The sequence below is a fragment of the Ornithorhynchus anatinus genome, chromosome 13 (assembly GCF_004115215.2).
Source record: "Ornithorhynchus anatinus isolate Pmale09 chromosome 13, mOrnAna1.pri.v4, whole genome shotgun sequence".
Lineage (NCBI taxonomy): Eukaryota > Metazoa > Chordata > Mammalia > Monotremata > Ornithorhynchidae > Ornithorhynchus > Ornithorhynchus anatinus.
In genome coordinates this window covers 41,559,589-41,695,483 of record NC_041740.1, presented here as the reverse complement: position 1 = coordinate 41,695,483, position 135,895 = coordinate 41,559,589, and the positions used below count along the sequence as shown (strand labels likewise).

The following is a 135,895-nucleotide window of genomic DNA, read 5'->3' as shown; positions in this document are numbered from 1 at the left end:
CGAGCCCGGGACAGTCTTCTGAAGGGTCGCCACGGCCCCCGCGCCCAGCAGCGGCTGCCCGGCCGGCCGGAGCCCGCCAACCAGCCCGGGCCACCCTCTGGGCCGGCGGCCTCGGGGGACGGGGAGGCCGGCGAGACGGGGAGGGCGGCCCTCTCTCGGGAGGCCGGTCCAGCGGTGACCTCTGACCCGGGCCCGGCCCCCGCCTCCGCCTGGGCCCCGCCGGGGAGGAGGTGGGGGGCGGGGGGACGGGATGGGGGGAGGGGGGCGGAGGGCTGGGGGGCGGGGAGGGGGGGAAGGGTCCGCGGCCCCGTCCCCCTCCCCCGTCACACGTAAGCCGAGTCGCTGGACTGAGTCCGGCCGAAGGCGGGCAGGCCGAGGCGGGGCAGGTCCCGGGCGCGGAGGTCGGAGACGGACTTGCGCTTGGCCCTGGCGCCCCGCACGGCCAGCCGGATCTTCCGCCAGCCCAGGTGGTTGAGCTCGGCCAGGTTGAGCAGGACGCAGACGCCGCTGACGGCGAACATGAACACCAGGAAGACGCTCTTCTCGGTGGGGCGGGACACGTAGCACTCCACCTCCTTGATGCAGGGGTAGCGGTCGCACTCGAAGAGGCGCGGCACGCGGAAGCCGTACATCAGGTACTGGCCCAGGAGGAAGCCCAGCTCCAGGGCGTTGCGGAAAAACACCTGGATGACGTAGAAGCGGGAGATGCCCTCCTGGCGACGCAGCTTGGCCCGGCCGGGCGGGCGCAGGCCTCGGGGGCCCGGGGGACCCGCCGGGCCGGGGGCGGCGACGGCCGACGGCTCCTTGGCCTCGGGCCCGGGCGGCGGGTCGGGGGCCCCGGGCTGCAGGATGCCGTTGACCACGGGCCGCTTCTTGCCGTCGGCGGCGGCGGGGGCGGCGGGGCCGGCGGGCTCGGGGGGCTCCCGCTCCAGGGCCAGCAGGACGGCGGAGCAGCGGCGCTCCCGCTGCTTGGCGGCCTGGTGCACCGAGTAGGTGATGAAGCAGAGGCTGGGCGTGCACACCAGGATGATCTGGAAGACCCAGTAGCGGATGTGCGAGATGGGGAAGGCGCGGTCGTAGCAGGCCTGGTTGCAGCCCGGCTGCAGCGTGTTGCACACGAACATGGTCTGCTCGTCATCGTACACCGTCTCGCCCACGATGGCCACGATCAGGATGCGGAAGATGACCACCACCGTCAGCAGGATCCTGGGGCCGGGCCGGCCGAGGGGCGAGGAGGGGGACGGGAGACGTCAAGGCCCGGGCCCGGGGCCCGCCGTCCGTTCCCTCCCCCCCCCCCCCCCGGGACCGGGCCGGCACCTGTCCGGGGCCGCCCGGTGCTGAACGCCGGCGCCGGGCTCCGCCCCCGGCCCCCGGCCCCCGGGGTGAACGGCGGAACCGGGACTTCCGTGTGGGTGGGCGATAAAGGCGATAATGCCGGGGTTCCTTAAGCGCTTACTACGGGCCGAGCGCCCTTCTGAGCGCTGGGGCAGAGACGGGGGTCATCGGGCGAGGCCCCCCGCTCCTCGTCCCCATTTGACAGACGAGGCGACCGAGGCACCGAGAAGTCAAGCGACTTGGCCGGAGTCACGCAGCTGACACAGGTGGCGGAGCCGGGATTAGAACCCAGGACCTCCGACTCCCCAGCCCGGGCTCTTGCCACTGAACCGCGCCGCGCGGGGGCGAGGACGACTGCCGAATCGCACTTTCCAAGCGCTGGGTAACGGTGCTCCGCCCGCGCCGAGCGCTCAGTAAATACGATCGAAAGGATGAGTGAATGAACCCGCGAGCGTGTCCGTGGGGCCAAGTGCGAGGGAGGCTCTGGGGGCGAACGGCGGCCCGTCTGCGGGCCTGCGAGGATCTGAACGGATTTGCCGTCGTGGGTGAGTGTGGGGGGGAGTCCACGGCGAGCGCGTGTAAGCGGGGGGTGTGAATCTCTGGGTGAGGAGCGGAGTGGAGGTGCCGGCGCCTGCAAGCGCGGGTGGGAGTCCACGCGTGTGAGCCTGCGTGTGAGGGTCGGAGGGAGGAGCTGAGTGGGACGAGCCGGCGGGGCCGGGTGTCGTTTGCGTGTTTGTGTGTGAACGTACTTCTGGGGGTGCCCCGGTGCGTCTGCCAGTGGGCGTCTGAGGGTCGGGTCTCTGAGTGTGCGGCTGCGGGTCTGGGTGTGAGGCCGTGTGGGTTATCTGTGGGTCCGGGCGAGTGCACGTGAAACCCTGCCCGGGGCTCGTCCCCACCGTCCGAGTACCGCCGGGCTCCTCCTCCCTTCCTCCTGCCTCCTGGCCCGCCCCCACCTCAGCCCCCTAAATCCCGGCCCGGCCCGGCCCGTCTCCGGTCCTATTCCGGCCAGGCCCGGGTGCGTGGGCCGGTTCGGAGCGGGGTTTGCCCCGGCCGAGGTCTACTTCGGCCCGACCCCCGACCCCCGGCCCCCGGCCCCCGGCCCCCTGGCCCCCTGGCCCCCTTACCTCCCGATCATGGTGGAGTGCTGCTGCACCGCCGCCTCCAGCAGCCTCTCCAGGATGGTCCATTCTCCCATCGCTGGGCATCCGGGGGTGAGGGGTGGGGACAGCGCCGGGCCCGTCCTCGTCCCGGGCCCGGGGTCCGTCCCAGAGGGGCGGCGGCCGGCTGGTCCCGGGGGGTCCGCGGGCCGGCCGGCGGTGGGCGGGGAGGGGGGGGATCCCGGCTCCCGGTCCGTGCCCCTTCCGCGGGTCTCCGGCGCGGTCCGGTGCGGGCGCAGGGCGGGAAGCGACGGCGGCGCGGCGGAGCCCGGGGAATCTGGTGTCTCCGCCCGCCCCTAAGCGGCCTTTAAGTAGTCTCCTCCTGCGTCAGCGGGGACGGGCGGAGCGGGGACGGCGGGGAACCGGGCGGGGGGCGGGGGAAAGACCTTCCCCTCCGGACCCACCGCCCTCCCGTCCGGGGATCATCGCCTGCGGGAGGGCACCGGGGCCGGGCGGGACGGGGACCCGGGAAAGGAGGATGGGGGAGGGGGCGGGGAGGGGCCAGAGAAGCCGGAGGGGTTGGATTTCCCCCCCCCCCCCCATTTATTTATTCAATCTTATTTATTGAACTCTTACTGTGTGCAGAGCACTCTACTGAGAGCTCGGAATGTACAGTTCGGCAACAGAGACCATCCCTGCCCAACTCTCTCCCTCTGCACTGAATGGGGAAGGGCAGGAAAGGCTGCATAATACTAATGATAATGAGGATGGCATTTGTTAAGCGCTTACTATGGGCGAAGCACTGTTCTAAGCGCTGGGGGGGGGGCATACAAGGCGATCAGGTCGTCCCACGACTTCATCCCCATTTTATAGATGAGGTCACCGAGGCACAGAGAAGTGCCCAAAGTCACTTGTGGGCATGTGTGCGTGCGTGTCTGTGAGTGTGTACGTGTAAGCCTCCCCTGTTTTCACGGGCCGGACAAAGGGACCTAGAGTATTATATGAATATGTGTGTGCCCAGAAGTGTGTGTGTGTGTGTTTGTGTGCGTGCACACGGGGAATCCAGACGTGTGTGAGGGTGCCTGTACACTCGGCTATGCACGGAGATATGGGTGTAGGTGCGTTTCTTTGAATGCGGGTGTATGTGGGAGTAAGACGGTGTGGCCCAATACACCATTTTGTATGGAGGTGCGCAAGTCATCGATCCCTCCTCTTTCTCCTTCGACCGCAGGGAACCAGACTCCCTTTCTCCACTACCAACAGGCTGGCTCGGCAGAGGGAGAGAGTGGTGGGTGTGTATATGCAGGTGTGTGTGTTTGTGTGTGTGTTCGTAGGGGTGTGTGTGTGAGCAGTGAGTTTGAGTGGTGGGGGTGTATGGACAGGGGGGTCGTGTGTCGTGTGAGTGTGAGCGGTGGGTGACCCGGTAGGGGTTCGGATGAAGTGGTTCATTGTCTATCTTATCGATGCTACTAATAGTAATTCGTAACCGTGGTATTTGTTAAGTGTTTACTATGTGCCGAGCACTGAAGTAAGTGCTGGAGTAGATACAAGGTAATCAGGTCCCACATGGGGCTCGCAGTCTAAGTAGGAGACAGAGAACAGGTATCGAATCTCTATTTTGCAGATGAGGGAACTGAGGCCCTGGGAAGTTAACTGACTCGCCCAATGTCAAACAGCAGGTAAGTGACAGAGCTGGGATTAGAACCCAGATCCTGAGAAGTGGCGCGGCCTAGTGGGTAGGGCATGGGCCTGGAGTCAGAAGGACCTGGGTTCTAACCCCAGTTCCACCACTTGTCAGTTGTGTAACACCGGGCAAGTCCTTGAACTTCTCTGTGCCTCATATACCTCATCTGTAAAAGGGGAATTAATACTATGAGCCCCATGTGGGGCGTGGACTGTGTCCAACCCGATTATCTTGTATCTGCCCCAGCACTTAGTACAGTGCCTGGCACATAGTAAGTGCTTAACGACACCATTAAAAAAAGGTCTTCCGACTCTCAGACCTGTGGTCTTTCCCCTAGGCTGCATTGCTTCCCTTTCCACCTCAGTTCGCTGGCGGTCCCCTGGCTGCTATCCAGGTCCCTGGGGCGATGGACCAAAGGGTTGCACCAGATTTTCGGCTTTCGTTAAAAAAAAAACCCAGCTATGACCCTGCCCCATTCGGTCCATGCCCCATCCGGGGAAGTCACCGGGCTTGTTATCGGCGTGGCAGGTTAAGTCTCTCCTGGCCTTACATAACCGCCGGGCCGGGGGGCCCGGGGGCGGGGGTGGGGGGTGCTGAGCCCGGCAGAGCCTCTCCCCTCCCGACCCCCCATCCGTGGCAGCCGAGCCCCAAGAGGCATTCGTGTGAATGTGAATGTGCATGTGTCCGTCTGTTGTTATTTTCTACCCACCCAAGCGCTTGGTACCATGCTTAATAAATCGGATGGAATTGAATGAAATCATGGGCCAGAAAGACCCTACTTAGGGTCCCCCCACCCGAGGGTCAGTGCCCCTGCCTGCACAGTAGGACTGGGAGCCCTCTGTCCACCCAGGGGCTGGACACTGGCGAAATCCTGAAAGTCCTTTCAGGGGAGGGACCTCTGGAGAGAAGACAAGGCTGGGGCTGGGCTGGGGCTGCAACGCTCTCCGGAAGGGAACAACCCCCCGACAGGCCCTCCCCCGACGCCGGCCGTGTACCTCTATCCCCACCGGTGCGGCTCCGGTGCCCTCGACGTCCCCTCCGTCAGGTGTACCCCATGTCCCCTGCCCTCCCTCTAAGTCCTCTTTAAAAAGTCTCCTCCTCCAGGAAGTCTGTCTTGATTAACCCCCACCTTGATGTAGGGGTCTGTTCATTGGTCCGATTAGTTTCTTCCTCTGAACTATTATATATCATGTCTTTTTGTCTCCCCGATTAGACCCTAAGCAGAGATCGCTTCAGTGACTTCGGTTAATGCTCCCCCCCCCCCCCCCGAAGGCAACTTTGAACTTATAAACCCCTCCCCCAAAGCCACCTTCCTCCTTCCTTCTTTCTGCTCCCTAGAAAGTAGCTGGTCACAGCCTCAAGCTAGCGAAACTCATCTGCCGAAGTCCGAACTGATCCTCAGAGGGGTGTCCTTGTCGGGCCACTGCGGGAGAGCCGGGGATGGAGAGGGAAGACTCAGGGGTGTTGGACGGTTTGGAGATTCAGAGGTGTTGGAGGGTCTGCCGGGCTGGGTCACTGGGGGATAGTCAGGGATGGAGAGGGGACAGTGAGGGCCCTTGGGTGATCCGTGCTTGGTCACTTAGGGGGAGAGTCAGGGATGGAGCGGGGAGAATCGGGGGGTTGGGTCATCCGGGCTCGATCACTGAGGGGGGGAGAGTCAGGGATGGAGAGGGGAGAGTCAGAGGCGTCTGATGGCCTTCTGAAGTCTTGAGGACGGGTGTTCAGGAGGTGTGACCAGTACACGGTTTCTGCAAGTCTCTCGGTGCCTCAATCGGAGACAAAATCGTGGACCGGACGAACCGTGGGACTCCCTCCGTGGTGGTCTCTGTGTGTGTGGGGGGGGTGGGGGAAGGGGATGGCGCTCAGGGACTGAGGGGCTTGATTATCTACGACCAGGGGTTCTGAGCTTCTAATCCCAAACTGGGTCTGCGGTTGCTGCGAATTCACTCTCCAACCGCTGGTCTGCTGCTTCCTCCCCCCACGTCCCCACTGATGCCCCCCTAGGAACGGTCCCGGCCCCGCCCCAGGAACTCCCCGCCAGCCACGGGAAGTTGGCAGCCCCCAGTCCGCCCTGGGTCTTGTTTATTTAGAAAGCAATAAATATCCAAAGCACGAGAAACGGCCCGTGGGAGTAAACAAACTGTACAAGGACTGAGAGGCTTGCCGGGGGGGGGGGGGCCGGGGCCAGGTTAGAAGCACTTGCGGTGGACGATGGAGGGTCCCGCCTCGTCGTACTCCTGCTTGCTGATCCACATCTGCTGGAAGGTGGACAGCGAGGCCAGGATGGAGCCGCCGATCCACACCGAGTACTTGCGCTCCGGGGGCGCGATGATCTGCGGAAGCGGAGGCGGGACCCGCCATCCCGTCAGCTGCCGCCCGGGCAACGGGCCACGGGGGTCCTGGCCAGCCCGACCCTCCCCCCATCCCCCTTCCCCCGCAAACATTCCCTCGGGAACCATCCCTCCCTGCCCGGTTTCCACTAAGAGGTCTGGGGGGTCTAATGGTTAGAACGCGAGTCTGGGATTCAGAGGATCTGGGTTCAAGAGCAACAGCATGGCCTAGCGGAAAGAGCACAGGCCTCCTGGGCGTCAGAGGTCGTGGGCTCTAATCCCGGCTCTGTCACATGACTACCGTGTGACCTTGGGCAAATCACTTAACTTCTCTGGGCCTCAGTTACTTCATCTGTAAAATGAGGATCAAGACTGTGAGCCCCATGAGGGCGAGGACTGTATCCAACCTGATGATCTTCCCCAGCTCTCAGAACAGTGCTTGGCACATAGTAAGCGCTTAACAAATAGCACACATTATTATTATTACTATTATTAATTCAGACTCTGTCACTTGTCTAGTGTATGACCTCGGGAAGTCACTTCACTGTGCCTCGGTTACCTCATCTGTAAAACGGGGATTAAGACTGTGAACCTCATGTGGGACAGGGACTGTGTCCAACTTGATTACCTTGAATTTACCTCAGTGCTTAGTACAGTGTCTGGTACGTAGTCGGGGCTTAAGAAATACCATTTTTTTAAAAAAAAAAAAAGCTGCATTGAGGATGGGAGATCCAGTCTTGGTCTCAGCTCTGCTGGCATCTTGCTGCCTGACAACGAGTTTATCGCTTGACCTTTCTGGGCCTCCGGTTCCTAACCATAGAACGGGAAGAATCTTCTCTCTTGCTTTTGGTCATCAGTGGCTTATTAACTGAAGGCCTGCACTCTGCAGAGCATTTTATTGGCTACCCACTGTGTGCAGAGTGCTATCCTGGGCACCTACTATGTGCTGATCGCTGTACCAGAGGTCTGGGAGCATACGGCAGAAACGAAGACGTGGTCCCTGCCCTCGAGGAACCTAGGGTCCAACGGGGACCTCAGGAGATGACCCTTGTCCAGAGGACGAAGGCCACCCAGAGTCTAGATTCCTCTCCCGGGAGGGGAGGGTCGGGGGGAGGAGGTCCCCTGTCTGCCCAACGAGCCCATACTCTAGGAAAGACCCCCTATTCCCCGCCCCGGGGGGCGGCCGAGGCCCCTACCTTGATCTTCATGGTGCTGGGAGCCAGCGCCGTGATCTCCTTCTGCATGCGGTCGGCGATGCCGGGGTACATGGTGGTGCCCCCGGACAGCACGTTGTTGGCGTACAGGTCCTTGCGGATGTCGATGTCGCACTTCATGATGCTGTTGTACGTGGTCTCGTGGATGCCGGCCGACTCCATCCCTGGGGAGACCCGCCCCACCCGCCCCGGTCAGCTCCGCCGCGCGGCCGGGGAGGGGGTTGGGGGGCTCTGACAGTCCTCGGGAGGGGCTGCCGCGGGCCGGGGATGGGGGGCCATATGGAGGTCGTCGGGAAGTGGGGGCGATGGAGCATCCCCTCGGGGATGCGGGAGAGGGCTCAGGGATAAAAGACTGCTGAGACGGGGGAAGGGGAGGAGTTGGAGGGGCTCTCCGATGAAGGACTGACGGCCTGGACGGGAGGAAGTGGGAGGGGGGGGGTCTCCCCGCCGAAGGGCGGCCGGGCCCGGGGTCGGGGGTTGGAGGGGCGGGACTCACCGATGAAAGACGGCTGGAACAGGGTCTCGGGGCAGCGGAAGCGCTCGTTGCCGATGGTGATGACCTGGCCGTCGGGCAGCTCGTAGCTCTTCTCCAGGGAGGAGGAGGAGGCCGCGGTGGCCATCTCGTTCTCGAAGTCCAGGGCCACGTAGCACAGCTTCTCCTTGATGTCCCGCACGATCTCCCGCTCGGCTGCGGGGTGGGGGGCAGCGGGTCAGGGCCGGGCCGGCCGGAGGGAGGACGTCGGGGGCTCACGCGGGGCCGGGGCCGGGCGGGCGGACGAGGCCGCGCCCGGGGGGACGGACGGACGGACGGACGGCACTGACCGGTGGTGACGAAGGAGTAGCCGCGCTCGGTGAGGATCTTCATGAGGTAGTCGGTCAGGTCGCGGCCGGCCAGGTCCAGCCGCATGATGGCGTGGGGCAGCGCGTAGCCCTCGTAGATGGGCACGTTGTGGGTCACGCCGTCCCCGGAGTCAAGGACGATGCCTGCGGGGCCGGGGGAGCCGGAAGGCGTGACTCGCCCCCGGCCCGGTCGACCCCCTGGCCCCGCCTCGCCCCCCGCCCGGAGGCTTTCCCGGGAAGCTGGCGCCCCCAGAGCTGGCAGGGTCGGGGGTCCTGGTTAGTGACAAGTCCCCCACGCCCCCGTCCCCCAAGCCCTAGCTCCCAGCCTCCAAGTCTGTCCAGTCCAGGCTTTGGCCCTGAAAGGGCCACCAGGGAGCTCGAGGAACGCGTGTTGTTTGCCCTTCTGGACACCCACCTTCCCGGTTAGAGACGGATCGGGCCAACCGCTGGTTCTCCCCTCTCCGTTCCCGATTCTTCCCATCGACCCAGCACGGACCATCCGATACCCCTGACTCTCCGCTCTCCACCCCCGGTGACCCGACACAGGCTATCCTACCCTCCCGACTCTTCCCCAGTGACCGGCAAGGACCGTCCAACACCACTGACTCTCCCCTCTCCATCTCTGACTCTCCCCCAGTGACCTAGGACGAATTATCCAACGCTGACTCTCCCCTGCACGGACCGTCCAGCAGCCCTCACGCTCCTCCTCTCCATCCCCGATTCTTCTCCAGTGACCCAGCACGGACCCTCGCCTATAAATCTGATCCGGACGCTGCCGAGATCTGGATACCCTTCAGGAAAGGACGATGGTGAAGGAAAGCTCCACGGTTCCCACCTTTCCCAACTGTGGAATTGGAGAAGTTAGAGGAGAGAGGTTTCTCCCCTCGAAGCGAGCCGCCGGCAGACGTTTGAGGCATCGGGTGACTGGGCTTATTTCTCGGGTTAATCTGTTCTCTACACCTCAACAATCCTGTCACTGCTGTCACCTATTTTTGAGCTAAAAATCTCCTGGCTATGTATGAGAAATACCACCCTAAATTAGGGCCAGTCGGGGGCGGGGGGACCTTCCTCGTCTTTTCAGAAGGGCACAGGGGCATGTTCGCCCGTTGCCCCTCCGGAGGGAGGGTTGGGAAGGGGTGGGGATGGGGCAGAGCTGGGCTACATCTGTCCCGACCACCTCAGCTGGGAACCCTGAGGGTACCATCTCCATTGCTCCCACAGCTGGAATACCACTGATAATAATAATGATGATGTATTTGTTAAGCGCTTGCTATGTACCGCAATGTTCTAAGCGCTGGGGTAGATACGAGGTCATCAGGTTGTCCCCTGTGGGGCTCACAGTCTTCACCCCCAGTTTACAGATGAGGTAACTGAGGCACAGAGAAGTTAAGTGACTTGCCCAAGGTCACACAGCTGACCGGTGGCAGAGCCAGCATTACTGCTATTTGCTAAATGCCTATTCTGTGTCAAGGACTGTGCTAAATGCTGGAGTAGATACGATAGCCTTGGTGGACACAGTCCCTGTCCCACATGGGGCTTACAGTCTAAGTGGGAGGGAGAGCAGGTAGTGAATCCCCATTTTACGGATGAGAAAATTGCAAAGAGATGACTCGACCAGGGTCACCCAGCAGGCAAGTAGCAGAACGGGGATCAGGACCCACGTCTCCGGACTCCCAGACCAGTGTTCTTGGCAGTAAGTCATGCTGGAACCTGGGGTCGCTTGTCCCTCCCAAGAAGTGGCGTGGCTTAGCAGAAAGAGCGCGGGCTTGGGAGTCGGAGGTCGTGGGTTCTAATTCCAACTCCGCCACTTGTCAGCTGTGTGACTTTGGACAAGTCACTTAACTTCTCGGTGCCTCAGTTACCTCATCTGTAAAATGGGGATTAAGACTGTCAGATCCCCCGTGGGGCAACCCGATAGCCTTGTATCTACCCCAGCGCTTAGAACAGTGCTTGGCCCATAGTAAGCGCTTAACAAATGCTATCATCATCATCATTATTATTATTATCACCGGATGATAATTGGTCCCCCGGCCACCAGGCGAAGGAAGGGCTACATCGGTCATAGGTTCCCCCCCCTTCCCCACCACCATCCAGGCCCGGCCCGGCCCGGCCCGGTCACTCACCGGTGGTGCGGCCGGAGGCGTAGAGGGACAGCACGGCCTGGATGGCCACGTACATGGCGGGGACGTTGAAGGTCTCGAACATGATCTGGGTCATCTTCTCGCGGTTGGCTTTGGGGTTGAGCGGGGCCTCGGTGAGCAGGGTGGGGTGCTCCTCGGGGGCCACGCGCAGCTCGTTGTAGAAGGTGTGGTGCCAGATCTTCTCCATGTCGTCCCAGTTGGTGATGATGCCGTGCTCGATGGGGTACTTCAGCGTCAGGATGCCCCGCTTGCTCTGCGCCTCGTCGCCCACGTACGAGTCTTTCTGGCCCATGCCCACCATGACGCCCTGTGGGGCCGGGGGGGAGTCGGTCACCCGGGGGCCGGAGGTCCCCCTGGCCTCGACACCCAACCCTCGGGTAATGCCCCAGCGGAGGGTCCCTGAGGTGAGTCTGAGGGACCCCCCCCCCCGGGTCGGCCCCACGGCCCCCCGTGTCTAAGGCAACGGTGCCGGGATGCTTGAAGGAACTGTGTCCACGCTGCCCTCCAGGAACCCCAGTTTTGTGGTTTGAGTTGGACAGTGCAACACCCCTGACTCTCCTCTCCGTCCCTGACTCTCCTCCAGTGACCCGGCACGAACCATTCAACATCCCGGACTCTCCTCTCCGTCCCTGACTCTCCTCCAGTGACCCGGCACGAACCACTCAACATCCCGGACTCTCCTCTCTCCGTCCCTGACTCTCCCCCCACCGATCCGCCGCAGACCATTCAACATCACCGACTTTCCCTTCTCCATCCCCGACTCTCCCCCAGTGATCCAGCACCGACCATCCAAAACCTCTGACTCTCCCTCTTTCAAATCCTGACTCTCCCCTCTCCATCCCCGACGGTCCTCAGCGATCAAGCGCAAACCGTCCAACACCCCCGACTGTCCCCTTTCACGGACCATCCAAAGCTCCTGACTCTCCCCTCTCCATCCCCGGCTCTCCCCCGGCGACCCAGCCCAGACTTTCTCACCCCCTTGACTCTTCCCCAGCACGGCCCATCGCGGAGCACTCCTCGTGGCGCCAGCCGGATGGGTTTATCTAGGGAGTGGAACGGTCTCGGTGTGTTTGCGTGTGTGTGTGTTTACGTGTACGCGGGTGTGAGTGTCTGTGAATCCGCCTGCGTGTGAGCGAAGGTATATGCGCACTGGGGGCGCCCGGGGGGAGCTTCCTATTTGCCAGGAGAGGCGCGGGGGCTGACCCAGGGAGGGGGCAGCGGGCAGCGGGGCCGGGATCGTACCTGGTGTCGGGGTCGGCCGACGATGGAGGGAAAGACGGCCCGCGGCGCATCGTCCCCCGCGAAGCCCGCCTTCACCAGCCCGGAGCCATTGTCGCACACCAGCGCCGTTGTCTCTTCGTCGTCGCACATCTCGTCTCGGGGGTCTGAGGGCCCGAGAGGTCAGGGGTCAGGGGCCGCCCCTCCTCCTCACCGCCCCCCCCCCCCCCGGCCTTCTCCCTTCCCCTCTCCGGGCCCCAGGCAGGTCCCCCCCGCCAAGACTCCCTTCCCCCTTCGGCATCTCCGTTAACCCTTCGCTCCCGGGCCCGTCCCAGCCTCTGCCTCCCCACAAGCCGGAGCTCCTTCCCCGGGCGGGGCCGCAGTGATGGGGAGAGGCTCCCCGCCGGCCTCCCAAGGGGCCGGAGACTTGGAGGAGCATCCTCCGGAGCCCTCTCCGACCCTCCTGTCCGGCTGCGCCTCCCCGGGAGCCAAGCGGCGAGCCCCCCGCGACGGCCCCGAGGTGCGGAGGGGAGAGGAGGAAGAGGAGAAGGGGCAGGAGGAGGAGGAGGAGGAGGAGGAGGAGGAGGTGGCAGAGAGGAGCCGGCAGCGCCGCGGGGGCGGGGAAGACTCACCGGCGGTGCTGGTCCCGGGCAGAGGGGCTGTGGGACCCGAGGGCGCGGCGACCCCTCTTTATAGCGCGCTGATGGACGGGGCCGGCTGGGACGGCGCGGCCGCCTTGTCCTTATTTGGTCGCCTGCGCGGCACGGAGGGGCAGCCGGGCCTTGCATGGAGCCGACCCCGGGGGGGGGGGGGGCCAGATGAGATTGGGGGCGGGGGGGGCGGGGGACCAACCGCACAGGCCTCTCTCCCACCGGGGGCCAAACCGGGCCGGCGAGGGGCGTCGCCCTGGAGCTGAAATGTTGGTGGGCGGGGAAGTGTGGGGAACTGGCGCGCCTCACCTGCCGGGTGCCAACGACGGCCGAGGGCCCGTCCACCTTCTGCGGTCATTAGGGCCGAACCCCGGTGGCCCGGCGACGTCGGGGAGGGTTAGCCGGGGCTGTGCCCGGGGAAGGAGGGGTGGCTTTCTTCTCACCCGACTTTCCATCGCGGGTGGGGAGGCGGGGCGCCTGGGTCTGTGCCTTGAACCCTCGGTGGTGATGCCCCATCGTGGGGGAGGGGTGGGGGCGGCGAGGGGCAAAGAGGAAAGGGGGTACCAGGCTGCCCACGGTGCGGCGACTCCGCTCTGCCACTTGCGGATGCAGGCCTGGACCTGGCACCCGGGAAGGGGAGGGGAAGGGAGAGAGAGGGAGAGGGATTCTGTGTGTGCTTGTGTGTGTGTGCGCGCGCTGGGACAGGGCCTGATGTGTGGCGTTGGCGTGGAGACCTGCGAGATCCTCTGCCCCGCATCCCTCAGGCCTCCCCTCCCGGGTCTACTCTGCCCTGCTCCCTCCGTCCCCCAACCTGCGGTCCCGGATAGCGGGGCGGGGGGGTGGGGGGGACCAGGCAGCGAGACGGAGGCGGGTCCGGAGGTCTCCGCCAGGCAGCGGGGCGGGGGCTCGGCCCTGCCCCCCAGCCCGGCCCCAGAGATTAGGGGCCCACGCTATCTCAGCTGTCCCTCCGTTCGGAGGTGTCGTGCTATTTCCATGGCGGCGAGGACTGATAGGCCCTGAGGAATTCCTCTCCAGCCGCCCTCCCCCGCCCCCCGCCCCCACGTGCAGCTCGGCCGCAGGACAGATGTCCGTCCTCTTCCTCATCGTCGTCCTCCTCCTCCGTTGCCGCCTGCCCTCCCCCGGCCCGGAGCCGGCCCTCGGCGGGGACAGCTGGAGGGAGACGACCGGGTCACCCCGTGCGCGTCGCCGCCGTCCGGACAGTCCCCTCCCCCCGGTCTTCCCCGGGGGACCACCGAGGCCGGGCCCCCTTGCAGGCCCGGATCCGGGCCCCCGGACGGTGGGGCGGCGCCGGCTGGGGTTGGGAGGATGGAGAAGGGGGCTCTTGGGGCAAGGCCAGCCCTTCTCTAGGCCAAGGCTGGGCGTCGCCCCCGACCCCAGAGGCTCTCGGCCTCCTCAGAACGTGGAGGCCCTGACGCCCTCCCCCGCCCCTCCTCTCCACTCTGCCCATCCCCTCCCCGGGAAGGAGGTGGAGGCGGGGGGGTGGGGGCGACGACCGGGGCCGATTCTGTCGGCGGGCCAGAAAATGACCCCGGAATTCAGGCCCCACAGTTCCTCGTCTCCACGTGTCCACGTGTCCATCCGCGCGCCTGTGTCTACACGGTCTCCCTACCTGGGTCTACCCATTACTACCTCCCTAGCCCTGGCTAAACGCCTTCAGCTTTCCGACTACCGCTCCGTAGCTACGTGGCGCCAAGAGGCGCCGCTTGCGTCCAGGCGTCACCGCTTCCAGGCCCGGGGCCTCGCGCCTTGGGCCGGTCCCATCCCCCTGACTGACGACTGCTGTCGGTCGGGGCTGCCGTGGTCCCGGCGGGGACCCCGCCGCCCGGACCCCTGCCCCCATCCCTCCCTCCCTCCTCCCACCCCCACGTCCCGGGAGCCTTGGGCCCAGCCTCTATTTTGGGAGTTTTCCGGAATGCCCACTTGTTGCCTCGCTGTCCACGCTCCCGCCCTGGCGGGAATCCGAGGGCGCAGCCCGCCCGGCCCCTCCCGTGCCCGCAGCTGGAGCCTGGATCCGCGGACCCACGGAGCCTGGAGCGTGGAGCCCGGATGAGAATCACGGGATTTCCTAAGCGCTCACTGTGTGCCAAGCACCGTACCGAGCGCTGGGGAAGCTACAAAATCGTCAGGTCAGACACGGTCCTTGTGCCGCACGGGCCTCGCACTCCGCGGGGCCTGGATCCCCGGAACCCCGGGAAGCCCAACTCGGGGCCCGGAGCGGAACCTGCCCGCGATGCCGCCCCGCCCTGCCCCGCCCTGCCCCTCCCTCCCCCCGGCCGACCCCCACCTCCACCTCGCTCACTCGGAAAACTGGCCCTGAGGAGGGGATTCTCGTTTCCCGTTCAGCTGTTGTTTTCTTTCAAAACGCAGGCCTAAAAACGGCAGTGGCGAGTCTCGCGGCCTGGCGGGGGCTGGACAGGCCATATAAAGCAGTCGGGTCGCCCACCGGCGGACAAAGAGACAAAGAGATAGACAGACACAGTCCCCCGTCCCCCCCAGTCCCCCCTCCCCCGCTTCCCTGGGAATCCTGGCGCTGTCCCTCATCAGTCCGGCGGCGCTGCCCCCCGCCCCGGTACCCCTGGGCCTTCTTCGGCCAAAGTCCATCGAGGGACCCCCGCTTCGCTTCGATCTGTGCCCAAGGAAGTTTTTTTTCCCTGGCGTGGCGGAGTTGGGTCCCGTTTGGGCCGGGAGGGCCGGGGGGTGTGTGGCAAGAGACCAGCAGTTCCCCACCCCGAGAGGCCTGGAATGGAGTCTTGACTTGTACATTCCAAGCGCTTGGTACAGTGCTCTGCACATAGCAAGCGCTCAATACATACTATTGAATGAATGAATGAGTCTGACGCCCATCTCGCTTCTCCAGCTCTGACGTGCTGCCCCCGCCCTGCCTGACCTTCCCGACCTCCGTTTGACTACCTTGCGTCTGCTTGCCTTCCCCTTAGACTAGAAGCTCCTCGCAGGCAGGGACGGTGACCTATTTTAATATCTTCCCTATCACCTAGAGCAACGGTCTGCACACAGCAGGCAGTCAGAGCAGGGCTCTGCGCACATCGGGAGTGAGGAAGGGGGGGAAGTGGAAGGGGGGAGGGTCCCGGCAGCCCCCAGCCCCAGCCTTTTGAAGGTTCCCGGCCACTACGGGAGCCAGGGCGCCTTTGGCTTTGGAAAGTGTGGCCACTGGCCCCGGGCGGCCTGACTTTTGGGGAGCTCGCCTCGGGCACGTGGCTTGTCCAGGAAAGAGCCGCAGAGGTCAAAAGCAAAAAGCCACGGGCGACTCGGCCCCAGAGAGCGTGGGTTCCCAACGTCGTCTCCGAGGCGGATCCGGGAACAGCCGCTCGGCTTCGGGAAATTTCCCTCATCTTCCCGGCAGACAGTCTGGTCCCTGGCCCCGCCACGCGGGTGGCCTGTGGCTACTGTGGCTGCCGTGACTGCTGCAGGGATGAAGAAGCTGAAGGGAACTGGGAAAAGGGGTTCGAACTCTCCAACACGGGACTCCACCAGAAGACCCCCAGATCTGCTGCCTCGGCTCCCTGCCCCTCACTAACTTGTCCATCTTCACCCACTACTCCACGGTGGTGCCCACATCACCGTTCCTGCCCCTCCGCTCCTGGGCTGGGTCTCCCAGCCCCTCCTTCCCCTCCCCTAAGCACTCGGCTCCACTCTGCTCGGGTTCTGTGAGAGTGGGGGCCCAAAACCGGGGGCGGAAGGCGTTTCTGCCCCGTGGGGGGCTCGTATGGCATATTTAGTCTGTTGGCTTTGTGAGATCGGGGGCTTCCTGCCAAGCAGCCTGGCTGACTCACTGGACTGAGAGTCGGGGATGAAGAGGGGAGAGTCGGGGGAGTTGGATGGACCATCCTGGGTCACTGGGGGAGAGTCAAGGATGGAGAGGGGAGAGTCGGGGGTGTTGGATGATCCTCGCTCGGTCACAGTGTAAAGAGTTGAGAAGGTTGAGAAGGTCGAGAAGGTATGACCCCATCTCCAAACGCGAGGGTAGGTGTCTAGGAGGGCGCCCGGCACATGGTTTCTCCGGGGGTCCTGGTGGCTCTGCTGGAGTCAGAGTCCCGGCCGGGGCTGACCTAGGAGGGCGTTTTTGAGGGACCGATCAAGAGATGGGGTGGCGGGGGGGGTGGGGGGAAGGGGCTCTAGGCCTTTCCCTCCCCTGCCTGGCTCCTCAGGGCCCAAAGCAGGCCTGGGCCCACGGTGGAAGGCAAGGAAAACGACCTCTGTCCCGGGGGCCAGGAGCGGCCGTTTGGATGCGTAGTACGGTGCCTCCAGCCCTTAGCGTAGTGCCTGACACATAGTAAGCGCTTAACAAATACCATAATTATTATGCTGGTTATTGTCATTTCTGTGATGGGCGCCGGACTGCCCCTCCGGCTCCCATCTGGGCGGCAGCGGCTCGGCGTCACAGAAGACTGCTTTGTCTCCGGGGAGGCCTCACCCAGCAAGGAGCCACTTGCCATCTCTCCAGACAAAGGCCGATTCCTAGGAAGATTTGCATGAATCGAGGGAGGGGAAGCTATTACTGCGCCCCGGCGTGAAATCTCCCGGTTCCATCCAATCGGGGCCGGGGTCTCGGGGGGCCGGGCCCTCCCCCTCCGCCCCAGATGTCACCGGCCAACGTGTCGGGGCCTGGGATTGGCGGGCCGGGCTCTTCTGGCACCGGCCTTCTCCGCCATCATCCCCGCTCCAGCCCACACCCCCCGCCCGGCCCCGGCCTCCGCCCACGGATTCTCCCCCGTGGAAAACGGGAGGAAAATCTTGCCTTGCTTCCTCAGCCATCCACCTCCCCATTTCCCCTGTAAACCGCTCGGTGCCTGCCTCCCCGGTTGGAGGCGCAGCTCCTCGAGGGCAGGGATGGTGTCTTTTACCTCCACCGTGCCCCTCCCCCAGGCCCCGGGGGCAGTGGGAGATGAACCCCCACGGGCTCCCGCAAAATGAATCATGGACCCGAAGAGAGGGGCCAGGCCCGGCCAAGCTCCGGCTCCTGAAAACACGGGGTCTAGCGGAAAGAGCCCGGGCCTGGGAGTCAGGACACCCGAGTTCTAATCCCACCTCCGCCGCCTGGGTGCTGTGTGGCCCTGCGCAAGTCGCTTCACTACTCTACGCCTCGGTTTCCTCATCTGAGCACTGGGGATACGCTATCCGGTCTCCCTCCCCGTTGTGGGGGGCGGTGGGGGAAGCCCCCTGAGGCCCATTTGGGATTTTGTCCAATCAGATCATCTTCTATCTGCCTCAGCGCTTAGTACAGTGCTCGGCACCTAGTAAGCATTTAACGAATACCCCGGTTATCGTTGCCATTATTGTTATCCCGCCCTCTCGCTTCATCTGGACCGAGACGGAACCGACGGCGGACTGGAGGGAAAGCTGGGTCTTTATTAGGTGGGGCTTGTTGGCACCCCCGGCCAGACGGTCTGCCTGGGCTTCGCGACCCACACGTACCCACGCGTGATCACTCACTCACACACGCGCACACACAGAGTTTTATTTCGGGAGGAAGGCGCCGTCTGCATTCTGCTGGGGTCTGAGAGCCAGGCTGGCACGGGGAGTGCCCCGGCTGCCGGCCCGCAGCGAGTCCGGCCGCTGACCTCGCCGGGAGCCCGGGACCCTCCCCCTTCGCGAATGGAAGATAGTTGTCTGAGATAACTAAGTCGTCTGTCCCGAGAATGTCCGTCCGGCGACAGGGCGGTGGGGCTGAAGGCAGAGTCGGGGTGGGAGGGAGTCCAGGGGCCGGCAGGAGGCCGGGAGGGAGGGAGGCCTTAGAAGAGAGGTTTGCCGTTGATGGCGTTCAGGGCACATTTTCGGCCCAGGTTCGCTCCTTTTAGAAGGGCTTCGCTGACGTCGTCGAGCGCCAGGAGGGTGGTGATGGGGGCTATGACCCCGAACAGGAGGGCCAGGAAGAGACTGACGGGCCAGGCCAAGACAAGCAGCACCACGAACCACACCGCGCACCAGCAGATGCATTTGCAGTCGCCCATCGCGGATCTAGAGGCGGAGAACGAGAGAGATGCGATGAACGGAGCCGGCTCTCCGCGGCCGGGGACCGAGTCCCGGCCGTCTGTTGGACTCTCCCAGTAGCTCGGGACGGCGCCCCGCGCCCAGTGAGCGCTCACGAGTGAAGTACCATTACCACTATGACTCCGATTACTACAGGGGGGCAGGGCGAATGGGGCGGTTGCCCCGACCCCCTACGCCCCGGTGAGCTCTTGGAGGGCGGCGGGTGTGTGTGTGGGTGTGGGTGTCTACCAATTCTTTTGTACCGTAGTCTCCCAAGCATTTGCAGTACAGCGCTCTGCCAGAAAGGGCTCAATAAATACCGCTGACGGTGAGATCGATCGGTTACTTCGGGGCCCCCCCCACCCCCCTTCTCCCCGTCCGGTCCAAGAGAACGGGCCCGCGGGGCTTGGTCCAGGTAGGAAAGCCGGGGGGGGGGGGGGGGCTTCAGGCTCCGGCTCCATTCAGCCTGTCTCGACGAACATCCTCCCCACCCGCACGCTCTCACACCCGGTACCGGAATGGGGTTCAGGCCACTCGGCCCGGAAGACCGGGCAAGCTTTCCGCCTCTTCTCCGGCTGCCAGAGGGTCCACCTTTCCGGATCCGACCGCAGGAGAGGCGGGCACCGGCTGTTCGGAGGAAGTAGGCTGCGGTCAGCCAAGTGGCCCCCCACCCTGGAAGCCTGCGGGAAACCCATTCTGGAGGGGGGAGGGGAGACGGGGCCGGCCCGGGGTGGGGGGCCTAGACCTCAGTGAGTATGTCTGCCTGGCAAGGAACAGGGTCTGGCGGAGGCGAAATTCAGCGGGCACAGCGTGGGACGACCGGGCCCTCGTCCCAGCTCCGCCCTGGCCTGCTGGGTGACCTCAGAGAAGTCGCTTAACCTTTCTGGGCCCCGGCGTCTTCAAAAGACCAACGGGGAGGAGCCCACCTGCTCTCGCTTCCCGCCTCGCAGGGCGAGTTGAGGTGGCTGCCCGGCAGCGCCGCGTTACGGGGGCCAAGGGGCGAGCCCCCCTCGGGAGGCCCGGGGGGGTTGGGGGATGAGGGGGAGAGCCTGGCCCGGGGCGGGAACGGCTCGGCCGGCGGGATGAGCCCTCACTGAGTCGCACCTGGTCCCCAGAGCGGCTGGATGGGCTGGGGAGGGGGGAGAGGGGGCGAAAATGGGGGGGGTGGGGGGGGGAGGACCGAGCCATTAGGGTCTGGTCGTGGGGGGGGGGGAGGGAGGGGTAACCCACGACTCGGGACCCCAAAACCCAGCAGTAAGAGAGAGACCCTTTCCCTCCAGCCCGCGCGAGAGAAAGACGGGGAAAAATCTAGGGTCCCTCAGGCGGGGAGGACCAGCTCCTTTTTGGGCCCCTCCAGTCGAGCGCCGGGTGGTCCGGCCCGTCCTCCAACAGCCCACCGGTGGCCGTTACCCGGGGAGGCCCGCGAGGGGGGGGGGACCACGGGGGAGGGGGGGTAACCAGTGGGAGGGGCCCCTTGAATCTATATTAACGTCCGCCTCCCCTTCTAGCCTCTAAACTCGACGCGGGCGGGGAATGCGCCAGCCAGCTGCTGTATTGTACTCTCCCAAGTGCTCAGTACGGTGCTCTGGACGCAGTAAGTGCTCAATAAATACCACCGATGGATCGGTCTGGGGGCGAGAGGCAGAGCCCGGGGCCGTGAGGAGAGCCCGGGTTGCAGGAAACCCCAAAATCCCTCGGGGAGGGCACTTTCCCGGACTCGGTGACCCCGACGGCCTCCTCTCCGGCCGATGGGCTGGGACGAAAGCTTCTCTTATTAATTATTATCATCATTCATTCAATCAATAGTATTTATTGAGCGCTTACTAGGTGCAGAGCACTGGACTACTGCATCTGTGAAGCGCCTGCCCCGTGCCAAGCACCGTACCGAGCGCTGGGGTAGATACGGATCCCATATGGGGCTCGCGGTTTAAAAAGGAAGGGAGGACAGGTATCGAATCCCCATTTTGCCGAGGAGGAAACCGAGGCGCACGGAAGCGAAGCGATTTGCCCAAGGTCAAGCAGCAGACCAAAGGCAGAAGTGGGACTGGAACCGAGGTCCTCCGATTCCCGGGTCCGGGCTCCTCTCACTAGTCCGTGGAAAATCTGTCCTCGCAGCCTCCCCCAGGCCCAGAAGCGGCGGGGCTGCTAGTCGCCAACGCTGAGGGAGGCTACGTCCTCGAGGATGTGGTGCTTCGGACCTGAGGGGACTTGTTGGGCCGACCGAGCGATAGCGTTTATCGAGCACCTACTGTGTGAAGCAGCGTGGCTCGGTGGAAAGAGCGCGGGCTTGGGAGTCAGAGGTCACAGGTTCTAATCCCGGCTGCGCCACTGGTCAGCTGTGTGACCTTGGGCAAGTCAGTGTGCCTCAATTACCTCATCTGTCGAATGAGGATTAAAAAACTGTGAGGCCCACGTGGGACGACCTGATCACCTTGTATCCCCCAGCGCTTAGAACAGTGCTTTGCACATAGCAAGCGCTTCACAAATACCACAATAAGGCGCTTGGGAGAGTTCAGTACAGAAGAGCTGGTAGACACCTTCCCCGCCCGCAGAAATGGAGAGGCAACGGCAGCCCGGCTCCGAGAGCGGGTAAAAAAAGTCTCCCTCCGAAAACGACCCTGTATTCATTAGCGCTTTATTTTTGACTTCACATCCTGGTTGGCTTCGCAGACGTCTTCTCAGATAGAGACCTGTGGGGGCCCTGCCAGGCAGGGCCCTCGTCACCTCGGTCCTTCCCAGCACCGACTGGGGTCGGGAGGGCTTCAACGTCCAAGGGGGTGGGGTGGAGGGGTGGGCCGGACCGCAGCGCCTCGGGGTGGCCGTGGCCGGGCCCGGCCTCGCTGGATGGAGGCCGAGAGATCCAGAGTGACGGGGCCGGGGCCGGGGCCGGGGCGGGAACCGCGCTCACCCGATAGCGGTTTTCGCGCCTAGGCAGCGGCACCTTTTACTTCACAAAGCTTCAGGGCACGGATGCCACCAGAACTCACATTTCATTAAAGAAGGGGAACTACAGCATTCGGAGAGGGGCTCCCGCCCGCCACCGCCTCGGTGATCAGCGAGAAGGGCGGAAAACCGCCTAGAGCCCGCGGCAACCGAGCGCCAGCCCCCAACTTGGGTGGGTGCACCCGAGGGGGTTTCCTCACCACACAGGGGGCGCTTGGGTGCCCGGGTGCCGAAGCGGCTGTCCCTGGGCCCCTTCCCCACCCAGCTCCGGGACACTGGAACTGGGGCGGGGGGTCCCTCTCCCTTTGCTGGAGCCCGGGGGACCGTCCCGGCTACACAACCCCTACCCGTTCGGCGGGGAGTGACTCGGAGCAGGGGTCTGTACTTGGGGAAAGGGCCCGCGCGTGGGTTAGGGAAGGCCGTTTGAAGGTCCCCACTCAGGGTGACCGGGGCGCTGTGTCTCCAAGGCTCCTCCAGGGGCCCAACAGATCTCTCCACCCGGTGCCCGGCCCCGCCCCGGCCCCTGAGCGCATCCAGGGTCACGGTCAAATCAGCCCCTCCCTGACACCCGGCCCGGTCTCCGAAGCCTCAGGTCTCACTGGAAGCCCGGGGGACTCTCCTGTTCCTCCTTCAGCCCGTGCCCGCTACAGAAATAATATCTAAGCGCTTATTAGGTAGCAGACATTCTATTAAGCGTCGGGGTGGATGCAGGTAAATCGAGTTGGACAAGGTCCCCGTCCCATGCGGGGCTCACAGTCTCGATCCCCGTTCGGTAGATGAAGGAACCGAGGCCCAGAGAAGTGAAGTGACTTCCTCAAGGTCACCCAGCGGATGAGTGGTGGAGCCGGGATTAGAGCCCACGAGCTTCTGACTCCCGGGCTCGTGCTCGATCCGCTACACCGTGATCCCTGCCGGCTCCCGCTCACGGCTCTGGCTACCACCCACGGTCACTCCAGATACCTGAGAAACTCGCACAAGGAACAGAAAAGCCTGGGCTATAAATAGCCCCATCTGGGGGGCCAGGAGGTGGGGGGGGGGGGTGATGGGATATTCTGGTGGCCGAGCTATTTCAGAAGCCACAGGTCGAGGGAGATGTGGCGGGGGGCTCCCGCTCAGGACAACAGCTCAGAGATGTGGTCAACCACCCCCCGTCCCCCGAGTGCCTGGGGTCTGGCCAGAGGAAAAGACCCAAGTTTGGGTTAGGTCAGGGGTCCCTCGGAATCGACCCAGTGCCAGCCGGGGCACTCATCCACCAGCGAAGGGACAGCGACGGATTCCTTCCGCTCTTCGGGTCAAAATGGGTTTCCTGAGCGTGATGTGCTGGGGAGGCGGCCCGATCCAGCCTGACTTCCCTTCCCCGGCCCAGTCTTCATCCCATCTGAGGCTCCCAGTCTAAGGGAAGAGAGAGAGAGGGAGAGACAGCAGGGACAGGAGTAAGGTAAAAATTCTCCTCACTCTTTTCCCTCAGACCTAATTTCAAGCAGACCAAGGCCCACCAGAGTACCAGAAATTTTAGGTAGGTAGATGCTTCGGTTGGGGAAAATTTGGAGAGCCGGTTCCCCCGGTACCGGTGGACCGACTCCGCCAGGGCCATCCCCTCTGGTGGTGCTGCCCTGAGCTGGCCGCGGTGGGTGCCCGTTGAGGCCTCAGTCCACGGAGCCAGGGGTCGGGGACGCAAAACCAACGCCTCCCAGGGGGACCCCCTCGGGAAGGACCATAGGCGCCTCCCCCCCCCCCCCCCCGGCTTTCCAAAAGGAGAGCGGCCAGGATCCCCGATCCCGGTGTTCCCTCGCCTCAGGCCCCAACCCGACCTCCCCCTCGCTCCCCTGGGCCCCCCGCGACCAGGCAGGAATACTTGAGCGGCTTCGCCTGGCTTCTCTCCACTACCGGACAAGTTGCCTGGGCTTCGTCAGAGCCGATAGGTCCCTCTGCACACGTCCCTCTTCTCCGTCGCCCGGGATCCGGGGACGAGGAGACTCGGACCCCGTTAGACATGAAAAATAGGTCGGGAAGCAGGCGTGACCCTGAGCCGCGGGGTCACGGCTGCCCGGGGGCCCCCCGTTCACCCTTGATTAAGCACATGACCGTTGAGTTCGTGAAACCCAACTGCCCGTCGGCCCCGCCAGCGATAGACAGTTTATAAATAACTCAACCTTTTTTTTTCTTTCCCTTTTTCCCTTGATTGGAAAAAGCGGAGGTCTTTGCCATCTCCCAGGCAATCCGCTTTTCTGGTGTGAGGGTTCGTTCGGGGAAGGGGCCGGCACGTGCACGTAAAAGGGGCGGCTCGCGACGTGGAGAAGGGGCCGCTGGCGCTCCTGGAACACGGTCTAGATGATTAGCGGTGGGTTCCCGCAGGCGCCCGGGCCCGGTCCCCGATGGCGGAAACCTTTTCTAGGAGAATCCTCCTCCTCAGAGCGTGAACCCTGTGTGAGTCAGGGACCGTGTCTGTCCCGATTATCTCCTATCTACCCCAGGGCTTAGTACGATGCTTGGCATATAAGAAGTACTTAACCAATATCACAATTATTATGAGGAAGGTAGCGGGCCAGGCCTAATGGCCTCTTTCCATCCTTGCCTTCCGGGGATGGTGACGGGTGAAAGATCACCCATCGGCACTTCCTCCCCCATTTGCACGTGTTGGAAGACTTGGCCAGCTTCATGGTTTTTCATCATCATCATCATCATCAACGGTGAGCGCTTACTATGCTCAGGGCACCGTACTAGGTGCTTGGGAGAATACGGTCGAGTTGGCAGACGCGTTCCCTGCCTGCCCACCTTTTTCGAGAGAGGGAACCCCTGGCCTCTCCAGCCCATCCCTTCCCCATTTAAAGAGCCCTCCCCCTCCCCCCCCGAGGCCTGCTTTTCTTTCCCCCCGAGCTCACTCATTGCTCTTATCTCTCCCCAGCTTCTTAAGCCCCCTCACGATTGCTATTTATACCCCCGGCGCCCGGCCTCCCACTAAGCTGGGAAGCTCCCTTCTTCCTGGGGCCATTGCGGGGACAAAGCCCGGATCATCTTTAGCAGAGTTTGGTTTTGCTGGCTTCACCTCGCCCAATCCCTCTCCTCCTCAGACGGTCATCACCGTGCGGGACGGGGACGCGTCACATCTGACTGCGGAACTTAGCCCACAGTCGGGGCTTAACCAGGACCCAAGCGATTATTATTATTATTATTACGGTGCTCGTTGAGTGCTTACTACGGGCCAAGCACTGTACTAAGCGCTGGGCTGGATACGGTATAATCAGACTGGACACAGTCCTTGTCCAACACCGGGTTCACAGACTAAATAGGAGGGAGTAGGATTTAATCCCCATTTTACAGATGAGGGAATTGAGGCACAGAGAAACCAAGTGACTTGCCCAAGGTCACACAGCAAAGCGGCAGAGCCGGAATTAGAACCCAGGTCCTCTGGCTCCCAGGACAGTGCTCTTTCCATTAGGCCACACTGCTTCCCCGTTGATGATGATGGTTCACCTTGGCAAGAGAAGCAACATGGCTCAGTGGAAAGAGCACGGGCTTTGGAGTCAGGACTCATGAGTTCGAATCCCAGCTCTGCCATCTGTCGGCTGTGTGACTGTGGGCAAGTCACTTCACTTCCTCTGTGCCTCAGTTCCCTCATCTGTAAAATGGGGATTAACTGTGAGCCTCACGTGGGACATCCTGCTTCCCCCGTATCTCCCCCAGGGCTTAAGACAGTGCTCGGCACATAGTAAGCGCTTAACAAATACCAACATTATTATTATTAAGAGGGTGGCACTGGGCGTGACTAGGGTGTGTACAGGAGGCAGCCCTGGTTCTTGGCCACATCCAGCCTCAGTTGAGTTGGTGGGCGTCGGATGAGCTCATTTCTTAGGTCTTTCTGGTTCCTGGATTTGAATCCCCTTCATGGTCTCCTCCGGAAAACTCCCGCTCTCCCCCTCTAGACCGTAACCTCACTGTGGGCCGGGAACGTGTCTGTTACAGTGTACTCTCCCAAGCGTTTAGTTCAGTGCTTGGCACGTAGTAAGCACTCACTAAATATGACTGAATGAAATGGACGAATTCCAGGTCCCGGGGAGCTCCGACTCGGGCCCCAGCCCACGGGCCCCAGGAGTCCCCGCAGCCGCCGAGGGGGAGTCACGGGTTTGACGGTGTCAGCTCGGAGCCATCTCGGACACAGGCTGCTCCCGTGCCGTTTCCCGCCCCGGTGCGGTCGGCCCACCCTGCCGGCGCCGAACAAACAGCGGGTCCGGTCGGGGGATCCCGGCGCAAAGGCAGGGACAACAGCGGACACCGTTTCGCACGCCTCAGCCACGCGGAGCGCCTGGGAGACATCTCCGGTCGCCCGGTCCTCTCCGGCCTCCCGCCGGGCCGAGGGGAGCCCCGGCGAGCCTCTGAAGCCGAATGGCCCCGGGGAAAGAGGCAGGGGAAAGCTGAGCTACAGGCGGGACTCTCGGGGCTTCCCGCGGGGGGCGAGGGGGGAGCCCAACAGCGGATGCCCGTCTTAACTGACGTTCAAGAAGCAATCTGAGGCCGGCGGCAGAGGGGAACGGGAACGGAAAAGAAGTTTAATCGGCCGAAAACCCAGTGCTCGGCCATATGAAAAGTAAACCTCTGAGCTGGCTCGTCAGGTATTAATCATTAAGCTGGCGGCGCCGCCGCCGGGCCACAGTCTCACCGTGCGGCCGGCTCGCCGGGAGCTCTCCCGGCCTCCTGGGGGCCCTCGGCCGAGGAGGGCCCATCCTCCCCCCCTTTCTCGGACACCCCAGTCTCTGATGTCTCGGCCTCCCCCTCCACCTCTGACGTTCCGGCCTCCGTCTCGATCTCCGGCCCGGCTTCCGTTCCGGCCCCCGTCCCGGTCTCCGTCTCGGCTTCCGTTCCGGCCCCCGTCCCGGCCCCCGTCCCGGCCTCCGCCTCGGCTTCCTTTCTGGCCTCCGTGCCCGTCTCCGCTGTGGCCTCCGTGCCCGTCTCCGCTGTGGCCTCCATCTTGGCCTCCGTGCCCGTCTCCGCCGTGGCCTCCGTGCCCGTCTCCGTTGCGGCCTCCGTTCCGGCCTCCTGACTGGGAGCCGGTTCCCTGTCCTCCACCAGGGCGGGCGGGGGCGGGAGCGTCTGCCGACAGAGGAGAAAACCTTTCGGGGCGGGCCAGCGCAGCCCCCCTCCCTCGCGACTCTGCCTCCGCCCCGTCCCGTTTCCTCGGCAGCCGACGCCCTGCCCTCCGGGTCCCCCCACCCGGGCATCGCTCTGTGGGTTCCTCGTCACAAGAGGAACGCCCGGACACCCTGGCCTGGGGCAAACAGATTTTAGGGCCGGAGTTCAAGGGGAGCCGAGTTGAGAGATTTTGGTGAGCACCAAACGCGGGCCAGTGCCCGGCCGAGGGAAGACGAGCCCCCGTGGAACGGGGGACCCCGAGGGGGGGGGGCGGAGGCGTCCCTCTACAGACCAAAATTTCTCGAGGGCGTCGGGGAGAAGGGGCGAGGGCCCAGCTTAAATCCTCAACGCGTCCGGCAGATAGCAGGTGGGCTCCTGCGTTGGAGGGTGGCTGCCGGGCACCTCACCTGGCGATAGCAGTGAGAACTCCGAACCACGTGGAGGTACATATTGTAGACGAAGTTGGCCATCTGGGGCGTGTCCTTGACGACCTGCACGGGGTGGGCAGGGTGGGCTCCGTTCTGGAAAAAAAGAGCGGGTCGGGGTCCCCCGGCCCACGGGCCTCCTAGGACCGGCCGCCTTCCGCACGCGGCGGATGGAGGTCCTCCGTCTTCCGGGCGCGCCCCCTCGCTGGTCCGGAACCTCTCCGGGAGCGCGTAGACGGTCTACCGCCTACTGCGGTCACCCGAGCACTCCGTATGGTGCTCGGCACACAGCAGGCCGCTCAGTAAATACTACCGATGGGTTGAACGAGCGACTCCCAGAGCAAAACGGACTCGACGATGATAATGATAACGATGGCATCTGTTAAGCGCTTACTGTGTGCCGGGCACTGTTCTAAGCGCCGGGGAAGATAAAGGATAATCAGGCTGTCCCACGTGGGGCTCACGCTTTTAATCCCCGTTTTACAGATGAGGTAGCTGAGGCAGAGAGAAGTTAAGCGACTCGCCCGAGGTCACAGAGCAGACGGGTGGCGGAGCGGGGACTAGAACCCGTGTCCTCTGACGCCCAAGCCCGGGCTCTTTCCACCGAGCTACGCTGCTTCCCCGGGCCCCCCGGGGTCCATCTCCCTTGGAGGCAGGCGGGGGGGCTGCGGCTGGGCTGAGAGGGCACCGTCCGGGGCCCCGGGGGTCGGACCGAGGGAGGGCGAGTGAGTCCCGACCTTCCTGTCGGTGGGGAAGCGCTCGGTGGGCACGATGTGAAGGTGGAGGGGGCGGGCGGTGAGCTGGCTGAAGGCCGGCGTGAGCTCGAAGCAGTTTTGGAAGAGGGCTACTCGGGCGAAGATGTACAGGCCGAGCCGGGCCCTCGACATGGCCACCACCAAGCGACGGACGTCCCTTCGGGGAGCAAACGCGAGGCGGCGACTGAGTCCCCGTGGCGCCACCGGACACCCGGAAGCCCGAGCCCACTCCCTCGCCTTCCCGGGGACGGCCGCCACTCCCAGAAACCTCCCCCCCCCCGGCTCTCCCCATCTCCGGAACGCCTCCCTTAATTAACGTCTCGCCCTCCGCCGCCACCCCAGCGCTTCCACATCACCGGGGCACCTCGGGGCTCGCCCCCACCCGCCGCCCCACACCGGTACTTGAGCACTGGCTTGTTCCATCCCCGTGCCCTGGTCCCCACTCAGGTTTCCGCCTCCCCCACCGGACCGGAAGCAGCTCGAGGACAGGGATCGTGTCTACCGACCCTACGCCACGCTCCTCGGCACTCACTACAAATAGCTCTCTGCCCGTGCTAGGGCTCGCCAAGTACTGGTGACTGTGAGCTCCCGGAGGGCAGGACTCACGTCCGGTCACTCTACTGGGCCTCTCCCAAGTGCTTCGACACAGTGCTCTGCACACATCGGGCGCTGATCGACACTGCCGGATGAGTCCGCCATGTTACCATGAATAAGGGATGCGAGGCGGGCACCGGGGAGAAGCGGAGGGTCAGTCGAAGAGGTCCGAGACCCAAGGGACGCGAGTGGCCTCGCCGGCCCGAGACCGGGTCCGGTCCCCGCTGCCAGCCCCGACCCCGACCCCGGCGGGCCGGCGCTCCAGACCATCCAGAGATGAAGGGTAAAGGCAGTATCGTCGACCCGCGGGAGACCCCTCAAGATGCCCGGGACAACGGGTGTTGCCGGGAAGACCCGGCCCCGACTCCCCTGAACGGCCGGCCCGATTCGTCAGACCGGGCCGACCCTTGGAATAGCGGGCTCTCGTTCCCCTTGGGCCGCCCGAGTCGACTTCCGGAGCGGGGGGAGAGGCAGAAGCTCCCGGAGCCAGGCGGGTCTGGGAGCTGGGGCTCTCGCCTACCTCAGGTGGCCCACGGCCCTGGTCCGCACGAGGGAAAGGAGAATATAATCGTTCTGCTGCCCCTGAAATCTGTCCACCGTCGTCACCTGGGAGCAAACGGGAGACGGGAGACGCGGGCCCTCTTAGAGCCCTTGGCCGCCCCGAATAAGAGAAGCGGGACCGGGTCGTGCCAGTCCGATGGCACGGGGACGGCCCCCACCTCTCGCCCCCCCACCCCGTGCCCACGGGTGGTGCTGACCTTGTTGGGGCGCCCGATGAGGGGGTTGTTCCCGCAGCGCTGATTGATGACGTCCCGAATCAGGTGCTTCTGCCCATTGTAGGTGGTCAGGATGCTGATCTTATCCGCGGGGTAGCCCAGCAAACACATGTACATGAACAGGGCCACCACGTACTCGGCCTCCCCGAGGTTCTGCAGGCACACGGACACGGATATTAACGGAAATGAATAAATCACAGCTACGTACGTGAATGCCGCGGGGCTGGGAAGAGGGAAGAACAAAGGGAGCAAGTCGGGGCAAAGCGGAAGGAAGTGGGAGAAGAGGAAAGGGGGTGCACAGGCAGGGAAGGCCTCCCGGAGGAGATGTGCCTTCAATAAGGCGGGAAGAGCAATTGCCCGTCGGATCTGAGAAGGGAGAGCGGGACGCGCTCGACCCCGCTCAGAGCGCGTTATACGCTCAACCCCTGGTGGCGTGCCGGGAGGAGACCGGAAAGTGGCCGGGGGAAGACGGGCCCCGAGGCGCCGCCCCCTCCCCGCGGGGCTCGCGCCCGTGGCCGACGCCGGGGGGGGGCGGGGGCCCGACCCTCACCTGGTAAAAATAGGGATTGGGCTCCGACTCCCCGACCCCGTGGAAGTCCTCGACGTTGATGAGCTGGAAGTCGTAGAGCAGGCCGGCGTTGGCGGTGCGGAACTCGGGCAGCAGCTGCACGTGGGGCAGGTTCCCCAGGTTCTTGTAGCGCCAGTTGTACAGGTTGCACAGGCTTTCCGAAGCAAGGAGGCAAACGGCCGACCTCACCGAAGGTTGGGCCCCGGCCTCGCTTTCCCGGCCAGGTCCCGGGACGTCGTCCTCCCGGGTTCGCCGACGGCCCCCTACTCCCTCCCGCGGGCTGACCGCAGCCAGCCTCGGAGCTCCCCAGGGGTCCGGAGCCGCTCCGCCCGGCCCTCCCGGCTCCCGGCTCGTCGAGCGGTTACCTGGCTCGGGCCCGCCCCTGGGCGTCCAAGTCGACGGTGGGCACCCCGCCCCGGACGAAGCGGGTGAACAGGGACTGTTCCATGTTGGAATATTTCTGGAAGGCCATGTTCTTGACCACCGGGGGTAGCTGGTGGTGGTCCCCGATCATGATCCAGCGCTTCAGGCGGCTGAACCCGTCCTGCGGGTTCTGGGGACCGAGAACATCGGGGGGGGGGGGGGAGGGGGGGTCATACGATCGAGGCGGAGGCCCTCGGCGGCGGGGCGACGGGGCGGCCCCTGGCCTTCTCGGAGGGGACCCGGGGGATCCTGAATTCATCCCGAATGCCCGCGGGCAGTCGGGGGCCTCCCAGATGTCACAGTTCAGGCCCACCAGAGGTTCGGGACTCACGAGACAACCCGGGGGATTCGCCAACCTCCCGACCGCTTCTGGAAATAACCAACTAAAGGGAGCTACAAAAATAGAACTCTCCAAAACGCATAATTATAATGTCATTTCGGCGATTACGGCGGCCGAGTCTTTTCAGAGCTCCCCTGCCCGGATCAGCTGGGGATGTCTCACGGAGAAACCCCCACCCACGAAGAGCGGAAAACCAGGCGACGCCACGGTGGTCAGTGGAGGCGGGAGCGGCCGACGGCGGGCTCGCTGTCCACCGCGGAGGGCCCCGGGGGGAAGGGTGACTGTGTCGGGGGGCGGGGATGAGCCTGGGAATGGCTCACTGGGACCTCAGGCACTGGGCCACCTTGCCCCACCCCCGACCCCAGCAGCAGCCGGGGCACAGATCGTGGTGGCCCGGGGACGCTCCAACACCCCGGGTCTGTGCGAGGAGGGACGCACGGGCACATACCTGCAGGAGGAGGGGGATGAAAGTCTCTATCTCCAGGATCTGGGCTGACTCCTCCATCAAGATGTTGTCATACTGAGAGACGGGGGGGAGAGACGGGGAGAGAGGCCCGTCAGGGAGACGGGTCGAATCTCAGGCGGCGCAGAAGCCTCGAAGCCCCTGCTTGGCCCCGGGGCTCTGGGGACAGCGATCTCTGACCGTGGTGAGCTTCTGGTCTCTCCAGGCCCATGATCATCACCCTCCCCTTTCTCCCCGGGAGCCTGGTCCCACCCAGTACAGAAACCCAGTCGAGGGCGGCCTCCCTGCGCCGGCCCGGACCGGAGCCCTGGCCCCAAAGGGCCGAGACATCAGGAGACGGGCGGGCAGAGATGGCGCCCGCATCAGCCACTTCCCTGGATGGCTCGAGGATGAAACGCGAACTCCCCCGGAACCGCTTCTCCGCGCTCCGTCCCGCCGACGGAGTGGCCGCCGCGGCCTCCCTGCCCCAGGACGGGTCGCCCATTTCGGCTACCGGACTCGGGGGCAGAAGAGGCCTGCCGAGCCCCTGCCACTGGGGACGCAGGCAGAGCCCTGCCCGCCGGGCTCACGTCCGTCCGTCCCCACTGCCGCCCGGCCTCGTCCCCGCAACGTGTCACCTTCCGGTCCACGGGCCCAGGAGGTCAGTCAATTGCATTTACTGAGAGCTTACTGCGTGCAGAGCACCGTACTAAGCGCTCGGAAGGGCACGATGAGCGCCCCCCCGTGTCCGAGGGCCGGCTCCGGCCGAAGGAACGGGCGCGGCCGGCCGCCCGTTCGGGTATACCGGAGCGTGGGGGGCGGGCGCGGGCTATCTCCCCGGGCCCGTTCAGCGACCGCCAGGGTAGAGCGAGTCCTCGGGTTACGTGGAGCCGCAGGCGGCCAATCGGGGCCAACTCTGGCGCCGGGCAGCGGGCAGAGGTTCGGCGGGCACGGCTTCTGAATGAGCAGGTGCCACGGGAGCTTGGCCTGAATGGCTCGGATTCGGTCGTCACCGACAGCGGTGCCTCAGTGCTCGCTCACTCGGGGCTCAATGAAAGCAGCGACTCTGGGCTCGTACGGTGACCGGATCCGATTCGGCGCTCCTCAAATACTCACTGACGGCAACAACTCAGCGCTCACTTTGTACGTGGATCCAACTCAGTGCTCGCTGAATGCCCGGATCAAATCCAGTGCTCTCCATCACCGACGACCCGGCCCCGGGCCAATCACCACCCCGCGATCTGAGTCGGCAGCAAACCCCGAGGCCCGGGCCCCAAGCGGCGGAGCCAGGCAGGGAAGCAGAGAGCCCCGGGAACGAGCCGAGGGCCCCCGCCGCCCCCGTTACCTTGAACCCCAGCTCGACCAGGTCGTGCCTCTTCAGGGCGGCATGGGTGCAGGTCATGGCGATGATCTTGGCTTCCTTCACCAGCAGATACTTGGATCGGTCCAGGCCGCTCCGCAGCAGCTCGAAGGCTCGGAACTCCTAAGCGAGAGAGAGAGAGAGAGACGGGGTTCGAAGACTCCCCCAGCTCCCCGGATCTCTGGGCCGCCCCCATCCCAGCCGCCCCGTGTCAGCCGGCCCAAGCGCCCCTCCCGTCCCAGGCAGGTTTGCCTCGGGAGCCCGCCCGCGGGGTCGGGGCCACCTTCCCCGGGAGGGAAGACCCGGGCCCGGAATGGCACGGGCCCCACGGAGATACACGGGGCAGGCGGGCAGAGCGGCGCGGAGTGGAGCGGGGGAGGCCTCGCCTCGAGCTGAGTGAAGATCTTCCGGAGGTGCCGGAAACAGCCCTCGGCGATCTCCATGTCCTCCGCGTACGAGTCGCCGCGGAAGACGGGCTGCGGCGCGTTGGCGAAGTACTTGTGGAAGGGGAAGAGGCGGCTGACGTCGGCCACGTCCGGCTTGTCGCGGGCTCCCCTGCCCTTCACTTTGCTCATGTACTCCTCCCAGCGGGACATGACCTGCGGGGTGCACGGGGTCGGCCGCGTCACGGGGCGGGCCGCGCCAGCCCGCCGCGAGGCCCTTCGATCGCCCCCCCCGCCCCCGCCCCGCGACCCCGGCTGTCCTGGGTCCCGGGGCCGGTCTCCCTCGGGGGGGGGGGGCAGGGAAGGCACCGCGCCCGGCACAGAAGGCGCCCGGGGCCCGCTACGCCCGCCTCGAACAGGTTGCGGGCGCAGAGACCCACCGGACCGTCAGAGGTCTAGGCCCCGGAGTGCCGGCGGCAGGACCAAGGCCGCCGGCTGCCTCCTGACGTTATCTGACGGGTGTTATCCGTCGAGAGCCCACCGGGTGCCGAGCACGGCAGCGAGCACCCGGGAGAGTCTCTGAGAGGCAGCAGGTCCGGGCCCCGCCCTCACGGAGCTCAAGGTCTGGCGGGACTCGCTGCTCGTCGGGATCGGGAAGCATGGATCTGCTCCCTTTTCTCCCACCGCCCCCTCCCCGAAGCCCCCAACTCTGCTCCCCGGTACCGACTTCAAATGACTGGAATCGTCGTCTAGGCTCAGGAAAGCCCAGCCGAGACCCGCTGCCACGAGTCCCCCCAGGACTGGGGCATTGGCCTTCTGAGACCCAAGCCAACGGGCCCGGACAACAGAGAACAGCCCAGCCCGGGGCTGGCGGGCCTTGGCGCCACCTGGCACCCTGGCAAGCCGGCAGCAACACCCCCCAGGCCGAAACCACTCTGGGGTGATCTAGGAGAGCGTCCCCTGCGACCCGGCAGGGTCTCGGGGCGAACCGGGAGCGTCCCCCCGGCCGCGGGCCCGGCCCGGTCCGGGGCGCCGCGCCCCCTCACCTGGTAGAGGAAGAAGTGGCCGGCGGTCTCGCAGGTGTACGACACGTCTCCGGGGACCCCCAGGCTCTCCTGCAGCCGCCCCACCTCCCGCAGCAGCTCCAGTCTCCGGGCCAGGACGTAGTTCACCCTCCCGTACCTGGATGTCGGGACGGGCAAGAGGTGGGGCTCGCCGGGCCCGCTCGGAGCGGACCGGCTTGGCCCGGCCCCGCTCCCGGCCCCGCCAGGGAGAAAGGGCCTCTCCGCCGCCGGCACTTCTACCGGGCGGCAGCCCGCTCCAAACCCCACTTAGGACCTCCCGGGAGGCCGGGCTCCTCCGGGAAACGGGGCTCCGCATCCGAGAACCCGTCCCGGAGGGGCCGGCCGGCCCCTGGCTGACGGTCATCGGGATCCGTGGCCTCGGCTGCCACCCCCGACCCCGGTTCTTGCGGCGGTGGGGAATGACGAGGCGGTGTGGGGAGAGGGCCCGGCCGGCGAGCCCGGCCTCCGACGGAGAGGGTCGAGCTACGAGGGCGAAGGACGGATCCCGGCTCCGGCCCGGGGGCCTCGGGCCCGGGCCCTCCCCATAGTGCCGCTCACCGGCTGAAATCCTTCTCCGTCTCCAGCTCCTCCTCGCCGTGGCCGAGGCGCAAGAGGTGGCGCTCGTCGACGTCCAGGGCCATGATCTTCTCGAACAGCTGATTCAGGGCCTGTGGGAGGAACGAACGGGCCGGGGGGGCGGTCGGGGCCGGCACCGGGGATCGAGGCGGCGCGGCGCACGGGGAGGCCAGCCGGGGAAGGGACGGTAGAGGGGTGGCGAGTGCGGCGGGAGGGTCCCGGGCCCGGCTGGGGCGGGGGGCGTCGGCCTGCCGGATCGGACCGGGAGGGTCCGAGGATCTCTTTCTTGAGTGCGGGTCAGGCCCGTGGGACGGCCGGGCCCCGGGAAGGCCACCCCGCCCACCCGGTCCCTCTTCCCCACAGGTCACACAGCCTCCCAACGAACAAGGGCTCGTAGTGTGTGCCTGGGGGGGCCTCGTGGGGCGGGCGAGGTGTGAGCTCCGCGCTCCCTCCCAGACGCACACGCTCCCGTCCGACCCCACCCGTGCTTTACGATCGGCCCACGTTCCCGCCCGTCCCGACCGATCCATCGAGTTCCCCCTTGAAGGAGGAAACCTCCCGGGGATCAGAGCCCTTTCCCTTGCCCCACTTCGGGCTTTTTCTTGGTCCCAGTGGAAGGCGCAGTTGGGCAACGGGGCGCACCGACTCCCGCGGCTGAGCGCCGCCCCGCCGGTCGTCGTCCCGTCCCCCCCCCCCCGCAATTCCTTCACGGGGGCACCGGGCCAGAGGCGCCAAGTCACACCCGGCGCTCTGGAGCGGACTGAAGGGACCCCGCTCGTCGGTGAGACTCACCCTAGAGGAGAGGCGCCGGCGCCTACCTGGTTGGAGTGGGTGACGATGAGCGTCCTCTGCTCGGGGAAGTTGTGGTACAGGTTGGAGATGATCTGGACGGCCACGTCCGTCTTGCCCGTTCCGGGGGGCCCCACCACCTGGGGGGCGGACAGGGAGACGGTGGGCAGGTGCAGCCGGCTTCCCGCGGGAAGGGCCGGGGCCGCCGCGTACCACTTCTCCGCCGGGAAAGGTGCCGTTGCGCCTGGACTTCATTAGGGATTGTTTTTTTCAAATGGAGCTTCACACCACCGCCAGGCCCCACGGCCTCGTTTCTGACAGGCATGCAGTTCGGTATCCTTCCTCGCCTTCCTCTCCCAGAGACCCCCCCCGGCTCCGACCGGTCCAGAGAGCACGCTCTGGACCCCTCGGGGGAAAGGCTAAGACCAGCGGCTCAGGGTCCTGGCGCTCTCTCCCTTCCCCCCGTCCCTCCTCTGTTTCTCCATCTCTCACCATGGTCAGCCCCGGCTGCATCCCAGCCCGGATGGCCTCGATCTGCGTGTGGGTGAACTGGATCGTGTTGCTGCAAACCAACGGAGAGGGAGCCAGTCGGTGTGAAATCTGCTCCCGCTCCCACCACACTCCAGCTGGGACTCTTCTCCCCAGCTCCAGAAGCCCGCCGTCTCACCGGGCCTCGTCCTCGATCCGCTCGCCCCCGACCCCCGGCTCACACCCTTCCTCTGGGCCGGAGCTCGCTCCCCCCCTCCCTCCCCGCCACAGGCACTTTTCCCCGGTCGCTCCCCCGACCTGTAACTGAACTCGGAGTCCGCCTCCCCCGACGGACCGTCTGCTCCTCGACGGGAGGGTTCGGGTCTACCTCTTCTACCGCCCTCGCCCGAGCGCTCAGGGCAGTGCCCCAACGTGGCGGAAGCGTCCCGTTAATACCGCCACGTGATGGGTCTCGGCTCTCTCTCAATTCAAAGCCCCCCCGAAACCCTGCCTCCTCCGGGGACCACCTCCCGGCAGAACAACTCTCCTTCTGGCAGGCTCACACCCCCTCGACGCGGGCCCTCAGACCCTAAAAAACCCCCTGCCGGGAGCAGCCCTTCCGTCCACGTCGACCGACGCCCTCCAATGATCTGAGCCCTTCTCCATCTACACCACCAGCTCTCTGGGCCGTTGATCTTCCTCGCTGTACGTTCCTCCGTGTCCGTCGGCCCCCCGCTACCCTGAGCACTCCCCGAGTGCCCTGTCCCCCCCTACGTAGTCTCCCCGGCGCTCGGTAAAGTGTCCCGTGGCCGACGGGCCCTCGGAACGGTCCTCTGCGCCCAGCCGGCCTCCGAGTCGGTACGGCTCCTCCGACGGATAGGTCAGCCCGACATGAAAGACGGGGCCGTGGTCCCAATCCGGGATGTGGTCCGAGGCCCCGCCTCGGCCCCGAAAAGAGCGCGTGACTGGGGGTGTGTGTGCATCTGCGTTACCGTTTGGGTTGATTGTATGGATAGGGTCCTCGATTGGGGATAACGTGGGGCTCCACGATCAGAGTCTGCGCTTCTTCGCTGCCATCACCTTCCCCGTCGGCGTCCTTCCGCTTCTTCCCTTTCCCGCTTTTCACCGGGAAAGTAATCCTGAAATCCAGAGCCCACGTGTCAGCGTCCCCACCAGGGACTCCCCGGTCCCCGCCGGCGTGAACGGCCAGGAAACCTTTTAAGCCGACGTCCCCTCTTCCCGTCTGAGGGGCACCCTCCGAGCACGCCGGGAAGCAGCCCGGCGAAGCAGCGTCGGCCCTCGGGACCGGGCCCCGCGGGTGCCGACGTCCCCGTCGGGCACCCCGGGGACGGGAGCCGGGCGACGCCGGCCACCGACCCGAGACGGCGTCGCGGACCCGGCATCACGCTCCGCCCCACGGGGATCCCAGCGCTTACCTCCTCCCCGCCCTCTAACATCCGAGCCCGCCGTCCGGGCCCGCCGACGAGCCCCGGGTTCTGGCCGGGCGAGCCCCCGGCTCAGCCGGAGGAGGAGGCCCGCCCGGGAGTGGGACGGAGGGGTCCCCGTGCCGCACCTGAAAGGTGGGACCTGTTGGTCTGGGTTCTCGGTAGTGACTTCGATGTTGTAGCCGGGGAAGCTGGCCCTGAGGTGGTCCATGGACAGGAAGGTGTCGTTGAAGTCCAGGCGGGCGATCTGGTTGGGCATCTTGGAGTAGTGGGCGCTGCCGGGGTCTCCGTAGCCCAGGATGATGTCGTGCAGCCAGTCGGGCACCACGCACTCGGTGTTCATCAGGTCCCGGATGGTCTCCAGCACGGCCTACGGGCAGCGAGATGCCGCGGGGGTGGTCGGGAGCGGGGCAGGGGGAGGGCCGCGTGCGGGCAGAACGCTCCCCAGGATCGCCAGCCCCGCCCCTCCGTCCCCCCCCCCCGCCCCGACGCCCCGGCCCGCAGACCTTGAAGTTGTTTTCCTTCGGCTTCCTGCGCATGATGATGTTGAAGGTCTCGTACACGTCCTCGGCCCCGTTCTGGATCGTCCTGGTCATATCCTGCTGGTACTGGTTGGGGTCCAGGAACACCCGGAAGGTTCTCGAGTCTCCTCTCAGCCTGGGCTTGGGCTCCGGCCCTAGTCGCCGTCGGAAGCGGAACCGAAACGAACGTGGGACGGAAGCCGTACCGTGACGCCCCACGGTCCCGACGTAAACGGTCCCCTACTCTGCCACCTCCCCCGGCCTCGATTCGCTTGAACGTCCGTCTCCCCCGAAAGAACTCAAGCTCCTTGGGGGCTGGGATCGCGGCGAGCTCTCTCAGGCGTGGAGCATAGCGCTCCGCACCCAGCGAGAGCTCGATAAACGTCAGCGGTTGATCGAAAGGAGGCCCCGGTGGAGCTCAACGGGCAGAGAGGCATTTCGAGGAAGGAGAGCTCGAGACACCCGATCTGCTTCACCCAGAACAGCCCCCACAGCAAAGGGAGGGGGAAAACGGTGGGACGGAAGGGGAGCCGGGGGCGGGGCGAGGGGGACGAGGCCGCGGGCGAGAATTCTCAAGGGAGAGGAGGTCCCGGCGGGCTTCTCGGGACCGAGGCGGCCCAAAGCGGGGCGGTGCCTGTTCCGAATTGAGATGAACGGCGGGGTCCTTATCTTCCACGACGACTGGCTCGCGACCCGGCGAACGAGTCCGAGTTACCCGAGACGTCCCACAGATCGGGGGGCAGAATGGGCCAACCCCAGCTTTGGTCCTCAGTGACCTGCCCCTGGTCATCGGGCCCAAACCGGCCCCCCGGCCCCCTCCCCCGAGGGCCGGCGGCACCCACCGTCCTCGATGACCCGGCCCTTGTCGTCCAGCACGCCCTGGATCTCGCAGCCTCGGACGTAGACCAGGCCGATCTGCTCCACGAAGGGGCGCCTCCGGTCAAACTTGGTGCCGTAGGGCTTGGTGGGGCGCACGGTGATCAGGAAGCAGACGTCGTGCTTGCGCAGACCTAGGCCGGGAGACGGGGGTCAGATTCGCCGGAGCCCCCTTCCCCAGCCAGCCGCCGTCTCGCCCGGTGGGCCGGGCCCCTGCTCCGAGGCAAGGCGGGGGGGGGGGGGGACGGCGGGGTACGACGAGGGCGGGGGCCCGGGACCCGGCCGTGCCGGGCAGCCCCCGGGGCGAGGGGAGGGAAGGGCGGCGGGTCACCTTGCCACTCGTCCTTGATGTGATCTCGGACGTTCAGGTTGACGGTCACGTCCGCCCGCACCCGGGCCGGCCAGTTCTCCCCGATCTTGGGCTTGGCCACCTCCACGACGGTGAAGGCCACGATGGGCTGGGCCATCCGAGCCCACCCGCCGAACACCACCCCTCCGTACTCCGACTGCCTGCGGACGGGGGGGGGGGGTGGGCGCGGGCCCCCCCCGGCCGCGGCGCCCGCCCCGCCCGCCCCTAGAAGAGGGTGGACCCGGAGACCCCTCGCTGGGGGGAGGCCTCCCCTCCTCCCCCCCCGGCTGCGGACCCGGCCCCTACCAGGGCTTCGTGCGGCTGACGCCGTCCTCGATGTCCTGTCTGATCTCGTAGGTGGACTCCAGGCGGAAGAGGTTGAAGTTCCGCAGCAGGTAGTCGTGGAGGGTCAGGAACTGCAGGTTCAGCTTGGGGAGGGCCAGGCAGCCTGCGCGGGGACCAGAGCGCACGGCCGTGGGGGCCCCGCCCGCCGCCCGGCCCCCGGCGGCGCCCCGCCCGCCGCCCCCGGCCCGGGGAGCGCACCTTCCCCCGAGTAGTACTCGGTGGGGACGATGTTCTCGTCCCAGATGATCTTCTCGGTGGGGTAGAGGGGCATCTGGTTGAGCTGCTGGATCTGGGAGATGCGCCGCTCGTGGCGGGACACCTGGGGACGCGGGCCCGGGCCCCGGGAGGAAGGCCGTCCGTGAGGCCGGCCCGCCGCGTTCCCTTCGCCTCCCCCGGGGGACCCCGCCCCAGGCGGCCCGGGGGAGCCGGAAACCCGTCCCCTAGCCGGGCGGGGCACGCGGCGGCCGATTCTGTCGCGCCGTGCCCTCCCGGGCGCCCGGTACGGCGCTCTGCGCGCGTCAGGCGCTCCACGAGAACCGCCGGTGGAGCGGACGGGCCGAGCCGGCCCCGGCGGGAGCTCACCAGCAGCTCCAGCAGGAATTCCTTGTCGAAGGCGGAGTCCCGGCCGTCCGCGAGGGGCGGCAGGAGGCAGAGGTGGGAGGCCACCCGGTGGAGAGTGTTGGAACTGGAAAACACGGCAAGGCGGCGCCTGGGTGGGGCCGCGGCCTCCGGGGGCCTCCCCGAGGCCGGACCCGGGGCCGCGGGACCCCGCCGCGGGCCCGGGGGGCCCGGGGGGCCGGCCGCCCCCTCCCCTCGCCCCGCTTCCCGGGCGGGGCCCCTCGGTGGGACGGGACGGGGCCCCGGAGGACCGAGGGCGCCCCGGGCGGTTCCCGCCGGCCGCTCCAGGCCGGACGCCGGCCCACGGGGCAGGGAGACGGTCCTCGGTCCCGCTCGGGGAACGCGGGGGGCGGAGGGAGGTTGGGGGGGGGTCCGCCCCAGGTCCCGGCGGCAGGGAGCCGAGATCCGGTCCGAGGGGGAGACGCCTGCCCCGAGACTCACCCGAGGGGGACGAAGAGCTTCATCAGGGCCCCGCGGGTGTCCACGGCCGCCACGTTGGACAGGGCGAAGTCGTAGAGCTCCGGGAAGTGGGCGAAGGCGGCCCGCTGGGGAGACGCGGAACGGCAGGGAGGTCGGGGGCGTCGGGAACGAGGACGGGGCCACCGCCCGACCGGGGGATCCGCCGCCCCTTCCCGCGGCCGCTCATCCCCACGGGGACCGGAGACCCCACCCGGGACAGACGGCGAACACGCTGTTTTGCGCAGGGCGTGCTTTCGAGAGAGCCCGTCCGCCGAGCGGCGTCACGGGCCGGGCAAGGGGCGGTACAGACCGGGGTCAGGTTCGCCGTGTTCAGAAGCTGAGCGCTAGGGCAGATACGAGCTCGACTGGCTGGACACGGTCTACATCCCACAGGGGGGTCGGTCACAATTCCCATTTAACAGCCGAGGGAACTGAAGCCCAGCGAAGTGACTCGCCCAGAGTCACACAGCAGATAAGTGGCGGAGGGGGGATCGGAATTCAGGCCCCCGGACCCCCAGGCCCGGGCTCTTTCCACTAGGCCATCCTGGGGTCGGGGGAAAGGTCGACGTCAGAGGGTCAGTAAATCCAGGGGCGGCTTCCATCGGGCCGACGACCGACGTCTGAACCGTCGCCGCCCAGGGGCAGGGCCCGCCTTCCCGCGGCGGCCCCCGCCGCCGTCACCCCGCCGCTACCTGCAGGGAGGTGATCCTGTCATAGTGAATCGTCGTCATCTCGTTCTCCGTCAGGGCGTTCCCCGTCTGGTCGTTGATTTCAAAGCCGGCGTAGAACCTCAGCATGTCCAGGAGCTGCACCGACATGGGGCACGCGGGGCGGTCGGTCGGTCGGTCCATCAGTGGGGAGGGGACGGGGAGGTGGGAAACGAAGGGCCGAAGGCAGGCCGGCCAAGCCCGGGCCCACGATCCCCTGGGGGGTCCTTAGGGAGGGATCGATCTGAGACTAAACCCGGCAGAACCGCCAACCCCACGGGCCCCCCCCCCCCTCCGCCCACGGCTCGCTGCGGGGCAGAGACCGAGCCCCGACAACCGCCTCCGCAAGCTGGAAAGAGGAGAGAACCCCCCCCCCCCCCGGAGGTGCAACGGAAGCCATCGGGACCGGGGAAGAGGAGACGGAGGGGAATAGCCGAAGCCGGGCTGGCACGCGGCCGCTCACCTGGGAGAAGAGATGGCCGTCCTCTTCCCTGCGGACCAGGTTGGACAGGGAGCAGTGAACCACCAGGTGCGAGTCGTCCAGCACAGTGTTGAACCAGCGGCGGGTGGGCAGCAAGGCCTGTGACCGGCACCGCCACGTCCACGGGCTGGGTACGCCGGGTGTCCCGGGGCCCGCCGTACCCGGTTCCCAGCCCGGACGCCCCCGCGGGACGTCCCACCCTCCCGAGGCCGGTGCCCTCGGCAAGAGAGCCCGCGGTCCCCACCCCCCGCATTCCCTTCCCCGGGGACGTGTGATTCACACTCTGCCCGCGTCGGGCCGCCCCGGCGTCTTCCGAGGCCCCGGCCAGGAGTGACCAGAGGGGCCCTGAGCTCTGTCCGTTTCCCAAAGAGCTCCGGGGACCCCGTTGGCTTTCCCCACCACATCCTTCTACGCCCGGGCAGCCGGCGGTCTGCCGCTCCCCGAGCCTCTGTGTTTATTGGTCCCCGCCCCGTCCCCAGGCAGCGGGGGGAGAGAGAGCCCGGGATGCGGACATGCCCAAGAGCAAGGGGAAGTTCCGGCCACGCGTCCTGGGCCCTTACCTCCAGGTCGATCATGAGCTCGATGAACCTTTCACAGTAGTGGACTCTGTCCATGGTCACGGGCTCTGCCGGGGGGAGGCACAAACGTTCTCTCACCGGGGCCGGAGGCCCCCAGCGTCTCCGCCGTTCCCGGGGAGCGGGCCGGCCCGCAGGCCGGGGAGAGCCCGGGGTATCGGCCCTCAGCCCCGAGCATCGTCCGCGACTCAGACCGGCCGTCGCCCGCGTGTGAGGGGGTGGCGACCGGGGTCCGGTCCCCGCGCCCACCCAAATGTCACGCGGCACCACCCCGGGTGGGCACCGCGTCACCGGAGAGGAGGGAGCAGAACTCGGCTTTCCCTCCTCGGCCCTGCTCGCTCCTCGCCCGGCTTGCCGTCGGAGGTGGGGGCCGGGGGCGGGGAGGGGCACGGGGGAGGGAGGCCCTTCCCACCCAGGCCCAAATGAGTCAGATCCCTCACCCGAGAGGGGAATGGATTTGAGCACGGAGATAAACCTCTGGATGAGTTGGGAAAGGAACCGCCGCTCCTGATGGGCCCTGAAATTAGCAAGGTTAGAGCTTTAACCTCATCCTGAATCAAGAACGTGCAGCTACTTTACAGGTTTCCAAAGGACGAGAACCTGACAGAGCAGGAATCCAGGAGATGAAACCGCTCGATCAACCCCAAAGTCGATGTAGCCCAGGACTCTGCCTTGGCGGCAGCGGGAAGGACCGAACACTTGGAGGAAATGTGCGCTGCTTCCCCTTCTGGACCTCCACCTCCCTGGTCAGGGATGAACCGTCACACCCGGCTCTCTCCCAGTGAGCCGGCACTGACCATCCACCACCACCGACTCCCCCCTCTCCGTCCCCGGCCCTCCCCCAGGGCACGGCACGGACAGTCCGATACCCGACTCTCCCCTCCCTGGCCCAAACTCTCCCCACAGTGACCCAGTAGAGACGCTCGCCCACAGATCTGTCCGCACCTCAGACCGGCAGGAGGGGTGCAGCAGGGTGAGCACGTGCGCGGACGCATAAAGGTACACGTGCGTGCGCCTGCACCCACTTAGCAGGCAGGCCCAGGTCAACCCCACGCTTTGGAGAGCTCTCTGGCTCCCGCAGAGTCTCCCGAGGGCCGCCCGGCGGCCGAAGGATCGGGAGCCCCGTCGGCTCCGGCCCCCAGAAGGAAGGAGCACCTTCTCCCTCTCCCGGGGAAGACCTTCTCCTCCCGCCCCGCGGGGGAAGGGCCGTCTCGGAGCCTCCGCGGACCGGCTCAGGTCCCCCAACTGAAACCGCCGCTCGGTCACGTACTCTTCCCGGAGCTTCGGATCCATTTTCTCATCATTCTTCCGGATCAAATTCCAGAACTTCTTCAGCTTGGGGGTCTTTTTCAGTTCCAGTTCCAACCGGGCCTGTGGGAGTGGGGAAGAGGGGGCGGGGGAGAGTCATCCCTGCCAGGGATGACACTTCACATTTCTCCCACATCCTCTGACCCCAAACCGCCAAGGTCAGGGAGAAAGCCGCCGGCGGGAGGCAGTTTTTGCCCCGGGGCTGCTCCGAGTCCAGGCCCGGAGCTGTCGTCGGGCAGCGGCGCCCGGAGGAGGCCCAGCGGGGTTCTGAAGGCGCAGTTGCGGGGACGGGGGACACTCACGGGCTGAAGCCCCAGCCACATCGGGAGAGAGATGAGCTGCTGCACCTGGTTCCGGATCAGATCCACTTCCTGCACGTGGGGAAGACAAGGGCGAGCTCAGCCAGAGGCCTCCCCGCCCCCACGGCGTCTGAGACCGAGAGCCCGGTCCGATCTCTCGGTCTTGCCCGGGGCTCCTCGTCGACAGTGGCGAAGGCTCAGGTCGGTCGGTCTTATTTACTGAGTGCTGACTGGGCAGAGCGTCGTATTAAGCGCTTGGGGCGAGTACAACGTAACAGAAACAGTCCTTGCCCACAACGGCCTGAAGGGGTGAAAGCGAGGTTTTGGGTTCGAGCGCTTACAACAGCGCAGGCCCAATAAATCCCGCCCACAGGTGATTATCCGCGGCGGCCAGGCGGCTGGGGCCCAGCACGCCACCCTGCCCACCCCCGGCCCAAGTCGGCCCCACGGGCCTCGACGGGAACGACACGAGAAAGGGGGACGGCGGCGCGGGTACCAGGCTGTTGAAGCAGTGATCGAGGAAGAGCAGGAGGATGGTCTGCTCGGGCAGGGAGGGCTCCTCGGCCCCGTCGGCCAGCAGGGCCCCCAGGATGCGCTTGAAGAAGAAGGGAAAGTGCTCCGGCTTTCTCTTGAAAGTCTACGGAAAGAGAGGGGGAGCGGGTCGGCCCAGCGGATCTCGGAGCCCGCCCCGGGACCCCGGGCCTCCGCTTTCCCGGGAGGTTCACGTCCGTGCTCCGCTGGAGACGCCAAATGGGAGGTTTGGGGTTCGGCGCCCGGCCGCAGCCGGAGGCCCCCGCCCCCTCGGCCCGAGTGCCTCCTGCGGCCGCCGGAACCGGACGGGGGACGAGCGGGAGCGCTTCCTGCCGGTTACCTCCCAGGCGGGGACGTTCTCCCTGAACTTCTCGTTCACCATGCAGCAGATGGACATGAAATAGGCCTTGCTGGACACCTCCGGGGAGTAGTTGAGCCACAGGTAGTTTTCCAGGTACTGGCTGCGGTGGGAGAAGGAAGCGCAGGGAGCCCGTGAGCGGTCCTGACCCTCGGCCGGCGACCGGCCGGCGCCTCTCCCGTCGATGGTCCGGTCCCCCGGCCCGCGATCCCCCCGCCCGCGATCCCCCCGCCCCCAGGATCCTGCCACCCAGTGACGGGAAAATAAGCGCAAGGGCCCCGGCTCTCTGCGCATCTGGCCCCCCGACCGCCCAACAACGCTGACCTCCCCCGGCCGGGCCCGGGGGGGGGGGGGGGGGGGGGGGACGGGACACTCGGCATCCTCAGGGACACTGCCGGCCCCGAACCATCTCTGATCCCGCCGTGCTCTTCTTTTCCAAAGCTTAGGCAGAGCCTGGAGGAGGCTTCTCCCCCAGATTTCGTTCATTCCTTCGATCGTATTTATCGAGGGCCTGCTGCGTGCTGCGTGGAGGGCACTGTACTGAGCGCTTGGAAAATACAATTCAGCAATAAAGAGAGACAATCTCTGCCCACCCCGGTCTGGAGAACCCGGGTCAGAGGGCGGGAAGCCCCGATTCCTCCTTCCTTTCTACTTGAACTCACGTAGAGAGCGGCAGCATCTAAGACAGGACACGGCCCCAAGCGGGGAGCTCGATAAATGCCGATACCAATAAGAAGGGGAGTCTCAAAGAACCTCCGAACGGCAGGGCTTTTTTTCCCCTTTAAGGTTCACGGGATATCGGAGAATCGCACACTTACCTAAACTCCAGAAGCATGATCTTCCTAATGGCAAACCTACAAGGGAAGAAGAGGAGTTCGATTCCTGGGATCCCGTCCCCGAGGGGCGGGAGGGTTGGGTGAGCACCCATCTGGCTCTTGGCCTCGTCCATTCATCCACGAAAGACTCCCTCGGCCGCATCTATTCCACTTCACCGTGAGCTCTGCCTGGAATGGCAGCCCAACGGAAGGGCTCTCAAAAGAAGAAAGAGAATAAGGCTCTTTATCTTTCCCGAGAGCTCTGCCGGGAATTTCTCATCTTGTCTGTCCAACTGGACTGTCCCATCCCACTTGATTCAGCCCCCCACCCCCCCCCACCATCAGTACTATCTGCTGAATACCTCCTGGGTACAGAGCACAGGGGAAGCAGCACGCCTAGTGGAGGAAGCAGGGACCCGGGTTCTAATCCTCGTAACGACACTTGTTCGCCGTACGGTCTTGGGTAAACCGCTTAACTTCTCTGTGCCTCAGTTCCTTCGTCTGTGAGGATTTAGACTGCGAGCCCCATATGGGACACGGACTGTGTCCAACCTGATGGGCCCGTATCTACCCGACGCTTAGCATAGCGCCCGGTACAGAGTAAGTGCTTAACAAATGCCATTTAAACAAGAAAGGGGAGGAGGTGGGCCGGAGGGAAAGGAGGAGGAGAGGGAGAAAGAAAACACTCTGACCGAACGGGGACGGGGGGAGCTACCAGGGTCAAGCATCCAGTCCGGTGCTCTGCACAGAGAAGGCACTCACTCAGTCGATCCCACAGGCCGGCCGATCGATGGATGGACTGACCCGGGGAGGGCGAACGTGCGGACAAGAGGGAGCGCTTACCGTGACTTGACAATCTCTCTCTCGTATATGTCTTCGATGACCTGCGGGCGGCAGGGGAGAAGGTCGGGGGTGGAGGGGGAGAGGTTCCCTCCCTTCCCCGGGTCTAACCCCAATCCCCCGTGCTCCAGCCCAGGCCCCTCTCCCTCGCCCAGGCCCCCCCCCCCCCCCCCCCCCGAGGCGGCGGAGAGCCGGGCGGGCCCCAGCGAGCCCAGGGCAGGGGGCGGGGGGGACTCCACCCGCGGCGGGGAGCGGGGCCGGGAGCTCACCTTGGAGTCGAAGGGGGATTTCTTCTTGATGTGCGGAGCCCAGTACTCGCACGCCAGCTGGGGAGGCAAGCGGGACAACGAGGCTGCGTCACAGCGTCCATCGACAGGGCGACCGCCGGGGCCGGGCCGAGCGGCCGGTCGGGGGCAACCGCCGAGCGCTCTCGGGGGGCCGAGGGCTGTACTGAGCACTGGGGAGAGTCGGCAGACACGAACCCGGCCCGCTCCCGAGGAGTTTACCATCTAGCGGCAGAGGCGGACCCTACCGCGAATCACAGGTGGGAGAATGAAGGTGAAAGGAAGGGGAGGGACGAAAAACACAACTAAGTCTAACTGTGGAGGGGGTGGGGAGGAAGTGCGGTGAGGTGGGGTGGTGGGGGGGGTGTGCGTGTCTGTGCACGTGAGAGGGGACCCAAGGGCTTAGGTGATGCAGAAGTAGCGAAAACGCAGGGGCGGGGATGGGACAGGGCTATGAGAGAGAGGGGACGGGGCCACGACAGATGATCGGGGAAGCCCTCCTGGAGGAGACGGGGTTCGGGAAAGGTTTTGAAGATGGGGAGACTCACGGTCAGCCGGATGTGAAGGGAGAAGGGGCTCCAAGGAGGGGCAGAGGGAAGGAATTCTGCGACCCGGTGGACAGAGCCCAGGAGCGGGTCAGGTCCCGGCCACGTCTCCCCACCCCTCGAGAACCTCCAGCGGCTGCCCCGTTCACCCCCGCGTCACACAGAGGCGCTCCTCGCCGTCGGCTTTAGGGCGCTCCGTAACAGTAATAGCGTTGCTATTTGTGAAGCGCTCACTATGTGCGGAGCGCTGTTCCAAGCACTGGGGTAGACGCACGGTCATCGGGCACGGGAGGCTCACAGTCTTCATCCCCATTTCACAGATGAGGTCACCGAGGCCCAGAGAAGCGAAGCGACTCGCCCACAGTCAACCAGCTGACAGGCGGCGGAGCCGGGATTAGAACCCATGACCCCCGACTCCCAAGCCCGGGCTCTTTCCACTGAGCCGCGCTCCATCACCTCACCTCCCTCCTCTCCCACTACAACCCAGCCCCACACACTTGGCTCTTCTACCAGCCACCTACTCCCCGTCCCTCCATCTCGTCCATCTCACCGCCGACCCCCAACCCGGACCCTCCACCTCCCCCGGGTCCCGGACCGTCCTCCGCCTTCATATCCCTCAGACGGCCGCTCTCGCCACCTCCCGAGTCTTCCTGAAGTCGCACTTCCTCCAGGGGGCCTTCCCTGACTAACCCGTCGCCCTCCCACCCAACTGCTATTTAAGTCCTTCGGGATCATCTGAGCCGTCGGGGAGGACTCCCATCTCCCGTCCCCACAGACAACCCCGCTCTGTGCTCCCTCTACGGCTCTTCCCCCCGCTGGACCGCCAGCTCCTTGAAGGAGGCGGCCCACTAACTCTCCGGCGCTCTCCTCAGCGCTCAGCACGGCGCTCTGCACGCAGCAGACCCTAAGCTCCGCTCTGCCACCTGGCAGCCGGGTGACTGCGGCCAAGTCACTTAACTTCTCCGTGCCTCGGTTCCCTCCTCTGTAAAATGGGGATGGAGACCGTGAGCCTCACGTGGGACAACCCGATGACCCGGTGTCTCCCCCAGCGCTTAGAACAGTGCTCGGCACATAGTAAGCGCTTAACAAATACCGACATCACTAAGCCCCTCGGGGGCCGGGTTCGCGTCTACTGACTCTAACTGGGGAAGCAGCGCGGCCCGGTGGAGAGAGCCAGGGGGCCAGAGGACCGATATTCTAATTCCGGCTCGGCCGTCCGTCTGCTGCGTGACCCGCAAGTCGCTTAACTTCTCTGTGCCTCAGTCTCCCCGCCTGCAAAACAAAGATTCGATACCCGTTTCACCTCCTACTTGGACCGCGGGCCCCGTTTGGGGCAGGTACCGTACTCGGCCTGATTAAACTGCGTCTGCACCAGGCTCGGTGCGGTGCTCGACGCATGAGAGAGGCTCGGTGGAAAGAGCGCAGGCTTGGGAGTCAGAGGTGCTGGGTTCTAATCCCGGCTCCTCCGCTTGTCAGCTGTGTGACTGCGGGCGAGTCGCTTCACTTCTCTGGGCCTCAGTTCCCTCATCTGGAAAACGGGGATGAAGACTGCGAGCCCCACGAGACGTCCATCCCCTTGATTCTATTTATCGCCATTAAGTTGTCTTGTTTTTGTCCGTCCATCTCCCCCTTTGAGGCCATGAACCCATCACTGGCCGGGGATGGTCTCTATCTGTTGCCCGACTGTCCATTTCAAGCGCTCAGTCCAGTGGTCCGCACCTAGTAAGCGCTCAATAAATACTCTTGAATGAGCCTCCCGTGGGACCACCTGATGACCCCCGTATCTCCCGCAGCGCTTAGAACAGTGCTGGGCACATAGTAAGCCCTTCACAAACACCATCGTTATTAGAGAAGCAGCGTGGCTCGGTGGCAAGAGGCCGGGCTTGGGAGTCAGAGGTGATGGGTTCGAATCCCGGCTCTGCCACTTGGCAGCTGTGGGGCTTTGGGCAAATCCCTTCACTGGGCCTCAGTGCCCTCCTCTGTAAAACGGGGATGAAGACCGGGAGCCCCACGCGGGGCCACCTGATGACCCTGTATCTCCCCCAGCGCTTAGAACGGTGCTCGGCACATAGTAAGCGCTTAACCAATACCAACGTCATCATCATCAATGGGCAGGGCTGGTCTCTCTCTGTTGTCCATCCCAAGCGCTCGGTCCAGTGCTCCGCACCTAGTAAGCGCTCACATAAATACTCTTGAATGAGCCTCCCGTGGGACCACCTGATGACCCCGTATCTCCCGCAGCGCTTAGAACAGTGCTCGGCACAGAGTGCGCGCTGCACAAACACCAACGTTATTAGCACAAATACGACGGAGTGGATGCACTGAACGAATGCACTGAATGAATGAATGAATGAATGAATGGAGGAGGAGGAGGCGGTGGGCGCCCCCTGCTGGCGGAAGTGCACAGAACACCCCCCCCGGGAAAGCCCGGCGGCGCCCCCTCCCCCCCCTCCCCCCCTCCCCCCCGCCACGGCTTCCCCCATCCCCCCCCACCTGGGTGACGAACTCGGCGTTGATCTGCGACACGGTGGGGGCCACGACCTTCTTGGGCTGCGGCGGGGCGGCCATGGCGGGGGATGAGGGGCGGCCCCGGCGCGCGCCGCCACCGCCCCGCCGGAAGTGACGGCGACGAGCCCGGCGCCGGAAGTCCGGCCCGCCGGCTAGAGCGCCCCCTCGAGCGCCCCCTCCCGCCGCCGCCCCGGCTCCACCGCCCCCTGCCGGCCGGGCCGCCCAACGCCACCCGCCCATCGTCCCCAACCTCCTAAGGTGGGGATTTGTGAAGCGCCTCCTCGGTGCGGAGCGCTGTTCTAAGCGCTGGGGGAGAGACGGGGTCATCGGGTTGTCCCCCTTGAGGCTCACGGTCTTCATCCCCATTTGACAGGTGAGGGAACTGAGGCCCAGAGAGGTGAAGGGACTCGCCCACGGTCACACGGCTGACAAGGGGCAGAGCCCAGGATTCGAACCCGTTACGGGACTCCCAAGCCCCGGGATCTTCCCCCTGAGCCACACTGCTTCTCTGTAATAACACTGTTGGTATCTGTTAAGCCCCGACCACGTGCAGAGCGCTGTTCTGGGTCATCGGGTCGTCCCACGGGAGGCTCCCGGTCTTCATCCCCATTGGACGGATGAGGGAACCGAGGCACAGAGAGGTGAAGTGACTGGACCACAGTCACACGACTGACAAGGGGCAGAGCCCAGGATTCGAACCCGTGACCTCAGACTCCCAAGCCCGGGCTCTTTCCATTGAGCCAGGCTGCTTCTCATTCATCCAACCATCCATTCACATTTTTCGAGCACTCACTACAGGCATTCATTTCGCTCTATCGTATTTCTTGAGCGCTTCCTATGGGCAGGGCACTGCCCCCTTTCCCTCTGCTCCTCCCCTCAGCACTGTGCTCATTTGTATCTATTATTTATTTTCTCAATGAGGTGCACGTCCCCTTCGTTCTATGTTGACGATGACGTCTCTTTTTTGGGTTCTCTTTTGCTCTGCTGTCCGTCTGCCCCGATTAGACCGTGAGCCCATCGCTGGGCAAGGATGGTCTCTGTCTGTTGCCCAATTGTCCATTCCAAGCGCTCAGTACAGGGCTTCTGCACATCGTGGGCGCTCAATAAATACAATGGAATGAACCAATACTAAGCTCTTGGAGTGGACAGTGCGGCCACAGAATCTTCAGCCTCACGGGGAGCGGAGAAGAGGGCAGAAGCCCTCGGCCCTCTGAGAAGCAGCGCGGCTCAGTGGAAAGAGGCCGGGCATGGGAGTCAGAGGTCGCGGGTTCTAATCCCGGCTCCATGGGTCCACCGTGTGACCTTGGGCAAGTCGCTTCACTTTTCTGTGCCTCAGTTCCCTCATCTGGAGAATGGGGATTAAGACTGTGAGCCCCACGTGGGACAATCTGATTACCTTGCATCTACCCCAGTGCGTAGAACGGTGCTAGGCACAGAGTAAACGTTTAACAAATACCAACATTATTATTATTATTATTATTATTATTGTTAAACCCAGTAAAGGGGGGGGTAATCAGAGGGGACCGTGGCTCCAGACGGGGGCCGGCCCAACCCGGACCCCAGTTTCCCCATCCGGTGCATCCTTCTTTTCGTGGCCTGGCCCGAGGGAACGCTTTTTTCTTTTCTTTCTTATAATGATAATAATGATAATAATAATAATAATAATAATCGTACTTGTTGGGCGCTTCACGCTGTTCTAAGCGCTGGGGCTCCCCCCGCAAGCCGACTTTAGACCGTGGGCTCTCTGTGGGCAGGGATCGTCTCTTTTTATTGCCGTGTTGTACTTCCCCGAGCTCTCGGTACGGTGCCCTGCACACAGTTAAGCGCTCGATAAAGACGACCGACAGAAGGAACGATACGAGTTCATCAGGTTGGACACGGTCCCCGGACCACCCGGGGCTCGCGCTCTCGTCCCCGTTTCACGGACGAGGTGACCGAGGCACGGAGAAGTGACGGCAGACAGGTGGCGGAGCCCGGATTGGAACCCGTGTCCTTCCGACTCCCGGGCCCGTGCTCTATCCGCTGAGCCACTCGGCTTCTCGCGGCATTTTTAGGGTTATCTGTTGAGCACTTACTACGCGCCAAGCGCTGTGCCGAGCGCTTCTCGTCAGGGTGGGAGTCCAGCCTCGTCCCGGGACGAAGAACCAGAGGGCCCGAAGGTGGGCGCCTCCACGCCAGTGCCCGCTGGGAGCGCGGGGAAGGGATTCGATAAATGCCGACGACGGTGAGGGCAGAGGAGACGCGCCCTACGAAACGCGTTTGAGAAGACCAAGTGAAAAAAGGTGCCGGAGGGCGAAAGCGGAAAAGAGCCGAACCCAAGAGAGCGGACGGAGAGGGGGCGGCTCCGGCGACCGGACGGGCGGGCCGCGGTGCGGCCGAATCCAAGAGGCGCTGAAAGAACGGATCCCGCTCTCTCCATATTCACCAGCTTTATTCTTTTTCAGAAGCGAAAAAACAAAGGACTCAGCAACCCCTACCAGTTCTAACATGCAGCAGTGCGGACCGTTAGTTTGGACAGCTAATGTCTCCTCTTTCGAAAAATCCGATCTCTCGCGGCCGACCCCCTTCCGCCCCCGTAAGGTTCCCCCACGGCCCGCTCGGTAAAGGTACACGAGGAATAAACGGTTCGTCACAGGTACTTCACAGACCTCTACGGCACACACCGCGGACAACATCTGCTACCGGGTTCCACCTCCGGGGAGGAAAAGGCTCGAGGGAGAGAGGCGGGAGCCGGACAAGGCTTCGGGCGAAACCGCTTCGGGCCGACCGACGGCCTCCGAGGCGCAGCACGGAGAGCGGAGCCTCGGTTTCGTCGGCCGCGGAGACGGGATCCGGGGGGGCGGCATCCCGGCTCGTGCGGGGGGCCCGGGTGGGGATCCCCCTCCGAAAGCGGCGAATCGACACCGACGGCCTTTTACCCAGAGTCCGGCCCGGCGTCGCGGGGGAGAGAGCGGCGGGGCCGCCGGAGGCCGGGCCAGCCCGGCTCGGGGTCGGGCAGCGCGGGAGGGGCCCCGGGGCCGGCCTCCGCCGGCCGCCCGCCCGCCCGCCCCGGCCCCGAGGGGGACCCAGAGGCGCGCCTCCCCCCCGGCCGCTTCCCCGCAGGGCGGTGGGCCGCCGCCGCCGCCTGAGGTCCTCCGCCAAAATCGGCCGTACCCCGCTTCCGCCGGCGCCCTCCGCGCCGGGTTCTAACCGCCCCCGGGGCGGGGGCCGGGCGGCCGGGGGTCTCGGGGCCCCGGGCCGACGGCGGGACGGGCGGCGCCGACGGCTCCGGGGGGGGGGCAGGGGAGCCGGGCCGACGAGGTCCCCGGCCCAGGGTCGGTCGGGAAGGAGACGGCCCCCCCCCGCGCGCAGAGACGGGATTTCGGGGGGCCGGGGAGGGGGAGGGACCCCCAGCCGGGCCCGGAGGCCGAGGCCGTCGGCTGGCCGGGGGCGGGGATCCCGTCTCCTCACTCTTCCCGGACTCCCTTCGGCGGTCGGGACGGTCGGTCGGTGGTCTGCAGGCCACAAGGCGCTCGGTGAACCCGAGCTCCCCGAGGCAGCCCGAGGGCTCGACACCTCGCCGGGCAGGCAGGCAGCCGACCCCGTCGACGGTCGCGCGCCCGCGAGGTCCGGCGGGAGGCCCTCTCCCGGCCCCCACCCCCCCCACCAGGGAACGATCGAGCGCCCACTCGAACCCAGCGCCCCGGGCGGAGGGCAGGGCGGCGAGCGCGCCGACCACCCGCGGCTCGCCGGGGGACGGGCCGCCGTCCCTCGGGAACGGGGGGGTCGGGGAGGGGAGGGAGCGGGGACGGCGGCCGCCGGGGCGGAGACCCCGGTCCCGGCCGCAGGGCGTCCGTCTCGACCCCCGCGGACCGTCTCCGGCCCCGCCCCGCCGCGGACCGCCCCCCGCCCCGCCCCGGCCGCCGCCGCCGCCGGGTGACCGCCGTCCCCGCCCGCCCGCCCGCCGCGTCCGGGGCCGGGCTCCGGTCACGGCAGGGGGTCGGCGTCGGGCCGGGGCCGGTCCTTGAGGTGGGTGAGCTGGTGGCGCTTCCAGTGGGGCGCCTGGCGGAAGGTCTTGCCGCAGGAGGAGCACTCGAACGGCTTCTGGCCGGCGTGAATGAGGTAATGGCGCTCCAGCTTGGACGGGGACTTGAAGCTCTTGGCGCAGACGCTGCACTGGTAGACCCTGACCCCCTCCCGGGCCCGGGCCCCCGCTTCGGGCCCGGGGGAGGCGGCGGCGGCGGCGGCCCGGCGGGCGGGGCCCGGCGCCAGGCCCGGGCGGCGGCCGGGCCCCTCGCGCTCGGCCCGGCCGGGCGGCCCCTCCCCGTGCGCCAGCCGGCAGGCGGGGCCGTCGCACGTCCGCCGCTCCGCGTGCGTCAGCTGGTGCCGCTTCAGGTGGGCCGACTGGCGGAAGGACTTGCCGCAGAGGGCGCAGGCGAAGGGCTTCTGGCCCGTGTGGATCAGGTAGTGGCGCTGCAGCTTGGAGGTGGAGGGGAAGGCCTTCTCGCAGCGGTCGCACTGGCAGGCCCGGGCGCGGCCGTGGGGGTCGACGGCCGGGGCCGCCACCGTCCAGGGGACCACGTCCAGGCCGTCCAGGGGTGGGGCCGGCGGCGGGCCGGGGTCCGGCGGCGCCGGGCCCTCCGCGCCCGGGGCCGGCCCGGGGCTCGGGCCCGCCGGCGGCGGCGGCGGCGGCGGCGCGGCCGGGGCCAGGAGAAGGGCAGGACCACGGGCCTCTTCCTCCTCTTGCCGCCGATGGGCCGGCGGGGCCCGAGCCGGGCGCCGTGCAGGTTCTTGAACGCCTTGGGCGAGGCGGCCGGGTCGGGGCCGGGCTCCCCGGGGGCGGCGGGGCCCGCCGGGCCGCCCTCCCACAGGGAGCCCGCCCCGGGCCTCCTCCGCTCCGCCCGCGGGGCGTCCGGCGCCCTCTCCCCCGCCCGCCCGCGCCGGGCCGGGCCCGGGCCCCGGCCCCGGCCCCGGCCCCGGCCGCCGGCCCCGCGGCCCCCGGCCGCCGGCCGGCCGCACCGGTGCCCGCGCAGGGCCGGCTCCGACTCGAACGACCGCTCGCAGCCGGCGCACTGGAAGGGCACGACGTAGACGGAGTGGGCGTCCGGGGGCTCGCCGGCGGGCGGCGGGGGCCGCGGGCGGCCCCGGCCGGCCCTGGGCCCCAGCGGGCCGACCGGCTGGCGGGCCCGGCTCCTGGCGTGGACCTGCCGGTGCTTCAGCAGCTTGCTCTGCACCTTGAAGCCCTTGTGGCAGAGGCCGCAGCGGAAGGGGCGCTCCTCCGTGTGGGTCAGCTGGTGGATCTTCAGGTGGGTGGCCTGGCGGAAGGCCTTAGCGCACAGCGGGCAGGCGAAGGGCTTCTGCCCGCTGTGGATCAGCTGGTGCCGCTCCAGCTTCGAGCGGGACGGGAACACCTTGCCGCAGGCGTCGCAGCCGTGCGGCCTCCGCCGCCGCCGGGCGGGGCAGCGGGCGTGCCGCCGGTCCGGCAGGGCGCAGGGCGGCAGGCGGCGGTCCTCCGGGGCCGGGGCCCGGCGGCAGGGCGGCGCGGGGGGCCCCGCCGGCTCCGCCGGGCCCTGGCGGCCCCCGCCGTGCAGCCGCTGGTGCTCGAGGAAGGCGGCCGGGCTGCGGAAGAGCCGCTGGCAGACGCCGCACTGGTGGGGCAGCTTGTGGGTCAGCTGGTGCCGCTCCAGGTGCACGAGCTGGCGGAAGGTCTTGCGGCAGACGTGGCACTCGAAGGGCTTCTGCCCGGTGTGGATCAGGTAGTGGCGGGCGAGCTTCGACGGCGTCTCGAAGTGCTTGGGGCAGATGTTGCAGACGTACGGCCTCTTGCGCGGCAGCCGCGCCGCCCCGACGCAGGGCTGCAGCATGTCGGCGGCGGGCGGGCGGGCGGGCGGGCGGGAGGCCGGTGCCGCCCGGCCGGCCCGCCGGGGCGCCTCAGCTGCCCGCCGCGCCGCCCGGCCCGGCCGCGTCCCTCCGCTCCATCCCTCCCGGGGGCTCGACGAGAGGGCGGCCCGACGACCCTTCGGGCCGGTCCCCGGCGGGGGCCTCGCCTCGACGGGGGCCTCGCCTCGCCTCGACGGGGGCGCCGACTCAACGGGGGCGCCGCCGCGCCGTGGGCATCGTGGCCACCCCCTCGAGGCGGGCGCGGACCCGAGGCGGGAACCGCCGGGAGCTGGGCACCGCCGCGACGTGGGCGCCCCCCGCAGCGCGGGCGCCGCCTCGAGGGGGGCACCGATGCGACGTGGGCCCCGTGGCCCCGGGGGCGGCGGATTGCGGGGGCGCGGCGGCTCAGGGGGTGCGGCGCCCCGGCCCGCCCTTGGGCGGGTTTGGTCCCCGCCGCCTCCGCGCCGGCCTCATGGCCCCCTCCGCTGCGCTTTCCCGGGGGGGGACGGGAGGGGAGGGGACGGAGGGGACGGGACGGAGGGGACGGGGAGGGACGGGGAGGGACGGGGAGGGGCGGGTCCCCCGCCCCCGGCGCGCGGGCCACAAGGCGGAGGCTGCCGACGCTGCGGCCACGGCGCGGGGCCCCAGGGCGCAGGCGCGGGCGCGGGGCCCCAGGGCGCAGGCGCGGGCGCGGGGCCCCAGGGCGCAGGCGCGGGCGCGGGGCCTCAGGGCGCAGGCGCGGGCTCGGCTCCCCCCGGGCGCAGGCGCGGACCCCGGCGCAGGCGCAGACGCGCCCGCCCCCAGCGGATGGCCCCGCCGCCTCCCGCTCGCCTCCCGCGCGCCTCCCGCTCCCGGCCCGCGCCGCCCCTCCTCCGGACCTCCCGGCCCCGCCCCCCCCCCCCCGCGCCGCCCCCGGCCGGGCTCCCCGCCGCCGGAAGTGCCCCTTCCCCGGGCTGCGCGCCCCGCCGCCGCCGCCGCCGCCGTCCGGACGGAAACCGCCGCCCGGCGCTGCTAGTTCCCACCCCAACCCACCCTCTGCCGATCCCTGGTACCGAGGGCGTTTGTGAAGCGCTCGCTACTCATTCGGCGGTGTTTATCGAGCGCTTCCGAGGTGCAGAGCAATAATAACGGTCGTGATGTTGGCATCTGTGAAGCGCTCCCTCCGTGCGGGGCGCCGTTCTAAGCGTTGGGGGAGACAGAGGGGGAATCGGGTGGTCCCACGTGGGGCTCGCCGTCTTCACCCCCGTTTTACAGAAGGGGGAACTGAGGCCCGGAGAATAACAATAATGATGACGTTGGTATCTGTGAAGCGCTCCCTCCGTGCGGGGCGCCGTTCTAAGCGCTGGGGGAGACAGAGGGGGAATCGGGTGGTCCCACGTGGGGCTCGCCGTCTTCACCCCCGTTTGACAGAGGAGGTCGCTGAGGCCCGGAGAAGTGAAGTGACCCGCCCACGGTCACACGGTTGACGAGTGGCGGAGCCGGATTCGAACCCACGACCCCTGACTCCCAAGCCCGGGCTCTTGCCACCGAGCCACCCTGCTCCTCGGGACTAAGCGCTTGGAACGGGCAATTCGGCAACAGATAGAGACCATCCCTATGCGCTAAGCGCTGCGGGGGGATAGAAGGTCATCAGGTTGTCCCACGCGGGGCTCACGGGCTTCATCTTAGAGAAGCCGCGCGGCTCGGCGGAAGGAGCCGGGCTGGGGGAGTCAGAGGTCGTGGGTTCTGATCCCGGCTCCGCCACCCGTCAGCTGCGTGACCTCGGGCAAGTCACCTCACTTCTCCGGGCCTCGGTGACCTCACCCGGAACAGTGGGGATTAAAAAAGGTGAGCCCCCACGGGGGACAACCCGATGACCCTGGATCCCCCCCAGCGATCAGAACGGCGCCCTGCTCATAGTAAACGCTTAACAAATACCGTGATCGTTACTGTTGTTATTGCCGATGCCGTTGTCCTCTCCCAAGCGTTCAGCCGACTGCCCCCGCACACCGTAAGCGCTCATCATCGATTGAAGGGATTCTTCCACCGGAGTCGAGGCCTCTCCCCGGCCTCCCCATTCCCGGCAGGAGACCGGTTCCGGATCGGCCCCAGGTCGACGCCTTGAGAAGAGTCGAGCCGCCCTGGACCCCTTCTTAAAAACCTCCAGTGGTCGCCCGCCGACCTCCGCTCCAAACAGAGACTCCTCGCTCTAGGCTTCGAGGCTCTCCGTCACCTCGCCCCCCCCTCCCTACCTCTCCTCCCTCCTCTCTGTCTACCGCCCGCCCCGCGCACGCTCCGCTCCTCCGCCGCCCGCCTCCTCTCCGTCCCCCGTTCTCGCCCGTCCCGCCGTCGACCCCCGGGCCGCGTCCTCCCGCGGTGCCGGAACGCCCCCCCCTCCTCACCTCCGACGATCTTAATTCTCTTCCCCTCTTCAAATCCCTACTTAAGGCTCACCTCCTCCGAGAGGCCTTCCCAGACCGAGCTTCCCCCTTCCTCCCTCTGCTCCCTCCACCCCCCTTCGCCTCTCCGCGGCTAAACCCTCTTCTCCCCCCTCTCCCTCTCCTCCTCCCCCTCTCCCGTCCCACCCCCTCGGCGCCGTACCCGTCCGCTCGTCTGTATAGATCTTCATCGCCCTGTTTATTTTGCCGAATGAGATGCACATCGCCCCGACTCTATCTAGTCGCCATCGTTTTTACGAGGCGTTCTTCCCCTCGACTCTATCTATCGCCATCGTTCTCGTCCGCCCGTCTCCCCCGGTCAGACCGTGAGCCCGTCGAACGGCAGGGACCGTCTCTATCTGTTGCCGATTGGGACATTCCAAGCGCTTAGTACAGTGCTCTGCCCATAGTAAGCGCTCGATAAATACTATTGAACGAATAACAGATCCCACCGTTATTAGTCCGTTTATCTCGGCGGCCTCCCCTAGCCGCGAGCCTAGGGTCGCCCCGTCTACGACGCCACGTCCACTCGTGTGCCGGCCGTGAGAGCGTGGTGACGATCGATCGATCGATCGGACGATCGATCGGCGGGCATTTATCGAGCGCTTACCACGCGCAGAGGACTGTACTGAGCGGTTGGGAGAGTACGCTCTGCCGCTCCCTGGGGCTGGCACGGATCGCCCGTGGTCCCGATCCCACCCGGAGCTGACGGTCCGAGAGGAGGGAAGCGACCGTGGCCCAGAGGCTAGAACCCGGGCCTGGGAGTCGGAGGAGCCTGGGTCTAATCCCGGCCCGGACACTTGCCCGCTGCGTGACCCGGGGCGAGTCACTTGGCTTCTCTGGGCCTCGGTTCCCTCGTCTGCGAGATGGGGATGAAGACCGCGAGCCCCGCGCGGGACAGGGACCGCGTCCAACCCGATTCGTTGTGTCCGCCCCGGGGCTTGGTATAGTGCCCGGAACCTAGTGAACACTTAACCAACACCATAATGATGATGATGATGATTGTCTGGGCCTCGGTTCTCTCCTTCGTAAATCGAAGGTGGGCATCACCCTCCCGCCGAGGCGAACCCCGGGGTTTTCGGTCACTGCCTCGGAAGGAGTGGCGCGGCGCGGGAGGCTGGCGCCCTCCCCGTGGGCGCGGCAGCTCCCGGCCAGCGGGGAAGAAGGCTCGGGCTTCGGTCGGGTCTCCGGGCCGCTGGGTGCAGCTCACCGCCTTCGGTGGCCGCTCGGGACGGGGCCTACTGCCACTGAACCCCACATCTCTGCCCCGCCCGGGCAAGGGGATCCTGTCCCCCTCGTGCCCCAGTCTCTCCCCCGCAGGGCCCGTCCTCTAGCAGGGGTCTCCCTAGAGCAGAGACGAGAGAAACCCACCCAGACAGATGTCCTCCGCGAGGCGGGGCGCCTCGCTGCCGGCCCGAGCCTCGATTTCTCCCGGGCGCCCGGTCCCAGCCCGGTCCTCGGACCCGTCGCCGACCTTTTGGCGCCGAGTGGGCCGCGGGGGTTGCCTGGCGGGGCCGAAACCTCAACGTGAGAGATCCAGGTTAGACAGAGGGGAGGCGGTCCCGGCGGTCCCGGCAGTGAACGGGGCTGAGGGAGTTGTGGGGAGGACTCTCCTCTCACCCCGACCCGGCCCCTTCGCCGTCGGAGCCCGGGTCCCCGGCCCCCCCACCCCACCCCGGACCGGGCCAGGGGCCCGGTAGCCAGACCGCAGGGCTGGGATGAACGCGTGGTAAAAGGAAGGAGCGACCGATCGGCGGGGTCCTTTTCCGTCGCCGAGTGACCCCCCAAGCTGCGGGGACCCTCCGGTCCCGCCCCGGCCCAAGAAATCCATCCCGCCCATCTGCTCTCCGCCGTTCCCCACGGGGAACGGAGACCCCTCCACGCGCAACCTCAGACCGCGCCCCCCCCCCCGCCTCTCCCGGGCCCTCCTGGAAATGAGCTGCCAGCAATATCAATTAGGCCCTTTTAAGTGGACAAATTTAATTACTACAGAAGAGCAATTGATTTTTTAATTACCATTGATTACTCCGCGGGCACCTCGATGTGAAGATACAGACTATCAACTGTAATCAATTTATTAATTAGTCCGGAGATTGACGCCGAGAGCGGAATGATTTCCCGGCTCCCTTCCCCCCCCCCCCCCCCCCCCGGTTTATTCCCCTGGATCTGTACAGTTTCACTGACGCTCAACACCGCCAAGGGCAGGACTTGGGTCGTTCAACGCGGAAAACGGCCGTGATCCTACAAGGCTCCCGCGGGATCCGCTTCTGCCGCGTGCGCCGGGCGGTCGCTCCCGCGCTCCGGATTAGGGGGTCCGGGAGGAGCGGGGGGATGAGGACCCCCGGGCTTAGGGGACGGCGACGCGCGGAAGAGGCGGGGGTGCGGCCCGGGAGGGTAGCGGGGGTGGAGGAGAGCTGAGGCGTTAGCCCCGGAGGGTCCCCTGGAAGAGGTGTGACCCGAGGAGGGCTTCGAAGGTGGCGAGAGCGGTGAGCTGTCGGATAGGAAGGGGGAGGCCTCGGCCCGGGAACGCCCGCGGCTCGAACCCCTAGTTGGAGGCCTCTCCCCGGGGAGCGGTGGCTACGCTAGTTAAAGGGGATGGGTCCTAGCCTCCACCCCCGCGGCTCAGGCAGCTCACTTCACGATGATGATCACGTCGAGATTATTGGTATTGGTTAAGCACGGAGTATACACCAAGCACCGGTCTGAGCACCGGGGCAGATGCAAGTCTATCGGGTTCATCGGACACGGTCTCCGCCCCACACGGGGCTCGCCGTCGAGGTAGGAGGGAGCAGGATTTAACCCTCATTTTACCGATGAGGAACCTGAGGTGCGGAGCAGTTGAGGGACTTGTCCGAGGTCACAGAGCGGACGAGCGGCAGAGCCGGGATGAGAACCCAGCTCCCTTCCGTGGCTCCAGCCGGTGTGGGTCCCTGGCCCCGACTGGAGCCGGGCGTTTTCAGGAAGCGGAGAGGGACGGGCCGTTCTCCCTCTCTCCGTCCTGAGGGCCTCGGCTGAGCCGGCAGAGGGGCCCAGGAGGGACTCCCGGAGCGGACGTCCGCCCGGTCCTCCCCCGGCGGGCGCTGCCTCGGTATCCCCGAGTAGGTCCGCCCGGGGGGCCTTCCCGACGCCGGCCGGAGGGGAAGCCCGGGCCTGGGAAGGACCAGCCCGGCCGGAAGCTGCCCCGCGGCCCCCCAGGCCCGGCCGGAGGATGGGGCCTCGGGGACGTCGACGCCGCTTGCCAACGTTCTCCCCGTCTCTCCCAGGCCGGCCTGTTTGGGGAGACCTCCGGACGTTGCCGGGACATGACCTCCTCCGAAGTCCGGCACTGCAGCTCGAGGCTCCATTTGGCAAACACCCCACGAAAACAGCTTCTAGTGCAAGATCAGCTTATTCGCGGATCGCCGTCAGCCCCTTCCAGGTCCTCCTCCCGGGCGCCCGACAATCTCCTTAACGTCCCGCTGGCGGAGGGCCGCTTGCCCTCTGGAAGCGCCGGGTCTTCGCGGCCGCGGCGGGGGCGTTACAGGGTCACTTCCGAGGGAGTGTAACAGTGACGACAATAACAGCGATAACCACGATAGTTACGGGGGCGTTGGCGAAGCGCTTTCTAAGCGCTGGGGTGGATCCGAGCCAATTCATTCATTCAATAGTATTTACTGAGCGCTTACTACGTGCAGAGCGCTGTACGAAGCGCTTGGAACGAACAGATCGGTAACAGATAGAGACAGTCCCCGCCCCGTGACGGGCTCGCGGTCTAATCGGGGGAGACGGACGGGCAAGAACGAGCGAATCAGGTCGGACACGGTTCCCCGTCCCACACGGGGCCCACAAGCTCCAGGGAACTCGGAAGAACCACACAACCGCTCCCCTCTAACCCACCCCCGCGGCGAGAGATGGACCGACCAACGCCACGGAGGACCCTCCCCCAGTCACCCAGCATGGACTATCGCTATATCGAGTGCTTATCTTCCGCAGGGCTCCCCATGAGGCGCTTGGGAGCGTACAGCAGAACGTTGCCTGTCTGCAAGGGGTCGACGGTCTAGACGGGCGGACGGACGTTACTACGGACAGAGAAATTATAGGTACCCACAGAAGTGCCGGGGGAGGGTGGCAGGCAAACGATGCCAAATGCGTCGATACCCCCGATTCTCCCCTCTCCACCCCTGATTCTTCCCCCGGCGACCCAGCACAGGCCGGCCGACACCCGACTCTCCCCTCTCCATCTCCGACTCTCCCCCGTGACCCGACATGGACCGGCCAGCACCCCCGACTCCCTCCTCCGTCCCTGACTCCCCCGCGGCGACCCGGCGAGGACCATCAGACACCCCCTGACTCTCCTCTTTCCTCTTGATCTCAGCCTCCTCCCCTACCCCCATCTCCCTCCCTCTCCCTCTCTCCAGATCCATGTCTCCCCTTCTCTGACCGAAGCTAAATAAACTCATCCAGAAAGTAAACGGAGCCATTCGCGGTTCGCGAGCGTCCCCCTCTCCGCCAGCCGTAACGCTCAAGAGCAGGATCTGAAGGAGAGAGTCGGCAACTGGCCGGTTTCCCGAGAGTCGCCGGCCTCTTCCGTCGTCACCGAGCCCTTTCACCGGCCTCCTCTCCTCTTCTACTTCCCCCTCGCGGAGAAGTCGCTTCCTTCCGCCCCATAAATCACCGAGGCTCGAGCGGAAAGCCCTCCAACCCCCGGCGCCGCCCTCGGACGGCTCCCCGCCCGTCCCCCCGTTCGTCGGGCCCGCCGGGCGTCGCGGTGGCCGACCGGGACCTCGGCCTCGTGCCCGCTTACGGGGGGAAGGGTGACCCGGGGGGGGGGGGGGGGCGGTCCGCCTCGCCGACGGGCCGGGGTTCCGGGGGGTCGGGATCGGCCGGACGCCTGGGACCCCGCGGGTTGCCGCGGGAGGGTCGGGATCATCTGGACACCCGGGGCCCCACGGGCCGGCGGTTCGGGCTCCCTCGGACCCGGAAAGACGGCCCCCGTGGTCCTCCCGCGGGGAGCGGCTGCCGGCCTAGTCATCCTGAGACGGCAGCCTCTGCCGGGAGGCCTTCCCCGGAGGGGTGTCCCCCAGACCGCACGCTTCCCCGCCCGGGTCACCCCGTGGGTCGCCTCGGCACTCGTGTGCCTCTGAACGCAGCGCCCAGCACAGCGCTCTGCAAGCAGTAGGCAGCCGGTACGTCGCTCTGCACGGAGAAGGTGCACGCAGCAGAGGAGGCCCGTCTTCCTACCATTCCTCGCCCAACTCCCGGAGTTGTCTGCACCCGCTGCCTCCGCTTCCTCTCCTCCGACCCTCCCCCCGACCTTCTGGAATCCGGTACGGGCCCCCTTCGCCCCACGGAAACCGCCCCTCCGAGGTCACCGGCGACCTCCCTCTCGCCAAATCCAACGGCCTCTACTCCGTTCCAATCCTCCTCGACCGCTCGGCCGGCTTCGCCGCCGCGGACCGCCCCCTTCTCCCGAAAACATCCTCCCGCCTCGGCTTCACCGACTCTGTTCTCTCCTGGTTCTCCTCCTATCTCTGGGGGCGGGGGGGGGACGGGGGACGGGACGGGACGGGGGACGGGACGCACCGGCCCCGGGGGACAGCCATCTTGTCTCCCGCCCACGCCCCAAGCCCGGGGCTGCTCACGCTGGGGCCGGAAACTCTGGCCCACAGTGAACCACTCGGGTCCCGCAGGGGGTGCCCACTTCACTTCTCGGTGCCTCAGTTCCCTCGTCTGTAAAATGGGGATGAAGACCGTGAGCGACGCGTCCTGATTACCCGTATCCACCCCAGCGCTGGGAACAGTGCTCGGCACAGTAGTAAGGGCTCGACGGGCACCGGCATCACTACTATGAAATCACGACGACACCCCCGCACGGGACCCACACGAGACCCGCGCGGACGCACGCCGCCAGCAGGCCGAGCTTCGGTTAAAAAAAACTTTTTATTTCCAGCGGGACTGGGCCCCAGGGTGTGGTGGGTAAAGTGTCACTCCGCTCCCATGCCCCGAGCCAATGGCCGCCGGGCCCCAGCGCCCAGTCCGGCGTCCGGCGCCCGGGGCCGCCTGCCCGGCCAGGCCAGGGATGACCACGGGAGGATCCGGCTCTGCCCCCCACCTCCCCCGCCTGTCTTGTCCGTGGGGCGCGGGGGGAAGGGCGATCGCCTCCCGAGCTACCGTGCGAGCCAGCAGGTCACGTGGGCGATCGCGCCGTCGGGGATGTCGCTCACCGGGACCGTGACCAGCGCCGGAGCCGTCTCGCCCGGCCGCCCTCCCAGCCGCCGCCGCAGCCCTGCAGGGACAACGGAAACGGGATTCCCACGCGGGATGGCGACCGGCGCCGACCCGATTATCCCGCCCCGGGTCGGCCCCGGCGCCGAGTACCGTGCCTGCACACAGCAGGCGCTTTACGAGTACCGTTAAAAGAGAACAGACCACGAAGTGACGGTAATCAGAATAGTAGGTGGCATTTGTAAAGTGCCTTTCCCGGGCCGAGCACCGTACTGAGCGTGGGGGAAGAGACGCGGGAAGGGGCACGGCCCAGTGGACCGGCCCGGGAGGCCGAAGGACCCGGGTCCTATCCCGGCTCCGCCGCCTGTCCGCTCCGTGACCCTGGGCAAGTCACTTCACTTCGACGCCTCGTCGGAAAATTGGGCCTCAAGGCTGTGAGCCCCGTCGTGGGACAGGGACCGGGTCCGACCCGAGCAGCGGGAATCGGCCCCGGGGCCCGGGACGGTGCCAGGCGCGCGGTAAGCTCTTAACGGATACCGTAAATAAATGAAGTAAGTCGGACGGACACGGTCCCTGGCTCACACGAGGCTCACGGTCTAAGTAGGAGGGAGAAGAGATATCGATACCCGTCTTACGGAGGAGGAGACCGCGGCCCAAAGGAGTGAAGCGGTTCAGCGTCTGCTCCCTCTCCCCCTTGGCGTGCGAGCCCCGGGTGGGCCGGGGACCGGGTCCGACCCGATGATCTCGGACCCACCCCGGCGCTCAGCGGCACGCCTGGCGCACGGTACCACGCCGCCGCCGATCGGGGTCGAGAGCGAGGGGGGCAGGGAGCAGGGGAGCTCGGAGGGAGCGAGGACGGGGAGCTGGGGAGACGCCAGCGGGGGGAGGAGAGCCGAGGCGGAAGCTGGGGGAACGAGAACCTGCTCCGATTCCCGCTGGAGCGGGCGGAAGAGACCCCTTCTCTAGACCCTCCCCCGTCGCCGGTCTCCGGGAGCCTCGACCCGACGGAACGACGTCGGGTCGAATCGTCTTCCAACGCCGCTCCGGGCTGCGGGTCGAGGGCCGGAGCCCGGGATACGGGAATCTCGGGGAGCTCGGGTCTCCGCCGGCTAACCGGTACGGACCCGTTGCCGTTTCGCCTCGGTGTGCGGGGTGGGGGTGGGGAGGGACGACGGGGCACGGGGGCACGGGCGAGGGCGGTGGGAGGGAGCGGGGTCCGCCACGGTCGGGAGCAGCCCCCGGGATGTTTCCGGGAGCGTTCCCGGGAGCACGCGCCCACCGCGTGAGGGGAGAGAAGCCCCGGCGGGGCTCGCGGCGTGTCCGAGAACGAGCCCTCCGGCAGCCCGGCGGGGTCTGGACCCCCCGGGCCTAGGCGGAAGGCCAAGCGTTCTTGCCAGGGACCGGCTGGGATTTGGCATCGAAAACGCCCGCCCTGGGCTGGTCTCCGGGGCTCCTTCGAGCGAGGTCATCGGGGGGGGGGGGGGGGGGGGGGAGGGGGTTATCAAGCTCTCGTTGTGAGCCAAGCGCTGGGGCGAAACGCAAAGTCAGGAGATCGGACCCAGTCCCCGGCCCCACGGAGCTCACGGCTCGAGACCACGTGGGTGTTCCCCCGTGTCTCCCCCAGCGCTTCGAACAGTGCTCTGCACATAGTAAGCGCTTAACAGATACCAACACTATTATTACTATCATTACTCACTCCCGCGCTCCATCCTCACGGCGCTTATGTCCACACCCCGACCCTCGGCCGCTTCCCCTCCCCGCCGTTTATCCTCGCGCGCCCGTCTCCCCTACGAGATTTCCAGCTCCTCGTAGGCGGGGATCCCGTCTACAGATTGCGTTGCACCGCGCTCTCCCGAGGCCACGGCACAGCGTCCCGCACGCCGTAGGCGCTCGATAAATATCGCCGGTCGACCGGGCGACGGGAGGGAGGGCGGGCGGAAATCTTAACCCCGTTCTGCAGGTGATGAAACTGGCGCGGTCAAATGACTTGTCCAAGGACACCGAGCAGATCTGTGGCGGAACCGGGACTCGACTCCGTGGCTCCCGGCTCCCGACCCCGTGCCCCTTCCACTGGGCCGCGCGGCCTGACGCCGCGGCGCGTCCGCAGAGGGACGAGGTGTGTGTGCGGGGGGGGGGGGGCTTTGGGGTCGATCGCCCTTCCCCTCTCCCCTCCCGCCCCTCCCCGCCCCGCCCCCGGCCCGCGCCCGCCCCGGGCGGCCTCACCTGTGAACAGAACCTCCGGGTCCACGCCGCCCTGCCTGTAGAAGCCCCTGACGGCCAGCGGCGGGGCCCCGCCGGCCTCCGAGCACCAGCCCGCGGCCCGCAGGACCACCTCCCCCAGCAGGTCCGCGGCCTCGGCCGGGTCCGCCCGGCGGCCCGGCGGGGGCGGCCGGCACGGGGACAAGGCGGCGAGGACGCCGGACGCTTCGCCGGCCTCCGTCGCCCGGCACTCGACGCGCCAGTCCCGGGTGGCCCGCCGCCACCTGCGGTGCCTCCGTCGGCCGGGCTCGTCGGCGACGGCCACCACGTGCCACTCCACCGCAGCCCCCCGGGGCAGGCGGGGCACCACCAGCACCGTCACCACCGCCGACGCCGGCGGGGACGCTCCCCCGTCCCCGGGGGCGCTCGGCTCTTCCTCCTGGAAGACGGAGACGGAGGTCGGAGCCCCGGGCGGCCCGGAGAGCGGAGCCCCGGGGGGCGGTCGGGGTGGTGCCGCCGGGAGGACCCCATCCCCATCCCCGGCCTCCTCGGTCCCTGCCCCTCGCCACCCCCCAAACCCGGCGGCCCGACCTTCTCCTGAACCTCTCCTCTCCCCGCCCTCCCGGCACTGGGCCCGGCCCCTCAGGGGCGGAGGGGGGCAGCCGGTACCTGGTCGTGTTCCTCGGTGCCGGCGTGCCAGGCGGCCAGCGCGGCCGGGACGGAGTCGCTGCGGGTGACGTAGCAGTGGGCAAACAGCGCGTGGCGGAGCCGGAGGCCCGGCCGCGAGGCGGCCAGGATTTTCCGGACGTGGCCCAGGGCGACGCGGGCCTCGGCTCCGGCGCCGCCGCCCACCAGCTGCATGGTGCAGGGCCGGAGCCCGATCTGCCCGGAGCAGCACACCAGCTCTCCCACCTGCGGGGGGGGGGGGGGGGGGACACGGAGGAGACGAGTTACCTGACGGGCGGCCGCCGCCCCCAGCCCGCGCCCGCCCCGAGCGCCCTCCCCGGGACCCCGCCGGGTCGGTCCTCGCCCCGGATGGGGACGCCTCCTTCGCTCGCTCTTCGAATAGACGGCCCCGTTAAAAACAGAACGTCGATCCACCTCCGGCCTCTCCCCGCCGCCGCCGGCGGGCCCCCGCCATCCATCCCCGCGCCCCGGAGCCGAAGGGGCTGGAGAAACGGCCGTAGGTCCGGTCGGAGACCACGGCGCCGGGCGCGGGTGTCCGGGGGGGGGACGGGGGACGGGGGCCCGTGCACCCGCCCATCCTCCCGCCCTGGGCAACGGCAGCTGATCCGGGGAGCCCGGGCCCCGGACACCCCCGCGGCCCACCGCCCTCCGGGCGTGGCCCCGCCGCTCCCACGTCCCGCGTCCCTGCCCCCAGGCCTCGGAGACCACGCGGACAGAGGAGTGGTCCGGCCCGTTCCCCTTCCCGGTTCTCGAACCGATCGCTGGAGAGAGGGTGGGAATACCGATTCCCAATCCAGTATCCGGAGGAACTGCGGAACGGGGACAGGAGACGGCACCTTTCATGAGCCCGGGGCAGGACGGGAAGCTCAGCGATGACCGGGGAGGGGAGCATTTCCTGGCACAATGTCAATAGCGGGGCAGGGGCACCTGATGCAGAGGATGGGGGGAGGCGGGGGGTGGGGGGTGGGGCAGGAATGGCCACTGAGTCTCCATCTCTCTCCTCCCCGCAGGGTAAATGGAGAGGGTCCAATCCCCGCCCCCCCCCCCGGCCCCCCGCAGCACCCGGCCGGGCTCACTGGGGTCCCCGCGGGTGGCGTCCGGCACGGAGCCGCGCCAGAAACGGACCCCGGCTGCGTCCACCACGGCGCGGTCTCTCCAAACCGCCCGCGTCCCGGAGGGCGAGCGGCCGCTCCGGAGGAGGAGGCGGAGACGGACGCCCGCCCCGCCCGCGCCCCGGGGGGCCGGGCTCCGGTTCCCGTGATCCCCGCGGGTGGCCACGGTCGATAGGCGAGGAGGGAGATCCGGGCGCTAAATGCGGCCTGGCGTCCGAGCGCCCGCTGCCCTTTCGGGGGTCAGAGGGCACGGAGCCTCCAGGACCCCGGGGCCGGCCGGCCGGCCCGCGGGCCGCGTGGCGCTCGTTCAGCGTAAACGGGGCCGACGCGCCGGCCCGGTCGGCCCGGCCGCCCTTTGACCTCCCCGAGGCCCATCGATTCCCACCCGAGGCAGCGGGAGGCCCTCCGGGTGAGGCGGCGGGACGGAAATCGACTCTCCGAGGAGGCCCGGCGGCCCGTGGCGGCCGGCGGGGCCGCGGTCCCCTCTTCCCCCGCTCTTCCGACCGGTTGACGGTGTCATCCCCCTCTGGGAAATCTTCGACTCGACCGCCCTGGGTGCGTCAAGGCGCCCCGAGAACCCACGCGATTCAAAGCGGTCCCCCGAGAGCCGGCACATCTCCAATCCGCCGCACGCAACGGAGCTCCGCGGGACGAGGTACTGACGCCGTGCCGCCCCCGAAGGGAAAACCCCGAGGGTTCCCCGGAGTGGCACCCGCTCCCTCCACTGCCTCCGGCTCCACCCTCCGGGCCCGCCCCCGCGCCCGGGACGGTGCCGAGCACAGAGTAGGCGCTTAACGGACGCCACCTTGACCTCTCCCCGGCGGGCACGCGCGTGCCGCCGTCTTCACGGGGGGCCCTTCCCGACCCGTCCGGGAGAAGGTTAAAAGCCACCACCTCGGGCCGGGGCTACGTCTCGGGCTTATCCGATCTCCGGCGTGCTCTCCCGAGAGCTCAGTACGGTGCTCTGCGCGCAGCAGGCGCTCAGTAGATAGCACGGAACGAATCCAATCACGACTTCCCCCGACGCAGCACGGTCACCAACCGCATCTCTTCAGCCTGGAATACCGACCAACCCAGTGCCCCGCGACTCTCTCCCCGCACCGTCCCCTCCAAACTCACCCCCTTAGGCCCGCAGCCGGGGGCCCCAGGGCCTGATCGACGGGACGTCTCCTCCGAGAGGCCTCCCCCACCCGCGCCCTTATCTCCCCTTCTCCCACTCCCTGCCGCGTCCCCTCGGATCCGCCCCCTTCAGCCCCGCGGCGCTTCTCTACGCGGCCATCGTTTTTACATCTCTTAACGTCCGCCTCTCCCTTTAGACCGCAAGCGTCCACGTGACCGGGGGCCGGGGGCCGCGCGGGGCAGGAGCTGGCCGGGACCGCAGGCCCCCCCCCCCGGGGCCCGGCGTCTGAAGGGAAACCCCCGCCTCCTCTCCCTTCCGGCCTCCGCCTCGGTCTGCCCGTCAGTCAGTGGCATTTACTGAGTGCTTACCGTGCGCAGAGCGCCGTACTGAGCACTTGGGAGAGGACAATATAACGGACCCACTCCCCGGCCACAACGAGCTTACAGTCTAGAGCGGGAGAGGGTCACGGATAGAGAGAAAGAAACGTGGGGCCTGTGGGGAGGATGAACGAAGGGAGCACGTCGGGGCGACACAGGAGGGAGTCGAAGGAAAGAGGACGCAGTCGGGGGGAAGGCTTCCTGGAGGAGATGGGCCTTCAGTAAGGCTTGGAAGTGGGGAGGGAGCAACTAATTGTCTGTCGGATGTCCGTCGGGCAGTATTTACGGAGCGCCGACTACGTGCAGGGCACTGTACTAAGCGCTCCGATACGAAGAGGGAGGGTGGCCCGGGCCAGAGGCCGGGGGCAGGGCGCGGGCAGGATCTCGACCATCGGTAGCAGCGTGGCTCATCGGGCAAGAGCCCGGTCTCGGGAGTCGAGGTCACGGGTCCCAATCCCGGCGCCGCCGCCCGTCAGCTGTATGACTTCGGGCAAGCCACTTCACTTGTCTGGGCCTCAGTTCCCTCATCTGGAACACGGGGATGAAGACGGCGAGCCCCACGTGGGACAACCTGACGACCTCGTATCTCCCCCCGCGCTTAGAACAGTGCCTGGCACATAGTGAGCGCTCAACAGATACCATCATCATCATCTGTCTTATTGCTACCAACTCTACTGGACTCCACCGGGCGCCCGGGCAAGCGCTCTGCACGCAGCAGGGTGATAAACTCCGGGAGGGCAGAGGGCGTATCTGCTAACCCTACTGTTCTCTGCCCAGCCCTCAGCACGGCCCCCGCCATCATTCCTTCATTCATCCAACAGCATTTACCGAGCGCTCGCTGCGTGCAGAGCACCGGACCGAGCGCTTGGAACGGACGGTTGGGCAACAGAGGGAGACGGTCCCCGCCCGATGACGGGCTCGCGGTCCCCGGGGCCCCCTCTTACTGTCGGCAAGGGCCCACCGGCTGAAAAAGGCCCCAGAGCCCAGCGATCCGGTGCCGCCGTCCCGCCCGTCGTCCCCCGGTGCCCGGCGGAGGGAGGCAGCGTGGCTCGGTGGGAAGGGCCCGGGCCTGGGAGTCAGAGGTCACGGGTTCGACTCCCGGCTCTGCCGCCCGTCAGCCGTGTGACTGTGGGCGGGTCACTTCACTCCTCTGGGCCTCGGTCACCTCCTCTGTAAAACGGGGATCAACCGTGAGCCTCGCGTGGGACGACCCGATGACCCTGTACCTCCCCCGGCGCTTACCACAGCGCACACAGTAAGCGCTCGACAAATACCTTCACTATTATCGTCATCGTCCCCGGGGACAGTGGGTGGAGTGGAGGCCGAGACGGCCAAACGTCCGGGACAGAGACCCCGCGTGACCTAGTGGAAGAAAAACCCGGGCCTGGGGGGGGGGGGTGTCGGGAGGATCCGGGCTCTAATCCCATTCATTCATTCCTTCGGCGGTACTTCCCGAGAGCTACGCGCGGAGCGCCGGACTAAGCGCTCGGAACGGACGATCCGGCAACGGACGGGGAGGCCGTCCCCGCCCGATGCCGGGCTCACGGTCTAATCTAATCCCAGCTCTGCCCACCGCTTGCCGGGTGACCCCGGGCAAGTCGCCGGCTCCTCCGTGCCTCTCTTTCCTCAACTGTAAAATGGGGCTACCCGCCCTCCCCCCCCCCCCAGCCCGTGCGCCCCAGGTGGGGCCGGGTCCGTGTCCCACCTGATTCACCCACCCCGGCGCTTAGAAGGGCCGTGGCTCCGTGGGAGGAGCCCGGGCTTTGGGGTCACAGGTCACGGGTTCGAATGCCGGCCAGGCCACTCGTCGGCTGTGCGACTCCGGGCAAGTCGCTTCACCTCTCGGCGCCTCAGTTCCCTCGCCTGCAAAACGGGGATGAAGACCGTGAGCCCCACGTGGGCGTCTCCCCCAGCGCTCGGCGCATAGCAAGCGCTTAACGGAACACCGACGTCGTTAAGGGTGCTGGACGCCCGGTGGGCGCTTAAACGGATGCCATTTTAAAAAAAAACAACTAGCCGCCCCCCAGGCAGAGCGGGCTCAGCATCCGAGGAGTCTCCGGGGGGGAGGCGGAGGGGGGGAGACCGGGGCCGGTCAGCCTGGAAAGAAGCCCTTCCGAACGAGGCCCATCGTCTGGTGATGTGAATATCAAAGGGTCCCCGACGCTCCCCTCCCCGAGCCCGGCGAGCCCCCCGCCCCCCCGGGCCCCTCCGGACAGGTGTTTAATAATCTATTATTAAGGCCCCCGTTTTAGGTCGCTCAGAACGATAAAAATAAAAATCAAAAAACTAGGCAAACGGGACGCACAAAGCAGCTCGGGCCATTAACATACCATTAACAATTCAAAAGCCGGAGTTGACATACCAATCAAACTTGTTAATTGACTGTCAATGGCCCGTCTGCGTAGACGACGCGAACGCATTATAGATCTCAAACGCTGACAGGAGGAGACGGTTCCATTTGCATCAACCCCGTAAACCGATCGACAGGAAAACGGCCACCTCCATGCGGAAGGGGAAGCGGGATCCTCTCGCTCCTTCCCGGGGGCGCCCCGATCTCTAAATCGGACCGTGATTTGGATTAGACCGCGGGCCCGTCGGGGGGCAGGGACGGTCTCTTTCTGTCGCCCTGTTGTCCATTCCAAGCGCTCAGTACAGCGCTCTGCACGTAGTAAGCGCTCAAGAAATACTATCGAACGAATTAACGAGTGAATTAGGCCGTCCCCCCCCCCCGCCCCAAACGACACCGGGTCATTTGATCTCTACAATATCGCCAAGATCCGCCCTTTCCCCTCCGCCCAAACGGCCACCTCACCGTTACGGGCTCTCGTCATATCCCGGCCAGACTACCGTGTCGGCCTTCTCTCCGACCTCCCTTCCTCCTCTCTCGCCCCGCTCCGGTCTATCCTTCACTCCGCCGCCCGGCTCGTCTTCCCGCGGAGACGATCCGGGCACGTCACTCCCCTTCTTAAACGACTCCGGCGGTCGCCCGTCGACCTCCGCTCCACACAGAAACTCCTCACTCTAGGCTTCGAGGCTCTCCGTCACCTCGCCCCTTCCTACCTCTCCTCCCTCCTCTCTTTTCCACCGCCCGCCCCGCCCGCTCCGCTCCTCCGCCGCCCGCCTCCTCGCCGTCCCCCGGTCTCGCCCGTCCCGCCGTCGACCCCCGGGGCGCGTCCTCCCGCGGGCCCGGGACGCCCTCCCTCCTCACCTCCGCCAAACTCATTCTCTTCCCCTCTTCGAAACCCTACTTAAAAATCACCTCCTCCGAGAGGCCTTCCCAGACCGAGCTCCCCTTCTCCCTCTACTCCCTCTGCCGCCCCCCCTTCACCTCTCCGCAGCTAAAGCCTCATTTTCCCCTCTTCCCTCCGCTCCTCCACCTCTCCCTTCCCATCCCCACGGCGCCGTACCCGTCCGCTCGACTGTCTATATTTTCGTCACCCTATTTATTTTGTTAATGAATTGTACGTCGCCTCGATTCTATTTAGTCGCCATCGGTTTTTACGAGCCGTTCTTCCCCTCGACGCCGTTTATCGCCGTCGTTCTCGTCCGTCCGTCTCCCCCCGATCGGACCGTGAGCCCGTCGGACGGCGGGGGCCGTCTCTATCCGTTGCCGACTTGTTCGTCCCGAGCGCTTAGTACGGTGCTCTGCACATAGTAAGCGCTCAATAAATACTATTGAATGAATGAACGCTTTATCTGTATCAATGTCGGGCCCCCCCACCGGACCGTCCGCTTGTCGCGGACGGGGGATGTGTCCTCGTACGATTATGATAACAACAGTGGTATCTGTTAAGCGCTTACCGTGTGCAGAGCGCCGTTCTAAGCGCCGGGGGAGATCCAGGGTCACCAGGTGGTCCCCCGTGAGGCTCCCGGTCTTCGCCCCCATTTTTACAGATGAGGGAACTGAGGCACAGAGAGGTTAAGTGACTTCATAGTAATAACGACGTTGGCATACGTTAAGCGCTTACTACGTGCAGAGCGCCGTTCTAAGCGCGGGGGGTAGACACGGGGGAATCGGGTCGTCCCGCGTGGGGCTCACCGTCTTCGCCCCCATTTGACAGATGAGGTAACTGAGGCCCAGAGAAGTGAAGTGACCTGCCCACGGTCACACGGCTGACAAGCGGCAGAGCCGGGATTCGATACAGCGTTCTCTCCCGAACGCTTCGTAGGGTGCTCCGTGCGCGGTAAGTGCTCCGGAAACACCATCGACGGACCGCCCGACCCGCCTGGGCCTACGCGCCGACCGGCCCCCCCCCGCCCCCCCTCCCCGGGTCGAATTTGCCGGCGGGGGAGAAGAGGCCCGGGGCCGCTGTTGATTTCGTCTCGCGGCCGGGGCCTTACGCAAAATTCGCTGGCGACCGAACGGGTGGCCCCGGCGTGCGGCGGCACTGGCCCGTGGCGGAATTGGCGCCGCGATGATGGCGCGGCGGCCCGTGGCGGCACTGGGGTGTGCGGTGGCGACGGGCCCGGGTCTGCCCGGCAGGGGGCGGGGAAGGCGGTGCAGAGTTGCCGCCCTGTCCTCGGGCCGGGGGGGGCCGGAACCTGGGACCCGCCCCCCCCCCCCCCCCCCCCCCAGACGGGACGGGTCCCGCGCTCCTCCCGCGGGACGCCGGAACGGACCCCGACGGACGGTCGCGGGCGGAAACGGAGAAGCCGGGGTCCGGCCGGACCGCCTCCGCCCCCCCTCTCCTCCCGCCGCCCATCCGAGCGGGATCGACCGATGGGGCAAAGTGCTCCAAGATGAATGAGGATCGGGGATCCGTTTAACCCGAGCCGCCTCGATAAACGGCGTGGAATTCAATAGTCATCAGCGCCGTGATATTCCGTTCAGATGCCTCCGTGACCTCCGCGAGGATCGATCCCGACTCGTTGGCCGCGGGGGGGGGGGGGGGGGCGGGCCCCCCCCCCCCCCCCCCCGTCCAGCCCTCCCCGGGGCCGCGGCGGGCAGACCCTCCGGCCGCGGGGCCGCCCCTCGGGGTCCCGGGGGCCGTGGGGCGGACCGGGAAGCCCGGGGGTCCCTCGGCGCGCCGCCGGCAGACCCGGTCGCGGGCACGGCACGGCGGCACCCCGTGCCTCCGTGGCGCCCCGACGGTTGGAGAAAGTCTGACCGAAAGAGCCAGGGGAGGCCTCCCCGTTCTCCCGCCCCGACCACGCTGCCCCGCGACGGAATAACCACGAGTCCAACTTCCTCCTCTCTTACCGCCGTCCCGACGTCCTTCTGGAGGGACAGTCGGGATGGAGAGGGGAGAGCGGAGGGGGCCGGACGGGCCGCGCCGGGTCCCCGGGGGGGAGTCGGGGGCGTCGGATGGTCCGCGCTGGGTCGCTGGGGGAGAGCGAGGGCGAGGAGGGGGGAGTCGGGGCTCGGCCTCAGGCGGAGGCCGGGTCCTCGGCAGGCCGGGGACCGGGACCACGGCCCTCTCCGTCTCCGACGACGGACGACCGGTTTTCGGAACCGACGAGGGCCCTCGGGCTCCGGGCTCTTCCGAACCGAGAGACCCAAGAGTGGCCCGTGAAACCTCCTGCTCCTCCCCGGAGGGCTCTACTGCCCTGGCTCTTCACCCTCCACCGCCCGGCCCCGGCGACCGGCCCCCGGCCTCTCCCGCCATCCCAGCCCCCGTGACGGGCTCTGGGTGACCCGGGCGGCCTGAGGTTCCGATCTCTCGCCCCGATTTTCCGGCCCGGGTTCCCCACGGGCTCGCCGCCCGGATCCCGTCCCCGCAGGGAAGGGGGGTGGCGGGGACGGGGGCGGGACCGACGTGCGGATCGGCTCTCGGGGTCTTGGAGCGGCACTTTGGCGAGATGCAGATAATTAAGTGCCAAAACAGAAGTCATCCACCTGACATCACCGGAATAAAACATATGAAGATTTTCTAATAAAAACGGGCCTCTCCACGGATTTGAACTCATCACCTCCGATACCAGAGGAATCACCTTATTCAAGAGACCGTTTCGTCAGCTAATAATAACGCTCTCCTGCCTCCCCGTCCCCTTCCACCCGGGGGGGCCGAGAGCGCACGCTCTCGGGCCGTCTCGTCAATCCTCACCAGACTCGGGCGAGCTCCCGCTCGCCGGGAGTCACCCGGCTGAATCAGACCCCGGTGGGTGGTGCCCGCCCGCCTCCCTCCCTGGCCTGGGCATCGTCCGGGAGCCGGCTCACGGAGCCGGATAAGGGGCACTGATCTCCGCTTGCGGGGAGTGCCCGGGGGGGCCGTGCCCATCGAACCTATCGTACCGCGCTCTCCCGAGCGCTTGGGACAGTGCTCCGCGCCCAGGGGGCCCTCGAGAGATACCGCTGATCGACCGATCGAGGCCTCCCCGGGATCCACCCGGCTTCTCACGCCGGAAACCCGCTCACGCCCCCAGTTCCCACCCGCCCCGACCTCGCCTCTTCCCCTTCTCTGGACGAAGAGACGACGGAAGAGGAGGAGGGCTTTCCTCGGTGTGATTCTCCGCCCCGGGTCTCCGGGCCTCAGTTTCCCCAACTGCAAAGTGGGGATTCAAGACCCGTGCTCTGTCCTACTCAGACTGCGAGCCCCTGCGGGACGGCGGCACCGCTTAGAACGGTGCTTGACCCATAGTGGGCACCTAATAAAGCCCAGAAAAGCAAAAACCAAACAGAACTACTCAGCGCAGGGGACTCTGTGTCGTGCGAGCGCGCGGTAGAGTGTTTCGCACACATTGAGCGCTCGGTAGATACGACCGGACGACCGAGAGACCCGTGAGACGGCGATAAGAGGGGGCCGGGGAAGGCGGAACGGGAAGTTGGCCCGAGAGTCCCCTCCGTTGCCCCCACGCCTCCGGGCGGGGATGGCGGAAGTCGGGAGACGGGAGTGGGGCGTGGGAGGAAGCAGCCCGGCCTAGTGGCTAGAGCCCGGGCCTGGGGGTCAGGAGGTCACGGGTTCTAATCCCGGCTCCACCACTTACTTGTCCGCTGTCTGACCTCGGGCGGGGCGCTTCTTTGGGCCTCAATTCCCTGGACGGCGGGCACTCGGTCCAGACGATCGCCGCTGCCGTCGGTGAGTAGGGTGGGCCCGGAGTGGCTGGGGCTCAGAGTCTGGGGGTGGGTCTCCTACGCCTCCCCACCCCCCCGCACGAGGTGTGACCGGCCGACACCACGGGGCAGCGCGGGAACCGAGATCCTCGGGGCGAGGATGGTCCGCTCCCCGACGGGACCTCCTGGGGGACACCGACCGGGCCTCCGGCTCATTCCGGCTGCCCCGTTGGTCGGAACGTCTCACGGCCGGGTCTGCGCAAAAGGGGCAAGCTTCTGGAGGGCGGCTCCGGGAGACCCCCCCGCCCCCCCCGGCCGCCCGGGGAGGGACGGCGTTTGCCTCGGAAATTGCCGCAGGAGAGACCCGGGACCCCGTACAGGCGGCACGGGGCAAGGCCGGGCAGGCGCCGGGCGCCGTCTAGATTCCGCGGGGCGAAAGGAATCCGGCAGCGGCGGCCTCGGAGGGAAAGGGAGGTCACGGCCCAGGCCCCCGTTTCTCGGCCGGCGCCCGGGGCACGGCGTGTCCGGAAGCCCGGGTGGCCAGACGCGCTTTCGGGAAGAGCGCGCACGGAACCGGCGTCGCGGCCTACCGTCCCGGCTGGCGACAGACGACCCCGGTTAGCCCCAGCGGACCCGCTGATACAACCCACTCTGGAAATCCAACTTGTTCAGGGTGGGCCGGCTCTCCTCGGTCCGCCCTCCGACGGCCCAGCCGGGCGGCGGGGGAGACGTCGGGCGGACCCGAGGCGATCCGGTTCGACGGAGCCCGCAATTCCCCAATTCTACCCGCGTGAAGGACCGGCAGGCCCGCGCCCTCCGGGTCCCGGTGGGGGGGCCGTTCTCGTTTCATTCCCCTTGGCGCCCCCACCTCCCAACCGGTCCACGGAACCCCGTTTCAATTTTCCCCACTCGGCCCCCGGGGCACACCGACGGTCAACCGTCGGGGGCGACCGGGGGGCGACCGTGCCGCCGGCCCCCGCCTCCCACCCGAGCCGTCGCGACGGGGGGGGGGGGACGGGACGGGGACACACGCCGGGCATCGCCTCCCCGGGCAGAGGCGGGCGGTGGCACAGTCCGCGACGTCCGAGATGGCGAAAGGACTCTGTGAACACCGAGGGGGGGCGACGGCGGCGGGGGCGCCGAGCCCCGAAACGCCGCGCGGCCCGTCCCGCCCCGCGAGGCACCGCTCTCGCCACGCCGCGTCGCCGGTCTTCACCGCCCCGCTGCCGGCCGGATTCCCGGGATGCGGGGTCCCGAGACACGGAGTCTGGATGCCGGCGCCGGGGCCTCCCACAGGCGAGAGTCCGGCGGGGGGGTTCGTCCCGTCCTCGAACTCTGACCCGGCCCCACCCTCGCCCCCCCGGGCCGACGGGGGCGGCTCGGACCCCCGGTCGGCGGCGGCACCCCTCCCCCCGGGACCCCCGCCCGCCTTCCGCCCTCCCGGCTCCCGGCCGGGCGGGGAGCCGCTCCCAACGACGCGCGCGGCGCCCGGTGACTTCCCGCCAAGCCTCGTCCCGCCGTGACCCGCCCGCGGGAGCCCGGCGCCCCCCGCCCCCGGGCCCCGCCGCTCCATCAGACCGCACCTCTCCCGGGGCGGGCGCGAACGATGACAGATTCCGTCATCCCGCATTACGCGCCTCTACGCTGGTCTCCCCGACGCGAGGGTATCGGGCGGGCCCGGCGCTCGGGGCCGCGGGGTCCGTCCGAGCGCGGCCCCGAGAGGACGGGGACCCCGGCCGCGGCCCGCCCCCCCCCCCCCGCCCCGGCTCCGCGCCCGGCCGAGCTCTCGCCCCGCCGCCACACGTGCCGGCCCCGGGGGCCGTCGCGGCGGGACGCGGCCCGGTCCCCGGACGGGGGGGGCCCGCCGGCCCCCGGAAGGAGGCCCGGGCCGGTTCCCGCCGGGCGGCACAAGGTGGCAGTGTCGCCGCGCGGGAGGGCCCGGCCGCCCCGCCGCAGTTAAACGCGCTTAATTCCCAGAGAGGCGGATAGTTTATCCCGCAGCATAATTTACTTATAACGTTAAAAACTCAAACACGGAGCGAATCCGTAGCGACGACCACGATCACGCCGTTAGGGGCCCGGACCCGAGCGGCCGGATTGGGCCGAGCGACAGCCGCCCGCCGAAGAGTGGCCGTGCCGTGCCGGGGGGCCGCGCCGGGAGCCCGGGGGACCCCGAGCGGGCCGTGGCCACCCACCGTGGGGTGGCCTCGTGCGGGGCGATCCCCTCTCCCGCCCTTCCCCTCCCGGCTCCCTCCGGCCCCTCCGCCGGCCCCCGGGGGGGCCTGCGCGTGCTCGTCCGGGCTTGTTGACGCGAGTCACAGCGGACGGGCAGACGCAGGGACCCACGGAGGAGCGCGGTTCAGAGACAGTTAGGATCAGTTGTCAGAGCCGGGCCGCCGACGAAAGAAGACGTCAGAGGAGCGGGGAGCGCGGGCGGCCCGGGAGCGAGAAGGCGATCCGGCGCGACGGGCCGCCGCGTCCTTATCGGCCGTCCTCGCCGACGCCGGCCCCGGCGGCGGAAACCGCGGGGCGGGTGGGGGAGGATGTCGGGGGCACCCCAGGTGGCCCGTCCCCGCCCCTGTCCCGTCGGAGCCCGGCTTCCCTCCGCCCGAGGAGCCCACCCCCGGGTGCGCGGAACCCGCCCGGACGCCACGGCCCCCCGCTCCCCGACTCTCCGACCCCGGCTCCCCCCGTCCTCCGCTCCGACGGCCTTCCGGGGCGGGGCCGCGTTTTCCGCCTCGACTTTTCGAGCCCCCGTGCGCGCTCGGAAGACACCCGGCCGGGCGCGTCGGCAGGCGGCGGGCGCCCGGCCCGGCGCCCCGCCCGACGGGGGGTCGCGGAGACCGCGGCCGACGGAGCGACGGACCGTCCGCTCGGGTTCGGGCTCGCTCCGGCGCCGCTCCCGTCTCTTCCCCCGGGCCCGGCTTCGCCGGCCGCCGCCGCCTCCCCTCCCGCCTCCCCCATCCTCCGCCGGGCCTCGCCGCGCCGCTCCTCGGCCCGCCGGAACCCCCGAGCGACCGAGGGAGGGTCCGCGCCTCCCCCCCCGCCCCCCCCGCCGCCGCAGGCCGCCCGAGCCCCCTCGGTCCCCGGCTCGCGTCGCGCTGACAACGCCGCCGTTCGGGCACGGCGGCCGTCGCCGTCCCCGACCCGGGGTTCGAAGGGCGGCGAGATCGTTAGCGGGAACATCCCGGACCGCCGAGGTCCCGCCATCCGGACCGACTCGGAGATCTCGCGGCAGGATCGGTTCCGCGACCGAGGAACCTCTTCCGTCTTTCCGTGTGATTGACGTCCATCTCGCCGCGGAAACGCGCCCGGCGTGATGACGGATAGGGGCATTTTAACAGGCGACTCAGAGAACGGAACAGAAAATAAAACGGTCGTACGAATAATCTTAGTCTTCCCTTCTCGTATTTCATGACGACGCCCCGCAGCTTCCGGTGTTCTCGATCCACCGGTTGACGGCGTTCGCCGAGCAGCCGCCGCCGCGCGCGGGAGCGCCGGACGGAGCGCTTCGGGGAGCGCGACGGAGTCGGCGGACGCGATCCCCTGCCCTCGAGGAGCCTCCGGTCACGGTACTTCGCGGGCGGTCGAGTCGCTTCAGTTCTCCGTGCCTCGGTCTCCTCCCGGGAAAATGGGGGTTAGAGACCGTGAGCCCCCACGGGGACCCGGACTGCGCCCGACCGATCCGCTCCTTACCACACCGGCGGTCGGTACGGCGTCGGGCGTGTAGCGAGTGCCTAACCGATGCCGCTCGGAAGAAACCGGTATCTTTTGGAGCAGCCGCTGCGCGCAGAGCACGGCACCCGAGCGCTTGGGAGAGCCCGACAGAGTGAGGTAGGCGCCACAGAGAAACGGCGCGGCTCAGCGGCGAGCGCCCGGGCTTGGGAGTCCACAGGTCACGCGTTTCGAACCCCGGCTCTGCCGCTCGTCAGCTGCGTGACCGCGGGCGAGTCACTTGGCTTCCCGGTACCCCCGGCGACCTCGTCGGGAAAACGGGGACGAAGACCGTGGGCCCCACGCGGGACAACCCGATGACCCCGTATCTGCCCCACCGCTCGAGCGGTGCCCCGGCACACAGTAAGCGCTTAACAGATCCCGACGTCATCACCGCCCCGCCCTCGAGGGCTCAGGGCCTTACGGCGCGCGGGGCGTCGCGCCGAGCGCCACGACAGTTGCCCGCTACGATCCCGTCCCCGAGCGCCGGCGGTGGGTGGTGTTTCAGTGGGCGCCTGCCGCACGCGGAGCCCGGCGCCGAGTGCCCGAGGGCGTACAACTGAGCGGGTAGATCCGATCCCCGACCTCGGGGAGCTCTCGGTCAACTGTGGCGCGGTCCCGGGCGTTCGGGAAAAGACGCGGGTCGGGGACGGCAGGCCCGCCCTCGGGAGCCTACGGGCTCCTCGTCCCGGAGCGGCGTGCCCAGCGCCGGGGAGCGTACGGTAGGATTGGTAGATACGACCCTGGCCCTCGAGGAGCCGACAGTCTACGGGAGGATTTCTAGAGGAAAGGGAAAGGGTCGCCCGGCCGGTCTGCTCGAGCCACCCGGAAGACCCGTCCCCGCCGGGGCGAGGGGCCGCAGGGCCCCGGAGACACCGCGGCGTCCCGCCGGTCGGGGCACACGACGGGCGGGCTCCTCCCCGGGGCCTCGGGAGGCAGACGCCGGCCGGACCCTCTCCCTTCCGGCCCTCCCCGGAGCCGGGGACCGCCGCCCCCTCCCCCCCCCCCCCCCGCGATCCGGGCGGGGGCCCTTTCGTCTCCCCAGCTGGGCAGCTCCCGGCCGCCGGGGCGTCCCGGAGGCCCCCTACTCCCGATCCTGACCCGGGTCCCGGGAAACGTCCCCGAAAGGGCAAGCGCCCCAGGCGGCTGGAGGCCGGGGAGGGAGGGGCGGCCCCGGGGTAAGTCGTCTAACCTCTCCGGGCCTCAGTCTCCTCATCCGAAAAGCCGGGGGTAAGATACCTGTCCTCCCTTCCCTTCGGACCGGGAGCCCCCACGGGGGACGGAGACAGGCTCCGCCCCGACGATCCCTTCTGTACCCTAGCGCGTAGCACGGTGTTTGCCACGTGGTAAGTTTTAAACCCGCACCACCGTACCGATAAGACAGTTCTCCCTCACAGCCGGTTTTTCAGGTGGCATTTACGCGCCCAACGCTGTTCTAAGCTCTGGCGTCCGATGATGATGATAATAATACGACAACTGCATCCGTTCGGCGCTTACCACGCGCCAGGCACCGTACGGGCTGATCGGGTTCGGACCCGGTTCCTGGCTCACGCTTCTGAATCTCCGTTTTACGGACGGGGTAAGGGAGGCCCGGGGAGGCCAAGTGACTCGCCCAAGGTCACGCAGCCAGCGCTGGCGGAAGCCGCGACGAGAACCCGGGCCCTCTGGCTCCCGGGCCCGGGCCGCTCCTCCCCCTGGAAGTGCCGGCCGGCCCTAGCGGGACGGGGCACGACCCGAGAAGCGGCCAGGCCTAGTGGAAAGGGCGCAGGCCTGCGAGTCAGAGGCCCTGGGTTCTAATCCCGGCGCTGCGACACCCGCCTGCCCGTAGGACCTGGGGCGAGTCGCTTCACTTTCTCCGGCCTCAGCTTCCTCATCTAATAAAATGGGGATTAGGACCGTGAGCCTCGTGCGGGACCGGGATCGTGTCCGACCCAGTTTACCCCAGGCGCTCGGTGGCAGCGGCCGGCACGGGCGGACACCACCGTCGTATCGTTACCGTGGCTTTCCGGCTGACCTCCGGTTTTCCAGACCTCTTCCTCGGAGAGGTGGATTAGAGAGGAATCCCCGTCGGGGCCGGGCTTCGCAGGTCGCGCCGCCCGCCGCGCTGCACGCCCCGCGCTTCTATCAGTCGCTTCGGAGGGAACGTTAATAGACTGGAAAATTGAGACATTTATGAAGTATAGGTGGTGTTTATGAAAAAATCCATAAAATATGACACCAGCAAGACGAGATAAAAGCGGCATTTTAATAGATTATGGCAAAGGGATCCTGTCAGAGCTGACAACCGACTCCTGGGAGATCGCTAATTTTACGGGATCAATTCCGCCGTGTTAGAGACGGAGCCAAGTGGCCTAATGAATCGTCGCCGGCCCCGTCGCGGACGGGCCCGCGTTCTGGGGGCCGTGGCTCGGGGGGCGATCGCCGCCGACGGCGGGGGGACCCTCCTCGCCCGCCCCGACGCCTCCCTGCAGCTGGGCGGACCCGGGTCGGATCCCCCGCCGGGCCCGCGGGGTCCACCGGCCCCGGCCCGACTCCGACTAGGGCGAGCGGCGCCGCCGTCCCAGGCGGGGAGACCCCCCCCCGCGGGGGGAGACCCCGCGGGCCCCGCCCTCGAGGAGGCAGGGTCCAGGGGCCGGGCCGAGACGCAGGCGGCGGCCCCCGCGGCCGCGGGCTCCCGTTCCGGCGATCCGCTCCTCGCCGGCGCCCCCGGCTCCACCGGTGCCACGCGGGGCCCGGCCGGAGGGTGCTGTCCGGGGGGAGGGGCCGTCTCCGGGATGGCGGCGCTCCCCGCCCGGCGCTGATGATGATAACGTCGGCATCCGTTAGGCGGCCTGCTACGTGCGGGGCACCGTTCCGAGCCCCGGGGGGAGATACCGGGTCATCAGGTGGTCCCACCGTGAGGCTCACGGTCTTGATCCCCGTTTTCCAGACGAGGTCACCCAGGCACCGAGAAGCGAAGCCGACCCGCCCACGGTCACACAGCTGACGGGTGGCGGAGCCGGGACTTCGAACCCGTGAACTCCGTCTCCCAAGCCTGGGCCCCTCCCACCGAGCCGCGCCGCTTCTCGGTCGGTCGCCCGCTCGTGGCGGACCGGTGCTGAGGGACCGACTGGGGCTGGCGCCCGGGGGACCGAGCACCCCGCCCGGGACCCGAACATCCCGGCGCGTCACGAGACGGCCCGCCCGCGCCCCCGCCTCCGCGCACCCGTCTCCCCCGGCACCGAGCGGAATCCACGCCACCTCTGGGCCGACGGAACTTTAGGACGTGAGACATTCGGCATTTTCACGGCGCGGAACCCTCCCCTCGGGGCCCAGGCCGCCTGGCCCTCGGGCGGGCTCGGCTTCGGGTTCGGGCGGCGGGCCGGGTCGGGGGGGCCGGCCCCGCGGGCGCTCAAACCCAGCGCCCCAAGGGCCCGCCGCCTTCGGGGACATCCGTCGTGTCTTCCCGGCACGCGAAGGCTTATTTATGAGACCGTCGACGCTGGGGGTTCCAGCTGCGCTGGTGAGCTCTTTACGAGCCCGAGCCCTCGCCCGGCGCTCACCCGCGTCCTCGGGAAGTGCCCGGGCCGAGGGAGGAGCGTGAGGAAACGGGCAGCCCGCCCCCGCGCCGCCACCGGACCGGAGATCCCCATCGGCGGCTAAGCGTTTCCGTCGAGCGGAGGTTAAGAGGACGACGTCGGGGCGGATTCGGAAAGGAGCCCCGCCCCGCCGGACGGCCGGCGGGGGTCCCTCGGGGTCCCCGTCCGACCGACGGGCGTCGCGCCGGGGGTCCGTCGGGCCGCGGTGCGAACAAACCTGCGATTCGCACGGCCGGCTCCGCCGGCGAGCCGGCCGGCGGCACGGCGGCATCCGTCGATCCCGCCCGCGGTAGCCGGGATCGCACCGGGCCCCCCCCCCGCGGGAGCCGGACGGGCGAGACCGGGCGGCGGGGCCGCGGCCCGTCCCGGGCACCCGACGCCCCCACCCACCCGCCCTCCGCCCGCCCGGGGCCCGCGGGATGCCGCCCTTGCCGGAGGGCAGAGAGCGGGCCCGGGGCCCGAGGCACGGCGGACGCTGGCGCGGGACGGGGAGGGCACTTGAGGGGCAAAGTCATCCTTTCACTTCCAACGAGGCCGCCCGAGGAGCGGAGACACGACCGGCCGCCACCTTCGCCCTCTCCCCCGGCCGGCCTGGGAAGGGCGACGCGCCCCGGCTCCCGGCGGCCCGCCCCGGGGACACGGGTTCCCAACCGGAGGGAGGTCCACCCGGCTGCCCGGGGCCCTCCCGAGGCCACACCACCCGCTCCAGGCTGCAGAAACAACCCTCCGTGGAGCGCGGCACTGAGGGGAGCGGGAGCCTCGGGCCCGAGTCCCGGCTCCGGCCCGACGGGCCCGCGGGACCTCGGGGGAGTCACTCCGCCTCTCCGCGTCCGGTCCCCTCGGGCGGTAAAACGGGGAGGAGGCGCCGCCCTCCTCCTCCCGGACGCCGAGCCCACGTCGGACGGGGGCCGGATCCGGGCTCGCCGTCCGGATCCCGCGGGCCGGCGCCCCCGGGGTGGCACGAGCCCGCTACGGTAAGCGCTCGGTAATCCGCCCGGACGGACGGGACGAAGCGAACGAGCCCGCGCGCCACTCACCCCGGCGCTCTGGCTGTAGGGGCCGCGACGCTGGCGGGCGCCCAGTGCGAGACGCTCCGCACCCGCAGGACCTCCCGGGCCGGGCCGCTCCTGGGCCAGGCCGTCCATCTGCAGCAGCACCGCCGGACGCCAGCGGGGCTTCCACGCAGACTCTGAAACGGCCCCCGGGGAACGGAGTCGGCGGGAAGGGCCCCGGGGGCCGGCCGCCGCACCCCGCCGGACGGCGCGGCCCCCCTCCGGCCCGCGCTCCCGGGGCGGTCGTCCTCGGGGCGGCGCTCCCCGGGGACGGTCCCCGGGCTACCCGGAAGCCGCCGGCCCCCACGGGCCCCGCTCACGGGACGGCGGCGACGGGAACGCGGGGGGCGGTCGAGAGGAGAGGGCGGACAGGACAGGTGAGGACGCGGGCAGAGCCCCGGAGCCGGACGTGACAGGTGTCTATCCGAGACAGGAACATTCGAAGAAACGGAAGCCCCCTCGGGGCGGAAACGAGCGTTCGCGCCTAACGCGAGGGGTCCTGACTTGGGTTCGCGGCCGGCAGGTCAGCGTCCCCCGAGCGGCGTGACGGCGGAGAGCCGTTACGGAAAAAAGGAAGCGTGAAGGAAGAAAGAAGAACGACCCGGGTCCCAGCCGGGCCCCAACGTATCGGACGAGGGGAACGGCGCCCCACGTCGGGGACCGTCGGAGCGGGGAGAGCGAGAGAACGGGAAGGCTCGCGGGTCGCGACGGCACCCGGGGTTTCGCGGGGACCCGGGCGAGCCCCGCCCCCGAGCCCCCACCCGCCGGCCCCCGGAGCCCCGCCTCCCCCCCCGCCCGGCCCCCACCCACTAGCCCGGAGACACCGAGGCCCGGCGGCCCGGTCCTACCTGGCGGGCGGACGCCCGTCGAACACGGCGGCGTAGGCCGAGTCGACGGCGGAGAAGCGATCCACGTCCCTCACGTACAGATACACCAACAGGACATCCCGGCAGTCCAGCCCCTCGGCCCGGAGAGCCCCTGGGGAGACGCGCCACGGGCGCTGACGGCGGGCCGGGGCCGCGCGGGGCGGGCGGCGGTGGGGCCCGCCGCGGGGGGAGGCGGGCGGGGGAGGCCGGGTCCCGTCACGGGTCAGGGACTGCCGCGGCTCGGCCCGAGCGGAGTCGGCGGCGAGGCGGCGGCGGAGCGCGGCGGGGCGGGGGCCGGGGGGGACCGGGGGGCCCGGGGGGCCCGGGGGGCCGGGGGTCGGGCCCGGAAGGAGTGGCCGGCCGGGGCCGCCCCGGAGGTACCTCGGAAGGCGCGGAAGGCCCGGAGGGCGGTTTCCCGGACGTCGTCTCCTTCTGCCGGGAGGGGGCGGACCGGGCGGCCCCCGATCCACCGGAATCCGCCGGGGGCCTTCCCCGAGCACCCGGCCGCCGGGCCTGAGAGAGGCGGAGACGGGGGGCGGTCTCCCGGGCCGAGGCCGGAGGGAGGCGGCGGGACCCGCGCCGGGGGCCCCGGGCGCCGCGGAGCCCCGCCGAATGACCCGAGGGGGAGAATCCCCGCAGCCGTCCGCCCCGCCGTCGGGCACGGAGCCGGGAAGGGGTCCGGCCCCGCCCCCTGACCCGGCCGCCCTCGGCCCGACGCCGCGGGGCAACACCGGCCTCTCTCCGGGCACGGGAGGCCCCTAAAACACCTCCGCTCTAGGATCGAACCCACCTCCCCGGACCGGTGGCTTTCTCGGGCCCGACGGCCCCCCGGGTGACACCCACCTGCCCTCCCGGGCCGCCCCCGCCCCGCCCCCGCCGGCTTCCCTAGGCTCGGGCGGCCACGGCCCGGCGGTGCCGGGGGGGGGGTGGGGGTCGATCGGTCGTCTCACTCACCGTCCGGCGGCGTGCCCGGGGGCCACAGGGTCGGAGGAGGGGGGCCGGCTCCCGCCTCCCCGTCCTCTCCTCCGCCTTCCAGCTCCTCCTCGTCCTCTCCCGCCCCTCCTCTGCCGGGCTCCTCGTCCCGGGCCGCGGCCGGGGCCCCATCCCGACCGCGGTCCGCGCCGCAGGGACAGCTACCCGCGAGAGGCTCGTCCGGACGCCCCGCCGGCTACGGGCGAAGCAGACGCGTCGACGGGACCGGTGTGGAGATCGGTCGGGGAGGGGCCCCCGGCAGCGGAGCCGAGCACGGACGGGAGAGGGGGGAGGCGGAGGCGGGGAGGTCGGCGGGCCGGGGGACGGATTCCGGAGACGGCGCGGGGGGAGGCCAGAGAGGAACGGAACCTCTCAGGCGACAGGATCCCGGCTCGGGGGGGGGGGGGGGGCGCGGGGGAGGGACGGGTCCCCGCCGGACTCTCGTCGCTCACCCCCCCGGGGCTCGACGGCATCGGAGAGCTTCCCGCCCTTCCCCTACTCCGCCTTGGGCACCGAGGCTCGCCCCCGGCCAGCCGGGCGCCCCCGGACGTCCGGCCCCCCGGTCCCCGACGGCTTAACTGCTCACGTGCCCACCCGACCGCTTCTCTCTTCCTCTCCCGGTAATTCATTCCGGGGGAGGTCTCCCCCGCGAGACCGTCCGCTCCTCCTCGAGAGCAGGGATCGGGCCCACCAACTCCGCCGGACTCTCCCGAGCCCTGGGCACGGCGCCCCGCGGCCGGCCGGAAGCCCCCCCGGGGGCAGGGACCGCGTCCGCCTCCTCCTCCCCCGAGGGCCCGGCGCGGCACTCCCCGCGCTCGGCCCCCGCGGACGGGCCCGGGACGGTCGGGGCGGCCGGAGCCCCGTCGGGAGCCCCGCGCTTACCTTGTCCTCCAGGTGCAGGCCCGAGAGGCGCAGGTAGGCCACGGGGGCGAAGGCGTCCGCCGAGTGCAAAACCACTTCCGACGAGTCCCTGGAAGAGCCGGACGAGATCGGCCGCCCGCCCGCCGCGTCCCGGTCCCACCTTCTTCTGGGCGGGGGGCCCCCGGCCCCGCCGCCGGAGCCCTCCGTCGGCTCTCCGCCTCTGCGCCGCCCTCACTCTCCTCTCCCGCTCCGCCCCGGCCCGCGCCCTTCCCGCCCCTCCGGCCGGCCCGCTCACGGTGCCTCGCCCGCACCTTCCCCCGTCCCGTCCTCCCCTCGCCGCCGGGGCCCTCCTGGAATCCCAACTCCCCCGGGGGGGCCTCCCGGCCCGAATCTCCCCCGTTCCCAGCTCGCTTTGGTTCCTCCTCGATCCTGCTACTCTATCACCGGCGTACGCCTTCCTCCGAGATCCGGCTCTGGCCGCTCCCTCAGTAAGCTCTCCGCGGAGAGGGCCGCCGAACGGCCGACGACGGAGGAACGTCCCCGGGACGGTCCGAGGCAGTCCCAGACGCTTCGAGGGGCCCCTCCCGCCCCCGCGCCGGGCCCGGGCGCCGGGCGGGATCTTACACTACCACTCTCTTCTCGAAGAGGGGGCAGTCCAGCGTGAAGGTCTCGTACTCTCCGCCCTCCCCGCAGGGGTGGACTCCGTACCGCTCCGCCAGCTGGGAGGGGAAGAGGGATGGAGGGGTAGCGGGGCGAGGCCCCCCTCCCCCCGGCCCCTCTTCCGGCACGGACCCCGGGTCCGCGGGGGCCGATCGGGGGCCGGGCTCTTCATCCCCCCGATGCCTCTTCCGGACCCGTCCCCTCGGGCCGCGTGGCTTTTCGTGACTGCCCGAAAAGACGCATTTCCCCGCCGTCCCTCCCGGTCCCCTCGGTCCGCCTTCCCGGCGAGGGGGACGCCGGGCTTGGGGCGACCGGTGACCCGGTTTCTCCACCCCTAGGATCCCGTCAGAAGCCTGGGGGGGGGGGGCTCCGCGCTGGCCGCGGGTGATTCTCACCTTCAAGAGATGAGGCTCCAGGTGTTCCAGCGATTTTCCGAGATGCTCGGCTGGGTCTAACCCTGCCGAGAGTGGGGGAGCTGTTTCAGAGAAAGACAGGGCGGGCGGCCCTCCACGGACGGGGGTCACACGGGCCCCCCCCCCCCCCTCCTTTTTTTCAAAATGAGATTTGATGAATCATTTTTTAAACGACGTCTGTAAAGCTCTTACTACGTGCCAGGCACCGTAAGCAAAACGGGTCGGACACCGTCCGCGTCCCGCACGGGGCTCAGAATCTTAATCCCCGTTTTACAGATGAGGGAATTGAGGCGAGATAAGTGAAGCGACCTGCCCGAGGCCACCCAGCAGACTAGAACCCATGTACTGACTCCCGGGCCCGGGCTCTTTCCCCTAGGCCACGCTCCTCCTCCTCCTCCTCCTCCGGAACCGGTTCCCGTGTACGGAACATCTTTCCATCCTAAAGACAGTAGGTTTAGCCGGAATTCTGCTTCCTAATTCCTAATCCCAGCTCTGCCACATGTCGGCTGTGTGACTGTGGGCGAGTCACTTAACTTCTCTGTGCCTCAGTTCCCTCATCTGTAAAATGGGGATTAAGACTGTGAGCCCCACGTGGGACGACCTGATTCCCCTATGTCTACCCCAAGCGCTTAGAACAGTGCTCGGCACATAGTAAGCGCTTAACAAATACCAACAAATACCAACATTAACATTAATTCCTACGGGAGAGGGGTTTCCCTCCTAGTGAAAAAATCGGCTCCGTTTCCCGTGCACGGTGTCCCCAGGAACACGTATTTTTTTTTTTTTGGGGGGGGGGGGGGGTTCCTTTCTGGGACATTTCCACAAGGGAAAAATAAACGCCGCTCTCCCTCGGTCCCGGGAGGGCAGGCCCCCGCCGGGGAGTCCCGCAGGGGCACGGGAGCTGCCGGGTCAGGGGCCCCTCGGAAGCCTGGCAACCCCCCGGTCCTCCCGGCCCACGGCTCCACCTTCGACACGGCCACCGGGACGCTAAGGGGGACCGTGCGCCGGTCGCCGTCCCGGGCACCCACCCTCGGGCCCGTCCGACGCCCGGCTCTCTCCGGTGACCCAAGACGGGCCATCCGACAACGCCGACTCTCCCCTCCCCGTCCCCGACTTCTCCCTCCGGTGACCCCGCTTAGATCGTCCCACGCTCCGGACTCTCCCATCTCCACTCCCGACCTTCCGACACCTCTGCCCTATCCCCTCTCCGTCCCTCGCTCTCCCCAGTGACTCAGCCCGCTCCCTCCAATGCTCCCAAGTCTCCCCTCTCCATCCCGGACTCTCTCCGGTGACCCGGCACGGACCGTCCGTCACCCCCGACTCTCCCCCATCCCCGACCCTTCCCTCCGTGACCCGGCGCGGACCGTCCAACGCCCCCGACTCTCCTCCGCTGACCCAGAGGGACAACCGGTCTGATGCCGCCTGGGTGTCCCGGGGAGCAGTCGGGAAGGGGAGGAATCAGCTTCAAACTCCGACCTCTCCCCTCCCCTCTGAATAACCGCGGTACCCGTTAAGCACCTACTAGGTACCAAGCGCCGTACTGAGCGTCGGGGTGGACGCGAGAGAATCGGGTCCCGGCAGCCCGCCCCGGGGCGGGCCTCGGGGTCACCCCTGCCGGTTCCCGCTCCCGGGCGAGACCTCCCGCCCGATCCCGCCGCCTGCTCTTCCTCCACACGCCTCCCCGGATCCGGTCCCCCGCCTCCTCCCGCTCCGCCACCCCCCCACCCCTTGCAGACCGCCACACCAGCTCTCGCGCCGGCCGCGCCGCCTCCGGCTCCGGCCCTCAGATCCCCAACGGCCCCCCCGGGGTCCGCCCGCGGGGCCGCGCGGTGGTTCGGCCGGGCTCGGCCTCTCCCGCCATTCGGAGCCGAGGTGGAGAAACCGGGCTAGGGCCCCGCCCCGCGACCTCCCCGGCCCTCGGAGGGCGCGGTGAACGTGTCGCCGATCCCACCGCAGACAGAGAGACCTCCCGCCTGCTGGGATAGGACGACGGAACCCGCAGCAGGGAGAAGGCGAGCCGGGGTTCCGTCAACAGAACTTAATCCGGAGACCCTAATTAAGGAAAACGATTCCATGTCTTTGCTCTCCGTGGAGGGGGGAGAAAAAAACCCCCAACGAAACAGGAAAAACGATTATCCGTTCACTGGGGGTTCCATTAATTGCTTTTAAAAACGGCCCCGGGGCTGAATTTCCCGCCTTCCCTTCGTCTTCGTCTCCCCCCGCCCCCCCGCCCCCGCCCCCGCCCAAGGCCCCAGTGGGGACCCTCCTCCGCTGCCGTCCCCGACATCCCCCGCGGGTGGGCGGGGGTGGATTCTGAGTTCCCCGTTCCCCACTCCTCCACGCCTGCCCCCGAGGGGGCCGGGGGTCTCCGACCGCCTACCCAGAGCCGCCACCTTGACGACCACGGCGCGGATGCCCGACGAGATCATTTCTCTGAGCAGATCTTGCTGGTTCCGCTGCCACAGGTAAGCGAGGGGCTGAAGCCCGAGCCTCGTGCACCTGCGGAGAGGAGAGGGCCGAGGCCGGAGCGGAGATCGGCCGCGCCCCGGGCGCCGGCCCCCCCGGGTGCGGTCGCTTAAGGGGACGGGCCCGGCCAGACGTTCGGCAGGAGACGCCCGAGCCTCCGGGACCGCCCCGGGCCCTCGCGGGGGCCCCCCGGCCGGAGGGGTGTCCGGCGGGACGGTGGGGATCGTGATCCGAACCCGAGATCTGGCCCCGGGGGACCCGGCCGATTCACCACTGGCCAGGCGGCTGGAGGGCGGGGGTCCCTAGAGGGAGGCGCTGAAGCGGACGGACGGGCGGGCGGGCGGACCCGGGCCACGGGAGGCGGTCCTGGGAACCCGAAGCCCCCGGGGACGGCCCGACCCAAACCCACCCGCTTCGGCGAGGATGCGGGCCCACGGCGACCTCTCGGCGGGGGCCTCCCCGGGGCGGCCGGCTGGGGGACGCGGGCGGAGTCCGGGCGTGCCGGCGCCGCGCTCCAACGGGATAGCGGCCGGGGCGGGGCAGGGCAAGGGCGGGAGCCCGGGCGGGGGCGGGGAGGGGATCCGCTCTCGCCCCGGGGGGCCGGGGCTCCGCAGAAGCGCCGGCAACGTCTCTCCCTGCCTCCCGTCACCCCGGCGAGGGGCGGGAGGAGGACAACTCCGCGGACGGGAAAACCTCACCGCCGCTTCGCCGCCGTCGCAGGTCTGTATTACGGGTCATCCATCTCCCATTCATCGTGCCTTAATCTCGTCTACCTCGCCGCCGACCTCTCGCCCGCGTCCCGCCCCTGGCCTCCAACGGCCTCCCTCTTCATATCCGACAGTGACTCTGCACACGCTTCGGAGCCCGACCGGAGGCCCGTCTCCTCCAAGAGGCCCTCCCTGACCGAGCCCTCCTCTCCTCTTCTCCCACTCCCTTCCGCGCTGCCCTGACCGGCCCCCTTTATTCATTCCCCCTCCCCACCCCTCAGCACTGACGTACACATCCGCAGTCCGCTTATCCGTACTAACGTCCGCCTCCCCCTCGAGACCGTGAGCTCGTCGCTGGCGGGGAACGCGGCCGTTACACCGTTACGCCGCGCTCTCCCGCGCGCTCGGCGTACGGCGCTCCGCGCGGTAAGCTCTCGATAAGTGCGACTGGATGAGCGAGCGCTCCCGTACGCGGCGAGCGCTCAAAAAATACCACCCGTCGGTTGGTCTCCCCGGCACCGGGGAGGCGGAGGGAGGCACTGGGCGTCGCGGACCCGGGATCGGCACGTTCCCTAGCGTGGGAGGGCCGAGCGCGACGGGCACGGGGCCGGCACGTCCGCCGGCCCGGGGGAGCCGGAAGGGAGGCGGGAGCGGCACGTTCCCCGCCGGGCGCGGCGCGGACACGGGACCGGCCCGCCGCCCGGTTCCGGGGATCCGGGGGGGGGGGGGGGGGGGGCGGAAGGGACAGGCCGGAGCGGCCGCCGAGCAGCCGGGCAGCGACACGCGGAAGTCCTGTCGCGGTTCAGGGTGAATTCGCAAGCGCGCGCGGGGGCTCGTGTGCCTGGCGATGCCGCCTTCCCGAAAGAAAGCCGGGCGAACGCGATTTTCTTACACGTCCTCCACTCGGACACGCTGGTAGTCGGACAGGATGGCCCCGACCGCCACGCCCTCGATGTCTTCTTCCTCCTGGAAGACAAAACGGGGAGGGGATTGGAAAGGGCGAGCCCGACGGCCCCCCGGGGCCCAGGCCGAGGGTCACCTACGCGTCTCCCCTCAGCCCGGGGCCCCCGCGCCCCCGGAACGCCCCCGTCGCCGACGGCCACGGACCGTGCCTCCGACGGGACGGGGAGGCGGAGGGCGAAGCCGCGCCCCGGAGAGTCGTCTCCGACTCCACACCCGAGGTCTGGCCGGTTCCGGGACGCGCCCCCGCCGCGGGGGCCGACGGGGGCCGGCGGCCTCTCGCCGCGGCGTCCGGGCCGAAGAACGGGGCCGGCGGGCCGCCCGTCCGGATGGCAGACGCCGTCTCCGACGCGGCGGGACGCCCCGTCCGACGCGGCACCGGGGGCGGGAGGTGACGACGGGAGGGGCGCCGTCCGGCCGAGGGCACGGGAAGGTGGATCTGGGCTCGGCCGGCGCACGGGGGGAGCGGTCGGTTAGCGCCGGCGGGCCGCGACCGAGCGGGTTTCCCGGAGTCCCCCGGGGCCGGGGCCGAGGATCCGGCTCGCTCGTCGGAGACCGGGAGGAGGACGTAAATTCTACGGCGGTCGAATCTGCAGACGATACGGGGCTCGGAGCTACAAAAAAACTAGGCCGGATCGATCGGGTCCCCAGACGGGCGCCGGAATGGGACGGAAGGGAGGCGAAGCGCCGGGGGGGGGGGGGGGGCGTGGGGGTGGTCCCCGGGGAGTAGAGGGGACAGCTCCCGAGAAACCGACCGGAAACCGGGAGAGCCGTGTGCGCATCCCAGAGGGCACCCCGTCAGGGGCGCGGGCGTGAGGACGGCGGGCGGGACGCGGGATACCAGACGCCGTCGCCGCACCGGCCCGGCCGGCTCCCCGCCAGGCCTCGTGGCCGGCGGCGGCGGCCTCTACGGCGGCCCCGCGGGCCCGCTGGGGCTCGACGGCCGGTCGTACCCGCGGCGAGCGGACCGACCGAGCCCTAGGTAGAGACTCTCTCCGGGCAAGCCGATCCGAGGCGTCAATCGAACCCGGGAGGGACCTTCTGTCACGGCCGACGGGTCTCGGAGAGCGCCCCGCCCCGCGAGGGGACAGCCGAGTCCCGCAGAATTAAAAATCGGCCACACGTCCGTCCGCCGAGAGGCCGGACCGCTCGCCCGGAGGCCCATCCGGGAAAACGGGAGCGCCGCGGGACGACGTCTGGGCCTCGGGCCGCCCCCCGTCCCCTCCCGACAGCTCGGCACAGCTCTCCGCGCGCGGCGGGCGCCCGGTAAATACCGACGATCGACGGGGCGATGGGGCGACCTGTCGCGGCTCCTCGGCCCTTTCCCGCGTAACCACGACGGCGGTACCTGTTGCGCGCCTACTAGGTGCCCGGAGCCGGGATAGATTCGAGGTGATCGGGCTGTCCCCCGTGGGGCTCCCGTTCTTAATCCCCACGTCGCAGGTGAGAGGTGAAGCGACGGCCCCCGCGTCACAGGGCCGAAAGCGGCGGAGCCGGGATTAGAACCCGCGGCCCCTGCCCGACGAGCCCGTGCGCCTTCGACTGAGCCGCGCCGCCTCTCTACCGTTCTCCCCGGCGGCGACCGACCTGGACGTCCGCCTCCCCCCCGCGGACCGTAAGCTCCTCACGGGGAGAGGCCGGGCCGACCGGCTCTGACCGACCGGGCTCTGTCGACCGCACGGCCCGCGTTCCGAAAACACCCCCGGCCCGACCTGAGCCCCCACGCCGCGCGGGGCACCGTGCTGGCCCTTGGGAGAGCCCGGCGGAGGTGGCAGAGGCCGGCCCCGCCCTCGGGGAGCCTCCGGTCGAGGCGGGGGCACCCGAGCGACGCACGGGAAGGGAGGATCGACGGGGAGGTCGAGGCACGGGGTGGGGAGCGCGAGCGCCCGGGGGGGTTCCGCCCGGGGCGGGAGGGTCGAGGGGGCAGCCGGAGGGGGAAGGGAGACGAACCGAGGGAAGGCCTCCCGGATGAGATGGGGTTTCAGAAGGGGCTCGAGGACGGGGAGGGCGACGGTTCTGCCGGGGGGGGGGGGGGGGGGCTCCGGCGAGAGCGGGGCAGGGAGAGGAGGCCGGCGCGAGGCGGCGCGGACCGCGCGGGACGGGCCGAGGCAGGACGGGGGCGGGGGCGGAGCCGAATGGGGGCCTCCGAGCCACGGGCGAGGGGTCTCCCTCTGACGCCGAGGCGGACGGGCGGCCCCCGGAGGGCTCCGGGCGACGGGGAGCCGTGCGCGAAACGGCGCCCCGGGAAGACGGCGCGGGCGGCGCGGCGCGGGGCCCGGAGGCAGGCGGAGCCGGAGGCGGGGAGCCCAGCCGGGACCGCGGGGTGCTGCCACCGCCCCATCTAGACGGTGAGCAGGAAGGGACCCGGTCCGCACACCCCGCTGCGATAACGACCACGGCATCTGTTGAGCGCCTACTACGTGCCAGGCGCCGTTCTGAGCGCGGCGGCGGCAACGTCATCGATCGGCGACCCGGCCGTTCGGTCGGAGCCTCCGGATGCTCGGCTCTGCCCCTTTTCCAAGACGGAGAGACGCCGGCACACGGGACCCGCTTCCCACCCCGTTCTCGCTCTAGGGGGCCCGGGGACCCGTACGCTTCGCGCTCCCCCGGCCGCGCCGGGCTCGGCGCGGCCGAAGAGATCCATCACGGACCCGCCGCGGACGCGGGGGCCCGGGCCGGGCTCTCTCCCCGGGTTTCCCGAGGAAATCTCTCTCGCTAATAAGACGGCCCGACATCTCGAGGCCCGCTTCCGCGGGGCCCCCGGCGCGAATAAGTGACGTCACCGAACGGCGCGATCCCTGTCAGCCGAGTAGAGCGGTGCCCGAGAAGTAGTCGGCTCCAAGCAGCTGGCTCGACGGCAGCGTTTTAATTTGTTTAGAAAGTGTTTCCGGAACACATTTCGTAAGCTCCGACGGAGACTTCCCGTTTGATCCGCTACAGGGAACGCTCCGGGGACGCAACGCGTCCGCGCGCCCCGCGCCGAGGGGCGGGCTCCTGGCTTCCCCCGCCCCCCCCCCCCCCCGCATCGCGCGCGCGCGCACGGCCGGGCCGAGGAGGAGGAGGTCGCTGGTATTCGTGGAGCGCTTACTATGTGCGGAGCGCCGTTCTAAGCGCCGGGGGAGATACGGGGGAATCAGGTCGTCCCCCGTGAGGCTCCCGGTCTCCATCCCCATTTTCCAGATGGGGCCACTGGGGCCCAGAGAAGCGAAGCGACTCGCCCACAGTCGCCCGGCTGGCAAGCGGCAGAGCCGGGCTTCGAACCCGTGACCTCCGACCCGGGCTCCTTCCGCCGAGCCACGCCGCTTCGGCCCGCGGTCCCGCCCGCGGGCCGCGATGCCGACCGGATAGGCCGGCGCACGGGGGCGGGGCCGCGGCGGTGCCCGAGCGGCCGACGGGGAGCGACGTCGGGGCGGCGCGGGGCGTACGCCGGGCCGGCGGGAGGAAGGTCCCGCGTCCCGGCGCCTCCGGCCCCGAGGCGACGCCCCACCCCCCCCCCGCCCCGTTGGCACAAACTCTCCGCCAAGTTCGCCGGCCCACAGCTTCCGCTCCGGCCGGCCGGGGGGCCCCCCGCCCCCCCCCCCCCCCGGCCCGGCGTTCCTCGGCGGGAGAAGGCACGGGCCCCGCGTCGTCGTCCGCGGCTACGCGTCGGGACACGGTCAACCCCGCGGGGCCTACCCGGTCGCCCTTCCCGCTTGAGAGAGGCCCCGCCGACGCGAACCTCGCCCCCCGTTGCGCGGGACGCCCGAGAGGCTTATCGACGCAGGGCTGCACGCCCCCGGCGTCTGCCCACGTAGACCGCCCGCTACCGCGGGGCGAGGACCGCGCCCGTGGACTCTATCAGACGCTCCCCGGTGCTCGGCACCGTGCTCTGCTCACGCGAGACCCAAAGCGCCTCGAGGGTCGCGGCCGGCGCCGGGTGGTCCGACGTCCGGCGGGCTCCCGCTCTGGAACGTCGGCCTCGGGCCGGGGCCGCGGCCCGACCCGGGCGGCAAACGGTCCCCGGGGCGGCAGCCGGGCCGGGGCCCGCGGCTCGGGGCACCGGGGGCTTTTGGAGACGTTCCACTAGGAGCCCCCGGACCCCGCCGGAGGGGCCGGCTCTCGGTTGACCGGGTCTTTTGACCGGCCTTCCTCCTCGGCCCCCGCCCCCCCGCCCGGGGCAGCCGTGGGGGTCACCGAGGGCGGGGCCCAGACCGGCCCCGGCCGTCTAGGCCGGGGGCTTCGGGGAGCTGGCGAAAGGGAGCGGCGGAAGACCGACCGGGTCACGGAGGACGGCCAAGGCGAGGGCGCGCCGGGGCACGGCCCGCGCCGCGGGCGCGCGCCGCGAGCGGCGGGGAACGGCGCGCCGGCCGGGGACGCGTCTCCCCGCCGGGAGCGGTCTACCGAAGGGGCCGGGCCGGAGGCCCGCGTGCACCCGTCCCCGGGGAGACGCGTCGGTGACGCCGCCCGAGGCCGTCTCCGTGGTGGGCGGAAGCGGGGGTCGGCGGGAGCCGGGAGCCCCGCGCGCCGGGGGTCTGCCGGGTGCCCGCCGGCCGGGTGCGGCGCCCGGAACGGGGAAGGGCTCGGGGATCGAGCGACTGAGCGGCCCGGCCGGCTGGGAGCCCCGTGCGGCGGGAGGGCAGAGCGGACGGGGGGGCCGAAGGAACCGACCGATCCATCGGTGGTATTTACCGAGCGCCTACCGGGAGCGAAAGGCAACACGGTACCGCGGACACCTCCCCTAACCGCGGTGAGCTTCCGGTCTAGAGGGAGACCCGAAGCGCGCGCCGGTGCCCCGATCGGTCCGTCGGTGCTACTCACCGAGCGCCTACCGCGCGCGGCAGAGTACGACACGACCGTCAGCGGACGCCTCCCCGGCCCGCGGCGGGTTTCCGGCGTGGGGGGGAATCGCGCGGCGTTCCTGCGCCGCCTCCGGTGGGGTCGGATCGGGGCGGGTGGGGGTGACCCCGGCCCCCAGCCCCGGCGGCGTGGGCGTTTACCCCGGCTGCCGTCCCGCAGGCCGTCCAGCCCGTCCGGGGGGGTCCAGGCGGAGAGCCCCGCGGGTCAGTCCCGGCCGGCCGCTCCTCCGGGGCCGCGCCCGACGGTCCGGCGGCGAACAGAGACGACCCGTCTCTCCTTCCGAGCCGGAGCCGGCCGAACCGGTCGCCCCGGGCCGCCGAGCGCGGCTCCGCCGGTCACCCGACTCCGGCCGGGGGGGGGTCCCGAGGAGGACGGACGCCGGGCGGACGGGCGGAATCCGGGCTACCGAAGCTGGAGATCTTCAGGACGTTCTGAAGCGTCCTCCCCGCCCCCCTCCGCCCCCCGGAAACCGTTGAAATGTTACGCTTCTAAAAATGAACGCAGCCCCGGCTCGTAACAAACAGAATCTATTCATGAATCACGATAAAAGATACTTAGGAGCGGCGTAATTTTTTATTGTATACACAGAGATAAGACTTCTTAATTATTGGTTTTATTTTTCCCACAAGCCGAAATGATTATATTATTCCAGCTCCTATTATTCCCCGTGCATATCATTAATGAGAAAAAGAGGGGGGGAAAAAACCCCAGAGGCTCACTGCCGGATTAAAATGTACAATTACACCCGAGCGATATATCAGAGCGGAACATTTATCGTGCAGCTTCATAAAAACATCTCGGCGCCTTTCGGGGGGGGGGGGGGGGGGGGGAACCTTCACTTCGCAGCATCTCCCCCCTCCCGCGTCGCCCCAACCGACTCCGACCCCCCGAGAAGGCCCGGGCCCCGGTAGAGAGCCCGCTATTCCTCCCCTCCGGCTCGACGGGGGAGCGGCGGGGGGCCGGGGGGGGGCCGGCGGGGCGTCCGTCCCCTCGATTCCGTCCGTCCGTCCGGACCGCGAGCCCGTCGTCGGGCAGGGACGGTCCCTATCCGTCGCCGGACCGTCCGTCCCAGGCGCTTAGTACGGCGCTCCGCACACAGTAGGCGCTCCGGGGATACTATCGAACGAACGAACGGCCGGAGCCGGCCGCCGCGGGCCGCCGCCGGCCCCGCCGCGGGAGCCCCCCCCGGTCGGGCGGCCCCGCGGCCCCGCGGCCCGGAGGGAGCGGGCTCCCCGGGAGGCTCCCGCCCGGCGGACGCCGGGGCCCGTCGGAAACGGGACCGCCGGGCGTGTTTTCTTCCATGTCGCCGTCCCGACCTCTTCCTCCGACTATCTCGGGGTTCGGCCAGGAGAGAATCAGCGACGACGCTCTCGATTTAATCGGTATATTACACGCGCTGTAATTATCAGCGGGAAATGTTATATTAATGAACGTAAAAGTTAGCAGTAAATCACCTTGTAGCTATTATCAATTTCCCAAGCTACCGCTCCTTAAGATAACCCTCTCCCCACGGTCCCGCCGGTGATTTTTCTTTGCCTGATAAACACGGTGATTAAACAGCACACGGTGCAAACCTTTGATACTTTTTAAATTAAATCCATGCCCAGCCTAAGGGCCGTGTCTGATTTCAACTGAATGTGTCAGTTAATCAGATGAAGAATCATCAGTAACTCGAAGGAACGGCAGCCTCGGGCATCCTCGGGCCGGGGAGGGCCGAGCCGAGTTAAGACGTCCGGATGATATCGCGTCACGGGGGAAGGTTACGGAGCAGCCGGGAAGGGAGTCCGCCTCCCGCCCTCCCGCCCGGCCCCGTCTCGGGAGAGACGCCGCCCGCCGCCCGCCGCCCCCGGAAAACGTGCCGGGACGACCGGGAGGAGTTTCCGGCCTTTCCGATTTCTCCCGACCGGACCACGGGGCCTTTCGGGAGGGTACGGAGCGGGGAGCCCCGGTCACCTCCCGGTGGAGGGCGGGAGGGATGGAACGATTCCCGCCCGGCCCCGGGGGAAGCGGCGTTGTCTAGGGGACCGAGAAGCAGCGTGGCTCAGTGGAAAGAGCCCGGGCTTTGGAGTCAGGGGTCACGGGTTCGAATCCCGGCCCCGCCCCTTGTCAGCTGGGCGACCGTGGGCGAGTCGCTTCACTTCTCTGTGCCTCGGCGACCCCATCTGTAAAACGGGGATGAAGACCGTGAGCCCCACGCGGGACAACCCGACTCCCCCGTGCCTACCCCAGCGCTCGGAACGGTGCTCGGCACACAGCGAGCGCTTAACGAACGCAGTAACGACATTATCATCAGGGGCCAGGGCCCAGGCCCGGGAGGCTAATCCCGCCTCCGCCACCTGTCTCTTTCGAGACCCTGGGCGAGCGGCCTCGCCCCTCTGTGCCTCGGTCACCTCGGCTGCGGAACGGGGAGTGAGACCGCGAGCCCCGAGCGGGACAGGGACCGCGTTCGACCCAACCCGCTTGGAGCCTCTAGCCAACGCCACAGTGATTAGGATTACCATCACCCCCTCCCAAAGGGCGGCAGCGGGCTCTCGGCACCCCCAGCAGAGACACCGCGACGGTTTCGGGCCTCGGGCGGCTCCTCGGTTCCGGCCCTCCTCCCCCCGCGCCCCTCGACCGGTGACCGGAACCCCGGGAAACTCGGGGCCGGCGGGCTCCGAGGGGCGCGACCTCCCCGCGGTCCCCCCGCACGGGTTCCCGGCCGCGACGCCGCTCCCGCGGAAGAGGGTGCGGGGGGGTTGGGCGGGGCCGGCCGCGAGGGACGCCCGGGAGGGCCGAGCGGCCTTCCGACCCGCCGGTGACAGAGAGAGCCCGTCGAGGACGGCTTGGGCGCGGGCGCTTGGAAAGCTGCGGGTTTCCGGGGTGAACGCCGCGCCCGGCTCCCCGAGGATCCAAGTGGGATCCATCCCGACCGCGGCGGGGGCCCGTCCGCCTGGGCGGGGGGGGGGGGGGGCCGGTCTCCGAAGTCGCCGGAGACTCACCCGGAGCCCCGGGTGGCAGAGGGGACTCCGCATCCCGGGCCCCGACGCCGGCCAGCCCCCCCCGCCCGGCCAGATCCCCCAGCGGCGGAAAGGGTGACGACGTTTATTCGGCGCTCACTCTGTGCCAAGCTCCGTGCGCCGCAGAGGGGTAGACGAGAGACCGTCAGACGGGACGGACCCTGTCCCCCACGGTGCCCGCAGCCCAAGCGGTTGGGCGGCGCGACTGCCGCTTTACGGGTGGGGAGGGTGAGGCCCGGAGGCCTCCGTCTCGGTCGGCGGGCCGCGCGTCCGAGACGTCTACCGGTGCCCCGGATGCTTGGCCCGTGCGACCGGGCGGCCGCGGGGCCCGGGGCGCGGAGCCGGGGCCGACCGGGTGCCGGACTCCTCTGCGGGGGCGCCGGGCGGCCGGGCGCGGGGCCGGGCGGGCGGGCGGGCGCCGGGCTCCCTCCCGGGGGCCGGGAGGCCGGTTTCGCCGGGACACGTGTTCCGGCCGCTCGCTGTGTTGCTATGACATTTCAAACGCCACCGACTTCCTCGCAGTGTTTACGACAACAGTTATTTGGCTCGTAAACTGATTTTGACATCTTCCTGTACTCAGACGGCATAAAAATAAGATCCTTCTACTTCCAAGACGCTCGGAAGCAGGCTCGGGAACAGACTGACTGCATAACACTTTCCGAGTTTGGTGTTCGCGCGTACGAACGGTGACACTTCGTGGCACCTATAGTCGCTGGTGAGATCGCTGGAGGAACGGAGCCCGCAGCGGGACCGGGCAGGCTGTCGACTCGTGAGCATTCGCGGGCTGCGCGAGGACGTACGTTTCCCCGGCCGGCCCGCCGGCCGGGGAGGGAGGGAGGGAGGGAGGGAGGGAGAGGGAAACGGAGGGAGAGCGAACCGGGGTGCGTGTTTCTGCGGCGGTGGGGGCGTGTGACGGGGACGGGGGATCGCGGGGAATCGGGGGGCGCCGGGCTCGGCGCCACGTGCAGACAGCTGCCGGGGACGGCGGCCCAGCCGGGCTCCCTCTGAGCCGCTATATCCCCCGGGGGGAGCCCGGGCACGGTCCGGGCGAGGCGTCGACGCCGCGGGGCCCCCCCCGAGGCCTCGGGAGCTCCCCGCCTGCCCGGTCGGAGCAGGGGGTGAACGGGGCAGGGGAGGACGGGGAACAAAGGAGAAGCGGGCACGACGGAGGCCTCCCGGACCGCCCCCCCCCCCCCCCGCCCAGACCTCCCCGTGCCCTCAGCACCGCTGAGAGGAGCAGGGGCCGAGGGAGGAGCTCGAGATCGCCCTCGGTGACCTCGCCCACGGGGCTCCAGGCGGAGCCCAGTCCCAACGCGCCTCGGGGACTCGCTTCCTATCCTGTGGTGGGGGAAGGAAGGATAGACCCGAGGGGACCCGGGCCGGGGGGCCCGGGGTCGGGTCCCGGCTCCGCCGACGGCCTGCCGGGGGACCGCGGGCCGGTCTCTCAACTCCTCCGGGCCTCGGTCTCCTCCTCCGTGGAACGGGGATCCGACACCCGCTCCCCTCCCTCGGACGGGGAGCCCCGGCCGCGACACGGACCGCGGCCGACCCGATCCTCTCGGGTCTGACCCGGCGCTCGGCGCGGCGCCCGGTGTCGAGTTCCCCGAACCGCACCGCACAGATATCACGGCGACGATGACCACCACCACCACGCCGTGCGGGACGTGGGGGGGGGGGGGGCGGACGCGGACGCGGACGCCCCCGCTCGGCTCCTCCCTCCGGGTCCTTCGGGGGTCGACCGTCGCTCAGGGGCCCCGGGTGAGACGGGCCTCGCCGGGGGCCTCGGTGAGCCCGGGCCCGGGGCCCCGGCCCGGACCGTTCTCCCGGGACCGGACACGGAAGGCATCCCGGAAGGGAGCCATCTGACGGAGAGGCGCCTCCCCGCGGGCCGGGGCGGAGGCCCGGCCCACCGGGCCGCACCGCGGGGCCCCCGGGGGGCCCGCCCACGGCTGTCAGGACCGGGGGAACCGGATACTTTAAAGAGAACGGCTGGCACCCCGGGGCGAAGGATCACAAGGCCGGCCCGTCGGGCCTCCCCGGGCACCGGGGGAGGCCGATCCGCCGGCGGAAAGCTCTCCGGGGCCCCCCCGCCTCTCCGCGCCCCGAGCCGAGGTCTTCGCTGGGCTCTCCGGCTCTGATGCGGGCGCGCGAGGCCCCCCCCCCCCCCGCCCCCGACCAGCCCCGCCGTGGGGCCCGCTGAGGCCGGAGTCCCGGGGCCACGGTCCGCGAAGGCTACCGGGAACCTCGGGGGACTCGCCCGCCGGACCTTTCTCGCTCTGCCCGAGCCTCGGCGTCCTCCGCCGGAGGAGGGGGGCAGGGGCGATGAGCCGCGGGGGGGTCGGGGACTGGGTCAGATACGACGAGCCCGGACGCGCGCCGGCGCTGGGGGGCGGCGCGTGACGCAGCGCGAGCACCCGACAGATGCCAGCCGGCGCCATTATCGTTAACCGCGTCGCCAGCGCTCGCCGGGCCCCTCCGGGAAAGCCGGAGGAGGAGGAGGAGGAGGAGGAGGAGGCCGGTGAGGAGGACAGGTGAGCGCTCGGGGGGGAACGACCGCCCAGAGTGGCTCCGAAACGCGGTCGGCCCGCGCTCCCGCGAGTCCGCACGCCCGTGATCCCACGCTCCCGTGATCCGGCGCCCCGGTACTCCCGCGGTACTCCCGTTCGTCGTCGGGGCGAGGCCCACGGACGGCTGCTTCCCGACCGTAACGAGCCAATTCCGAAACAGTCGCTCGGGCGATCGTTAAGGAAAGATCGTTTTAATTGCCTTTTTAATGAATCTTATTTTGGACGAGGGCCCCGAGAAAGGCGCACCTGCGGCCCCGGGCGGGGGCTCCGCGCCCGGGGAAGTGAAAGCGACGTGCCCGCCCGACGACGCCTCGTCTCCGACCTCCTCCCAGGGAGCGCATTCCGGGCGGGCCGCCGGGAAACCGAGGGGCGAGAGGGAGGCCGGGGGGCACCGGCCGAGGCGGGCGGGTGCGGCATTTTGGGCCCCACGTCCCCGGCCTGCCCACCTCGCCCCCGCCTGCGCAAGGCCCAAGAGGGAAGCAGGCAGCGCGGCCTGACGGAGAGCCCCCGTGCCCGGGAGCCGGATGAAACGGGATCCGATCCCGGCTGCGTGCTGTGTGATCTCTGGACCGGCCATTTCGCTTCTCTGGGCCTCGGTTTCCTCAGCTGTGAGCTGGGGGTTCCGTACCAGTCCCCCGTCCCCTTCAGAAGGGGAGCCCCGGGCGGGCCGGGGACCGTGCCCCACCTGACCGCTTCGAATCGACCCACGCGCGCGGCGCGTGCCGAGAGGCGGCCGAGTGGAGACAGCGCAGGCCCGGGAGTCAGAGGGACCTCAGGCAAACCGCTTCACCTCTCCGTGCCTCGGTTACCCCGGCTGTAAACCGGGGATTAGGTCGGCGAGCCCTACGCGGGACGCGGACCGCGTCCAACCCGACTGGCTCGGATCCATCCCGGCGCTCGTTACGGTGCCGGGCACCTAGCGAGCGCTTAACCAACACCGTAAAATGAGAAGCGAGCACCGCTCCAAGACCACGGCGACGACCGGCGCGGCTACGAGCGTCGGCTGCCGACGGAGACGACGGGCGGCGCTCGGCACAGAGCCCGGCACGTAGTGAGCGTTCCAGATTAAAAAGGCAACGGAAGCCGCCGGCGGGCCCAGGTTCGCCTGCTCACGCTAAAGGGCCCGTCCCCGCCGGCGGCACCCCCGCAGACGGGCCGCTCCCTGTCCCTCGCTGGGGCGCCGGCGGCCGGGAATTCCCAGCGGGCGGAGGAGGGCGCCCGCCTGGGTCCTCGGGCCCCGGGGTCGGGGTCCTCTAGACGGTAAGCTCGCTGCGGGCGGGGGACGTGTCCGCTTCGCCGTACTCTCCCCAGCCCCTAGTACTCTGCGCACAGCGGGCGCTCAATAAATACGGTCGACCGACCGACCGACGGACGATCCCTCCCGAGGACCCGGCGTTCCTCTCCCCGGGACCCGTCGGCCCCCTCGGCGACGGCCCCGGCGCCTCTTCTCGGGGGAGACGGCGCGGAGAGCCCGGCGGGGCCCGATCCCCGCCGCCGCCGCGGCGGGCGCTGGCTTCTCCCCGAGGGGCGGACGTCTCCCCTCGTCTTTTCAAAGTCTGGGCGGGGGCTCCGTCGGCCAGCTATCTTATTTTTGAATTTCAAGAGCAGATGTGTGAATGCTTCCAGGAATGCCAGCATCCAAGATTGCTAATGACAACCATGTCGTTCTGTTTAAGAAACACACACACACACACACACACACACACAAAGTTAAAAATCGAGAGCTTCTAAAATAAAGTGAGCACTCATTAAAAATGCACATCTGTTAATTAAACACGCTTCAGGATTACCTAAATCAATTTGCCGTTTTTCTTCTTCTTTTTTTTTTTTTTTTTGGCCTCGCAATTAAGAGCGCGCTACCCAGGGTGCTTTAATTAATCGTTAATTAGGCATCTTAAAGGCTGAATGCCGGCGGGGGGGGCAACCCCTCTCCCCGGGGCTCGCAGACGCGCGCTTCCAGCCTCCCGGACGCGTCTTCCCGGGGCCGCCGCGCCCGCGCCCGGGGAGACCGGGGCCCTGGTTTCCGGGGAAGGGGTGGCGCCGTCTCGTCTCCGACGGCGGCGAACCGCCCCCGCCCGCCCCCCCCCCCCGCCCCGGGCCCCGTAGGGACGGCCCGGGGTCCGCCGGGCTCGCCCACGTGCGACGTGTCAGCGGGAGGGTCCCGGGGGCCGGTCCCGGGGGCCGCCGGTGCCCTCGGCCCCCGCGGCGACCCGCCGCCCCGCAACCGTGGACTTGTAAGTCGTCCCAGACCGCGAGCTCGGCCGGGGCACGGACCTCACCGTCCTCGCCCGGGCACCGGCCCGCCGGCCCCGCGCGTAACCAACGCTCGGTGGACACCACCGCCGCCGCCCCGGGCCGGGCCCGGGACTCCCGCCGGAGAAGCGGGGAGACCCCGGCCCCGGCGCGGGCGACGCGGGGGCCGCGCGCCCGGGCCGCCCCGCTCTCCTCGGCCAGGGGCCCGGCGGTCGCTCGGGCCCGACCCGCCGCGCCGGGCCCCGAGGGTTTTCTTCCTCGGAAAATATAAATCCCCCCTCTTCCCCCTCCCCGCCTCTAACTAACACTTGGAAAACCATCCTACCTAATCTTGAACACGGCAGGGTGGATTTTCCCAGCAACGGGAGACAACGGGCATTTCCCTAATCCCTTTTACCGCCAGAACAAAACATCTTTCAGATCGAGATAAAATCACCACCTCATGAATGGTAATATCATTCTGAGAAAAATAATACCTTAGGCCTGGGAGAGACCATCCCTTCGGGGAGACCGTGTTGTGCTAAAGTGGATTATTCTTTTAGCGGTGTAATGGGGCCGGCATTCCGGCTGGTCCCAGATGGAAAATCAAAATCTGCATTTAAATGGGAATACTGTAAACCCGACAGGGCCGGGGACCGAACGGAGGGGGGAAGCCCTCGCCCGGGACGCGGGTCCGGAACTCGCCGCCGGGCCCCGTGGGGGAGGCGGCTTCTTGGGGCCTCCCTCCCTCCCTCCCTCCCTCCCTCCGCGGGGTCCCACCCCACGACGGTCCCTAGGGCGGTCCGCGTGCTTTCTTTGGGGTTTTTAAACGGTATCCGCCAAGCGCTCGCCAGATGCCACGATCATCACGTGCCGGGCGCCGTACTAAAAGCGCCGGGGCGGGTAGGAGGCTGGCAGGTCGGACCCGGTCCCCGTCCCGCATGACCCGGTCTTAATCCCCATTTCATAGACGACGTAACCGAGGCCCAGAGAAGAGAAGCGACTCGCCCCGGGTCGGGGGGCGGACGAGCGGCCGGGCCGGGATTAGAACCCAGATCCTTCTGACTCCCGGGCCCGCGCTCTAGTCAGCCGGCCACACCGCTTCTCTGGTTTCCTCTAGGTAAAGGGGTCGGATTATCAAATACATCACCGCCGCCCGGGGCCGGCGGGCGGCGGGCCAACCTTATGGGTTTAAAAGGTTTGGAGGGCAGGGATCGGGTTTCCTCACTTGAACGTACGGCTGCAAAATCGGGATCTCTCTTCCCCCACGGAATTCGTTAAACGCTCACCGGGGGCCGGGCGCCGTACTAGGCACCGGGGTCGACACAAGATAATCGGGCCCGACACCATCCCCGCCTCTCACGGGGCTCACGGTCTTAACCCCCGTAGTACGGACGAGGTAACCGAGGCACGGGGAAGTAAAGCGACCTGCCCAAGGTCACGCGGCGGGCAGGCGGCGGAGCCCGGCGGCGGAACCTAGGTCCTCTGACTCCCAGGCCTCGGTTTCTCCCCACGAAAATCCTCCTCCTAAATCGTGAGGCCCACGTGGGACGGGGACCGCTTCCACACCGATAACCTTCTATCCACCGCAGCGCCTGACCCGGGGTACCTACCGGAGACCACCAGTATGACTGTCGTCTCCCGAGCGCTTAGTACAGTGGCGGGAATGGGGCCCTCCCCCTCACTCTTGCCCTCGGATGTGTCCCCTGGAAGCGCTTGATAGTCCCCCTGCCCCGAGCCTCACGGCACTTAGGTCCGTCTCTGGAATTTCTATTAATGCCCGTGAGCTCCGTGGGCAGACGCAGGCCACGCGGGTCAGGCGGTGGCCCAGTCCCCCTCCCCAAGGCTGGCGGCCTAACAGGCGGGGGGAGACAGAGGCCTGCCTGTTTCTTTTGGGGTGCTCGTCGAGAGCTTACTGCGCGTCCAACACCGTCCCGGGTACGGGCTAATTGGGTCGGGCCCAGTCCCTGACCCCCACGGGGGCTCGCGGACCTGAGCAGGAGGGAGAACGGGTATTCACGCCCCATGTTACAGTCGAGGAAACTGACCCGTCCGAGGTCGCGCCGCCAGCAACTGGCAGAGCGACGGGCAGAGCCGGGATTAGGGCCCGGGCCCTCCGGCTCCCAGGCCCGTCCTCCTTCCGCCAGGGCACGGGTTCGCCGTCCCCACCCCGCCGCGCGCAGGAGGCCGCCGGGGCCCCGGGCGGCACGGGGACCGGTCCGGGACGGCCCAGCGGGCCGGGGGCCGTGCCGACGCCGGGACCCGGGCCGCCGGACTCCCGGTCCCTCGGCGCGAGAAGACCGCCGACGCAGATCGCCTCCAACGGGCCACGCAGACGTACGGGACGTCGCGTGCGCGGGACCGGGCGCGCTGCCTACCGGACGGCTCCGGGGAAGCCGTCGGAGCCCCCGCCGCCGCCCTCGGCCGGCGGCCACAGCTCGCGGACGGATGGTGGAGCCGGGAGAAGAAGACCGGGACTCGGAGCGACACTCGCCGCTAAACGCTCTCAGATCCCAAAGGAGACGTCGCTCCGTGGCTCGGGGAAAGGCAACCCGCCGCACGGAACGGTCACCCTCGCCCCCGGCCGGGCGCGGGGAGCTCGGCGGGGGGGTGAGGGGAGGAATCCGCTCGGCGCCCACCCCGTGGGGCTCCCCGAGGGTCCCCGGAGAACGCGGGGGAGCCGCGGGAAGGCAGAGGGCATCCATCGATCACTCATTCGGTGCATTTAGGAAGGATGGACGACACAGCGGAGTTGGTAGAAGGATCCCCGCCCTCGTATACGTAAGTGGGGCTGGGGGACGGGGAAGCAGAGCGCTCTGGGCTCACAGGGTCGGGGGATGAGAGGTGAGTCGGCGGGGGGGCGCGTGAACGCGGGCACCGGGTCGGGGCGGGTGAGACGCGGTGTCAGGGGAGCCGAGCCGACCCCGGCCCGCGCCCCCGCTTCGAGACCGGGGAGGCGCGCGCGGGGTCCCCGCCGAGGGTCGGAACGCCGGGCACGGTGGAAAACCGGCCGGTTTCCGGGGGATTCCCGCGATCGCAAGCGAAGGGGGAGGAGGACGCGCCGCGGGGGCGGTTCCGGGCCGGTCCCCCGTGACCTGCCGGGGCTCTGGCTTATTAACAGCACATCTCCTCCAAGAGGCCTGCCCCCCACTAGGCCCCCATCTCCTCTCCTCCCTCTCCCTTCTGGGTCACCCTTGCACTTCGACTGATTCCTTTTATTCACCCTCTCCTCGGCCCCACGGCCCCCGGGTCCGCATCCGTAATTACTTTAACGTCTCTCTCGCCTTTCAGACCGTAAGCTCGCGGCGGGCAGGGAACGCACCTACCTACCGGCTCTGCCGTACCGTTCGCTCCCAAGCACGCGGCACAGCGCTCCGCGCCCAGCAGGCGCTCCACAAATACCGTTAACCTGACCGACCTGGACGGCGGGGATTCCGGAGTCCTCCGAAGGCGACGGGAATGACAGAGCCCCGGGGGGTGGGCCCGCACACGGTCTGGGCTGCGAGGAGACGTTTACTCCCAGGGGAGGAAGGCTCACCGTGGGGGGGGGGGGGGGGGTGAGAGGTGGTCCCACTCGGGAGGAGGGGAGGGAAGGGAAAAGGAGGAGCCGAGACCACTGCCAGGCTGCTGCCCCTAAATCGCGCTTCGGGGACGAGACCGGGAGACGAGCAGACGGGGGTTCCCGGAAACCGGGCCCGGAGTTCCCGCTCCGAAAATAAGCTCTTTGGGATCGGGGGGTCGTGGCCTCCCAACTCCACCGGGCCCTTGAGGCGGTCGATATCCACCAACTGGGCTCTTCGGGGCCGCTGCGCGAGGCTCCGGCCCACTCCCCCCGCCCGCGGCTTAACCGTCGGTGACCCGACGGTGAGGAAGAAGAACGCTTCCCATTTCCCCCACGGGGAAGGCAGCTAGTTCAACCCCCCGGGCTGGCTGTGCGGGGGGGGGGGGCCCTGCCCCGGCTCCGGGCCGTGGCTCCGGGCCAAGGAGGCGACCGTCCAGGCCCCAGCGGAGACCCCGGGTCCGCTCGGGAAGGGGACGCGGCCGGCCCGACGGCGAGGCGACGGAAGGTGTCGGGGGGCCCTCCGGGGAGCGCCCGCCTGCCGGGAGCTGAGCCCGAGCAAGAGTCCGAGGGCGCCCGGGGGAGGACACCGGAGCCGCGGACCCGCCCGCTCTAGACGAGACGAGCGGCTCCCGCGGAAGCCCCGTCCCGATCCCGGGCCCTTCCGCCGGGGTCCCCCGGCCGTGAGCCGTCCCCTCCGGGACCCCCGCCCGCCCAAGGGGACAGACCCTTGGGGGCGGGGAACGGCCGCTCCTCCGCGGACCCTTTCCCCCGGGACCCCGGCACCCCCCGGACTCAGGGGGCGCTGGGTACGTGCCGTCACCGCGGCGGTTTTCGACGGCGGCGACGTACCTCGCCCGATCGGGGAAGGCCGGGGCCCCGCCCCTCCGGAAGCGGGCCCGGTTCGCCTCCCGCCCGTGGGTGCCGGGGGTCTGCCGCCGGCCGGAAAAGCCGACGATGCCACGGGGTCTGAGCGGGGCCGATCCCCGGCCGACCGGACGTCCCGCGCACGCCGGGTCGGGGCAGAGCGCGGCCCTGTTCAAACCAACGAGTCGCTGGCACGATCGGAGGGAGCAGGGTAGCGAAGAAACCCAGGACCGGGAGCCCCCGCCTCTCGACGCGCCCCCACCGTCGACACCCGCCCCGACGGGGAACCTCTTTCCTCGAAGCCCCCCGAGAGCCCGCCTCCACGGAGGAGCCTTCCCCGGCTACCCCGGGACTCCTCGGAGGCCCCACGGCCCCCGTCTCGGCACTCCGCGCATCTCGACGTCGGGCTACGCGTTTAGTCATCGTGTTCCCGCCGCTCCCTCGGCTCACGGGCCGGCCGGTCTCCCCTATCCAGGAGCGGGCGCCTTCCGGTCTTACTGGATCGCTCTGCCGTGCTCTCCCGAGCCCCCGGCACGGCTCTCCGCCCGCGGTAAGCGCTCGCACCGCGGTACCGACGGATTGGGAGAGCCGCCCTCCGGACCGAGCGGCCCCGGCTGAAGGGAAGCGTGCCGGATACGGGTCCCAAACCGGCCCCCCGGCGGACCCACTGCGAGGAGGGGAGGGGACCGCGCCGCAGCAAGGACCCCGGGGAAATGAGCGACCCTCATCCCTCCCCGCCACCGAGGGGGCCGGGGGACGTGGGCTGTCAGCGTGGGTCTCGAGGGCTGGGGGTGGGGGCGGTCGGGGGGAGGAGACACAAAGAGGAAAGAGAAATCGGACGGGAGAAGGGAGCCCGGAGGTGTCGGAGCTTAGAGATCGCCACCGGCGAGCGCCACCACACCCCTGGGGCGGCCCGGACGCGTGGGGAGTCGTGCCCTCGAGGGGCCTGGGGGCTCCGGCTCAGCGCCGCCCCTCTGCATCCCGGACAGAGGCCGGGCCGTCAGAACGCTGGGGTTCCCCTACTCCCGCGGCTCCCTGGGGTCCGGGGTCAGAAAGACGCGCGCACACAAATTCACGCCAACACCTTGCACCGCAGTCATCGGCAAAGGGCGCTCGCAAAAAAGCGAGAGACTTGGATGCCCCGCCGACGGGCGGGGCCGGGAGGGAGGGCAACACGGCACACGGACGGGGGGGGCCGGACCGCCCGCGACGGCCCACCCGGGCGGGTCTCATCCTCCCGCACCTCCGGCCGCCGGCCCGAGAGGCGGCTGGGCCAGAAGAGTCGAGCGATCGGTCGGGCTCCGACGCCGGTCGCGTGCTCCGCTGGGAGAAGGGACAGACCCGACCCCGGCTTAAAACCGGACCGAGGGGGCTTCGGCTGGCGTCGGGGCCCGGGTTGGCTCGGGGAAGGGAAGGCCGTGCTTCCACGGGGCCGCGGGGCGGGGGCCGGCAGGCCGGCAGCGGAGGCGAGGACGGAGAGGAACGCGGGGGCTGAGGACGGACCCCCGGGACGTCTCCCTGACCACCCCAGGAGAAAGGGCCCGGACGAGGTCCGGGGTGCAGGCCCAAGGGGATGACAATTTTTCGACGACCCCTTTGCCTCCGGGAGCGGTTCCGGGATTATAATTACAACTGTGGAATCTGCTCCGCTCCCACTCCGTGCCGCTGGGGCAGGTACAAGATCATCAGGTCCCACACGGGGTTCACAGTCTAAGCGGGAAGAAGAACTGTCCCGTCCAAGCGCTCAGTACAGGGCTCCGCACACGGTAGGTGCTCCATAAATACGACCGAACGAACGCAGCGGGTATCGAATCGCCTTTCGGCGGATGACGGAAGCGAGGCCCAGAGAGGTGGAATCCATCACGTTTACTGAGCGCTTGCAGCGTGCAGGACACTGCGCTGAGCATTTGGAAGAGTAAACGTTAACCGGGTCGCTTAACAATTCCCCGTCCACGGCGAGCACACAGTCTAGCCGTGACCAAAGGTCGCAGAGCTCGTAGGCGGCGGAGCCGGAATCAGAACCCAAGTCCTCAGACTCCCAGGCCGGGGCTCTTTCCGCTAGGCCGCGCCGCTTCTCAAGATTCCCTAATCGATCGACCGGTTGTATTTATTAAGCGCCGGCCTTGTGCGGAGCGCTCTACTGAGGGCCCGGGAGAGTAGAAAAATAAGAGGGCTGGTAGAGAAGCAGCGTGGCCTAGCGGAAAGAGCAAGGCGCCCGGGAGTCAGAGGACGTGGGTTCTAATCCCCGCCCCGCCCCGCGCGCCTGCCGGGAGACCTTGGGGAAGTCACTTCACTTCTCTGCGCCTCGGCTATCTCGTCCGTAAAGCGGAGGTCAAGAGCGTGAGTCCCACGTGGGGCCGGGGCCGCGTCCCACCCGACTGCTCTAGCGCTCAGAACGGCCCCCGGCACACCGGAGTGATGACGGCGACGGCGTCCGTTGAGCGCTTACTACGTGCCGAGCGCCGGGGAGATACAAGGTGATCAGGTGGTCCCACGCGGGGCTCACAGTCTACAGATGAGGGAACCGAGGCCCAGAGAAGCGAAGCGACTTGCCCGGAGTCACCCAGCTGACGAGCGGCGGAGCCGGGGCGAGGCCCCACGACCTCTGACTCCCAAGCCCGGGCTCTTGCCGCTGAGCCACGCTGCTTCTCACCGTAAGCGCTTAACGACCGCGGCAGAGATCGTTATTACTATTATTACCACTACTGATGATGAGACAGGTTCCCCGCCCACAGGGGGCGTCCGAACCGGCGCCGAGCCCGCGCGGCCAAGTCGATGCCCCGTCCGCCTTCCCCCGGGGCCGAGGGTGAGAGGCAGGTGGGGGTGGCTCCCCGATTTGGGACGGGGGGGGGGGACGGGGGGGGGGTCGTCGCGGGCGTCCTTCTCGGGGAGCGGGGCCGGTAGCCCGCGGGGCCGGTAGCCCGCGGGGCCTCCGGCCCCGGACGGGCAGTAGAGGGCGCTGCCGGCCCGGCTCTGAAGCTGGCCCCGGGCCGCCGGGAAAGCTTGACCCGCCGGCCCCCCGCCCTCCCGCCCCCCCCAAATCAAACCCACGCAGGCCTGGAAAACGAACGCCGGGTCGAGGTTGAAAGGGAGGCGCGTTCCTAAAAAGGAGGGGACTCCAAGTGGAGAACGAGCCGGGGGGCAGGCCGACGAGGGATCTGCCTTCTAATCCCGGCTCTGCCGCGTGATCTCCGGCGAGTCGCTTCGCCTCTCCGGGCCTCGGGCTCCCCGCCTGTAAAATGGGGGCTAAATGCCGGTTCTCCCTCCCTCCGACCCGGCCAGCCCCGTGCGGGGCGGGGACCGTATCGGATTCCCCCAGCGCGTTTTGACGTAGGGGTTCGTACCGCGTTTTGGCGCAGTTATTACGCTTACGGTCTTCCCGACCCCGTCCCTCAGGCGCTGACTCACGTCCCCGGCCCCTCTGCCCTCTCCCCCCCATTCATCTTGGCGTCGGCCTCCGCGCCGGACCGTAAGCTCCTCGAGGGCGGGGATGGTGGCCGCCGACTCTTTGGGACCCTCCCCGGCGCTCGGTCTGCGCCCGGCGGGAAGGGGCCCGAAGTGCCAAGCGAGACCCTGCCCTTCGGGACGGGGGGCTGCCGAGCGAGCAGCTCCCGGCCAACGCCCGCGGTGACGCGGCCGTACCCTCCTCCCCGGCCACGGTGCCGACGCGGGCGGGCCCGAGGGCTCGCCCTTCCGCCCTCGAACGCCCCGAAGGGGAGCTGTCTTCCACGGCCGCGGGACGCGCCATCCTTCCCTTAAGCCCGGCCCACGGCCCGGGCCCCGGGCCCCGCGAGACGTGGCGGGAGGGAGCGGAAGAGCACGGCCGCGGCGGGGAAGCCGAGTACGGGCCGGAGGTCACGCCTCCCCCCGTGAACACGGACGGGCGTCGTCCTCCTCCCTCCGCCCTCCGCGTCCCCGACGGTCGGCAGGGTCCTCGGGCGGCCGCTTCGGTCCTCCGCGGCCGAGAGGAACGTAGCGCGTTCCAGCCGATCTTTCTCAACGCCAGCCGGCCGGGAGACCGAGGGAGGGCGGGGAGGGCCGGGCCGAGGGCCCCGCGGTGTTCGTTCTCATCTGGGCATTTCGCTCGGCTCCCCGGCCCAGTAGCGGGACTCCCGCGGGGGGAGGAGGAGGAGGGGAAGGAGTAGAGTGATTAGCAGTCATTACTGTTAATTAGCGGTCCTCCGCTCCGCGGGCAGCTGGCGGGCGGAGGGAGCAGCCGAAAGGGGAGGACGGAGGGAGGTCAGATGGAGGGCCGGACCTCGGGCGGGTCGGCGAGCGGGGGCCGGGGGGGGGGGGGGCGGAAAGTTTCTTTCTGAAGACGGGCCAAGCCCCGCCCGGGTAAGTCTCGGAAGCGGCCACCCGCGACCGGTAAGCGGGATTGAAAACAGCCGGATCAGCGCCCAATTAGCGCGGCTCCTTTTTAAACAGGAAAAGGGTTGAAGGGAATGAGGAGAACTGGAAATTCGGACCTCACATTCTGCAGTCTCACTGATAAAAGGAGGAAACGTGTGTTTATCGAACCCGCCGGGGGAGCGGCCCGTCTGACCTCCCGTAAAACCATCGCCAGCGGGGACCGGGCCCGAGCCCACGGGAGGAACGCGGGGGGCCCCCCGTCCCGGGCGGCGGGGTCGCCGCGGGGACGCCCCCCCCCCCCCCCCCGTGGCCGGGACCGGCCGGGCGCCCGCGGATCGCCGCGCCGAGCGCTCGTCGGCGTAGCCGCGATCCCTCCCCTCGAGGGGCTCGCGGTGGGCAGCGTGGGCCGAGCGCAGCGAGGCGGCCACGGTCGGATTGATTGAGCACCGCCTCCCCCTCTAGACGGTGAACCCGCCGTGGGCGGGGAATGTGCCTCTCTACTGTCATCCCGCCCTCTCCCAAGCGCTTGGCAGAGTGCTCCGCACGCCGTAAGTGCTCAATAAATACAACGGACCGACCGCCCCGCCCCTCGAGGCGCTTACAGCCGTCGGTGCCGGCCGGGGCGCGGAGCGCCGAACGGAGGGCTCGGGAGATCACGCTTAGATTGATCGATCGCCGTCCCCACCCGCGAGGAGCTCGCGGTCAGTAAGCAGCCCACTGGCCGGGCGCTCGGGAGACGATGCCGGAGGCGGCGGCCGCGACCTGAGCCGGGGCTGGGAAAAGCTACCGGGCCACCGGGCCGAGGGATCGGAGCAGCGGCGTGCCTCAACGGAAGGAGCCCGGGCTCGGGAGTCGGAGGACGCGGGTTCTAATCCTGCCTCCGCCACCCGTCCGCCGCGCGGCCCCGGGGCGAGCCACTTCGCTTCTCCGGGCCTCGGTTCCCTCATCTGGAAAATGGAGATTAAGACCGTGAGCCCCACGTGGGACGACCTGATTACCTTCTCTCTACCCCGGCGCTCAAAACAGTGCTCGGCAAACAGTAAGCGCTTAACAAATACCACGGATTCTTTTTTCTCTGCGCATCAGTTACCTCATCTGTAAACTGGGGATGGAGACTGTGAGCCCCACGCGGGACAACCTGATGACCTTGTACCTACGCCAGTGCTCAGAACGGTGCTTAGTAAGCGTATAACAGATACATCATTATTAGTATTAATAAAGCTAAAGGCTACGGCAGGGCGGCCGAAGCCGTCGGCCCGTTGGCCCGGCAGCTCTTCCCTGCCCCGCCCTCTGCCGTTCCGCCCCCGCCCCCCTCGATGAACCCGACGGCCCGGGAGCGGGAGAGGGTGACCCTGCCTGGAGGGTTGGGGCGGACGCTGGCTTTTCAGTTCGGGTCAAGGCGGGCGCCGCGCACGGCGGCTCCGGCAACCAAACCCCGGGCCCAGACGGAAGGGCGCGCCACTCGGGGCGGCTCAGGGCACCCATCGCTGTACACGGGCAGAGAGCACGGCGGCCCAGGGCGCCGGACGCCGTGTACGGACAGGAGGCACGGCGGCTCCGGGCGGCCAGGGAGGCCGACACCTCATCTCTCTCTACTGCCCGCTCGGGTCCGAGCACGGGATCGCGTCGGAGGTCGGGGACCCCCCCGCCCCCCGAGGATCCGGCCTGTGCAACGTTCTGACACCCCCGCCCCTTCCCCTCCACCCAAACCGCTTCCACACCCATCCCAGCACGTATCGCATCCCGCCGGGCCTCCTTCATCACCCTCCTCGCTGACCTCCCTCCCTCCTTCCGCTCCACGCTTCGCTCCGCTGCCCGCCTCGTTTTTCTGAGACGTCGTTCTGCGTACGTCTCCCCACTCCTCAAGGATCTCCGGGTCGCCCCACCCTCGTCCGAATCAACCGAAGACTTCTCGTCGCACGTCACCCCGCTCCTCGGACGACTCCGGCGGTTGCCCGTCCACCTCAGACAAAAAGTCCGGACCACCGGCTCGGAAGCGGTCCGTCACCTGGCTCCCTCCCACCTCGCCTCGCTCCTCTCCTTCTACAGCCACGCTCTCCTCCTCTGCCGCCGCCGATCCTCTCACCGGTCCACCTCGCTCGTCTCGCCGCCGACCCCCGGCCCGCCTCCCCCAACGGGCCCTCCCGGATTAAGCCCCGCTTCTCCTCATCTCCCGCTCCCCTCTGCGTCACCCTGCGCCACACTCCCCCCCCCCCCCCCCCCCCGGCCCCGCGGCACTTCCGTACACAGCTGCCGTTTTATTTATCGGTATCGACGTCTGTCTCCCCGACTCTAGGCTGCGAGCTCGTTGTGGGCAGGGAATGTGACCGTTTATTATCGTATTGTACTCTCCCGAGCGCTCAGTACAGTGCCGTGCAGAGTAAGCGCTCGATAAATACGACCGAACGAAAGAACGAACGGACCCCGGGGTGTCAGCGGACGGCGAGCCGGCCACCCCTCGCCGCCGGCCCGTCGGATGCCCTCCGGGGCTCGGTCTCGGGGTTGCACGGCTCGGGCCGCCCGTCGGACAGAGCCCCCCGATCCGACCGACCGTCGCCAACGGGCCGATCGGCCTCTTCCCGTCGGCCCCTCGGACGCCGAAACCTCTAGAGGTTCCCGGTCGCCCCCGGGGGGGGGGGGGGGAGGGCGCGCTCTCGTCGGCGCAGACGCCTCAGCTCCGGATGCTGCTGGGTCGGGCGGGGACCCGGACCCGCACATCCCAACCCCACCGACCAGCGGGTCTGGAAGCCCACGAGACCGCCGGGCCGGACAGCGGGCTCCGGCACCCTCGCGGAAGGCCTCGCCGGGCCTCAGTCCGCCCTCGTGGGAAGGGGGTGAAATCCAGACCTACCGCCTCGGGATCTGGGAAAACCAAGCCCCCGCTTTTATTTTTAGTGTAAAAAGGGCTTATCGGTGGGGGCGGGGAAGAGACCCGGCTCCAAAGGGAACTCAGGTTTAGCTCCATTAGCATCTTTCACCTAGGCTGCACTATTAGCGAGCGCTCTTTTCTTTTCCCTTCCGCCGTCTCCCGCTAATAGAGCCGAGAGAGAGTCCACTCTCCGCCGCTGCTGCGGCTGCATTTAATATTAATATGCTAATGGAAGTTCACAGGCACGGGGTAGATGACGTATTTAGATTTCTCTCTGCTTTATTCTCCGGGAACGGGGGCTGGGGGGGGCGGGGGGGGGGAGGACGGGGCCGTGCAGGTGTGGAGCTCGGAAACGTGCCTTTAAATAATAATAATTACGGTACTCGTTAAGGGCTCGCTGCGTGCCAGGCCACGTACGGAGTGCCGGGGTGGATGCAAGTTAATCGGGTTGGACGCGGTCTTGAGCCCCATTTTACAGATGAGGTAACGGAGACACAGAGAAGTTAAGAGAACGCGAGCCCGTCACCGGGCAGGGACCGTCTCTATCCGTTGCCGAACTGTCGGTTCCAAGCGCTCAGTACGGTGCTCTGCACATGGTAAGCGCTCAACAAATACTATTGAATGAACGACTGACTTGCCCAAAGTGACAGAGCAGACAGGTGGTGGAGCTGGGATTAGAACCCATGACCGTCTGCCTCCAAAACAGCGTCCACATATGGCCTCTCTCCTCCGGATCTCCCCGAGGCAGACAGAGGCGGCAAGAGAGCGCTGTGCTCTCATTAGACGGGGAAACCGAGTCTCGGTGAAGGGGGATGACTTGGCCTTAGGTGCGCAGAAAACCACAAGTCTCTCCGGGCCTGTCGCGACGTCTTTGGGGGAAACCCTCCACCTCCGGGACCCTCCGGGACCCTCCGGGTGCCCCGAGCACGACGGCGGCCGTAGGAGAAGCGCCTCCTGAGTGCGGGGCACTGTGCCAAGCGCTCGGGGAACGCGAGCAGCGGCGCGAGACCCCCTGGTGGGTGGCAGGCGGGGGAGCGGGCCGGACCCCCGGTTTCTCCAGCGGCGAAGCTGGGACGGGCCGTTTGTCCGTCTCCGGCTTCCCGAGGCCGGCGAGGTGCTCCGCCTCCGGCTTTCTTCTCTCCGCGGGACGGGGGGCGGCGGGCACGTCTCAGCCTAACCTGCTGGGGAGGATCCATTAAGCTATTTCTGGAACCGTGCGCTCGATCAATCCGCGGACGGGTACATTAGCGCTAAAGGCATTCTCTTCTATCGGCGGAGAACAGGAACGAAATGGAATGGGGATCCCCCGCCGCTCCACTGCACCGATACGGGCGGTCCCACGCTCTATCGGAAAAACCAAAGGGTCCGCGCCTCCGCTGGCTCGGCGGAAGGTCCGACGGCCCGGGGGCCGCGGGGGGCCCCCCGCCGACGTTAACGCCGGGATTCGGCCCCGGGGTGGCCGGACGGCGGCGGGCCTCCCAGCCGAGAGCACGCAAAACGCGTGGTCCGGCACGTTGACCCCCGGACAAGTCGCTTCCCTTCTCTGCGCCTCGGTCACCTCATCTGTAAAATGGGGATTGAGACTGGGAGCCCCCCCGTGGGACGGGGACCGCGTCTAACCCGATTATCTCGACCGTGAGCCCGGTGTAGGGTGGGGATGGTCTCGATCTGTTGCCGAACGGTACTTTCCAAGCGCTCAGTACAGGGCTCGGCACACAGTAAGCGGTCCATAAATACGACCGGATGAATGAATGAATGAATGAATGAATGAATGAATGGCGAAGCGGCGTGGCTCAGTGGAAAGAGCCCGGGCTTAGGAGTCAGAGGTCACGGGTTCAAATCCCGGCTCCGCCACCTGTCAGCTGTGCCATTTCGGGCAAGTCACTTCACTTCTCGGTGCCTCGGTTACCTCATCTGTCAACTGGGGATGAAGACTGTGAGCCTCACGTGGGACAACCCGATGACCCCGTCCGTATCTACCCCGGCGCTTCGAACGGGGCTCGGCACGTAGTAGACGCTTAACAAATACCAACGTTATTATTAATGAAGGAATGGATCTATCCCAGCGCTTAGTACAGTGCCTGGCCCGGAGTAAGAGCTCAACGAATACCATAAGGAGGGACGGGCAGGGACCGGCCTGCCTCCGCCTCGCTCCTGCGGACGTCCTGGGGAGGGAAGGGGGGGGGGGGGGGGGCGGGTCGCTCCCGCCCGCCCCGGCCGCCCCTCCTCCCGCGACAGGTACCGCGTGGGAGGCCTCGGAAAAAAATGAGACCGCGATGCCGCTGGCACGAAACCGCCCCCGAAACCCGCACGGGAGAGCGGCAGCGCTGATGAGAGACTGAGGCTTTTTAATCCGCATTCAACTTACACAACTGCATTCTATTGTAAATAAGCGTTTCGAGTACCGACGAATCGAGAGGCTTTCAAGGCGGCCATTAACGTTCAACGGGGAAACGGTGCCCGCTCCATCTCCCCCCGCAGAACCCGCGAAGACCGGCCTCGAGAATCACGGGGGCTCCCCGATCCCTTCCCGTCGGTCATTCCTCAATCATTCATTAGAATCCGCGAGACGTCTTTCGGGACGTGCGCTCCGGTCTCACGAACGGGTCGCCCGGTGAAAGCGATCTATCGCCGGTATTTACGTCTTTAAGATATCCCGGAGTAAAATTAATACTCCCGTCCGGGAGAAGCAGCCGCTATTTAGTCGTCGAAGGCCCGGGCCCGTCCCTCTCGACTCCGGCGAGAGTGACGGCGTTGGCCCCCCTAGAGCCGAGGTCGTCACGACGGGGCATTAGCGTGAATTTACGGCCTCCCCGAAGGAGGCCGAGGATAGGACAGCCCGGGATCCGTACCTCCCCAGACGGGCGGGATAGAGAGGGAAATTTCATCTTAATCACCACCGATCCGCCCGTTTCGGATGGGATCGGAGGCCCGCGGCACCCCTGTCCCTCCGGACGCGGTTCCGCTGCCCGGGCCTCCTCGGAGCCGGGGCCCGGCCGGGGCTCTGCCTCCCTTTCCGGTCCCCCCCTGGGGTGGCCGGGAGGACCGGCCCCGGTCCCCGGCCCGGGCGGCACCACCCCACGGGCTCTCTGCCGGGAGGAACCGCTCGAGGGAGAGAGGGCCTGCGGCCGAACCCAGACTCTTGCCTGCAGACTAGACCGTAAGCTCGTTGCGGGCCGGGAACGTGTCCGTTCTGTCGTCATACCGTGCTCTCCCAAGCGCTCGGTACGGGGCTCGGCACGCAGTAAGCGCTCAGTAAATACGATCGATTGACCGAGCGAATACTTGCCCTCCGGCCCACGACCCCGCCCCTGGCCCCGGACTCCCGGGCATAAATCCGTCCTGCCGCTCAGGACGCCTACCCTCTGTGCCGCCCGGGGCCGGCCCGCGCCCTCCCCGGCGGAGCGGCCGCGTGACTCACCCGAACGCGCTTCAGGAGCCGGTACAGGTCCTCGACTTCGTCGCCGCGGCACTCGGCGTAGACGCGGCCGGTGCTGAGGCTGCTCCCCAGGATGGTCTGGCGGTAGAGGGGGAGGCCCAGGGCTTCCGCGTACAGGCCGACGGCCTGGTGGCCCACAGTCTGGTACATGTAGCTGTCCAGCTCGTCCGTGCCGCCTGCACCGAGCCCGCCGGGGGGGCGGGGGCGAGTCTCAGTCCGGAAGGCAGAGGGCCAGGCCGGGGGGGGTCTCCCCGCGGCCGACCCCCCGGCCCGGGGGCTCCACCCCTATCGCGGATCGGAGCTTCCCTCGGCTCTGGGGGCTGGGTTTTCCGGGTTATTTGGGGCGGGACCCCCGATCTGGAAAAAGGTGGCGAACGCCGCCAGCCCCGACCCCCGGCAATTACGGCCCCCCCTTGGGGCCCCCCCGGGGCCTTCGCTATCCGGGCTCCTCCTCTTCCCCTTCCCCGGGGAAGCAGCGTGGCTCAGCGGAAAGAGCCTGGGCTTCGGAGTCAGAGGTCACGGGTGAGACTCCCGGCTCTGCCACTTGTCAGCTGCGTGACTGTGGGCGAGTCACTTCGCTTCTCTGTGCCTCAGTTACCTCAACCGGAAAATGGGGATTAACCGCGAGGGACGACCCGATGACCCTGTGTCTCCCCCAGCGCTTAGAACGGTGCTCTGCGCATAGTAAGCGCTTAACCAATACCGACATTACTATCATTATTACTGCTCCAGGCTCAGCTCCGAGAGCAGCGTGGCCCGGCGGAGAGGGCACGGGCCTGGCAATCGAAAGGGCCCGGGTTCTGACCCCGGCTCTGCCACGTGTCCGCTGGACGACCTCGGGCAAGTCACTTCCCTTCTCCGGGCCTCAGTAAAATGGGGATTTAAACGGTGAGTCCCCCGGGGGACAGGGACTATGTCCGACGTGATCAACTTGTACGCCGGCTCCCGGCACAGTGCCTGGCCCTCAGTAAATAATGGACAAATTCCAGGGAAGGGACAAACAAAAAAACGCGGGCTGGGCCGAGGCTGAAGCACGGGCCGACCGATTTTCAACGTTTTAACTTCTCCGGGAGTTGCGATAGGGTTTGGAGGGATTTCGGCGCTCGGGTTCCTAGCCTCCAAGTCTCTGGATAGCCAAGAGGTGGCCGTGTCCCCGACAGTAGTTACGTCGGCGTTTATTAAGCGCTCTCTTCGGGTCGAGCACCGGGCCGAGCGCTGGGCAAGACCCGAGATCATCAGACCGGACCCAATTCCTGTCCCCAAACCACGCAAAAGAGGAAACAGTGTTTCCCCACCGTAGAGTGAAAACCTCCCCGTGGACAGGGATCGTGTCTACCAGCTCTGTTATAATGTTGATAATAATAATGACAGTATCTGTTAAGTGCTTACCGTGTGCCAAGCTCTACACGCTGGGGTAGATTCAAGGCATTCGGGTGGTCCCGTGTGGGGCTCGGTCTTCATCCCCATTTTACGTGTGAGGTAACTGGGGCACAGAGAAGAGACTTGCCCGAAGTCAAACGGCCGACAAGTGGCGGAGCGGGGATTAGAACCCACGACTTCCGACTCCCGAGCCCGTGCTCTTTCCGCTAAGCCACGCTGCTTCTCTATGTACTGAACTGTCCTCCCCCAGGAACTCTGTACACGGAGAGCGCTCGGCAAACAGCGCTCGTCGACCGATCCCCTCGACGCCGCGGGCCGATGAAAGCGGGGACGAGCCAGTCAGCCGCCTCCTTTCGGGAGGGCCCCCTCGGAGCCCGTCGCCCCCTCGGTCGCCAGAGCGGAGGGCAGCCTGGGGGCCGCGGGCCCGGGGACCCGGGGGAATCCCGCGGCCGGGGGACGGGCTCACCTGGGCTTTCCGCCGGTCTGAGGTTGGCCAAGGCCACGATCCGGTGGCCGGCCGCCACGCACTGCATCATGTTGTAGCAGCTGTCCTTCCCGCCGCTGAGAGAAAACAGACAGTCGGTACCCGGTGTCCGGGCCAGGCCTCACCCACCCGGGGCCGCTCGGCTGTACGTGCTCACCGAAAACCGTTACGATAATTACTATCATCACGGTCGCTGACATGTAGTAAGCGCTTAACAAATACAATAATCATAATACGACTAATCATAGGCAAAGGCTTCTTCCCCGGTCCTCTCCCCACGGAGCCCCCGGCCTCCGGGAGGCCCTGCCCAGCCACCCACCCATCCCCAAGGGGGCAAGGTGCAGGGAGACCGCCCCCCGGCGGGCGGAGGCCACCGGCCCCCAGGGTCCGGGTTCTAGACCGAGGGGATGAGTCGGGGAGGGGGCGGGTGGAGGAGAAACGGGGGCGAGGCAGCTATCTGAGCCTCTTGCAGCTCGTCCTCTACATTGTGAGCTCATCGTGGGCAGGGAATGTGTACTCTCCCAAGCACTCCCAACAGTGCTCCGCATAAAGTAAGCGCTCGGTAAATACGGTCGACCGACCGACGGTGCCCTGCTGACGGTAAGCACTCCATAAATACCGCTGACCGCTTGCAAGCGATGGCTTGGGGTGAAAATGTCCGGCGGCCCCGGAGGGGAGAATTCCCTTCGAAAGGGGAGAGAGGTCACTGGGCGGCAACCAAAGGCACCGAAAGGGCGGACGGGGCCGTGGAAGTCTAGAGAGCCGAGCGCCCGGGGGATCCCTCTCGTCCGGTAAATTCTCTCTGCCGGGGACGCCGATGCCGCCACGGGTGAGGAGCTGCCTGTCCGTCCCCGCCCCGGGGAGCTCGGCGGGCCGCCGGCCGGCCCCACGCGAGAAGCCTCGTGGCCGACGGATGACGTGGCCAATCCGTCCGGAGGCGGACGGCCACCAGGTGAAGGCACGAGGGACCCCGATATTTCCCCCGCGTCTGAAATGGAGCTTTCGGTTGGTAGGCCGGCCCAGGGGGCCGGCAGCGCCCCTTCCTCCGCCGGGCTCGCCGGCCACGGCGCCGGAGCCAATCTCCCAGGATGCGAGCCATCTGCGCCGGGCGATGTCAAGCAGATGGGAACTGGGTTTGCCAAGTTGGGCGTGGAGCCCTGGGGGGAGGAGGAGGAGGAGGAGGAGGAAGGGACACGTTCAATCGATCGATCGAATTTATCGACCGCCTTCTATACGCAGGGCACCGTACTAAGCGCTCGGGAGAGTACAATAGAATCCGGTGACATGGGGGGACAGAGACACGACTGTGAATTAATTCAGCGCTTTATAATTTAAAGATATGTACGTTAGCTTTTTAGGGTCGAGGGTGGGGCAAACGGCAGACGTCCGAAGACGGCAGGTCGACGTCCAGAGGCGCCGCGGATGGGAGAGCGAGCCGGGAAGAAGAGAGCTTAATTGGGGAAGGCCTCTTGGAAGAGATGTGACCTTAACGATGCTCCGAAGAGTGACGGCCTGGCACATACGGAGGGGTAGGGAGTTCCAGGCCAGAGGGAGGATGTGGGAAAAGGGTCGGCGGCAAGATAGACGAGATCGGGGCAGTAGGTTGGCGCTACGGGAGCGCGGTGTGCGGGCCGGGCCGAGGTAGGAGACGCTTCCTCTGGTGTCGGCCAAGAGCCGACGGGCTCGGTGACCAGAGGCCCCGAGGAAGGACGTACGGGGTGGCGATGCTGACAAAGCCGGGGTCCCCTGCCTCTTTGGAGGAGCCTACCTCCCCCCGAAGCCGCCTGGAACCGGACTGCCTTAAGGACGCAGAAATGATGGAAAAGCAGCCTGGTGGGCCTATGGTTTTAGGGTACCGGGTCCTTGCGAAACCGTCTGGGGGCCGTGTAAAGCAGCACCTTCCGAGGTCTCAGAGCCCACCCAACTGGTCCCGGCCCCACCTTTGCGGGGGGGGGGGGCTCTCATTTGCTAAGACGACGAAGGTCGTTTAGGTTTGCTTTAGGTACTAGTTCCAAGCCCTTACTGGGTAAGAGCTTACGGGGCAGGCCTGTCACCTCCCGGGGGATGCTGGATTCTACTTTACTTATTCTAAGTAATATTCTTTACTATTCCATTACTGCCTGTTTCCCCCTCTAGACTGTAAGCTCGTTGTGGGTCGAGAATGTCCGTTTACCGTTAAGTGTACTCTCCCAAGCGCATAGTACGGTAAGCTGCACACAGCGAGTGCTCAATAAACACAACCGAATGAACTTTATGAATCTGCCACCCAGCCCCCTCCCCGGTCACCCCATCCCGGACCTCGTCCGAGGCTCTCGGATGAGCGCGGACCCGGGCCGCCCGACCCGGCCGGTGGTCACGCCGAAGAAGAATCGCTGCGGATTTTTATTAAGCGTAGGGGCCGAGCACCGTATTAAGTGCTGGGGTGGACGACACGAGACCGTCGCGTCCCACGGGGAGCTTTCTGACCGATGAGGAGGAGGAAAACGGGTATCCAATCCGGGGACTGAGATCCCTCCCCCCCATCCTAATAACGTTAACGTTGGTATTTGTTAAGGGCTTACTATGCGCAGAGCACTGTTCTAAGCGCTGGGGTAGATACGGGATAATCAGGTTGTCCCACGTGAGGCTCACAATTAATCCCCATTTTACAGATGAGGGAACTGAGGAGCAGGGAAGTGAAGTGACTTGCCCACAGTCACACAGCCGCCAAGTGGCAGAGCCGGGATTCGAACCCATGACCTCGGACTCCCAAGCCCGGACTCTTTCCGCCGGGCCACGCTGCATCCTGCCCCTCACAGGAACGGCTCCAGGGGCGACGGCCCGGTGAGATCCGGCGGCCTACACCGTTCAAATAAACCGGGTCCCTCGAAGCTCTCCCATTCCCGAGCCCAGCAGACACAGACGGTCAGTCTCCAGAACGCCCTCGTGGAAAAGGAGGGAAAAGGAGAGCCGGCAAGAACGATCCTGGCGTCACAGTACGTACTGCTTTTATTTTAAAGAAAAGCAAGCGGCGGGGTACTGGAGACCGAAGAGGCGTGGGTTTCAACGGAAAGAATCCCCGTCATCGACGGGAAACTGGAATAGGATGCTAAACCGCGGGCCTGAGGCCTCGGGAGCCCGCGGCTGACCGCCCCGTTGCCTCGGGTGCTTTCGTGTTGCCCTGTGTCCCGTGTACCTCGGCCAGAGCCGTCTGAAAAGGCCACGGCAGAAAAACGTATCGACGTCGAACCGCAAGCGGTTACGGCCGGGGGACCTGCCCCTTTTGGGCATTTAGTATCCATTCTGTCCACGGCCCCACGGCACTCACGTCCACATCCGTAAGTTATTTAACGTCCGACTCCCCCCTCTGAACGGTAAGCTCGTTGTGGGCGGGGAATCCGACCACCAGGTCTGATGCACTGTACTCTCCCAAGGGCTTGGGAAAAAGCGCTGTGCACACAGTAAGCACCGGGTGAATTCCACCGAGTGACCGGGGAGGGGGAAACGCGATGTCACCTACCAGCCTGGGACCTAGAGACGGAGGGGAGGAAGGAAAGAGAAAGAGGTTTGGCTTGGGGAGGGGGAGGAGGGGCAGACTGTGAGCCCGTCACTGGGCAGGGATCGTCTCTATCTATTGCCGAACTGTCCATTCCCGGCGCTTAGTACAGTGCTCTGCACATAGGAAGCGCTCAATAAATACTACCGAATGAAAGTGAGGGGCTGAGAAACGGAGAGCCGGGTGAGGAGCGACGAAAGGCGTGTAAAATGGGAGCGAGGGGTTACCGGGGGTGGGTATGACCTGGAAGGGGAGAACGGGGTGGTGCTGACTCGAGGGGTGGGGTGCTGGAGAGAAATAATCATAATATTGATAATTGATAAGCACACAGTGATCAGATGAATGATCATAATGATGACGATGTTGGTATTTGTGAAGCGCTTACTACGGGCAAAGCACTGTTCTAAGCGCTGGGGGGGGGGGGTACAAGGTGATCGGGTTGTTCCATGCGGGCCTCATAGTTTTCATCCCCATTTTACAGATGAGGTCACTGAGGCCCAGAGAAGTGAAGCGACTTGCCCGAGGTCACGTAGCTGACAAGCGGCGGGGCCGGGATTAGAACCCATGACCTCTGATTCCCAAGCCCGGGCTCTTGCCACTGAGCCCCACGTAATTATTATGGTATTTGTTAGGCGCTTACTATATGCCGAGCACTGTTTTCATTCACTCAGCTGTATTTATTGAGCTCTTTCTGTGTGCAGAGCCCTGTTCTGAGCTCTGGGGTAGATAAAAGGCAATGGGTTGTCCCACGTGGGGCTCTCAGTCTTAATCCCCATTTTGCAGATGCGGTAACTGAGGCACAGAGAAGTTAAGTGGCTCGCCCAAGGTCACACAGCGGACAAGCGGCGGAGCCGGGATCAGAACCCACGTCCTCTGGCTCCCAAGCCCGGGCTCCTTCCACTAAACCACGCTGCTTCTCTAAAATAATCCCCGTTTCACGTGGGGCAAGTCACTCGACTTCTCTGGGCCTCAGTCACCTCATCTGTAAAATGGGGATGAAGCCTGGGAGCCCCACGCGGGACAACCCGATCACCTTGTATCCCCCCAGAGCTTAGACGAGTGCTCTGCACGTAGGAAGCGCTTAACAAATGCCATCATCATTATTATTATTATTATTAATTCCGACTCTGGCACTTGCCAGCTGTGTGACTTTGGGCAAGTCACTTCTCTGGGCCTCAGTCCCCTCATCTGTCAAATGAGCCCCACGTGGGACCACCTGATGACCCTGTCTCTCCCCCAGCGCTTAGAACAGCGCTCTGCACATAGTAAGTGCTTAACAAATACCCACATTATTATTACCCTGCATCTCCCTCAGTGCTTAACAAATACCCACATTATTCTTATTAATCCCGACTCTGCCACTTGTCAGCTGTGTGACCTTGGGCATGTCACTTCACGTCTCTGGGCCTCAGTTCCCTCATCTGTCAAATGGGGATGAAGCCTGGGCGCCCCACGTGGGACCACCTGATCACCTTGGATCCCCCCCCCAGCGCTTAGAACAGTGCTCGGCACAGAGTAAGCGCTTAACAAACGCCATGATCATCATCATCATCATTATTATTATTATTACTGTCAGAGCGCCGGGAAAAGGGTGGCCGGTCGCGGGTCGGCGTTACCTGACGAGAGCTACCACCCTCATGGCGGCCGCGGGCCTCCCCTTCGCTCCGACGCCCGCCGACGTCACCGCGCCGTGACGTCACCGCGCACGACGCCGGCAGGAGCGGCCCCGGCCAGGACCTCCCCCCTCCCCGCGGCCGCCAGGACCCCGGCTCGGGGCCGCCCTCCGCGCCGCTCGCTCCGGCTCCGCGCCCCGGCCTCGCCGCACCCGGCCCTCCCGAACCCCCGAGAGGGACTAAAAACGACTCTCCAGATCTCCGGAGTCCAGAATGTCGCTCCGGGGGAGGGAGAGGGACGGCGAAGGGTTACAGGCGCGTCGGGGACACCTATGTGAGGGCAGCGAGGACCCCAGGCGCGTGCTGAGGCCCGGAATGGCGGGAAAGCCCTTCCGCTCTCACTTCATTCATTCATTCATTCATTCATTCATCCATCCATCCATCCATTCATCCATTCATGCATTCATCAATCTATCCATGCATTCATCCATTCATTCATTCATCCATGCATTCATTCATCCATCCATCCATTCATTCATGCATCCATCCATCCATCCATTCATTCATGCATTCATTCATCCATCCATTCTTTCATTCATCCATTCATTCATCCATCCATTCATTCATGCGTAATAATAATACTGTTGGTATTTGTTAAGCACTTACTCTGTGCAGAGCACTGTTCTAAGCGCTGGGGCAGATACAGGGTCATCAGGGTGTCCCACGTGGGGCTCACATTTTTTAATCCCCATTTTTGCAGAGGAGGGAACTGAGGCCCAGAGAAGTGAAGTGACTTACCCAAGGTCACACAGCAGACAGGTGGCGGAGTTGGGATTAGAACCCACCACCTCTGACTCCCAAGCCCGGGCTCGTTCCACTAAAGCCACGCTGCTTCTCAATAGTATTTATTGAGCGCTTACTCTGTGCAGAGCACTGTACCAAGCGCTTGGAATGGACAATTCTGCAACAGACAGAGACAAGCCCTGCCCGAAGACGGGCTCACAAGACTCCCTCACTCCCTCAGTCAGTCAGGCAGCCTCCCAGTCGATCAGGACACTGTACTGAGCGCTCAGGGCTGAGAGTGGCACTGTCTAGGGGGGTGGGATGGTGGACATGATGGTGATGATGGTCTCTGTTAACCACTTACTCTGTGCCAAGCACTGTTCTGAGCGCTGGGGGGAGATGCAAGGTCGTGAGGGTGTCCCACGTGGGGCTCAGTCTGCATCCCCATTTGACAGGTAATAATAATAATGTTGGTATTTGTTAAGCGCTCACTATGTGCAGAGCACTGTTCTAAGCGCTGGGGGAGATACAGGGTAATCAGGTTGTCCCACGAGAGGCTCACAGTCTTAATCCCCATTTTACAGATGAGATAACTGAGGCAACAGAGAAGTGAAGTGGCTTGCCCAAAGTCACCCAGCTGACAAGCGGCTGAGGCGGGATTTGAACCCATGACCACGGTGCTTGCTAAGCGCCAACTATGGGCCGAGCACTGTTCTAAGCGCTGGGGTAGAAACAAGGTCATCGGGTTGTCCCACGTGGGGCTCAGAGTCTTCATCCCCATTTTACAGACGAGGGGACTGAGGCACAGAGGATGATAATGATAATAATAATGGCGATGGTTTTTGTTAAGGGCTTACTATGTGCCAAGCACTGTTCTAAGCACCGGGAAGGATACGAGGTAATTAGGTTGTCCCACGTGGGGCTCACAATCTTAATCCCCATTTTACAGATGAGGTCACTGAGGCATAGAGAAATTCAGTGACTTGCCCAAAGGCACAGAGCTGACAAGTGGCGGAGCCAGGATTAGAACTCACAACCTCTGACTCCCAAGCCCATGTTCTTTCCACTGAGCCACGCCGCTCAGACACCATCCCCCTGCCGCATGTGGTTCACCATTTAAATAGGAGGGAGGACAGGTGCTTAATCTCCACTTTACAGGTGAGGAAACTGAGGCACAGAGAAATTAGGTGACTTGCCCAAGGTCAACCAGGAGGCAACTGGCAGAGTTAGGATTAGAACCCCGGTCCTCTGACTCCCAGGCCTGTGCTCTTTCCACTAGACCACACTGCTCCTAAAAAAGCGACATGAGCGCTAAATAAGCGCTAAATAAATATGATTGATTGTATGTTCGATTGGGCACAGGGCTGAGAGTCAGAGGACCTGGGTTCTAATTCTGCCTTTGTCACTTATCTGTCGTCCGCTTCCTTTTACAGTTTCCTCATCCCTAAAACGGATCCCTTACCCGCTCTCCCCTCCCCGTCTCCCCTTGGACCGTGAGCCCCTTGTGGGACAAACAGGTGCTTAAAAAATATCACAGTTATTATTAATTCCTAGGGACTGTATTAGACCTGAATCCATCTTTCAGCTACCCCAGCACTTAACACAGCGCTTGGCATAAATGAACACTTAAAAAATGCCGGAATTATCATTACTGTTATTACAAGTGTGGAAGATGGGCCAGAGTGCAAGAGGGCGGGGGAAGATATTAATAACTCTCGCCTTTGTCAAGCACTTATTAAGCACTTACTCAGAGAAGCAGCGCGGCTCAGTGGAAAGAGCCCGGGCTTGGGAGTCAGAGGTCACGGGTTCGAATCCAGGCTCTGCCCCTTGTCAGCTGTGTGACTGCGGGCGAGTCACTTCACTTCTCTGGGCCTCAGTGACCTCATCTGGAAAATGGGGATGCAGACTGTGAGCCTCACGCGGGGCAACCCGATGACCCTGTATCTCCCCCAGCGCTTAGAACGGTGCTCTGCACAGAGTAAGCGCTTAACAAATAGCAACATGAATTAATTAATTCTCCATTCTTCCATCTGTGGGTGAGCCCTGTTGGACTGTGAGTCCTGGGTCCGGAGACTTCGAGTCCCGTGGGGGACAGGGACCGGGGACCATCCGCTTAACCCATCCCCGTCCCCGGCGCTTAGCACAGGGCTCGGCCTGGGGCTGAACGAAGGCCACGGGCCCTCCAGAGATGCAGGGACTCCCCCTCCCGCCTCCCCGGGCCGCCCCGACCTCGCAGCAGTCGAACCCCTCGCACCGGCCACGGGATCCGTCCTTCCGGGCCTCGGTCGGCCGCCGGACCGTCAGGTGGCAAGGTGGCGTCGCTCCCAGGGCGAAGCAGAGTCCGCATCCAGGCCTCGGTCCTGTCGTGGACGCCCCCGCCGGGAAGACGCGACTGACCCGTCCCCCAGGGCCCCCTCGCTCTCCCCCGCCTCCATTTCAAACGTCTCTCGTCGCCTCGGCGGCAGCTGTCAAGTGCCCGTTGCCCAGTGTCACGGAATCATTTCGTGAGGCGGAACCCGCTTATTTCTTCGAGGACGTGTCACCTGCGGAGTATTTATCGTAATGAGCCAGCGGAGAGCCGGGAGGGTTCCGGGAGAAGGCGGTTCAAAAACGCCGAGGTAATTATGCCCACTGTTCGCACCTAGATGGGGTTTGTGAGATTGCAATTACGCGTATTAAACCCAATGAGGCCGACTGTCTTCGCCACCCCCCCCCGCCCGGTCTTGTATACCCCTCCCCGCCGAGGGGACTCGGAACTACCGTCGAGGGATTGATCAGTCAGTCGGTGTTATCGCCCCCGGCCTCCCGCAACCCATCCGTCAGCGAATTCGACGCTCCGCCCGTTGGGGGGGCGGGAGGGAGAGGAGGGGCCCTTCGGACCCGCTGACCTGTTGGCTGTTCTGGGAAAAGACAGGAGTGGATTTGGCCCTTTCTCAGCCGCCCCTAATGGTGGTGGGGACGGGGGCGGGATGCGTCTTGCGGACCACGTGTCCCCCAGGCCCCGTGGTCAGAGCCCCCTCTTCGCCCCCCAGGCAGGAAGTCTTCCCTGATTAACTCCCCAAACCCCTTGCCGTCATCATCGAGTCAACCCGATGACACTTCCGTTTATAGAGCCAACCCCCGCATCGCGTCGGCGAACCTACTCGTCCGCAAGGGCCGTTTCCTGTCGAGGCCGTGGGAAGCGGTGCGGCCAAGTGGAGAGAGCAGGGTCCCGGAGTCGGAGGACCTGGGTTCTAATCCCTGCTCCGCCGCTCGTCTGGCTGCGTGACCCAGGGCAGGCCGTTTCCCTTCTCTGGGCCTCAGTCTCCTCATCTGTAAGATGGGGAATCAATGCCCGTTCTCCCTCCCGTCTAGAGCGTGTCCCCACGCGGAACAGGGACCGGGGCCGACCCGATCGCCCGGGCCGGGGCCTGCCACAAAGTGAGTGCTTAACAAATCCCGCAGTGATCATTTTCCCAGTAGGTTCCTCCTCCTGGTCCCAGTGTTTGTAGATCATTTCTGTCCACCCATCTCTATAATCAATCGATCGGTGGCGTTTATTGAGTGCTCACTGCGTGCAGAGCACTGGACTAAGTGCTTGGGAGAGTACACCACACCACGCTTGGCGCCGGGGTCGATGCAAGATCATCAGGCCCCACACCGGGCTGTCTAAGTGGGAGGGAGAATGGGGTACTGAAACCCCATTTTGCAGATGAAGGAACTGAGGCACAGAGGAGCGAAATGAATGACCCCGGTTCACGTAGCAGGTAATTGGCAGCGGGTCCCCTGACTTCCAGCTCTGGGCTCTTTCCACTAGGCCACGCTCCGTCTCTACCTCTAGACTGTAAGCTCCTTGTGGGAAGGGAATGAGTCTGTCAGATTGCTTTATCGTGCTCTCCCGAGCACTCGGTACAGTTCTTTGCCCACTTATCGGGGTAAACGCTCAATAAATACCACTGACTGACTGATTCAAGGCAGGCTGCTCGAAGGAGACGGGATCTCAGCAGGGCCCGGAAGAGCCGAGCAGCTCTCCTCGAGTCTCCCCACCCCCCGGCCTCCGGGCCCACGGGCCTTCCCAGGCGGGCCCCCGGCCCCCGAGGACCGCTAAACCCCGCGGGCCGCGCTGCGAGACGCTAAGTAGCGCGGGGAGGCGGCCCCAGAGCAGCCCCCACCGCGGCCGCCGCCGCCGTCTCACAGGTGGACGTGGCGGCCCCGCTTCCCCGGGAACCCAGGCGGGAGACGAGCCGGCGGCGGGCGCTGCGTGTCACACCTATTTCTGTTTGAGCGCAAATATTTTCCCAACGTCTCCGTGGCGCTGGGCCGGCGGCGACGGCGGTGACGGCGATGGCGGCTGGTGGGAAACCGGCCGCCTGCGGCTCTGTCAACATTGGAAGCGTCTTCGCTTGGAGGCCCATCTGTCGTATCCCGCCCGTCCCGGCCTAGCTCTGCCACCTGACACCTTCTCGGCGACGGAGCCCGGCGGCCCCGTCCCGGTCCCGCCCGTCTGACCCCTCCGGGGCCAGATTCCGTCCCGAGTTCCCGGAGGCCGTAAGGTTGGCCGAGGGAAAGCCGGTTCCTGGCCGGGACCGGAGAAGACAAGTCCTCTAGACTGGAAGCTCGTCATGGACAGGGAGTGTGTCTGTTGATGGTCATTTTGTCCCCTCCCAGGCGCTTAGTACAGTGCTCTGCAGACAGTAAGCACTCCATAAATACAACTGAAAGAAAGAATGAAGGAATTTCGAATTGACTTCCTCGCGGCTCAGCACAAGGAGGAGAGGGAGAGGGTTGAAAGTCCACAGGTCCTCACCCCCAGCATGTAAGTCCTTTTCTTTAAACTCTGTTGTTTCTCCTTCTCCCCAGCTAGACTCTGCCAGCCATTGGGGAGCGGGGATTGAATCGACCGCCGCTGTTGTTCCCTCCCCGGCGTTCGGCCCGGGGCTCTGCGCGCAGTAGGCGCTCGGGCAATATCGCTACTCCTAATAGCCGTTGTGGTATTTGTTAAGCGCTTGTTATGTGTCCAGCACTAAGTGCTGGGGTAGATAAAAGATAATCAGGTCCCCCATGGAGCTCACAATCTAAGTAGGAGGGAGAACAGGTTTTGCATCCCCCCTTTGGAAGGGAGCCAGAGAAATGAAGTGACTTGCCCAAGGTCACACAGCCCCCGACTCCTCCGACTCCCAGCTCCAGGCTCTTTCCGGTGGGCCGCGCGGCTTCGGACTGACGGGGTACCTTTGGTGGTCACCTGCCCGGGGGGCAGGGGGCCGGTCCAGAAGCCCCCCGGGGTTCCTTTCTGACACGAGGAAACAAAGCTCTCTCTAGGTAGCAGCCTCCAAACCTTCAGGCCTAATATGCCCCGGACTTCATCATCATTAATCATCAATAGATCAGTTGTATTTCCTGAGCGCTTACCGTGGGCGGAGACCGTACTAAGTGCTTGAGGGGGCGCGATGTGCCAGAGTTGGTAGACGCCGTCCCTGCCCACAAGGAGCTTACGGTCTAGTCATTAGCAGATCAGTACCATCCGCTAGTCAGTACTCTTCACTGAGTGCCTGTCTTGTGCAGAGCACTGTTTTGAGTCCTTGGAGAGTGTGGAGCGCCGAAGGAGCAGGGTGGCCTAGGGGAAAGAGCCCGGCCCTGGGAACAAGAGGATCTGTATTCTAATCCCAGTTCTGCATTCGCCGGCTGGGTGACCTTGGGCAAGTCCCTTAACTTCTCTGTGCCTCAATTTCCTCATCTATAAAATGGGGATTCAACGTCTGTTCTACCTCCTACCTAGACTGTGAACCCCAAGTAGGACAGGGACTGTGTCCGATCTGTTTAATAATGTTGGTATTTGTTAAGCGCTTACTATGTGCCGAGCCCTGTTCTAAGCGCTGGGGGAGATACAGGGTAATCGGGTCGTCCCACGTGAGGCTCACGGTTAATCCCCATTTTACAGATGAGGTCACTGAGGCACAGAGAAGTTAAGTGACCCGCCCACAGTCACACAGCTGGCGAGTGGCAGAGCCGGGAGTCGAACCCATGACCTCTGACTCCGAAGCCCAGGCTCTTTCCACTAAGCCACGCTGCTTCCCGTTTACCCTGTTTACCCTGTTTCTATCCCAGTGCTTAGACCAGGGTTTGGCTCAATGAGCCCCACAGTGATTACGACCGGGGGTGTCTCCAGCTCTGATGGGAAACAGTGGCTAACTCTCCCTTCGGCTCGTCCCGGAGCCCATCAGGCCGTGACTGGAAGACTTGGACTCTTCCAACGAGAAGCTGCATGGCCTTTTGGATAGAGCCCGGGCCTAAGAGTCAGGATGAGATCTGGGTTCTAATCCCGCCCCCCTACCCGTCTGCTGTGTGAACCTGGGCAAGTCACTTCTCTTTCTCGGTGCCCAAGTCACCTCATCTGGAAAACGGCAAGACGGTGAGCCCCACTTGGGCCGTGGACTAGTGTCCAAACTGATTAACCTCTATCTACCCCGCTGCTCAGTTCAGCCTGGCACTTAACAGATACCATACCAGAAAAAAAAAATGAAGCGCCACGCAGGAGGAGGCGGCAGCGGCTGAGGCCGGCGAGGGGAAAACGCTCTAGGTCAACGCTCTGACACAGACCCAAGGCGGATACGATTCACGCCGGATGTTGAAATGGACGATATTGGGCAGTAAATCTCGGTACACCGAGAGGACGGGGAGAGGTCAGGCGGCTTTGGGAGAAGAGTCTGTGGGGACCAGCGGGTCTCTTCCTCCGCCTCTCCCTCCTCTCCCCGGCCGACCTAGTCAGCTCTGGGGGCGCGGGGAGGGGAAGGGAGAAGGGCATCAGGGGGTGGGGCTTCTTCCGGCTCCCCGGAGTTGGGGACCGAGAGGCGGGCGCACCCTCCCGACCCCCTGGGACGCAGAGGGCCTCACCCCGACCCGGACGGGATCGCTGTCGGCCCGTCCCCTTTTGACCAATAATTCTCTGAATTTCCTGCAAGAAACTTGAGTGATGCAAATGACCTTATTTTTACAGCCTGCTTTTATTAAATAGTTTATTATTTTGGCAGACTAATAAAGATTTTGGTATTTGCTTTTATTTGCAATGATATTACCACCACATAAAAAAGGATTTTATGTTCTTTTTGAGGAACAAGGAGGATAAACGTGGTGTGATGGATCGTGCAGCGGCGGCATCCGCAATGAGCTGGAAATGAGACACATAAATATGAGAGCAGCGCTAAGAAAACACAACTGCACCCCGGGCCTTTACGAGCAAGGCCCCGCCCCCGGCCCCCTCCCTCCGCCACGGAAGCCCCCCCCCCCCCCCCGCGACCGGACCGCTGGGGGCTGCACCCCTCAAGTTCCGCCTGCCACTCGTTCAGAGCGGTCTGACGCCACCCCGGCCCCGGGCCCGCTCGGCGGGCCTCCGGGAGGTGTCGATGGAGGGGAGGGTCCCTGGCATTCCGGGAGGTCCCGACGGAAGAGAGGGATCCCCAGTGGGCCCGGCCTGGTCTCCTCTGATCTGACTGGGTGTCTGAGTTTGGGGAGAGGGACTGTGAAAGAAAGGCAGAGAGATGGGGGGTGGGAGGAGGGAGAGAGACAGAAGGAGAGCCAGAGAGAGACAGAGAGAGAGGAGGAGGGAGAATGAGCGACGCGGGGAAGAGGGAAAGGAAGAGAAGGATGGAGGGAGGAGGGAGGGAAAGGGAGGGGAGGGAGGCCTAGGCGATTGGTGGGTGTGTCTTTAGCGCCAACCGGGAATCCCCGGGTGAAGCACTGGGCCTGGGATGGTTCACTGCCAGCCGACCCCAC

General features: G+C 67.1%; 5 protein-coding genes and 1 long non-coding RNA gene across 8 annotated transcripts; all 6 read right to left on the bottom strand.

Moving 5' to 3' along the window:
• Nucleotides 1-296: 296 nt before the first annotated feature.
• On the bottom strand, nucleotides 297-2,611 carry GJD2 (gap junction protein delta 2). Its single transcript, XM_029078184.1, has 2 exons — nucleotides 2,460-2,611; nucleotides 297-1,206 (listed from the first exon to the last, which is right to left on the bottom strand). The coding sequence occupies exons 1-2, from the start codon at nucleotides 2,528-2,530 to the stop codon at nucleotides 324-326; spliced, it is 954 nt and encodes a 317-aa protein (XP_028934017.1). The 5' UTR covers nucleotides 2,531-2,611; the 3' UTR covers nucleotides 297-323.
• A 3,553-nt stretch (nucleotides 2,612-6,164) lies between these two features.
• ACTC1 (actin alpha cardiac muscle 1) lies at nucleotides 6,165-12,578 on the bottom strand. The gene is made up of 7 exons (XM_029078444.1): nucleotides 12,492-12,578; nucleotides 11,884-12,026; nucleotides 10,624-10,948; nucleotides 8,483-8,644; nucleotides 8,157-8,348; nucleotides 7,643-7,824; nucleotides 6,165-6,449 (listed from the first exon to the last, which is right to left on the bottom strand). Exons 2-7 carry the CDS (start codon nucleotides 12,010-12,012, stop codon nucleotides 6,306-6,308), a joined length of 1,134 nt encoding a protein of 377 aa, XP_028934277.1. The 5' UTR covers nucleotides 12,013-12,026; nucleotides 12,492-12,578; the 3' UTR covers nucleotides 6,165-6,305.
• A 5,299-nt stretch (nucleotides 12,579-17,877) lies between these two features.
• LOC120638750 lies at nucleotides 17,878-19,907 on the bottom strand. Of its 3 annotated transcripts, none has more exons than XR_005660665.1 (3): nucleotides 19,786-19,907; nucleotides 19,033-19,145; nucleotides 17,878-18,506 (listed from the first exon to the last, which is right to left on the bottom strand). It is a non-coding gene; the product is annotated as an uncharacterized LOC120638750 (long non-coding RNA). The 3 variants fall into 3 exon arrangements; XR_005660666.1 differs by lacking the exon at nucleotides 19,786-19,907 and adding an exon at nucleotides 19,623-19,676; XR_005660664.1 differs by lacking the exon at nucleotides 19,786-19,907 and adding an exon at nucleotides 19,445-19,601.
• A 6,079-nt stretch (nucleotides 19,908-25,986) lies between these two features.
• AQR (aquarius intron-binding spliceosomal factor) lies at nucleotides 25,987-49,516 on the bottom strand. Its single transcript, XM_029077710.2, has 35 exons — nucleotides 49,401-49,516; nucleotides 46,348-46,404; nucleotides 46,082-46,122; nucleotides 45,242-45,277; nucleotides 44,406-44,526; nucleotides 44,031-44,171; nucleotides 43,538-43,606; nucleotides 43,198-43,298; nucleotides 42,368-42,444; nucleotides 41,913-41,977; nucleotides 41,335-41,451; nucleotides 40,857-40,970; nucleotides 40,147-40,250; nucleotides 39,670-39,772; nucleotides 39,286-39,406; nucleotides 39,049-39,190; nucleotides 38,725-38,903; nucleotides 38,360-38,527; nucleotides 37,503-37,672; nucleotides 37,125-37,366; nucleotides 36,544-36,690; nucleotides 35,576-35,645; nucleotides 35,113-35,223; nucleotides 34,277-34,386; nucleotides 33,701-33,836; nucleotides 32,658-32,870; nucleotides 32,257-32,394; nucleotides 30,918-30,989; nucleotides 30,072-30,259; nucleotides 29,689-29,860; nucleotides 29,121-29,291; nucleotides 28,883-28,968; nucleotides 27,751-27,925; nucleotides 26,996-27,109; nucleotides 25,987-26,549 (listed from the first exon to the last, which is right to left on the bottom strand). Exons 1-35 carry the CDS (start codon nucleotides 49,473-49,475, stop codon nucleotides 26,115-26,117), a joined length of 4,581 nt encoding a protein of 1,526 aa, XP_028933543.1. The 5' UTR covers nucleotides 49,476-49,516; the 3' UTR covers nucleotides 25,987-26,114.
• Nucleotides 49,517-53,340: 3,824 nt separating this feature from the next.
• Nucleotides 53,341-55,273, bottom strand: ZNF770 (zinc finger protein 770). Its single transcript, XM_039913863.1, has 3 exons — nucleotides 54,383-55,273; nucleotides 53,685-54,032; nucleotides 53,341-53,642 (listed from the first exon to the last, which is right to left on the bottom strand). Exons 1-3 carry the CDS (start codon nucleotides 55,256-55,258, stop codon nucleotides 53,382-53,384), a joined length of 1,485 nt encoding a protein of 494 aa, XP_039769797.1. The 5' UTR covers nucleotides 55,259-55,273; the 3' UTR covers nucleotides 53,341-53,381.
• Nucleotides 55,274-63,591: 8,318 nt separating this feature from the next.
• On the bottom strand, nucleotides 63,592-127,456 carry DPH6 (diphthamine biosynthesis 6). Its single transcript, XM_029078084.1, is given in 17 exon segments — nucleotides 63,592-63,956; nucleotides 66,119-66,533; nucleotides 66,764-67,006; nucleotides 84,711-84,734; nucleotides 84,737-84,778; nucleotides 84,781-84,862; nucleotides 85,574-85,703; nucleotides 85,973-86,104; nucleotides 86,546-86,759; nucleotides 87,446-87,533; nucleotides 88,049-88,143; nucleotides 88,480-88,541; nucleotides 90,878-90,996; nucleotides 92,563-92,636; nucleotides 120,334-120,527; nucleotides 122,198-122,292; nucleotides 127,367-127,456. Coding segments are annotated over 17 exon segments (2,151 nt in total). The 5' UTR covers nucleotides 127,390-127,456; the 3' UTR covers nucleotides 63,592-63,837.
• Nucleotides 127,457-135,895: the final 8,439 nt, after the last annotated feature.

What these genes read in the sequence shown, in the direction of transcription:
- GJD2 (XM_029078184.1), bottom strand. Translation starts at nt 2,530, where the DNA reads ATGGGAGAATGGACCATCCTGGAGAGGCTGCTGGAGGCGGCGGTGCAG. An exon ending in CACTCCACCATGATCGGGAG is followed by an intron (nt 1,207 to 2,459) that starts GTAAGGGGGCCA and finishes GCCCGGCCCCAG; the next exon opens with GATCCTGCTGACGGTGGTGG.
- ACTC1 (XM_029078444.1), bottom strand. Translation starts at nt 12,012, where the DNA reads ATGTGCGACGACGAAGAGACAACGGCGCTGGTGTGCGACAATGGCTCC. An exon ending in TCGGCCGACCCCGACACCAG is followed by an intron (nt 10,949 to 11,883) that starts GTACGATCCCGG and finishes CCGGCCCCACAG; the next exon opens with GGCGTCATGGTGGGCATGGG. An exon ending in CCAGCACCATGAAGATCAAG is followed by an intron (nt 6,450 to 7,642) that starts GTAGGGGCCTCG and finishes CCGCTTCCGCAG; the next exon opens with ATCATCGCGCCCCCGGAGCG.
- AQR (XM_029077710.2), bottom strand. Translation starts at nt 49,475, where the DNA reads ATGGCCGCCCCGCCGCAGCCCAAGAAGGTCGTGGCCCCCACCGTGTCG. An exon ending in AGAACGTCCCCGCCTGGGAG is followed by an intron (nt 44,172 to 44,405) that starts GTAACCGGCAGG and finishes CTCTTTCCGTAG; the next exon opens with ACTTTCAAGAGAAAGCCGGA. An exon ending in ACGGAGAAGGATTTCAGCCG is followed by an intron (nt 33,837 to 34,276) that starts GTGAGCGGCACT and finishes CCCGACATCCAG; the next exon opens with GTACGGGAGGGTGAACTACG.
- ZNF770 (XM_039913863.1), bottom strand. Translation starts at nt 55,258, where the DNA reads ATGCTGCAGCCCTGCGTCGGGGCGGCGCGGCTGCCGCGCAAGAGGCCG. An exon ending in CGGCGGCCGGGGGCCGCGGG is followed by an intron (nt 54,033 to 54,382) that starts GCCGGCGGCCGG and finishes CCGGGCGCGGAG; the next exon opens with GGCCCGGCGCCGCCGGACCC. An exon ending in GCCGGGCCGAGCGCGAGGGG is followed by an intron (nt 53,643 to 53,684) that starts CCCGGCCGCCGC and finishes CCCGCCCGCCGG; the next exon opens with GCCGCCGCCGCCGCCGCCTC.